The sequence below is a fragment of the Brienomyrus brachyistius genome, chromosome 13, assembly GCF_023856365.1.
Source record: "Brienomyrus brachyistius isolate T26 chromosome 13, BBRACH_0.4, whole genome shotgun sequence".
Taxonomy (NCBI): domain Eukaryota; kingdom Metazoa; phylum Chordata; class Actinopteri; order Osteoglossiformes; family Mormyridae; genus Brienomyrus; species Brienomyrus brachyistius.
This window is the reverse complement of record NC_064545.1, coordinates 2,293,344-2,437,522: the sequence shown is the minus strand read 5'-3', so window position 1 is coordinate 2,437,522 and position 144,179 is coordinate 2,293,344. Positions and strand designations below refer to the sequence as shown.

Here is a 144,179-nt window from a genome sequence, read left to right as displayed (position 1 = left end):
ATTATTTTTATATGGTCTATATGCTGTAAGGAGTGGGAGTGTAAGTGTCACTCATCTTGCTGGTTTCTGCTCACTGGAGGTGGCTGGCAGGTAAGGCATGTCACATGGTTCTGAAGACTCCTCCTCTTGAGATATTGGACACAGAGGCTTCTAACACCTGAAGCTCAGTCCCAGTAGAAGTGTAAAGTTTTAGTGTCGGCAGGGGTGAACCACAGCAGGACGGAGAAAGATGTTCGAGGCAGAGGAGCGACATAGCTGTGGAAGGAACTGAAGGCGCTCCCACAGCGTGGAATGTGGGGGTTTGGCCAGGCTAGCTAATGACGGGCCGACAGCAGCGCCCTGAGCGCTCACAGTACCATCCACATCTGTACAGTAGGTGAAGACAAGCTGGGCAGAGATGCTGTGAAAGATGCACACACAAAGCCTGCAAACTTATACCCCGGCTGTGTTGCTCTGTGTGACAAACGTCTGGCTTCCGGATGTCTCTGCTAATATCTTTGGAAATCACCCATAAACTCAATTATGACGCAAAGGAGCACAAGGCCATTCTGCTGAATAAATTCAGCAATGCAGTAAAGAGGAACCGCTTTCAGCGAAGAACTTTTCTGTATTCACATCACTTTCTGTTGCTTGGAGTTTCAGTCATCGCATCGGGATTCGAGTCAGATGAAGATAATGGCTTGTGGTGATATAGATTCTTTGTAACTGATTAGTCGCAGGCTTTTAAGAGAAACATAAACGACATCACTATCCTCAATCTTACTCACCCATATATTTTTTTTAATGATTCAATTGAATTCTAGTCCTGTACAAGCTTTTTTTAAGATCAATAATGCTTCCCCGCATCTCACATTTAACTACTCATGGTATCTATGGCAACAGCACAGACAATAGCTGCATAAAATCACTCCATCCACAAAGAAGCAAAAGAAATTTAAACAGCAGGCACACTTATGATAACTGTACTGGATTCCTTTGTTAGCATCCAGCAGTAATTATTTTCTTGAAATTTCCATTGTTTTGGGGGAAAAAGTTACATCCTTAGAGAGTGAATGAAACCCACCGTTTTTTTTTTTTGTTCAGTTTTAGTTTTAGTGTTTGCCATAAATGTGTAATTTTGCAAAAAATCTGACAAGGATGCATTGACCAATCAGAAATGACTTTCTTTGAGAAGCTAATGGTGTCTAATACCAACTTGCCTTTTTCTTGAATTGAATTCCAGGCTATACTGAGAATGCGGGGTGAAGGATAATGAAATGGGACCAACAGACATGGGTGCGGTGCCAACAGGCACAGAAACGGCAGAAACTCCAGAGCGTAACTGCCTCACGATTATACCCGTGTGTCATGAGGCGAACTGGCTTGTTACCTTTAAAGGCCACCTCACAGCCACAGAAGAGACGATTCCTGCTGAAGGAGAGCGAACAGTAGAGCCACAGAAAATGATTCATTGGCGCGTCGCACTCATGGGTCTGCCTTTCGAAAAACCCCCCAGGTAAGTGAGTGGGGGACAAGGTGACTGCTCAGGCGGGCAGCTGGCTACCCTGGCTATAAACATTAACCTCTACATGACAGTGAATTTCACTAGTCGGGTACAAGCTTTGCTGGAATTAAATGTATCTCTCAAAAGCCCCAATTAATAGGCTTTTGGATGAGCAAGTCATAAAAGAATATGTTAAATGTGAAGAACCAGAAAGGCGAGTCATATAAACAAAGTTAGTACCTCATTTCTCATGAAAAACGCCAGGAAGGTAGTCTTTCAAAGACAACATGCTCCTGTGTCATCTTTTCATCCATTTATACTAATTTCAGCCTGTTTTTGGCTGATTCAAAAGTATGTTAACTCTGCTATTTCACTCCTACCTAATCCCTCCCAATACAGTATCTGAATCATCCACAGAATGGCCCCCAGTTCCATTCTATGCCATTCCATGACAGCCCATTTGCTGATGTAACCCTTCACTCTGGGAAATGAAGATGGACAGTTTCTGTTACTTGAGTATGAGAGATCAGCCCTGAGTCCTTCACTCTCAGGTACATCTCTCTGCTGTAGGTTGGTCTTTACTCATCCTGGTAGGCACAACTCTAACTGAAACAAGAAAGTATGATGTTTTCTGGTGTCACATAGCGATGACATTTAAAATACAGTGGGCTGGCAGAATTTGTACTTCGCGAGACCCATAATGTCCATCAAACTGCATAGTGACAGCATTTCTCTTGATTCTTTTACAGGGCTCTGCAATCACTGAGCTGAGCATGACAGTTTAAGCTCTATAGGGCTGTCAAAATCCTTCTTTGTTTTTGGCTTCTGTTATTTTTGTGGCTCAAGTTTGAGTCAGTGAGTAGCCTGCAGTACTTAAAGGCTACTTCAAGTCACTTGGTATTTATTTAATCCAGCTTGATTTTATGGACAAAAGATGTAATTTTAGCATCTTGCCTGCATACCGTGCTACCATACCACTGTCCATCAGCTGTCTGCCCTCTGCATTTACATTTGAATCTTCAAATCTGAACTGTATAAATCAGAATTTTGTTTATTTTGTTCATTTGACTTTCTCTGTCAGCCCCTGGAGGATGGGCTCCCCCTTTGAGTCTGGTCCCTCCCAAGGTTTCTTCCTTCTAGGGAGTTTTTCCTTGCCACTGTCGCTGAGGACTTAGGGCAGGAAAAAGGTAAAGCGTCTTCAGATAATGTAATGTGTGAAAATTCACTGTATATATAAAACTGAATTTAGTTGAATTGAATCATCTTTTCATTATTGATTGAACACAAGTCCTATAAACAATATCTACTTCACACATAGGAGACACGCTCCATAAACTGTATCCTTTATCCACAAAGACCTGTCCCATAAAAGATATACAGGTTCTTGTCAACTTACAACCTGTGCGACTTGTGACTGGTTGACTTTACGACCGTTCTGAGACTGCAAATTTGTGGCCACAATTGCACTGCGTCTGTCAACACGATTGTTGACACCTCAACTGCTGGCAGTGCGAGCATCCCTCTGAGAAAATGGTGATAAAATGTTAAAAAACACAAAACAATATGACTTAAAGATGATATAATTTTATTATACAGAATCCTATACATTTATATACATAATTTTTTGTATATAAAATAAAGGACCAGTCAGCCGGAACCGATCGCAGTCATAAGTTGACGATGAACTGTATCCTTAATCTAGTAAGCAGATCCCATATATCAATCCTTTTTTATTCATGTAAGGCGTACCTTATAAATTATATCTGAATGTTAGCGAAGAAGTGAAACTGTGGATGCCCAATTCGGTGGGATACACTGGTGGCTCTGAGGTTATGGATTGGTGCTCGGATTTGGAAGGTTGCTGGTTTGAATCCCCTAAATACCCAGAGTTATTCTATTCTGTTGGACCCTTAAGCAAGGCCCTTAACCTGCGTTCGCTTCATTCTGGGTATGACATTAATCTACATCCAGCCCTACAAGGAGGTCCTCTAACTTACAGGAAAAATTTGGGGGTTGGTGGCAGAATTTGCATTCCAGCCACTGGAAAAAAAGCTCATATGGGTCATTTGGTGCTGAGGTATCACCCGTCACATGGCTGCACTCAGGTTCTCACCCCTGACGTGGTTTGTCGATGTGATGGGTGCAGCAACATACTGTAATCAGTACATGCTCCATACCTCTCTACCTTGATTTGGATAAAAACATTGATTATCTCCACTCATCTGTGTTACTAGGTGCTGTCATTCTCCTGCTTAAGAATTTGTACTTGGGATCAGAATTTCAACTTCCAGACGCTGAATAAGACACTTTATTCAGACAATATCCTGCTTTTTAAAGGGGAAAAAAGGTTATATGCCACCCCAGTAGCTATTTGTGTGAGTAGAGCATGCAGAGTTTTCTCATTATATCTTCTGGCTTTGTGTCCCTCTGTATTTTTTGTTCATACCTTTTCTGCACTCATTCACAGGAGATGTTGCAACAGTATCAAATGGTGACCGGATAGGGACATGTGTCTGCTGCCTGTATCAGACTGGAAGCACAGCGGGACTGCAGTGAAGTCTACAGGCCAGACAACACTCCCAGCCTGCAGAAGGGGGCCCATTAAAAAACAGATTATCAGGAATCATCAGATTCACTCACTATAGAGGCTGAGGGATGTGGACGAATGGGATGCTGCTATCAGCTAATAACACTCGATCTGTAATACCTGCAAAAATGCGATTCCCTGGTTACAAATGTAACGGTTTATTTTGGCATTAGTCGATCGGCAGTAAAATATTCCTCCAGATCGAGGTCAACAAGGATGGGCTGTCAGGACACACCGTAAGGAGTATGAAGACGAGGCTGACATCCTATTAAGGAATTTTGCTCCAGTCTGTTCTTTGTTGTTTCTCCTTAAAATCTCCAGTCACTTGTCTCCACACAATGGCTACAGAAAAATGCCCTTGCTCCTAATTAAGCCATTCTGACTGGAATTTGATTTAGAGTAATTTGACTGAGAATAAAATGTCTGTTATTTCATAGTACAGGATGTTGAGGTCAATTAATATTCTGTAAATTTGGGAGAGGAGAGATGTTTTTAATTTCAGGTAAGAGCATTAGAGCAACAAACATGAAAGGCATGTTTTTCTCTGCCTGGGATCATCTGAGCATGAACTGTAAGACCTGTGATGTCGACTCTCTACATAGATGTAGTGACAGTACAGGTTGACCTGTTGGCCATCACTGGCTGCAGTAACAGAGAAGAAGGCATTCGTGTTCCATTCTGAAGTCGCGACTGATCAAAAGGTAAACAGCTTTTTCTGACTTGTGGGTGAGCATGTGAAAGGGGAGCAGACCCACCAGTTGGCCTTGGAACCTCGGAGCTTCTTTTGACCTATAACAATAATAACATTTTTTTCTCTCCTCTATTTGTCACATCTCTCGGTATTAAGCTTGACCACATCTCTTTCAGCATTCAACTCAATCACATCTCTCTACGTATTCAGCTTTATCAGGTATATACTATATTCTGTATATTACATATTAGGCGGCATGGTGGAGCAGTGGTTAGCACTGTTGCTTCACATCTCTGGGACCAGAATTTAAGTCTCTGCTATGGCTCGACGTGTATGCAGTTTGCATCTTCCCACCGTGTGATTTTGAGGTTTCCTCTAGATACTCCCATCTCTCCCCACAATCCAAAAACATGCCGAGGTTAATTGGAGCTACCTGATTGTCCATAGGTGTGAGTGAATGGAGTGTGAGTGTGCCCTGTGATGGGTTGGCGCCCCATCCTGGGCTGTTCCCTGCCTTTCCCCCCGTAACCTCCAGGATAGGCTCTGGACCCTGAATAAGATAAGCAGTTCCTGAAAATGGATGCATACAGATAGATATTGAATATCAAATACACAATACAATTAATTATAATATCAGAAGGAAAGCAAAGTAGGATTCTGAGTCAGAGAGTCCCTGCACGTGAAATACTATGCACAGAAAGGAAAGGACAAGCTTTTTCTGCAGTGATGATGACGGCTTGTGCATTATCCCTTTGGTTGAGCTGCCGTGCTGCTCACAGGTGTGCTATTGAAATGCTATGAACGTGCCCTTGTCTCTGCTCTGCGAAGAAGTAGCCCATTGTCATCGATGGTAACAGCCAGTCCCGAGGGCAGTATTTGTTCCTCGTAATGGGTTTCGAGTACTGAAAGTGAGTCATCACAATCCCCATTGGTTTTCCTTGGTCTGTATCCTCTATTAAGTATGTCAGAAACATGTCGATCAATCATACACTGTAAGTATATATGGCGGACATTTTATAACCAATGGTATAATGTGCTAATATGTATAATATTACAGTATGGTATAATGTGCTAATATGCTGATAGGAAAAATATAAATATTATTGTTTCTCTTCTGGATATGTGGGGTAAAATATTAAATGCTAGCTAAAAAAAGCATTATATTATAAAAACTATATTATTATAAAAACAAATATTTTAGCAATTTGTGATGTACTCAATAAATGTTTAAGGAGTTTCCTGGATTAGAACTGTCCTGATTCGTTCATGTGAGGTGTACTAGTTTAATGTGTAACCTCAAGCAACATGACATGAGGATGGGCTGAACTGAAAGACTCATTTATGGAATTTCAAATGTTCACTCCCAGCATGCATTGCTTTACATGTCAGTCTCACACTAAGCTCTGACAACAGGAATAGGGGAAAGATGATAGGAAACTTCACCCTACTGAAAGGGAACTATACCAAAATGTATCAGTTCATTTCAGTCAGGGTACAAAATAAACCTGTGTTTGCACTGAGGCAGACAGACTGTTTTCTTTCCAGGGTGTAGAATTCAGCAAACAAGGATGACGCACTAGAAGACAACACGGCGCCATCTGCTTCTCCTGCAGTTACACTCTGCAAGCTCTATCTGAAAGCAAAGAAGTGGATGGTTGGCACATACCAGGAATATCTTCAGGCTGTTCCAGAGCTGCAGACACATATCATGTGACGGATACAAACTCACAGCCAACTGATATTGTGCTGTGACACCTAGCTGAGATACTACATGGGCTGAGAAGTCCGTCCGTGCTAGCGATCACCTCGATTTCCATCAAGAGCAATTAGCATACGAATCAATACACATTTATCAAAACAAGTGTTTGCTTTTTTTCCCTCACCAGTAGATGAAGGGGTAGCGTCACTCGTTTTACCTGGAACTTGTCACGCACTTTTGCAGATATAGGAAAATCCATAAAGCCTGGGGAATGGACAGTTCTGGGATTTTTCATCTACTATGTTTGAAGCAAGCCAGAGCACAATTCAATTTCCCTACCACAAAATACAGCACAAAATACTTTGATGTAAAGATCTCGGATATATCTGCTACTTGGCATTTTAATCTCGGAAGCCACTTAGTGGCCCCTCGCTCGCTTCCTCCCCACACTTTCATTTCTTCCTTGCATTCGGGTTCCTGGGTCTCTGGGGGCCGACCCTATCGCAGGTGTGGGAGCTCGATGCCGCCGCGCAGATGTGAATCAGGCAAAGTGGCTCTCTGGTCACCTCTTAATCACGTTCCCCCCGGTCCAAGCAAGCCCACCTTCTGTTGTCAAGGACCGGAGGAAGGGAATCGAACAGCTGCAAGCCTGGGTCGCGCATCCGCGGCCTGTTACTCCCTCTGCTGCCTCCACCTGCCGCCTCCTCCGGCCTTTCTTATTGAGCGTGATACATAAAAACCATCTTTCTGTCAACATTATTATTTTTCGTATATTCTTCCCTAACACAGTTGCCTCTGATTTGGTACATATATTGCACACAGCAGTCTCCCGTCTGCCAATGAAAGAGATTGACAGTGTCCCCGTCTGGTTACTGTGCCGCCCTCGGACTACTAAAACCGATGCATCAGCCTCTGTGGGTGGAGGAGTGGGAGTGTCCTCCACCAGTAGCCCATGGGTATCCAACAGACTTACAACCACCGACTGCGACAAACTGCAGCATAATGATTACCCTCCCAACGGCAGTGCAATGATGACAACTTATGCCCGGCTTCAGGGCTCCCAAATCCAACTTTCCTGCAAGATTGTCTCAATATTTTTAATGGTTTTCTTTAGAACATATAGCTTCAGCTTTGTTTTTTCACTTGACACAAGAGCCATGTAAAAAGTCATGGTAAATCTTGTTATACAGTTTATGTTAAAGATGTCTGTTACATTGGTTATTAATTTGAAGGCACAACAGTGAGGAGATGCCTTTACTATGAAGAAGGACTCTCTGTGTTCTGCCAAGGATAGCAGTCATTAAGTTGTCTTTTCCCCAGTCCGCTGTATTGGTCAAAAACATGATATGCAAACAAGATTCTGTCACTATAATGTCTGCTGGTTTATTTTCCAATACACGGAGAAGGGGAGTTATTTTTTTTTCATAAAAACAAAGATTGCTTTCAGGCACAGGCAATTAGTCTGACTTGGGGAAAATGTTTATTTGAAACTCACTTATTCTCACTTGAGGAATGTTTTTCTTTTTTTTCAGAGGGAGGCTGTTTAACAGCACACCGTTGTCTGCTAGAAAGTAAATCTGTACCCTCATTAAGGCCAACATCAATCAGCCTCTTAGCCCTCACTCGCTTTTCTACACTCCATATAATCACTTTTGGTTGGCACCCCTGTGCTGACCCTGATGCATCCCATAACCAATAAAATACAAAAAAAATAAGGTGTTTCTATTATCTTGCTTTTTTCAAACCAAACATATTAGCCCATTAAGAAGCTATGAATTTCTGTTCCTGTCTAAGGTGTATGTGCATGGTTTCTAACGCGTCAGTCCCAGTTATTTTTGCGTTTCTCCAAGTTTAATGCATGGTTATGGCACATATTACACTGGTTATAGTAGGATCTTATTGTTGAAAGGTGCCATTCATTGTGTATCAGGAGAGGAATATAAAAGAATGTAGAAGGCATTGGATGTGTGGTGGATCAACATGAAGACCAACATCAATAAATGAAGAAGGTATGTCACCACAAGGACATCGCCAAGAGCAGGACCCTCCAGTGATCAGGGAGGTGACCAAGAGACTTACAGCTACATTAAAGGAGCTGCAGGAACTTAGCAAGTACTAGTTACTCTTTGCATTTGACAAAAATCTCACATATTCTGCACGTCTGGCTATATCTCATTTCAATCAGTCTTCCAAAACCATATGGGAAAATGTCTTACAGTCTGATGAAACAAAGTTTGAACCTTTTTCTTTAATCCTAACGGGGAGAGTGAGACGGAATTGCAAAGTACAGGTGTGTAAAGCTGATACAGAATTATTCACAGACTTACTGCTGCAACAAAGGCAAAAGGTGCTCACACGTTAGCATATGTTGGGGGAGATGCACACATTTATTCAACCAGGCTGTTGTGGGTTTTTAATTTCAGTTATTTGTCTTGCTAATTATCTATTTGTTTTTGGTTCCATTAAAGATGGGAAGATGTCAAACATGATTTATTTCAAATTCTCACTTTACATGACAAAAACCTACAATTTCGATTACATCCACTATATTTTAATAAACTTTATTTAGGCACTTTTTCACAGTAAAATTCCAGCCAGCTGAGGTATTCAACAAAGTCACTGTAAGGTCAAGCATATGAATATGATCTTGTCACATATGTGACTATGGCAATGAAGTGCTGCACATTAGGTGTTATCCAAAAATGAACCCCTAACAAGACTTTAATACTAGATTTTTTTGCCAGTTTTCTTGATTTCAGTCCTTCCATTTTATTATATTCCTCAGCACCTTGCAATATATGCCGGCAATCAGGCCACTGGCAGATCTTCTGCTAATGAGGTTTTTAAAGTCGGGCTTATTTTTGGTGGTATAAATGTCAATATGCTCCGGCCCTGAGGCTGTTACGTCAGCAGACCGAAATGTGTCTCCTTTGTCAGTCCGCTGACAGCTAATTTAAGCAGACTGTCTCCCAAAATGGCATCTACCAGCTAGGAGGCGTCTCTGTGCTGGGGGGGGGGGCATCTCCCAGGTAGGGGGTATCTTATCTTCCTGCTAGGGGACATCTCTGTGCTAGGGTGGGCATCTCCAAGGTAGGGGGTATCTTATCTTCCTGCTAGGGGGCATCTCTGTGCTGGGGTGGGCATCTCCAAGGTAGGGGGTATCTTATCTTCCTGCTAGGGGGCATCTCTGTGCTAGGGTGGGCATCTCCAAGGTAGGGGGTATCTTATCTTCCTGTTAGGGGACATCTCTGTGCTAGGGTGGGCATCTCCAAGGTAGGGGGTATCTTATCTTCCTGCTAGGGGGCATCTCTGTGCTGGGGGGGGGCATCTCCAAGGTAGGGGGTATCTTATCTTCCTGCTAGGGGGCATCTCTGTGCTGGGGTGGGCATCTCCAAGGTAGGGGGTATCTTATCTTCCTGCTAGGGGGCATCTCTGTGCTGGGGGGGGGCATATCCCAGGTAGGGGGTATCTTATCTTCCTGCTAGGGGGCATCTCTGTGCTAGGGTGGGCATCTCCAAGGTAGGGGGTATCTTATCTTCCTGCTAGGGGGCATCTCTGTGCTGGGGTGGGCATCTCCAAGGTAGGGGGTATCTTATCTTCCTGCTAGGGGGCATCTCTGTGCTGGGGTGGGCATCTCCAAGGTAGGGGGTATCTTATCTTCCTGCTAGGGGACATCTCTGTGCTAGGGTGGGCATCTCCAAGGTAGGGGGTATCTTATCTTCCTGCTAGGGGGCATCTCTGTGCTGGGGTGGGCATCTCTCAGGTAGGGGGTATCTTATCTTCCTGCTAGGGGACATCTCTGTGCTAGGGTGGGCATCTCCAAGGTAGGGGGTATCTTATCTTCCTGCTAGGGGGCATCTCTGTGCTAGGGTGGGCATCTCCCAGGTAGGGGGTATCTTATCTTCCTGCTAGGGGGCATCTCTGTGCTGGGGGGGGGGCATCTCCCAGGTAGGGGGTATCTTATCTTCCTGCTAGGGGGCATCTCTGTGCTAGGGTGGGCATCTCTCAGGTAGGGGGTATCTTATCTTCCTGCTAGGGGGCATCTCTGTGCTAGGGTGGGCATCTCTCAGGTAGGGGGTATCTTATCTTCCTGTTAGGGAACATCTGTGTGCTAGGGTGGGCATCTCTCATGTAGGGGGTATTTTATCTTCCTGCTAGGGGGCATCTCTCTACCAGGCAGCAGCTTCCAGGTAGGGGGGCATTTTTCAGGTGGGGGGGTCCTTAATGCAGCAGTGTGTATCACCTCGCTGTTACACACTCTCCTCACAAGTAACAAAACCACGCACAGCACACAGGTGTTGTGCTCATGTATCCCATGAATCAACCACATAAAGCATGTCACACATTGGCTAATTAATACAGTAGTTATCTCACTGACCACTCGCATTTCCAGGAATCTCTTAAAAGGGGGAAAATTGGCCACTGCGCCCCAGTGCTGCGTGCAGAGTTACTGGCAGGAGGGTTTTGAAAGACAAAGCGAAATCAACCCACAGAGTAGGTGTTATCGAAGCGTTTTAATGATTCGACACGGGGACGGCAGTGAGTATCTGCATGAGATTTAATGGGTTTTCAGTGGGAGATCTCACACGCGTATACGTGTGTCCGCGCCCACGTGTATGTAAACGTTTGCAAGTGTGCGTGCGTGTTTGCTCACAAGGAGGTGCAGCGGAATCCCTTGTCCCAGACTGTGGTGATGAATGACGCTTTTGATTAAAGAGTCAGCAGGGAGGGAACCCCAAGCAAGCCACCAGAACGTACTCCATTAATCAAAGCCCGGGCCCCCTCCCAAGTTCTGCATGCACACATATATCCTCACACCTTCTCTGTCACCCTGCCCCTTCTGCCCTTCATTCGTTCTGCCCTGTCCTGCTCTGCCTGCCTCCCTCCCTTCCTCCCAACATCACACACTCACACACCCTCTGACCTCAAGCACACTGTCATGCAAGTCCCCTGGTGTCCGCAGCTCCACGACAACCTTTATGCTGTCAGAGCTTAAGAAAACGGCCTCGTTCGTCATCCCAGAACATCAATGGAATATGTCTGCCAATTCTGTATCATAATTTCAGTACTGTCTATTTGTTTAAACAACGCCGTTTAAAATGCAATTATTGCTTATCTTAAACAGAAACATTTTCCCACAGTGCTTCATGAAACACGTATTGTCCTCTATCTATATTTGTCTTGGTGTCTCTGGTGAGGTAGCCCTGTCCTCCCTCTGTATTTGTATCAGTCTTTCATGAGGCAGTGCTGTCATCTATCTGTATTTGTCTCAAAGTCTTTAGTTAGGCAGTACTGTCCTCTATCTGTATTTGCTTTGGTGTCGCTGCTGAGGCAGTACTGTCCTCTATCTGTATTTGCTTTGGTGTCGCTGCTGAGGCAGTACTGTCCTCTATCTGTATTTGTATCTGAGTCTTTAGTGAGGCAGCTCTGTACTTTATCTGTATCTGTCTTATTGTCAGTGCTGAGGCAGTGCTGTCCTCTATCTGTATTTTTCTCAGTATCACTGGTGAGGCAATGCTGGATTCCACCTGTATTTGTCTTAGTGTGTCTGGTGAAGTATCTCTGTCCTTTATCTGTATTTGACTCAGAGCCTCTTGTGAGGCAGTCTGTCCTCTATCTGGTTTATCATTGCATCATTATTGAGTATACCAGGCACACATGATGCAAACTGCTAAGTGAACTTTGGTATTTATATTTCTGGCATGAATAAATTAAGTACATGGTGCATTAGCCGGAATCATGTCATAAATCGTATGTGTAATGTGGCTCTCCACCACTGTTTCTCACTCTGATTAAATCAGAATTTCGGATAAACCACGGGGCTACTTTTACAGCAGATACCAGTAAATTAAAAGCCAAAGCTGACAGCAGCCATATGGCACAAGTCAGTCCAGGAGGGGAGAAAAGCAAAGATTAATTGATAATAGCTGGCTCCTTCATTGCCTCCACCGGTGATCCGTATGTGTTGCTGGGATTTTGAGGAGCAAGAGCACATTGTAAAACCCAAACAGGAATAGCCTGCCCAGATGCTTCATGTGTCGTGGAATTTCCTGCATCACGGAAGAAATTCTTCTACTTGAACGTGACCAGTGTGCTCATGTTCGATATGTTGAAGACGTTCTCTGGGTTTAATATGACATCAGTGGTACTGTATATTCCTGTAGGCAATATGGTAGGGATGGATTCTCTGTCACACATTTTACTGCAGACAAGTCAAAAGGAATCGAAACTAGGAATTTTAAAAACCAGTGTTTTTTTATGCAGTTCCAGTTAGTGTATGCTTGATTATTTTGTACAAATTAGCAGGCATAATAAATTAAAAATTGTGAAATAAAGTATTTTAAACAGACATATTTACTGAGTACACGGACTGTGATATCGGAGGTTATATCAAGGGTTATATTGGGGGTTACATATAATAAATGGTATTTAAGAAGTATAAAGTAAAAAGTTATACAGAATCAGAAGATGGATTTAAATGCTGCTTGGCTGTTGGTGGATCTTGCTTGATGAAAGGCGTCCAGTCTGGGACCTGTGAAAGACCAACTGAAGTCTCTGGAGCTGCTCTCCTTTCCCCGGACGTGCTGCATCTGAATGGCCTGAGGGCATATAAAAATGGATAAACTGTAATCTATTATTAATGGATTTATTTCTGAGCACCCAAAATAAATATGTGAAATACATAGAGCTGGAGAGAAGCTCAGTGCCTCTTTGAGCAGCACTCTGGTCCCACACCTCCAGGGTTGTGAGCTTGATTCTTGGCCCAGACTCTGTGTCTGTGGAGCTTGTCTATTCTCTGGCTGCTTTGATTTCCTTCTGCAGTCCCTGGACATGTAGTTTGGCAAACTGGTGTCTCTAAATTACCTTTAGTGTTTGTGTGCGTGTGTGTGTGTGTGTGTGTGTGTGTGTGTGTGTGTGTGTGTACGAGCGGGTATACCTATCCTTATGAGGACACAATGTCCCCATAACGTGATAAATATCCATTTTTGTCCCTTATGGGGACCGGTCTCCTGGTCCCCATAAGGGAAAACTCTATTTTATAAAAATCGGTGGCTGCTATGAAAAAGTTAAAAATGCAAAAACTCTTGTATTTTGCTTGGTTACTTATGGTCATGGTTAGGGCAGGGTGGGGGTTAAGGTTGTCATAGTTAGCGTTAGCATTTTTCCCATAGAAGTGAATGAGCGGGCCCCATTAGGATACGTATACCCTACATGTGTGTGTGTGTGTGTATTTATGCAGAGGTAGAAAGTTCAGGACCAGAAAGTATGAATCCAGACCAAGTTTTCGTTTCGAGAAACCAGTTGAGGATTCCATGAATGTGACTCTTTATACTCAACTGGTTGGTTCAAACAAAATCTTGGTCTAGATTTGTACTTTCTGGACCTGAACTTTTCACCTCTGTATTTATGTACCCTACAAAGGACTGGAAACCTGGATGTTTCTCAACCTTGTGGGACAGTCTCCAGGCTCCCTTCAGATCTGGATAAGTAGCTACGGAATATGAATGGATGGATGTAAATACATTCTTGGTGTTTTTCGCTCATGGGAGTTTTACTTACACAAAAATGTTCTGAGGGCAGAACGAAAAATGATTGGTTCAGAGAGATAACCAGATTGTAGAGGATGCAGTCCTCTACAGGAGGTATGACATCTCATTGGTGGCTCTGACATCTAACCAAGATCTAATTGGTTATCTCTCTGAACCAATCATTTTTCATCATTTTGTGTAAGTAAAACTCCCACTAGTGTGTTTTTTGCATGCTTCTTGTGGTATTCAAGGGCATCGGACACTAATACCACCTTGTGAGATGGTAAAGTGTCAGGATGAAAATAGAAAGGGTGTGTGGGTGTCTGTACTGAATTGTCGCCTTCTCCCTAATCTGCAGTAATCGGGGAGTGGTCGAGGGGGGGTGGATCTGAGAGCTCGTGGACCAGGAGCATCTGTGTTTAAGTGCCCTTCTCAGCAAGCTCACGCAGGGCTCCCACTCAGGGAAAATCAGGCCTGTCCGCTTATGAACCGCTTCATCACCAGCATCTGATGAGCGAGGAGATGCATAAAGATGAACACACGAGAGCGAAAGGGGGGATAGAACGAATGAGGGAGAGAAAGTGAGAGATATTCGGGAAAACGGAGAGAGAATGGCAGAAAGCAAAAGGAATAATGTGACAGGCCCATGGGTACAGTATGAATTCTTGGCTCTCTTTGTAAAAAAAAAAAAGAAGAAGAAGAAAAAACTGCATCCTAAAAGCGAAATCAGCAGCTCTCGCTGAAACCTCCCCAGCTGACACTGTCACATGGGTCCCCTGTCCTGCCGACTAAACATGCTGTGAAAGGCACTGTTTGTGCCTGTTTAAAAACCCGCTGTGGTAACAGAAACACTCCGCACAAAGTTTCATGAACTTCGTAGCCAGTGGACCCAGGGGTTTATTCCTGTGTGGCAGTGCGCGTGAATGCCTCGTACCCGGGGCCATGGCACGGCACAGCCGGCAGGGGCTCAGACAGACTCCCTGACCGGCGGAAAAGCAGGGGAGCCGTCGGACTGACAGCCTGTAATTAAGGTTCATTTTCAGTCATTAAGCAAGGGAGGGGGAGCATTCGCTGTCGAAAGCACAGAGAAGGGTCCTGATTAACAATAACCCCCCCACCAAACCAAGTACACTTATCCCACTGCTTCAGGAGGAAAAAAAAGATCATTTTCACATCACACCCAAGCAAAGCAATTAGCTGCTGAGAGACAGAAAGGGGAGTGTGTCTAGGAATAGCTGGAGGAGCCTGCAAAACGGTGGGTGTGGGGGAGCGGCTTCCGGTCCCACTGCCACTCACACCGCGTGGCCCGGCTGGCCCCCAGAGGTATGGGGCTGCAGATGCTGTGCATTGCTTCTCACGCGTGCACTGAAGTGTAACAGGGGAGAGGGGGGGTGGGTGAAGATGTCAGTGAGGTAAGGAATCTGATAGGATGGGCAGGCAGGGCCGGGCTGGCCTGGTGCGTGGAGGAGTGAGATGGGACTGCTTAAGAGTCTTTGTTTATTTTCTGTTTGCATTTTACTGGGACATTTTCACTCAAAATAATACTATATTTTCCACGACTCGGGAATGGTTAAGTAAGATGGATGGATGGATGGATGGATGGATGGATGGATGGATGGATGGATACATAATACAATATTTGTAGTAATACAGTTTAATACTTTCAAGATTACCACTTATATATGCACGAGACTAAAGGCCATTGGTAAACACCACACACACACACACACACACACACACACATATACAGCTGTATGTGAGTAAAGGATGAATAAAAAAAATCTGTATGTCTTATCCTCAAATGTGTAGAAGCAGCCTGAGCTCAATCGAGGCCCACACCCCCTCATTCTCCAAACCCCTCACCCCGTCTTCAGGCAGCCGTCAAGAGGCCACCCATCTCCTTTGAACTGTGCTCTGACATCCCGCGATGATGGAGCATGGGGCCGCTCCCATGAAATATTAAACGGCATGCATTAATATTTCTGGCTGATGACAGGCAGAGGGAGGCCGTGTGCAGGAACACAGAAAGGTAGCGAGGGGGAGTAGGTGTGATTATGTTAGGTCACCCCCCCCCCCCCCCCCCCCCCACTGGCGCATGAGAACAACTCTGCTTACCCAGAAATCTCCACTATACTTCTTTTGGATTCTCTAGTGCCTCCAGCCTGCAGTTGAAACACCGAAAGTAGGGGGTATATCAATGTCGCACCAGGAAGGAGAGGCTTGGTTTGACTGTAACCTTTGCCTCGCCAATCTGTTTAGTGGGTCGCTCTGCAGTTAAATTAACAGAAAGACAACCCCATGTTCTCCCTCTCACATGGCTTTAAATACAAACCAGCTGCTTAAAAGTAATCATAATATCCTTTTACTTTAACAAATTTATCAGCTCATTCTCGTAGATTATGTTCTGTTTTGGGCTGTGTCTCCACCCCTGCCCTCCGCCCAATCCTTCCCCTACCACCTCCTACCATCCTGTCAGGCCCCTATGTCCGAGCCACCCTTCTGAGATGGGGGGCAGTAGAGTCCCAGATGGATGCTCTGGAACATTCCACTCCAGCCTAATGAAGATGGGCAGCTTAGAGCCAGCTGGCAGAGCCCTACCATCCCCACTGGTCCCCTGGGACCCCGGGGACGATAGAGATAAGAGAAGACACTCCAGGTGGCAGAATTATTCAGGGGATTGACAGCCATGAATATCTAAAATGATGAGTGTAATTAATTCAAATTAAATTAAATGTGTAGCAGCCCCGTGTGCGATTGAATATTTGGTTTGCAAATGATTACATTTCTCAAAGACAGAGAAAATAAGTAGGCAGCCTGGGCTCCCATAAGAAAGTCAAAGCACACATTAAACGTACATTTGGAAGACCGTGCAAGTGTGCATGTGTGTAGGTTAGTGCGATGTGGCGCAGGGCTTCCTTGAAGATCGCATGAAATTGGGCGTGGTGCAGATCGGGGCGACTGGAGGTGGGAGAGAACCCAGATGGCGGTCTGGCCAGTCTGAGCTCCCCTGGGCGGCTCCTCCGAGATCCACCCACGCCTGGGGCACTGCGGTGGCAGCAGGGCAGGCCGTTGGCTGACCGCGTGTGCGCACACCCACGACTCCGACCTTACAATGAAACGTCCCGCAGGAGTGATGCACAGCGTGAGCCTGTTTATAAGCTAATTATTTTCCAGTTTGACTCATTAATATTTATGAGACATATTTGGATATTTAAAGTTACATAGGCTGCCCTCAGGGCCTAAGAACCCCCACAGCAAACGCCTGCAGCATTATAGTTTGAAAGCAAACCATGTAGTGTACGAAGTACAGAGACCCCACCCCCACCATTTGGCACTATGCTAATGACATTTATGATGTGTTTTTAATCCTTTTAACAGTTCATCAATCTGAACCCAGAATAGTTCTAATCACAGTGTCCAAATCTAACATTAGGCTGTTATAACGTTTCTCTCTCTTTTCTCTGGGGTTATGAAGGGGTGTCTTACCAAAACATTATGAAAAATAATTATGTTAAGCCTGAAAAATAAGCCAATGTTTGTTCCATAGAAGGATGTCGTGTGTAAATGATGTGGGATCTGAACTAAACAGGAATATGGAATGAAGTTTGCATGTTAAATCAGCACCTTGCTTAGCCCTGGCAGGACACAGACAGCCCACCAGTGTGGGGCAGGCAGAGGGGTCACAACTTTTGGCCTTCTCTCAGTAAAGCTGCTGAAGTCTCAGCAGGACAGACACTCTGGGGCAGGTAGGGCCACAAACAGGGCCATACAGGTCACCCTCCCCCATGCCTCGACTGTGCTTCAGCTGATTTCATTACCACATGTTTGCTTTTGTGAGCAGGTTAAAATGCGGGACTTTACTGATTTGTGGGGCAATCACTGACAAGTAATAGCCTGACTGTTGAGCTGTATTCCTTTTTAAAAATGCTGGACTTCTAGAGATTATGTAATTCATGCCATTTCGTGTGTGCACATTTGAAGATTCTAAAATTTATTTCCACAGAAAAGCGTCGAAAGATATCTGCATCCCTCGTAGTGACATCTCTGGTTGGACGTACAGTGTGCGGCAGGCTGGCAGAGGGTATTGTGGGTAATTTGGGGAAAGAGACGAGCTGTCAGTGTCGCCTGGGGGGGGGGGGGGGGGTGGGGGGATTAAAATGTGTGAGACAGCAGATGGGAAGTCTAAAACCGGGCTGTGCCACACACAGTGCAGAGCAGCGCTGGTAGCTTTGCCGTTCCGGATCGCAGTGGGGGGGGGGGGGGGGGGATTGGGGATGAAAAAACAGAAACTACTTCTCTCGTTGTGAAGAGCCCATTTTCTACCTCCGTATCCCTTCGTTAGGGAATACTGAGTTCTGAGATGTTGGCCCATCCTTCCTTTCCAGCTGCAACATTTTAACAGTATTACTGTAAAACTGTAGAATGTGGCCAAGAGACTGATCAGGGGGAGCCTTCCTCGGAGAAAGCCGCCCCGTCCAGTAATTAACTCGATAATTAATGACCAAGTCATGACTGAAATCCGAAGGACAGCCAGCACTGGGCGCGGCCTACATCGTCCGACCCATGACCTGATTTTGACAAACTGTCAGTTCAACTCATCACATGAGCTGGGGGCTTATCACATCTGACCCCAAAATAGACAGGCACTCCATCTGTGTTGAGAGCCCCACACCCCCAACCCCCCCCCCCCCCCCCACCTGATCCTGAGTGGGTACATGAAGACGCTGAGGTTCCCGGGCTGATTGCACTCGACGATGCTGTTTGACAGGACTAGTGGTGCGGAAAGGCGTTGATAGAGGAGTGATTGACAGCTGGTGGGGGGGGGGGGGGGGCACTGCGCCGATATAGCCACGCAAATCCAGAGGTATGAGCTGAATTCTCTGGTTTTCTGTTTTATTGTGAACTGTACACAGATGTAGTGAAATCAGAAGGTAAATATGTAATACTAAGACAAATTGTACAGAAAGATAAATAAAAATAAATCATTAGATCAAAAGACAATATGAATAAAATAAAACATTAAGAGACATAAATAGACATCCATCTATTTGTTGTTCATATCCACTTGTCCCACGCGGGGACACGGGGGTCCAGTAAAAGTAAAAAGCAATGAGACTTAACTCTACATTTTCCTGGTCGCTACCTTATGTAAATACTGTTAAAGTGAAAAACTGAGTCATGAGGAGTGTGGGACAGGGTCATTTTGTGCCAAATCAACACCATCATGCTACACACAGCAAGTCCTGCTAAGTCATTTCGCAATTTGTCCTACTGATTTTGCTATGGAAAGATGCCCATTCTCACCCATATGGCAGCACTATATTATGATATTGGAGATCCTTTCAATATTTTGTACATCAATCCTATTTTCAATTTCCATGCAATAGATTTATTTATGTTATTTATGAGCAATGACGTATTCCCAGAATTCACTTGTAAGTATACATGGCACGCAGTTAGCAACCCTCAACGGACCTTTATTACATCCTTGACCCCTGACCCCTTGAATCCATGACTGACACATGCAGTGGACCTCCTGCTTGTGAGATAAGCTCATGTTCTAATATATTGCTGCTTTCAGATACACACAACAACAGAGAAACATACAGAATGCTTTCATCCGATGCTATTTATATGATCGAAGTATACATATAAAACTGGGTGTTTGAACCTCCAGTACCACAGGGACACGCAAGAGGAGGAAGGACTTGTCCTCTCCAGCTAAGTGTTTGCGTATGTCATGGCATGCAGGTCGAAGGACGTAGGTGCGTGTTAGGCTGAAAGGGGTTTTATTAACTGAACAGGAGCAGGGAAACAAACAAGAGGAGAAGGACAAAATAAGAAAGCGAGTATGGGGAAAGACACAGGCAGACAGGAGGCGCAACGTCAATCAGGTACTTAAGTACAAAGACTAACAAGCGGGAACAAGCAACAGGCGTGGGCTCATCAGGGCCACATCAGGGTGGATACAGGAGGGTCAGGCGAACATGGCAGGCAGAATCTAACAGAGTGATTGCCAACAGAACATTTTTTAGAGCAATTCATGATGGGCCAAGCGCAGCCAGCCCAGCCTAACAACACCAATCACAAACACACACGTTAATTGAAAACACATAATCTGCCATTTCACCTCTGCTAGATGGACGTGTTCAGTGTTCAAGAGGGTTATTTTAGAGAGACTATTCATTTATTTGTTGAAGTGGGGACATTTTGAAACCTTTTCAGAGCTGTTTGAAAATTTCAATTTTGTCAATAGATGCAAATTTGAGTATTTAAATGTCTGCTGAACATGAAAGCACTCTATTAATTTAACCTACAAAAATAATAATCTATTCATATCTTAAAAAGAAAAAGTGGAGTGTTTGCAAACGCTACTCAGCATTATTATACTTAGCAATCTCTACGTTTTCCTGTACATTTAGTTAATTACTGAAATGGATAATGGAAGTCACTGCAAGGGCTGTTATAATTACATTAATATATATATGGAGTTGATAATTTGTTAAATTACTAGCTTTTTGAGCTATACATCGTGCGTGACATTTTTAAAGGCTATTTATTCCTAAATAAACTCTCCACATAAGGCAGCAATCATATAAAAATATCTGCAGAGAAGCCTTTATTTAGGCTGCAGAATTTGTACCGTCATTGGCAGCAAATAGCTGATAGGTAAATCACGCCGCATCTTCGGTGATGAGATCACACCTGCTCAGGGCATGAGGATAAAGCTGTCAGTAAGCCAGGCAGAGAACAAAGGAGAAGACGATAATATGGCCTCCAGATGAAGGTCCTGCACCTCCCTCTTGGGGCAGGGGGGGTTCCAGGTTCAGCTGAGCTCCTCCAGAATACAAAGGGTTCTTTTCCTAATATAGGGCAATGCAGGATTGAAGAGGTGGGGGCCAACAGGCTGTAAAGTAGTGGTGAACAGGGAGGCGTTTCCAAACTACTGTGTAACTTTAGCCGCTCACAATATTTTATTTTACAACTCGACTGACTTTGTGTCACCTTTGGCCCAAGTTGGTGACAGGGACAATCTGCTTGTTTACGGAATATCCCAGCGGAGAGCCATTGTCTTAATGACCTGCTGACCTTCCCACGTCGGCATGCCGCAGTGTTACGTTACACACACAACACGTGATCTTTGGGAAGGCGACCGGTGTCCTGCCAATTTAAAATTAGCAGCATGTGATTGCTTTTAAAGGCAAATATCGTTACCAGCCGACTGTGTTTATAGGTAAGACCACCCAGGGAGTAAATACTCCATATAGTAATAAAATATCTTGCATTTTCCAGTGGTCCAGAGCCCCACTATAAAAATAAGTAAAAGCTTCAATAATTTCAGTTTTCAAGTTTTAATTTATTTCGCAGGTGTTTAGCAGGGTCGGCCAGTCTATGCAGCAGTTGGGGTTCAGGGCTTTGCCCAAGAAACCAACAGTGTAATCTTTCTGCTGATGAGATTCGAACCAGCAACCATCTGATCATGAGCACAATGTCTTAACCCTCTAAGTCACACATCACCCCCCCCCCCCCCCCCCCCTAAGCGGTTAGCCGGCCATGTTCATCGTCACCATTACAGCTCCTGAATTCAGCAGAGCCATTTCCAGGGACCAGTTTTCACTTTGTTTATATCCCGGGTCTTTCAGCTGCTGTACTTGGTGATTTTCTTCAATGCATACACTCATTTGCACTGGGAGTACATTTAATGCTGATAGTTCAACATGGCTAATTTTATTGTTGTTTTAGCTTAATTTAACCAAATAATGTTTTTTTTTTCCTCCGTGGTTCTTAACATAGCAAAACCAAACCAAACAAACAAAAGAAAAAATCAAAAAATGAAACAAAAATAGGTGTCAGGTCATGGAAGAGATAGTAATGAGTGTTAGGTGAGGGGGGCACAGTTTCCATCGCCTCCATCCAACCTCTTCCCCAATCCTGAGCTGTGATGGGGCCTGGAGCAAATCCTACGCAGCGTAGGACACAGGACAGTGGCTACACCTCAGACAGGATGCCCACAGCTCATTCCATCAGTGTATGAAGGCAGATTGTCACCTGCTTGTATTTCCCTCTCAGTTGATAATTGATATTCATACACTGGGCAAAGCTGAACGCTTCAATCTAACCTCTCTTCTTGTATTTTCTCCTTAGATGTACTGTGTTGGCTTCATGCTGTTCACACATCATGTCAACATTCATATCAAGAACTGGTAAAACACCCAAGCTATAATTTGACCTACTACAGTTTAAACTGTAGTACTGCAGCTAATGCCTACAGTAACGGTGCTTCCCTGATAAAATAAATGCTCTTTTGTAATGTCACACAACACTAAAGTTCTGTTAAAATGTGATCAATACAGAGGATGAGGTGTGTAACTTGCAATGAGATGTTCAATACACAATTTAAACTTAGAGGTTACATTAAATCAGCCCATGCTGATGGTCTGTTTAGAAGACAATGACAATGAAATGCCTGTCCTTTATGCGGTCAGGAAAGTGTGCAGTCCCATATAACATCCTGACAATGAAAAATATATCCAGAGAAGCGTGTTTTCTAGTAAAGGATTGCACACGGGCTCTGCTGCTGGGCATCAACCATTTGTGTCGTGACACAGACGTCATAAAGGTTTGATCAAACGGCTACTGAGCATTGGTCCTCCGGCAGATCTGAAGCAGCGCTTTACACACCTCCATTTTTCCCTTCGCAGGAGACATGTGACAGTCGGGATTATTTTTTTGCACCTCGCAGGATAAAACCTGGTCTTGTTTACCCAGCATTTGTGAGTGCCACCTCTCGGCTCCACCATTGCTACGGTCTCAAACACATCTGCTACCGGTGACCTTTTGTTAACGGCACTGATGCATAGATGGAGCTCAATTAGGCTCACGTGTTTAATGTATTACCGCCTTTGTTGAGGTACAGCTCCCCAGAGCACCTGCCGCACACACTTTACATCCTTTCGAGTGCCTGTAAGCGCGTCCCTCTCGGATTTCACACACTAGAGGTACCGCGCACCATGTTCTCTTTTTCTTACTTAAAGCCCAATGGCAAGCTGTTCAAACAAACTGCAAAGCGCAAATATTTTTGTTTGTCTGCCAGTGCATCTAATGCATTCTCTACCCTGGCTGCAGTACGGTAGCATCACCCAAGCCCCCCTTTCCCCGGGAAGATAAAAAGCATCTTAATAAATGTGTCCAGCATTTACTGGACACAGCTGTCTTTGTTTGGGGTGGAAGTACAGCTCCCCAGTGAGTAATCACCGGGCCCAAAAGGCCACATGGGAACCCCATGTGTTTGGGAGCTAATGAAAGCTCAGATACACTGGATCTGAGGGCCTATTAGAAGATACAGGTGGTAATCCCGGCTCCACCTGTGCACATGCGCTGAGGTATAGCACCGGAAGGCAGGTGGTCACACTGAGTACAACGCCGACTGCCCATGAGGGGAGGGTGGGCTGCGAAGGAAGGCCCCTCCATGAAAACTGACAACACGTCTGCTGGGGAAGTTGTCTATTATGTTCTATCTGGTCCACCAGTAAGGCAGGCTTCCCAAACGAGTGAACGGCTCCAGCTGCTTCATGCCGAATTTATCCCACTGACCCTATTACGCTCTTGAAACACGGAAAACCCATCAGATATCCATTTGAAGGCTGAGATGTAGCATCTGCACCACCGGCATCAGAATTGAGCAATCAGAGAATCGGCTTGTTCAGCTCTGAAAGATGCATTCCCTAGTAAATTTTTAAGTTCAAACACAGGACTAGTATTGCTTATGTAATCACCCTTTAAACAAGGTAGAGCACCAGCAAAAATTAAATACGGTGTAATCACTCATCAGTGAAGACCACGATAAGGCTGCAACTTTCTGAACAGGAAAGAAGTACCGATTTATATTTCCAGAAACTTCATGGCTTGAGAGTTGAAACTAATTAAGTATGCTGGAAAATCGTCGAGGGGGGGGAAGTATTGATTCACCTCCTTGCAAACCTTGAATGTCTGATGATGAATATTTTACAAGCGCAGTTAACGCAGTGAAGATGGGAAATTCCAGGGAGGTGTTTGGGATTTCAGTTGCTAGTTAGCCAATGATCTTCCAGCCGATTTTTTTTTTCTTTTAGAGAAAGTCAATAGTGCATAAATGTACCAGCCGTACAGATGCCATAGTGCATGAAGAAATGACTAATGTGTTTTCCTGGTGATCTTCTGCAATTTAGCTCAGCACTAAATCCCATCCATTTATCTTCCAACCACTTATCTTGATCTTGGCCACGGGCAGGGGCAGGGGCCCGGAGCCTATCACCAGCAGCATAGGGCACATGCAGTCACAGACTATGGGCAATTTGGGAATGCCAGTTAACCTACCTTCACACTGTTTGACTGCAGGAAACTAGAGTACCTTGAAGAAGCCCTTAAAAAAAAACATCGGGGGATCTTGCAAATTTGAACCTCTAACCGTGGAGGTGGGGGCTGCAACAGTGCCCCCTACTGACCCTCTGTGCTGGGCCTCAGCACTAAACAGAAGTGCAAAGTAACAATCCCCCCCTGAATCCAAGAAGGCAGGACACCTTCCTTCCTCCATTCATGCCCCTATAGGCGCATATGGAATTTACCCTGTGTGTAAAGTGCCTCAGCCTAAGTTTGACTAAAAGCCTGCATTTTTTCCTTAGACTAATTATGTCCTATTCTGTAGAGTCACTGTCAGGTCTCATTGTTTGACTCATTGGCTTGTTGGTCAGTTATACTGTATGGAAGACAGAGCTGCCTGTAAACATGGCAATGGAGACCTCTGTCTTTCTATACTGCAGTACCAAAAAAGCATGAGGAAACAGGCTTCATGTCTATTTCAAGGTCATAAGTACAGCTGAGCCTCCCAGCAAGGGGGCTGGAAGGGGAGAATTTCAGCAACAGCAGGACAAAATGAGGAGACATGAATGGCCAAGAAAAGCACAAGGTCAAGAAAACAGGAAGGTCTACTTCTGTGCTCACATTTTTTCTTGCAAACTCCTTGAACCATCTCCTAAACTACAGGTTCCCCATCTTATAAATCACACAACAATAACTCTAACACTCATAGGCTAATTTATCAGGTACACCTGCTTGCTAATGCAAACAGTCTTCTCCTCCAAATAGCAAATCACATGGCTCCAAATGAATTAATGCAACACAATGACAAGGTCACGAGGTTCAGTTACTGTGCTGTAAAGCAATAGAATAACTAAGATGCATGATCTGATGTGATATGAATGATACTGCCAGGCATGATGATTACAGTATGTGAGAAACAGCCACCTTCTTCGGATTATTACTATGGAATCATGCAGTGAACAAACACATCCAGTTAATGGCACTTGGTTAATGAGAGAGGTCAGAGGAGAATGACTACACCCACTAAAGCTAACAAGAAGACCATACATGAAAAATAATAGCTCATTACAACAGTGTTCTGCATGTAATATATTATTTTCCTCATACAACTGAGGAAAATTGTGTATTACAAACATACTGCTATCAAGTAGCCAACTAAGCAGGTCTTCCAATGAATAACCAATAACAAGTGCATGTTAACACTGAAACAAGAGCTGCAAAATATGTTGCAACAAAACCCAACCTAAAACAGTTGTTCAAATCAAAGAGAAGTGCAATTCAAGATACATAAGAGACCAGCTAAGGGGTCATATTTGAAGACAGAACAGGTTATTGGTTGGAGGGCTAGTTGAGGAGTTTCCAAAACAGATGGATCTTGAGGTGTTACTTAAAAGGTTGAAAGGGAATCTGATGACTGTACATGAACGGGTAGCTCTTTCCACTATTGAGGAACCACGCAAAAGAAATTAGCGAAACTTCTCATGTTGGAACTCCAGGCAGCATTGGCTGCCCATTGAGTGGTTTGGAAGGCAAAAGTGGGTCTTACCTGGTAATAGCTAGGGATACCCAGCTAATTGGCCAATACGGTTATAGCTATATATCAAGGGTGGTCTTTTTGCACTTTTATCCTGTACTAATACATTTTTATTTCTTTGTTAGAAACATGTTTGACAATTTACTCTTGCTATTGGATCTGCAATGGAATATTTTAACTATTCATGTAAGATATAAGTATTACAAATCACAAAAAATGCAACATATCATTTCAAGGTCAAGATTTGTTCCATTCTGACATTTTCAGTCTTGTGACCTAACACTAATAGATTGGTTTGTGTACTGGAAAACATACAATTTAACATGTCAGTGACTGGATGCATTTTTAGTAGTGGAAAAATTATATTATAACACATTTAACAATGGACCATAGGTTCAGAAGACTATGGATTTGTATGATACCTGGTCAACATCACGTACGAAGCAATATTTTTTTCACAGTTTATCAAAAGAACGGCAAAAGGCATATAGAAGCATTAAAAAATCGTTTTATGGAAGTAATACAATCGATTTGAAGGTAAATATCCCATCACTAACAGGCTACATAAATGGAAGACAAAGTGGGAAAATTCCTGATTGTCTATCTTCTCCAGTCTGATTGTTCCTATTACTCTGGAAGGAAGTTGAAGAAAGGAAGATCAATAAGTCATTAGTGGGAGAGCTGTCAGGTACTCCAGTTTGACTTTGGATCTGCTCTCCTTGTTATTAAGGGCAGTGAGTCATTTGCAAGCCAGGGAGCCTTCACATTTATCACTCTCCTTTCTGTTTATCAGGCCTCTGTGTAAAGCCTGTGATGCTTCCCCCCCCCAACACTTTGTTGGGTACTGGTGTAACATGTTGGGTTTAGGAAGTTCATACAGGGTTAAGAAATCAGAGCATAATGCTCTTATCACGTGTTTGTTTCATGCAAGTAGGCTCCGCTAGAAAATTACAAATTCCAAGAGCTCCCCCACTTCCTGGTTTTAATGTCCAGGGGTGAGTTTCCCAAAGCCTTCTTAGTGCATCTTCTAACATAGAACTTAGGAGTGACATAGTGGTAAGAAGGCTTCGGGAAACTCAGCCCAGCTCAGCGGCCCAACAGATTCCTAAAACAGAACAGGTACTGATCGCTAGGATTTTGATAGCGGTCAAATGAAATCAAAAGTATGAGATCACACCATCTGTAACACCTGGATTTCAAGTGGCTTAATCAAATATGTCTTTTTTTTTTTTGAAGGTGTGAATCCAGGAGATGCTGATGACTCAGGGCCGTGTGGGTGTCTCATTGCCATATCCGTTTCATTATCATACCAGCGCAATCATCTCTACAATTATTTTATCCTTTTACCATGTCTTATCTTTCTGGTGACTGTCAATGATCATTGTGCCACAGTCCATATATTTGGATCCACGGAGCAATTGGATATGACCATGGACGCCTCACAAGGTTGCTTCTCATGTGTCTGATTTAAATCAATCTACTCGAATGATTTTGGTGTTCTTGTTAAATATCAAAGGTGCTTGTTTTACACTGCCTGTGACAAAGCCCAAACAAAATCTGCATCACTGGTAAACAATGAATTATCAATTATTACTGAGTTCATTTAGAACAGGAATTTTTGTTCTGTGTTGTGATGTCATTTACTTTTCTCCTCAATTGATGAATATTCTGATGATTTAGTCATCACCTTTAGAAGAGTGCACTCATTTTTAGTCCTAGAATATCCAAGACATTACCATGTAATATTTTAATGCAGGGTGTCACATTTTTATATCCAGTTTAAAAAAATGGAAGTCCACGGTTTAACCTACAGTAGCAAGCTAATTGTACAGGTCAATCATTCATCAATTAGGTAGGCCATGTTTTGATTTAGGTGGAAGATGAAACATTTCATTCTTACATTAATTTCTTTTTACCAGTTTTTCTGTAAAACCCAATGTATTTTAACATTCCAACCCATTTTTTGTGGCTTGGAAATATATAAAGTACAAAATGATTTACTATATTTTTCAAAAATTCTACATATTATGTGAAACTGTATGTAAGAGATAGACAGCTAGCCTGTTAGTATGTTGTTTCCAAAAATGGATTTCATTCTTAAAAAAACAAGTTATTGCTTTAGAAGAGGTTTCCTTAAGAAGGTATGTACTAGCGCTACCCAATCCGCTCTGAAGAAACATCCCAGTGGGCTTGGATTTAATCCAGTAATGTTGCCGCTTTGACAAGCGTGTGTGATGTAAGACGACCCGCATGTTTACTATACGCTACCACTTGGAACGTAGTCAAGTCTGCAGCTGCAGCTCGGCGCGATCCATTGCCCCCCTTTCCGATCGCTCGGGAGAGCCACAGGTAGTTGATGAAGTGGCGGTGCCAAGTGTCCCAACTGCCAAAGACAAGGCGCAGCTGCTGAGAGTCAACACAACCAGATGCCACCAACGTGCCATGTGTTCCAATCAGGGCGGGGAGAGCCGACCGGGATGCGGGGAGCTTGCCAAGACTCTCTCATCTGGTGCCAGCTCAACACACGTTCCGGCGCTCCGCACCATTTCCGTCTTCGCCCTGCCCCATCTCGGCTCCGCTCCCCTCTGCCAGGACGCCGGGTGTCAGGCCAAGAGCTGTTGGTGCCCACTGCCGCTCACACTGCCTGGCTGTTCTGCGACTGTGCCAGGCAGCCTCTTGGACGGGATCCTCGGAGTCCGGTGCCAAACGCAAGCCTCCTGGGTCTCCATGCCATCCAAATGCCCCTCGGCAGCCCAATGCGGTCATAGAGGAGGCGAAATGATAGATCGGCGGACAAGGACAACGCTTACCTTGGGTAGCTGTCAATAGCGGGATTCCGGTTTCATTTTTCTCTCCAAATAAAAAATGGTAGCAAACAGATTTTCAGAGAGAAAACAAATATGTTTTGTATCCAAAAGAGCCCGATGTCGCACTATCACCGTACTCATTTCTTACAACGTTTACATGGTTGAGGTTATCCTTGGCTAATGGAAGATGCCTTTTGAAGATGCATCTCCTCTCCTATGGAAAGATGGCTCGCTGGCGAGACTACAGCTCGAATGGAGGGGAGTTTCCGCAGACGAGGTGCCCGGTTCACAGGAACGTGCCATCCTCGCTTGCCGCGGAGGGGTTCAAGGAAGTGAAAAGTTTTTGAACGAGTGCCATGCCTGAGCAATCGTTATCTGAGGCCCGCGAGTGCCAGCTGGTGGCTGCGTGTGCCCACGCTGAGAGCTGATGCCACAGCCAGTCTGAATGGGAGTTTCACTTGGCAGTGAACCACATAGTCTCCTCCACAGCTTCCCCATACCTCATCCCTGCTCTGCCGTCTATCACTGCGTGAGTCTTTACTGCTCCTACAGAAGAGCAATTCATAAATAAACATATGAGCCACAACATTACTTAAGGGACTTTATTACTTCAGGAAAGTGAATGGGATGCTTAAGAACTATTTTTAGATTATATTTTGCTATTAAATTCATATGAAGATGAATCAATTATTTTTCCCCACCGTTAAGTCAATTTTGATCATTTTTGGTTGTTATTGGCATCCCTTTATTGAAATGCAAAAACAACAATACATTATTTATTTTTTATTTGATTATTTTCATAAATGTATTTAAATTTTATAGATATTGTTTTATTGCTTTAATTATAGAATTTATGTCCTATGTATTCTATTAAATTATCCTGGATTCTGTTGATAGAAGGCAAGTGGGTAAATGATGCATGAATTTCTAAAAGGTTAGAGGCAAATCCTTTCAACTGATATGACCATTGAGTGTCCTGTTTTTGATCCAAAGGCAGATACAAATGGACAAAAAAAGAGAACTAAGACTGCAGTCTGTTGTGTATGATAGTATGCTGGAGTATCAATCTGTTCTTTGACAAACAAGATATGTTTGAATAGTTCTGATTCCATGAAGCTGTGATGACAGAATAACAAGAATGATGTGAGGACCACCCCACTTACCGCCACATAATGAAACCCTGTGTTTCCCAATATGCAGACTTGACCATACTTGTGTTCTCCTACACCCATTTTGCGTCATCTTCCATTGCCGAAGACCAAGACTCCAAGTACAGAAGAACAGAGGATGGTAAAAATCCCTGGATGTCATTCTTGTCCTACCTCAAATATCAAGGATATGTCAATTGCATCCTTGCAAAACGTGACCAATCTCATGACTCATTGCACCCCAAGTTGGTTCTTGGGAGACAAATTATGAAGACCGCTCTTGCCAAGACCACAAGTATGATCTTTGCATTCTTGATATTGGGAAACACCCCTTACCTCTTCAGTGCCTTAAATCCTGGCACTCAGCTTTTATTCAACAGTCCAACACCAATTGTCTGGGCAGCAAAAAATTAATTTTTAAAATATAAAAATGGACAACTATATAAAACATAACCTTTACTGACTGGAACTAAATGTCTACTTGTCTGTTTGACCTTAATAAAATGAAGGCATCCTCCACTCTCTGCACCATACTGAACTGGTGATGTTCACTGTTTATAACGCTGCCTCGATGGCTTGGTTCCACATGAACTCTTCTCATAATCACTCAAATGATTTAATTACATAGGCCATGTTGGGGCTCCGTATTTTTTACTAGTGAAGCTAAACCACGATTGTGCCCTGCATGTCCATTAGAGTGGAAAATCAGATGACTCGTTAATGAGGAGCTTGGTTTGGAAATCACAAGCTACGTGGTTCTATTTTCAGGGCAATACAATACAAATATGTGTCCTTTTTAATGCACATCATTCTCATCAGAGGTCTATGTTTTAATGTTTCCTTTCCATCTTTCTAGGCCCTTCCAATGTACTTTCTGTTTTTTTTTTCACTGCATCTATTGATTCTTCCCAACATTCTAACCAATTTTTTTTTATAATCCATTGCCTCTACACCAGAACTGCATGTCTCTGATCTATGGGAGAAAAGTGAGGTTTGTCCACCCTAAACCATGAGTTTCAGCACCATGGACAGTGTCATCTCTTAGAAACCGTGACACACCTGGAAAAGGTAAAACCACATGCCGACTGTCATTTGTAGCTTTCATTTGTCAAATGTAAATCATTCAAACATTATGAATGCAGAGAATAATGACATGCTCCTTAAATGTATCAGTTTCAAATCACTCTTTTTCTTCCATTGCATTTTAACTTCAAATTCATGTAATTAAACCTGTTTCCTTGATACGTCCTGTCATTTGTTCTTTTTCGCTTAGATGGCGTCTGTGATTCAGTTTCATGAGTTACTCATTGTGTGAAGGGTCTAAGACTCAGTTTCATGAATTACTCATTGTGTGAAGGGTCTAAGACTCAGTTTCATGAGTTACTCATTGTGTGAAGGGTCTAAGACTCAGTTTCATGAGTTACTCATTGTGTGAAGGGTCTAAGACTCAGTTTCATGAGTTACTCATTGTGTGAAGGGTCTAAGACTCAGTTTCATGAGTTACTCATTGTGTGAAGGGTCTAAGACTCAGTTTCATGAGTTACTCAGGTTGTGGGGCACTGAGACTCAGTTTGATCAGTTACTGAGTATATATAAGGACTAGGGATTCCATTGCATGAGATTTCATGTGTCCCTTTGCTGTAGTTGAGTTTAATATTGGTCCTGCTACAAGGCACCAGGGCCAATGAAGTAAGAGCTACTGGCTCACTGTCACTCGGCAGCGTGAAGACAAGTCCTGTCAGGTCCAAGGAGCTGGCGACAAAGGCTGAGCACAATTCCCCCTTCTATCACTGTCACCCGTGCAGAGTGAGCAAGAGCTCATTCAGGTCAGAGAAGCCCTGGTGCTCCCCCCTCCTCCCCCCAAACCCCAGACTGTCACACAGAGCCTTTGAGTGTCTTTGATGGATTGCTTTATGTGACTCCATCTGACCACGCCAACTAGCTGTAAGGGCTTTGGATTCAAACCAATCGATGGGCTGACATTGAAGAATAATGGTATGGGATTGCTGTTCGGGGCATGAGAGCAGCGGAAGTTCAAGAAAGGTACTGCACTGAAAAAGTATAAAGCAGCCTCCCTTAAATATGTCCTTCAATGGAAAATAGCAAAAACTGCATTTTGTAATTAGCCAGGGGGTATATTCTTTCTGTCGTGGGGGATTTTTGAAATTGCTTTTCATTCCAGACTTTCTCCCTTGTGTTGCACAGTCAAAGAGGTACGTGGCAAGGCAAGGACTGAGCACACCAAGGCAGAAAAATAACTGCTGTTCTCTCTAAATAATATCTGTTTTATTTTTTTAAAAGTCAGATTTACAACATCAAATGATTTTATATTTGTTTCTTAGCTTTTTTCTACATTTATTACAACTTGATATGAATGTTTTACTTAAAACTACTGGTAGTTTCTAATGTGATATATAAATTTTTGTTGTGATCAAATGAACAGAGTAGTTATTTTTGCTATAAAACCAATAAATCTGAAATGTTTTTCCTGAATTGAGCAAGTGTCCCAAGACTTTCTCTGACCACTTTATGTTTCTGTATGTGATCATTGAAACTTGAAACTTGAAAACTGGCATTTACACCAGGAAGCAGAATCAGTTCTGGAGGTGGGGGGTCAGACCCGAATGCTGCGCAGGGGAATGGAAGGTTGCGGCGAGGGAGGGATTGGAGTTGTTGAAGCCCACAAGGATGGAGTAAGTGGGCCCTTGGGAAGTGGGAGACAGATAACAAAAGAGAGAGGTGGAGGGAGAGGCAGACTGATATAGGAAGGAAGGCAGTGAAGCCAGAAATAATGATAGAAAGAGAATCAGCCGTTCGCCTTCAGTGAATCCCCTCCTCCTTCCAGTGCCAGATGCGCACTGATGTATGCAGGAGAGAGACGGATTGCCGGGGAGCTCCAAAGCCTCGCTGCATCTGCATTTGCACGTGTGTGTGCTTGTGTCTTTGCGTGCCAGTGCTTACACAAATGCATGCATGCGCTTCTGTGCTTCTCTTCCCCTATCCATGCCATAAATTGAATACTGTAAACCACACTCTGAACTCCGAGTATAATGGATGCTGGGGTAGTCCCCTTGTTTTATGCCTCTGGCCATTTGACTGCATGCCCATATTTCAGTGTCCTTCATTTCCCTGATATTGCTGACATAGGTTTTTGTACAGCTGGGCTATTAAATGCACCATTCTCTTAAGCAGTAACAGTTACTCATGGATGCATTATGCCTGACATTATACCCTGTAACCCTTCATGCACCAGCTCAAACTCTGCTACAATTTCGTAATGAGCTCGACCTGAATGAACATGCATGGATTTTACTGAAAATGTCTTAAGGATTAAAAAGGAAAAGAAACCTTTCACACACACAACGTCAGCCTGCCCAGAACATGGCCCAGAAGTCTGGTTCTGTGTCACCATCATTCTAGCACATCCAAGATCAACTCACTCTTATGATTGACTATCAGTTTTCATTATAGGTGAGGCACCATCCAACCAATCAATGCAACTCTAGGTACAAACTCCATATGGGACGTATGCACTCTATGCATTTCCTTACAGCAGATCTGTACCTGTCTCCACTCTGGAGCTGTCACTGCACCATTGCTGTAAATTGTGCTTCATTCTGCAGAAGAGACGCGGGAGGCACGAAACACAGGGAAGGTTCTTAATAACATATCTGCACTATTGCTCCAGCGCTGGGTGTTTTGCTTTTATATGAAGCAGTTGGGGGGGTTTTCTTTATGAATGAATAGCATGGTAGTTGCCGAAGTTGCGAAGCAGTGGTGAAAATGTGTTTAACCTGGCCGTTTCCTCCGGCAGGGTGGCCGGGGGTGTCTTGGAAGCATCTCGATGGCTTGGATGATCCTGTTGCCGGGGAGATTTATGGGAAAGTATGCAAGAACCTATTTTGTGTTAAAGCGAATCCAAAAGCCAGTCATACATTTCTGCTCTCAGGGAACATGAACCTGTCAGTTAGTGTGGCTCTGCTACCCACTATATGCTATCAGTCTCTGCAGAAATATCTGCAGGAATTCTGCTATAACTCCCTGCTGTATCTCTAAAAAAGCATTTAAAGCAGATTTTCACAATTGGAGGGAAATTTATGTATATTTATGAGCAGATTTTATTTAGTAATGATGATCCTGCTGTGGAAAAAGTTATTAAACATTTTGACATCTTTCAGCAACTGTTACTGAATGTTATTCACAAACTGAGGGGGCTCTAATTGTTTTTCTCTCCTTGTCTAACTTTCTGTGCATTACTCTTTTTTATCTTACTTATTGTATCATACTTGGGTGGCGTGATTTTTGCAGGGTAGCTTTATGCAAGGAAGGGGAAGCTTCTTGTCAGTTGCAGGTCCTCAGTTTGACTCCAGGGGGTGCTGTAAGTTCTCAGGCAGCCCCAGGAATGGATATGAATTATTCATAAGGAGCCAGGCTCATTGCGAGTTGCTCACACAGTGGCGGCTGGCTTAATTAGAAGTTCAGGCGGGCACACTGATGAAGCCTCATTAACGGTCATCTGTGCAGTCAGGGGACTCATCCTGTGGTCGCAGGACCATCTGCATAGCGCCGGTCATTGGCATCGCTCTGCAAAGTGCACTTACGCTCATGCAGAGACACCAGCTCCTCACTGCACATTTTCACAGGCTCTTCTCAGGAGGCGCTCGCAAACACACAGTCAAGCGGACGGCCAGCAAACCATGTGACCCAGAACATACTCAAAGCGTTGTTATGCATTGTGCTGACACCTGCAAGTATCCTTACTGCAGGAGGAAAAAAACTTTTAATTTGTGTGGATCTATATGTCTACTGAAAGCATGTGTGTGGATTTTCCCTGCAGTTGTGCGCGTGTGGGCGTTTTTATTGTGGGCGTTTGTAGATATTTGCTGTCAGCAACTGATTTCGAAAGATTATAATTAAAAAATGGAGAGAAGATGCAACTGTTCAGTGGTGTGTGTGTGAATTTTACATCAGCATTTATGTTTGTTCCATCTGTTTTAAAAAGATGATAATTAAGACTATAATTAAAGAGTAGATACTAACTGCAACTGTACTGTGTCATGTGTATGGATTTTTACTGCAGGTGTGTGCATTTTTACCATTGTTGTGTGTGTATGCGCTACCACAAGCCACATTTGTTCCAAGAGAGTTTGCTCCAATAAAGAAGTTATTTTGTTTCCTCTTTACCACCTATAAATGTCTTTTCCTGGTTTTACAAAGGATGAAAAGTGTCAGCACTGAGACACTGGCATTTTCCACAGTGTTCCAATATATGCTTACATTTCTTTATGCTAACATTATCCTGCTACGTATTCTAGTCTCGACTGATCTGATGTTAGCCTATTACAATTACAGTCCAGATTCCACAAAACCAAGCTGCAAATGGACTTTGTCAATGATTCGGAGATAAGGAAGATTGTCATCGTTGCCATTTTAAGTGGAAATCCACAGTAATAGCGTTCATAGTGGGCATTGCTCTTATGGTGCATTTTGGAGTATTCTCTGAAAGGAAGAGTGCAGATGGATATGAGCAAAATAGCTGTGGGGAAAAAGTGAATACATGACCACATATTACCTTGGAGAGCATTTATACCATAAATAAAATACATGAGCAGGGACTTACTGCCAGCAGAAATTACCCAGTCAATGTCTGACTCGCCCCTGAGTATTTTGCTCTTTTAAATTTCTAACTAAATAAAGAGAAGCTCTAGATGACTGTTTCATACAGAATAAAAGATTTTAGGGCAGGTTTTATGATACCCTTTACATTGTGTTAAAACTATAATGACCGAACAACCAGATGAGAGAGATCTGATGCCGTTTTGGATTATCATCTTATCTCTTTTGCGATTTATTTCCCGGCTGAGCCGAAGGTGCCTACCTCACTCACACATTCCGTTAGCGAGGACACGGGTGACCGGAGAGCATCCCGAAGCTGGATCCTCACGGAGAGCAAATTAAGTGCCCAGCGGGGGGCAAACACAGCACTGATGGAGCCTCTTTTAAAGGCACTCCTCTCCCCGCCCACGTAAAAATCGTGAATTTCACATTACGTCTGAGAAGGGCTAAACTTTTGAAGAACATGCTTCACAGACTCTTCAGATATAAATCTATGATTAGCCGCCATTTCAGTGAATTAAGTGAAAGAAAGCAAGTATTTTAATTATAGTTTGTCTGCCTTGTTCTTTACGGGCAGATCAATTGCCTGTGAAATTACGCATCCTGCAGGTTTCTTTGTTCTCTATTACTCTTGTCTCTGTGGATCAAAAGCAGACGGTGATGGTAAGTGTGTGTGTGTGTGTGTGTGTGTGTGTGTGTGTGTGTATACGTGTGCGTGATAAAGGCCTAATGTTACCTTGCGTGTGACACACACACACGCACAAAGCAAAATCCTTCTTCAAAATATATAATGCACGTTCTGCTGAGGTATACACCGATCCATACTGCTGATAATAAAAGTAAGTTTCTGAAGTAAGTTCTTGCTATTTCATATGTTCTTTTTAGGTAAGTGAAATAAAGTCATTATATTGCACATCTTACAGAACACCTCAGAAAGCATATTTTCTTGTTTCTGCTAGAAATTCTGGGCTGCAGACCGAAGCCATTGGGGTGATGAGGCCTGTACTGGCCTAAGCCATCCAGTAAACGGGGAAGCCGGTTTCAAATCTTTTTTTTTTGGAAAATGGAACTGTGCTCTGTTTTCGACTTGATACGGAGGGCAAGAGGAAGGGCGAGATGGAGAGAGGGAGGGAGAGAAAGGGAGAGAGAGAGAGAAGGATTGAGCTAAAAGGGAAGAGCAACGCTGAGCTGAAACTGAAGGCAGGGAGGGTAGCGGCAGCGGGGCTGACTGGGTTTAATTGGCTTTAAGGGTTGGGGGCTGTGTTCCAGCGCTCCGCACGGCACTGTCACACTCCATTAGATGCACAGGCCGGATAATGAGAGCGAGCACAATCAGCTCCCAGCAGACGTGTCCCCCAGCCACGGCTAGGCAGGCTGTCACCCCCCAACCTCACCCCCCAGCCGGCTCCTCATCTCCCTCAGCCCCACAGGCTGCCATTTCGGCTGTCACACCCACCCCCAAGACTCACTCACCTCGAAACTCCTAGCAGGGACGGCTGCTTTTCCACCACCGCTCGTCTCTCCCTCGCTTTTGTGCCGCGGTACCAAATTGAGTCATGATTCTTTTCTCTGTAATGTTTGTCGCGGAGAATGGAAAATAATTTCTGAGGTTATGAATTGTGTGACGAATCCGTGCCTATATAAAGTGTCTGCATTGTGTTATAAGATTCTGTTCCCTTCGCTACGGTTGCTGCCGTGATTTCATTTCCAAGTGGAGCTACTTTAAGACAGAGGTTTGGCGTACAGTCAGGGTCATGCTCTAGCATTTCATGCTAGAGTAAAGGGCCCAGACACAAAGGTGTGGCTCTTCACATCACTGTGTGAGTCATCCTGTATCTGTAGACCACATACTTCTATTAATTTCCAAAAGACAATACTGTGATTTATATCTTTCATTTTGGATCGCATCCTTGATGTTGACTCTTCTCTGCTGAGTTTCCTTTATGAGGAGGAAAGCTTATTCTTAGAGGCAAACCTAAAAAAACTGACAAAAGCTCATAATAGGCAAAATTTAATCCCTGTTGGTATGTTCCGGAACCCCTGTGTATGTTTCAGAACCGCTGTACATATTCCAGACCCCATGTGTATGTTACAGACCCCATGTGTATGTTACAGACCCCATGTGTATGTTACAGAGTCCATGTGTATGTTACAGAGTCCATGTGTATGTTCAAGGTTTCCACCCCATTTATGCGTAAAAGCCACTGGTTCATCTCATCGACATTTCCCTTTTACCTCCACATCCCACGTTTCCAGTTTACACCTGCATTCCATCCACCCCTTTTTTCATATTCCATACTCCAAGTTCCCATAATCTCTCTCAACACCACATTTCATTATTTCAGTACTTTTTTTATTTTTTGTTATCCACTTTCAGCTCAGCTTCCATTCTCATGTTCATTTTCCATGTTTCCAATTTCAACATTTTGCATTTACATATTTCCATCTGAAAAAAAACTCAAAACATTCACCAAACTAGCAGCCCATGTAAGCTGTAAATGCACCCATTGGCTGGAGCTTATTGCATTTTCAATTTATTATCAGCACTACTGGGTGCTATTTCCTGCTTTGTGACAATTATACAGATGATCTGAGGGCTCTCCTATCTGCCTGCTCACATTTATTTCTCATACTGATTTTCTAATCTTACCCTCTTTGTGTCTCAACACCATTCTGACCTCAGTCTCATCCATCCACTGAAGCAGGTCAATTAAGAGGCATTTAGTTTTAAAATTGTATCAGGTAAAAGTGAACCAGCTTACACTTAAATGAGATGGTGAGCACCTTCACTTCATGAAGGCTTCCGTATCTGAAGGAACAGCCTGACTAATCATACTCAATATAGAAACATTGCCTTTAACCTTTCATTTTTAACGGGGCTACAATTTTTCTCTCTGATGCTGGCTGTCATGGTCAGATCTCATTATGGATTTATAAGTGGCTTAGTTTATCATTATTATTGAATTTCAGTATCTTTGGGGGCTATTCGTCGCTGAATATTTTACTGTGGAAAAAATATTCTAATATTAAACCTTGTTTTATACAGTTATTGCTTCTGTGGTTTCAGTAGCCTTAGAGCAAGCTTTAAAACAAAGACGAGTTGCTGGGTACTGCAGTGAAGAAGCTAAATAAGGAATGAAGGTCCACTTCATCCTGTCCAAAATGCATTATTTAGTAGAGAGCAAAAAAAATAACAGTAGTAAAAGTTTCCTAAATGTCGAATGCATTTACTGAAGAACAGTGAATGCACACCCCAGACAGACAGGACCTATGCTTCCTTATAATGCTCCTTCGGATAAGGCATAGATTCCATCCAGGATCGAGCCACATGGATCAAAGCCTTGCACAGACACTATTTAGGGAGGTTTGACGGCAGGTGACGAGAACATGCATTCCCCATCATATGTTCGAGTCCTCTTTTTTCTCCCAGCCCCTACAACATACCCCCCAAACCTTGATATACAAGCCCACAGTGCAGTGTATAACACTCAAAGACCCAATGCCTGTGCAGTGGTTGTAATTGCATTGTGCTGCTCTCCCTTAATAATCATAGCTTGCTTAGTCTCAAAATGCCATCGTTCATTATATTCTGGCAATCAAATACAAAAAGAAATACAGCCACGGGAGGTGATTAACGGGGTCCAAGCGATACGGCCTGAATAGACTCTTTGGCCACATTATACATCAAATGTTGCATTAGAATATCTGTAAATGAATGTGTATTAAATATGGAAGTACTTTGTGGGCTTCATAACATCTTAGTTACTGTATAAGGGTCTAGGGACTATGGATACTACAGCACCACGATAAGCCCAACCTGTGTCTTTTTTTTTGGGCTGAGTAGTGGAGGTAATGTCACATCACTACACCAAATGTCAAGATTCTGAGTTATATACCCTTAAGGGTAAGTATGGCCTGCTGAAATTTGATTGGCTGATGTCAGCCATGTTTCATGAGTATTTGAACTTTTATTATGTGATTTGTTGAGACATCTGGCCACAGACACGCACACAAAATTTCATATTCTTATATCCAATGTTTTACAAGTTATAAGCTATTATGACTTATAGCGTCCCCCCATTAGAGAATTTTTATGAAATTTGCAGAGTCGCCTCAGAATGTCATACCATCTACATATAGCGGGCTTGGTGAGAATTGTATGTTCTGTTGATGAGAAATAGCTCATGAAGTGCAAACAGAAAAAGTCAAAGAAATTAATTGGTCTGTGGGAATGGAACGATTGAATTCCTATGGACAGCTTTTTGCCTAAATGGTCTCAAGATGTTGCAGTTCGAATTTTGTGTGAATTGGATGAAGAGTTGAAGACACAGTCAAAGAATAGAATCTACACATTTTGCAAATGAGCTAAAGAGTTTGATGATCTTATTAGGATATAAGATATATACCCACAGTTCAGAAAATATGGGTCAAAATGCAAAACACTGCACTATAGCACTACACCTTACAGTCTCTGCTCCCCATATTGTTTTAGTGCATAAAAATAATAATAAGAAAAATCCTAATAAATACAATATGGTTCCAGCACTGTGTACTTGGACCCCTAAATAGACCCTCAGCTCCATTAACAAATGTCATTTCCATCACTGCGGTACCAGCGCCAGTGCCAGGCTCGTTCTCAATTCGGAACTAGTTCTGCACATTTCCACTGCTACAGAACTGGCCCTGGGCCAGAAAAAAGAAAGCTGCCGGAACACAGCACCACAGAAAAGCTGGTCTCTGAATACCATAGCATCAGCAAAAGTGGGACATGCTATCATGTCCAAACCTTCCACATACCCAGAAAATTCAATCCATAAACGATATAGTTTAGTCTAATATCACTGGTGCCAGCAGTGAAACAACCAGAATAGCATTTCATATATTTTTTTTTTATTTTGTGGAAAACAAAAGATCGATCTGCTGGCCAGATTTAATATTAAAGTATAATTATGTCAGAGGTTGAAAAAATGAAATATTGTGGCACAAGGATATTGTGGAAGAGATCATAAGGCAGACAGCAAAGTTACATTTTTTGCAGACTCTTTTACTTCGTGATCTTAAAAAGTACAGCAGTAAAACACCAAGTGAGTGTAAACTAACGCATACAGATGTGGGCCATTAAGTAGACAAAAGTGGATACAGGAGGATATCAAGACATACTTTGAAAACTTTTTTTCATTTCAGCAGCTTAGAAAAACTTACAACCCAAAACAGATAGAAATAAATTTAAAAACTGGAATGCATATGAACCTTTACTTTACTCTCATTTCAGTCTATGTAACATTTCTGTTCCATTCTTTTTTTGAAACCAGTGGAAATGCAGGAAGAATCTCAAAATGGCACCATGCATTTGGTATATGGTTGCAAACAGCAAGAGGTTGAGCTGAGCGGTACATGGCTTAAACTATGCGGCACTGTCTGCCCTTCGCTGGTGACTCAGGGCACAATCCACAGCAAATAAATTAGCAGATAAAACACAATTAAGAAAATGAATGAATTAATTAATACATGTAAAATAAAGAAGAGAGTCAAAGATGTATACATATGGCAATAGAGATCAACAGCAATATACTGTACTCCTGTTACACTATTTTCATGTGTGTTTTCCTGTAAGGTCTGTCTTTTATTTTCATTTCCTTTCCACTATTTTTTAAAACCCATCTCTACCGCTTTGCCCGATTAAAGCCCTATTCCTTCATTCATGTCTCTGTCGCCTATTTCACCATCCTACAAGCGAGTCTTAGAGGAGATGTATAAATACACACGACTCCTTTTCCCCACGCTCCCGGTGTCACATGGCTCTTTCCTGGGGCTGAGCCAGCTCTCCCACAGCTATGCTGAAGCTGGAATGCTGAGTGTCTTCAGCACAATTCCATTTTATTATTTCAGCTTTGATCTTTCACACTCAAAGGATTTTTTTGGGCCTGTTCTGTCCCATGGTCTATCATTGCCTGACTTTCTCTATGTCGTCTGAAGTATGAAGTCCTCCTTTAAGCTACAACTGGAGGGGTGAAATAATTCACCGAAACCTCTCTGAAAGAGCAGAGTGAGAGAGGATGTCAACACCTCTGAGACACAATTTTTCCACCACCATTGTTATGAGACATTGGGCAGATTGGAATGTGTTTGAAATATTGCTGGTTTAGCTCGGTGAATTTTTTTTATATCTGGAAACATCCAAATACGTGTTTTGATCTGCCACACATAAATAAAAGGCCAAAACAGAAAATTGTTCATCATTAAAAAAGCCACTAAAATGAATGTGGATCAAAGAATCACGCCAATGTCACTGGTAGTCATGTGACTTGATTTGTAGCTGTCTTGATGTAATCCAAAATAGGATTGTAGTCATGTCACTTTGGTTGTGAACCTGCTGAAGCAACTTGAGATGCATCTTGAGAAGGTCATCAATCAGGAAGTTACCCAACTGTCCAGGGAATCTTATTTAAAAACTGAAACAGAGAAACACAATGAATTACATTAACATAAAACATATTTTCCTATTTTAATTGCATTTACATTTGACAAATTAGATCACTTGCCCAAGCGTGAAGTAGCCTTGTGTAGGATATCAATTATATAAAAGAGCCAAGTTAGGGATGATAAACGGCATCAGACCCACACCAAATGTCATTCTGTCATTCTTCCTCATTAGTAGTTGTGTTAAACTGTCTGCTTTTTATTGTTTGTGTTAATAATAGCTTTTTTGTTCACTATTTTTATAGTAGGTGTCACTTACTAGCAGACCTATTTACTGGAAGCTTGACAAGGCCAGCCACAGTTTAAAAAAGATATGTCAAATGCATGTAATCAACATGTAAAATACACACAATTGACATGTAAACACCATGCTGACAGCCTTATATTAATCTGTTATTCATCATAATTATGCTACAATATAATGGTTATGCAAATGAATCTGACTCTAGCATTTCAACAATTTTTGCCTGCCCCTTTGAAATACACACACACATACAAACAAAACACGCAGGTCAACATAACACACACACACAAAATACCTCCTGTCTGACACAGAAGTTTGATTGGAAGGCTGAGGAAGAGGTTTTATGTTGTTATTTCCCTGTCACACCCCCTGCTCATCGTGAGACCTTATTCCTGTGCAAGGAATTGTATGTACATGTGTGTTTCTGCATGTGTGCTTCGGGTGATGGCAAACTGTACATTTCACGTAGGTTAAGACTGGAAGACGAAAACAGGAAGCTTTTTGCTAGATTTGCCAACATGTACAGTGAGTCGGAGAGTTGTAATTTATCATAAAACTGAGGAATGATTGGTCAAAACTTTTCAAGACATGGCCCTGTATGGAAGCTGGCGTTTGTGCTGGAAACACCAGTGTAATGCTGCCTTGTGAGCTGTATTTCTCACCTGCCCTGGTCATGTGACAAGCACCCATAATTCACGGCAAATCGCTTATACCACAAGTCACGTTCCATCAGAGCTTTAATATGGAGGTGTGTGATATTTACAGTGGACATCACTTGTTCTGTTCCTCTATTTCCTGAGTCCTAAAGGAAATCTCATGCATATTACGAATGGGTCCATGTGCGTTTATCCACCAGCCGGTAAGACATCCTCCTCCTCTCGGAAGAAAGGCCATATTCTACTTCAAGGTATATGGCTAGGAGCAATTTTTTATTTATTTTTTTGCATATCGGTTTGAAAACGGAAACTGTAAATACACAAGAGCTGCTCTTAATAACCATTGAGGCTCAGAGCTCCTCCATACCCTCCCCCTCTCCCCAATTACCTTGGCCTATCACTGTGGAGCACTGGTCTGTGAAGAAATTCCCAATATCTAAATTTACACACTGTATCAATCTTGTTTAATAGACTGGAAAGCTTATTGCTCCACTGAGAGAGAACGGCAATGATAAATTGCACGGACCTTGCGACAGCCGACCGTGATGTATAATGAAATATTTATGATTTATCCCAGCTAATATACTGAAATGAAGTGTGTGATGTATAGGAGCAGATGGGACTCCTATTGACTGTACTTCTCAGTTGAGGAAGGGGGAGCGCGGGGGGGGGGGTGTAGAGAGAAAGGCAGGGCGAGCAAGGATAGTGAGAGAGATGAAATGGGAGAGGGAGGAAGAGAAGAAGAGAGGGAGAGCCACGTAATGTGAAATAAAGGGAATGTCAAAAACGAGGTAGACAGGGAGGCATGCAGAGCCACAAGCTAGAGAAATGTGGAGGAAGAGCAGCAGGCAGATATGCGGAATAAAAAGGAGATGGAGAATGGATGAATTGATGCAGATAGAGAGGGAGAGATTACTTAATGGTTTGATGAAAAAAACAGAGGCGTACCAAAATAACACTGTCTGTCATTATCCTTTCCTTGTTGAAGTAAAGAATTTATATTCACTGACTGTAGACCTTGTATTTATGCAGAGAAATCAGCTTGACAATTGTGTGTGTTTTTCCCTTTGATAATTGCATTATTGTTGCATAAGTGCATCGTGTCCCTGCTATTACCTCCACTGGAGTCTGATCTAAAGAGGCTGCAGGTGCTTGGTACATGTTGTGTACCTAATGATGTCGGCGGGGTACCCTGAACCAGTTAGCAGTACAGGTCCGCGCCAGCTGCCTGGTGACATGCTCCCTGTCGCCTCTCCTCTGCTTCCTCGCAGTCACACTGCAGCCTCCCCCGCCATCTCCCTTGTTTGCTCCGGGTTCAGACTGGTTCCATAACCAGTCGGCGTCCAACTGCTTCAGAGTGAAGGATGTTACATTTCACATCTGGACCGTCAGCTCCAGTGGGCTGTGTACAGGAACCGGGGCCCCCTGAAATCACCCATCAGAGATATCAGACTGCCCCTAGAGGAAGCTGGTGGGATTAGCCACGCCCTGTGATTTGAACCTTCTCATTATCACCTGAAAGGCTACTGAAATAACTGGGGGCTCATGACACAAACCTGAAAATGCTACTTTCCAGAAAATCTGGTGCTAGGCAGGCAAGCGGAAGCTCTAGGGACTGTTGTTAGGGCCTGGGTTTCTGTCTTTTTGTGTGTGTTTGCGTGTGTGTGTTTGTGGATTATATTCATATTACATTGTAGGGACCAAATGTTATTCACAATGTAATAAAAACCTGTTATTTTGATGTTGTGGGGACCATTTTTAGGTGCCCAAAAAGACCTGCGAATGCAGTCGAAAAACTAAAAATGCCAAAAGTCTTGTATTTAGTTTGGTTACTTATGGTTAAGGTTTGGGCTGGGTAGGGGTTAAGGTCGTCATGTTAAGACTAGAGATTTCCCATAGAAATGAATGGAGAGTCTCCACAAAGATATAATTACAAACCTGTGTGTGTGTGTGTGTGTGTGTGACACCTGAGCAGAGACCCACACTGCTGATTAGTGCATGGGGGAAGTAATTAAGGAGAAAACCAGCTGAGTGGCTCTCAGCAAGTTACTCAGGAGATGGAAACGGAGAACATTCAACACAGGTTATTATTAGAAAGAAAGGAGAAGACATCGGCACGCAGGGCACCACGGGTCAGCGAGGTTCCATGTTCCACTCTCCGGTCATCCGTACGCCTGATCTGACACTGTCCATTTTTCATTCTGAATTACTGACAGATTTTAGGGTCATTTTATCATAACCCTGAGATGGACATGCATCCCATTACGTGTATATCCCAGTCTTACACACTCTGCTGTTTTATCCTACAGCCCCATAACCCTGACCAGGATAAGCAATTGGAAGGTGGAAGGATGCTTGGGCTTAAGTGCAACCGTTTAACGCAACCACGTAGAATACAACATAAAGCTTCCATAAGTTTTTTGCATATATCTTCACATTCTCTATATGCGTGAGTATGTGCATAAGTAATAAATTTCAATGAGTTTTCCATTTTACAACCTATGCAACTTACAATGACTTGAATATATGACTAAAGTTCTTTTATTATTATTTAGTAAATGTATGCAAAAAAAATAAAAATTCAGGCAACAGTACGCTTGGCATAGTATTCTATATATTGTGTGTTGTGTTCTGCACAATAGTTGCCATGGGAAAGCATTGTACTGTAGCACAACCATCCCAGCCTGACATTCCAATCTCATTTTCACACGAGATACAGCCATTTCGACATACGACCTGTCTGTAAGAACAGAACCCAGTCATAAGTTGGGGACAATTTGTACTATTTATGGACGGCACAATACAGACACTCCTCACTTAACAACCCACCTGTTTACTGACCACCCAAACTTACGACCAGCTCTCCGACCAAGTTTGATTGTGGAAATGGCAGCACGCCCTTTCTGATATATTCAGTTTGTTCTGGTTTCTAATTTATTTGGGTCAGTGAAGGAAGGTTGTATATGGTTTGCAGTCATCCTTTATTTTGATTTGCCATATCAGATTACACTGAACTCACGATCCGTTGCCTTTAGTTCGATGCATATGCTTTGTATTGTGGGATAGGGAACCTACAGTAGCTCGTAAAGCACAAATGTGCGCAAGGTTAAAGTTTGTACTTGTTTTATATCTTTAGTTAATATGTACAAGGAACTTGACTATTCTCTATGCATTGTTGTAGTTCAGTAATGTGCAAAAGGACACTAAAAGTGGTTCACTGGATTGCAGCGACGCTAATTTGAGATATGTGCCTGAATATGCGTATCTTACTTAGACTTCAACTTAGATCCTCCTGTGCTGTTCGGCGCATTGGACGGCAAGCTGTCTCTAGCGCATTCAATTGGCCGTGGCTGCTTCGGGCTCATCCTATGCGATGTTTAAGGCACGCAGATCATTAATGAAAGTCCAACGCCATGATGTTCGGGGGTGGCCTTGTTTGCGTCTTCTTCTTGGGGGCATCCTGGTGATGGCAAATTTGGACAGGCGTAGTGGTTGTTGGCGGAGGATGTGTCCTCCGAAGTGCATGTGTCGCTAGGTCACAATGTCATTGAGGGGGTGGGTGGCAGTTCGGTGATGAATCTCTTCATTGGTAACACGGTCCTGGTATGAGACTTGCAGGATTCGTCATAACCACCGCTGTTGTGTGACATTGAGTCTTCCTGACCACTTTTTGCGCAGGTGAGGTCACGGACAATGCAGTAGAGTGTCTTGGTATCATTCCTCTCCTATGCTTCTTGTGCTTCCTGACCCTTCTGGTCGATCCAGTCCCGTCTATCCCGTCTACAACTCCACTTCACTCTCCAGACCAACTCGTTGTAGGTTGCTGCCGTGTTTTGCCATTACTTTCCATTTGTGCTTGGTCAGGCCTCTGCCGGGCAGCTCTTCTTTCATCGATCGGATCCAGGCCCGTTCCTGGATCCAGCGTTCCTTGTATGTTCCCCGTCTTCGTCCAATAATCACCTCCGCGCATTCTATGACTGTCTCCTTTATCCTGGACTATTTTCCCTCAACATCTTCTTCTTCTGCTAGGGTCTCGAACTGATTTCTCAATTCGATCTTGAACTGCTGGGCCGTTGTCCACTGCGAAAGGGCGTGGGTGTTTCTACTGCACTTGTTGATGCTACAGCCGAAGTCGATATTTTGCGAGGAGGAGGCTATGGTCCGAACCAACATCTGCTCCTCTGCAAGCCCGCACATCCAGCAATGATGATCACCATCGGTTACTTCTGCAGACATAATCGATTTCGTATAGCATTTCTTCATACGGTGATCTCCACGTTTTTTTGTGAATTGTGCTTGTGGTCGAAGTAGGTGTTGCTGATTGACAGGCCATTTCTTGAGCAGAAGGAGATTAGCCGGTCTCCATTGTCATTGGTCTCATCAGCTGAGCCGTGGGGGCTAACAACGTGTTCTAGACCACACCGCTCCTTCTCAATTTTTGGCATTGAAGTCTCCAATAAGCAGGACGGTATCATGCTGGGGTCTCTTGAAGTTGGTCATAGAAGGCGTCCTTGGTGTTGTCCATTGTGTCTTGGATTGGGGCATATGCTTGTATATCATTTATATGCATATCATCTATATGTACTTCCGTTTATGAGTATCACTAGCACTGATCGGCCAGCTTTTTGTTTCTTTGCTATGCTAGAAAGGAAACCTCCTAAGTCTTTTCTCTGTTTTGTTTATTACAGTTTCACTCATGAATTTTCACCTGTCACATACGGAGAAAACACGTAACAGGAACAGTGTAATGTTTATTACGGTATACAGTACACTACTATATAAATATTTTGAAATATACTGAAAATACCAGTATAGTATGCTTGAAATATCGTTAAGGGGCGATTCCTTGCTTATCTACCAGTTTGCTTGAAAACCTTATCGTAGTATCAGAAGTCTTTAAGTGAGAATTGTCTGTATTAAAGTCTTTCAGGACTTGAGACACCTGCTGGTGCATTTTAGTATTACAGGTAAACTGTAATCTCATTTAAGAGATAAAATGGACAATAAAACGATCAAAGACAGCACCAAAACTCCCAAATGTATTGCGTAGAAAAGGTAGAAGGCTGCGTTCCTCTGTGCTGCTCTCAGATCTGTGACTCTGTCACACTGACAGAAGGGGCCTTGTGCTCCGGTGTGTTTGCACTGCACCTGCCGTAGCTTTTAAATGTCACCCAGGATTGTTTCGCCACCAGCCATGATACCAGCAGCAATGCCCCCTTTCAGTCCTTCCTCATCGCTTTCTCCATATGACAAGACTACATGAACCCAAAAGCCTCTATCCTGATGTTGCTGCCAACCCAAGACTACAAAAGGGCCTCTAACCAGATACCCATGGGCATGGATCAGGAAGGGAGGGGGCAGGATGTAGGAATTAGCATGCCTGAGGGGACTCCATCCCTGACCTCAGCTACTGCTGTCGCTCTCGATTGCCATCATGCCGGACCCCTTGCACTGAAGCAGATCCATAAGCTAGAGAAAGGAGAGACACAAGGTGGTCCTCCAAGAGGGTAATAGGGAGACCTGAGCATCAGAAGAGACAATCACATGCAGACATGGCTGGGTAATTAAGAGAAAAGAGACCCACATCAGAATCAGCAAAGTGTTGGGTAGAGTGTTACATATTCCATTAGATGATTACAAAACATTTAATTTAATCACCATCTTTCATAAGAGTTGCTATTATAATAATCAAATATAAAGGAGGAGAGATTTCGCGCTGCAGATACTGCCAGGTTTTCATCCGTGTTTGGCACTGATGGTAGGTATCCAGCCACCTGGGGCTGTGGTAGTGTGCAGCCTGAATTGGAACTAGATGGGATGCACCAAAGAGATGTGCTTTGGGGGGGGGGGGGGGCTTTGGGGGGTCAGTGTCCTCTCAGAAAATTGTAGGGAGTACCGTTACAGTTAAAAAAACATTAACAGAAAAGACTCCAGAAAGGTGAGTGATGAAGAAAATATTAGCCACTCTCAGACTATGAAGTGAAGTACCTCACTCTGAAGAATTAGCTCTTGATGACTAACACTAATAATAATGACTATTTTTATGCATGTTTGTGAGTTCTTCTGCCTGGGATGGAGAACAAGTGCCACACCAGACCAGAACAGGGTAGTGCACAAGAGATGATTCCTCCCAAATCTTGTTTTCCAGCTCAACACAAAGCAAAATAGTAAACAGTCTGTGAGAAGACAAAAAAAAATTTAACTGATGATGGTATTGCACTGTAGCAACCCCTGAGATACTGGGGCTGAAAGGAAACAGATGAAAAAAGCCAGTTAATATTTTCAGTGAGAACCAGAGACAAGTGGAATGAAGAGAGAAAGGTAACCCCAGCCACACAACCCTCCTTGTAGAGACACTTGCAGAGACTTTGGTGTGAAAGTCCTGCTAACTTCCGTCAACACACAAGCTTCAATGGTGCTGAGCTAGAATCCCAGAATCCAGCCGTGGAACCGAACAATATCGAGACAATTATATTCCTGTTTACTTTCTTTGGGGTTCGTTAAACTCTCCAAGTTGTTTTATAGAAGTTTCTTTTACTCATAAATCATTGGAATTGCTACCATTCCTGGCCTATAGAGTTAAAACCTAGCACTGAGATTCCCCGAACTTCTGCAGAGTAAGTGAAAGCAAAGCAAGAAAAGAAAAAGCGATCGAAAGAGGAAGAGAGAACGACAGACAGGGACGGAGGGAGACACAATAAAAAGGAATGGGGAGCAATGAGCCAGAGGCGGGACTGAAGTAAACATAACGGCAACAGGGTCAGGAAGAGATTTAGAGGCACACGCCCCCCCAGCCGCTAGGGGCCTGATTAGCGTGGGTTGGATGTGCAGCCAGCATTGTAGGGTAGACGTTAAGAGAGGACCTCAGAGGCAGGAGCAGGCACTGTTTGTGTGGAAGCGAGGCACAAGGACTCTATACCTACCTTTTCACCCAGGGGGAGGGGAGCGGTGAAAGAGTGCCGGGCCACTGACTGTGTCCTCAGTAACTAGCATCATCATCTAACCGTGAATCCTAATGAGCGGCAAGAGTTTAATAACTGGAATTTTCTCTGGTCTAAAGTCAGTTTGCAGCTATCAATAATCCACTAATTAAATCTAGTGTCTGGGGCTTTGCGTTCTGATTCTGCTCAAGGCCTGATTTTTTCCCTCGTCAGAGCCCTGCATAAAAGGGATCTGTCGTAAAGCGCTCACTAAGGTGTTAATATTGTATTTGACTTTAAAATTTTAACTTCGTTAGTAAACAAGGTCTTTTTGCTTAAAGTAACTGGAAGATGTAAAACATCAAAACATCAATATGGGAGCATGTTGGTATCAAGAGAATACATTCGGATGCTTTAACAGAGAGGATCAAATCAAACCATCAGTTAGATCACTGGACATGTCACCCCTAAAATGAACACTACGGATTTGATAAAATCATTCTCAATTAATAAACATTCTTATACCAGATGTTTACTTTCTATCAAGCTGAGAAGAGAAGGAGTGACTTGTGATAACTGTAGAACAGTAGGTCTAATGCGGGGAGATTGCTAGAAATTCTAGGCTTTGCTAGAAAATTTGCTAAATGGGGGAAAGGTGTCCACCTTGAAATGTTTTGCCAGGTGGGCCCCCGACAGCAGATGTTTTGGGCCCCTACACAGTGCTGGGCTCCCTGAATCTGCCAGGACATCCATGCTGCTCCGACACTCCTCATTCTGCTTTCAGACTTCTAGACAGAGTCATTTTGGTTCATGCCCTCGCGATTCCGTGACCCCCAACAGCAGAGAATGACAAGGTTGTGGGAGGAGAAGCGGTGGGGAGGGGTGGCTGGTGACAGATCACCGTGGAGCAGGGCAGGTGCCCTCGAGATGCAGGTCTGACAGGCCCATCAATAAAACCCACTGGGAATCTGATCAATCCCTTTGATGAATGATTAGAGCAGCAGATCCTCAGCATCAACTGATTGCCAGGCCTGGAGAAGGCGGGGTTGACCAGCTCACTCGGAGAATCCCTCCATGTGCCAGAAGGAGATGCTCAAACATATGCTTTAAACGACCGAGCCTCTCTTACCTGGACAGTTCTCCCAAGGGAGTCCTTTCGAGAGACGCAGCCATTTATTTTTGTCAAGGACGTTTGTGTGCTGCTTCCATGACGCTTATTTTATTTGATCTTATAATCGCATAGATCATGTGCCTGCTGAGAGGAGAGTCATTCATTGATAAATAGGCATGCTACCTATCCGGTGTTAAATCAGCGAGTCAAATCCGGCACTGCCACCGAGTTATTAATGCTGACTTTCCCAAGCTACATATCGGTAATATTTATCTTTCTACAGCCGTCAGGTTAATGATTCCTAAAAAAAAACAAGTAAGCGCAGTTTAGTTTTGCATGGATGCACGCGTACGCTATCTATTCATTGATCCCCACACAAGCACATCCATCATGACTTTAGACCACGGTAAATAAATCCGTCCAAGCAGGGGCTGACGGATCAGTCGTCAAGCAGTGTGAGCACCCTACTCTGTTACTGTGACTAATTCTGTTGACCTGTTATTGGCTCATTGTGAAGCTCCATGCTGCCCCAGGGGAACATGGGTAGGTGGCAGTAACAAGCAAAGTAATGGCTGCGCTCAGATGCTCTGCCCCCTCACACCCAACCAAAAGTTTTTGGCCATATTCCTGGACCTGCAGAAGAGACAGATTAGGCAGGAAAGGTGCCCGTGCCAGACTGCCCTGTGTGCCTGGTGCTGAACTCCACTTGGGCCCTTCGGGAGCGACACATACTTACACCACATGAAATACAAGGCATTTATTTGGAACCTTGTTATTTCACAAAGGAATTAATAGGTCCAAAGTCTGACGCAGGTCAACAGACGGGCCAATGAGAGGCACAGTATATTATGGTGCCTTTTAAATGGGCCACAGAATTCATTATTCAACAGCAGATGTTTATTAGTCCATGAAAATGGACAGAGGAGAGTCCAGGAATCATTGTGTTGTGGCTCTGACGGCCAATGCAAACCAACGTGCTGGAAAATACCATTAGTAAGCTGCACGGTTGCTGGTAAGAGGGTTCAATTATACTGCCATTGTGAAATATGAAAAAAAGAGAAAAACCTCATATAGTATGGTTACATTGTAATTTTTCATGTAATTCTTTTGAACATCCTGCTTTCAATGAGCAGCAGGGCCGGATCCAGGCATATGGAAACTACACAGCTGCCTAGGGCCCAGACAAAGTCGTGAAAAACATATATATTACACACCTGGCCAGATCTAGCTATAGGCAGAATTGGCAGTGGCCAAGCGCTGCCAAATTATCTCCATTGTGGAGGAAGTTATCAGTTTTGTTGGTGGGGGTGAACTCAAGTAAAGCTTTGCCTTGGGCCCCTAAAAAGGTAGATCTGGTCCTATTGAGTGGTCAGCCTTCTTTGAATTTTGTTTCTACACCTTTCATCCTACATCTATCCCTTTCAGCAACCTTTAACGCATCTACTTTACTCGCCTGTCCAGATGAAGCTGTAGAATTTCCGACATTATGGGATTTAAGACGGCAAAACAGGACTGGCAGCAGACTCATGACAGCCCACCATTCAGTCACTCAGTAAAGTGCCACTTATTATTCTGATGAAAGGAGAAAATGCAGATCTTTCGACCTACAACACAACACACATCATACAAATCATACTCACCATTGGAAGCAAACATACTTTTTCAATAAGATGGTGTGACAGGAATTATAATGAGTCAAACTGTTTTGATTTATCCCTTCTTTTCCTTCCACCTCGCTTACGCACACACACGCATGGACACGCAAACACAGCGAATGCTTTCCACTGCACCACTAGCACCGAACATCTGTCTTTCCTCTCCCCAGCCACTAAGTGTTACAGTCAATGTCAGCCGTTCAGTTGAGCGGCCTGTTTGGGAAGGGCCTCTGGGCAGAGCCGATTCGTCCGGCTGACTTTCACCGATCTTCCAAGCGGAAACATGTCTCAGCACCCGGCCGGCATTCTCACACTCATTGCCCAGAGGACGGTAATGAGGGCTTTTGCATTTACCCCTGCTCTGTGAAGATGACACGTGCCTCGGCTGAGCTGAAACTGCCCTTCAGAGAAAGGCAGCATGTACTCAGGCATTTCATGACCTCCTGTTGTATGCTCTGAATATGTTTTAGCTTAATATGTTTTGTTTCTGTATAATCTAAATCAGGACTCTTCAAAGCTGTGTCACGAAACGGGTTCGGGTATGGGAACAAGGCATGGTGCAGGCACAAATGGTGGAACAACCGGGGCTGACCCTGAAAGTACCACCCACCTAATGCGTGAACACCAGACACGCGCAAGGGCACTGCCAGGGCCACAGAGAACAGGTGGACAGGACAAGATGCAGAACAGGACAGGGAAACCACTAACAAAAATCAAGGAACTGGACAGAAAAAACCAAGAACAAAAGGGAAACAAAAACAGATAGGGCAGACACCAGGAGCTGGGACAAGAACACTAGACAAGGGATCACAGTAGGGGGCAGAACTTGGGGACCAGGAACAAACAGACCTGGGAATGGATGTGGAGAGTGAGGGAGAGGACCAAGGACATGAGACCGAGACTGAAATGGGGCAGAGGAACTGAAAGGGAAGGTCAATAATGGGACATGTTGGGACAGGTGACCAGTAAACGGAAAAGGGAAATGTTGGGTAGGACATGGGCCTAGTGGGGAACTGGAGGACGACGACGAGGCCACAGAACAGGAACTGCAAGGCGACAAGGAAGGAAATGCAGGACTGGAGAGTAATGAGGTGGTGGCTGCAGGACTGGAACTGGAAATGGTGGGCGACAAGAGAAAGACTGGAGGGCAGGATCAGGGAGACGATATCAAGGAGGAACCTTGTTCTGAACAGCTGGCCTGACTAGTGTGTCCCCATCTTCGCCTTTGGGAGATGGAGAACCGAACTGGCTCTCTGTTGGGCCTCTTATTGCGCCATAGGCCAGCACAGGTAAAAGCAGGTGCCTGAAAAAGGGGACTCAGGGCCAAATCCTGGGGGTTCCACTCCAAGTTCTCTGGAGTGGATTCCTCCAGATCCATCTCCACTAGCTCGTGGGTTGTCTCGGGCAGAATAGCAGGGGAAAAGTCAGGATGCACAGTCCCTTGCGGATTGGGCTTGGGAGGCTCAGACGGAGCGACACATGCAGCGGCCCCCTGTGGGCTGGGCTTGGGAGGTTTGGGTGGAGCGACGTGTGCGGCGCCCCCCTGTGGGCTGGGCACGGGAGGCTCAGGCGGAGCGACAGCTGCGGCGGCCCCCTGTGGGCTGGGCTCAGGAGGTTTGGGTGGAGCGACGTGTGCACCGCCCCCCTGTGGGCTGGGTACGGGAGGCTCGGGCGGAGCGGCATAGGCGACAGCCCCCTCTGGGCCGGGTTCAGAGAACCGGGGTAGATCAGAGGTGGCGGCAGCTGCGACTTCCCCTGGGCAGGGCTCGGGCATCGCGGCGGGTGCGACTTCCCCTGGGCAGGGCTCGGGCATCGCGGCGGGTGCGACTTCCCCTGGGCAGGGCTCGGGCATCGCGGCGGGTGCGACTTCCCCGGGGCAGGGCTCGGGCATCGCGGCGGGTGCGACTTCCCCTGGGCAGGGCTCGGGCATCGCGGCGGGTGCGACTTCCCCTGGGCAGGGCTCGGGCATCGCGGCGGGTGCGACTTCCCCTGGGCAGGGCTCGGGCATCGCGGCGGGTGCGACTTCCCCTGGGCAGGGCTCGGGCCTCGCGGCGGGTGCGACTTCCCCTGGGCAGGGCTCGGGCCTCGCGGCGGGTGCGACTTCCCCTGGGCAGGGCTCGGGCCTCGCGGCGGGTGCGACTTCCCCTGGGCAGGGCTCGGGCATCGCGGCAGCAGCGGCGGCTGCGACCTTAAGGCCAAGCAGATGCCATACTAGGCACTCAGGGAATGGACGTCCCCAAGTCTATGTAGGTCTGAAGCAGGAACTGATCCAGTGGATGAGTGCTCCAACTCGAGTACCGCAGGTGCAGTACCTGGTGCCAAGGACACATATGCCAACATGAGGGGTGTTGTGGAGCCTGGGAATCATTCTTCAGAGTGGTTCATTCTGTCACGGAACGGGGAGGTTCGGGCACGAGAACGAGGCATGGTGCAGGCCCAAATGGTGGGACAACCGGGGCTAACCCTGACAAGCTGGACCTCGATTTCAAATGCAGGCCTTGGTTTCAATTCTCCCAGGTAGTTAGTTTAATAATTACTTATTCTGATTAGCTACAGAGGCTTCACATCTGGCTTACGGGTAAAGGAAAAAAATCAGCAGTGCTCAGACCTGGAGGACCGTGATTTTAATAGCCCAGATATAAATGCTTTCTTATAGTTCCTGGAAACAGAAACAACCCCCAAAAATGAGCAATACATGGAAAATAAAACCTGTTTCCCTGGGCAATGACTCCCACCTTCTGGATACTGTCTTGGCCAAATAAAGGAGCTTTTTCAGCAACAAACTGAAAGAGTTGCGCTGTTTCTTGAAACACTACATAAGGACATTTCTAACTTCAGCCATTAGACTGTATGAGTCACACTATAGCAGGAGAGATGGCCAGTTTTCTGAATGGACCAGATCTGTTTATACAGATTCATAGAACATTCATTTTTTCACTATGCAGTACCCACTGTGCAATACCCAGAGAACTCTACCCAAGGAATTCTGAGCAATACTTTCCCTGGCATTCCTTATGCAGTAATTGTTTAGTCTGATACTTAAACCTGTAGCCTGCCCACCTGTCTGCCTGCTTGCCTAATCCACCCACCAACCTGCCAAGTCCTCTCACATGCATGCTTAGCCTGCCAACCCACCTAGCCTGCCCACCTGCCCATGTAACCTTCCCACCTACCCACCTGGCACGTCCGCTCACCTGTCTGTCTAGCCCACCTGCCTAACCCACCCACCTGCTTAGCCCGCTTTCCTGTCCAATCCCCTAGTCACCCCCCAGCCCGCCCCTAGCCATCATGCCCACCCACCTGCCTGCTTAGCTTGCCCCCTAGTCCAGCTTTTCAAGTTTTTTGTCCTGGGGACCAGTCATGTCAGGCTGTGGGGCTGCAGGGCCCTGCATAAATCGACCCCCCCATGGATGCGTATCCGCATAGACAGATAGATATTACTATAGATAGATATTATAATAATAATAATAATAATTATACCTGACCTGATCTGACTGAATTTTGATTGGTGCAGAAGCGAGGCTTCGTGGACCAGCAGGAACCCTCTCACGGACCGGCACCAGTCTGCGGCCCATAGTTTGAGAAACACTGCCCTAGTCTACTCGCCCCCCCACCTCCAGCCCACCTACCTGCTTAGCCCACCCACCTAGCACACCCACCTGTCTGTTTACCACACCCACTTTCCTGCTTTGGCCGCCCACCTAGATCACCCACTTGCCTGCTTAGCTTCTCCTCAGCCCACCCGCCTGTTCACCCCCCTAGCCCACTTACTTGCCTGCACAGCTGGCCCCTCCCTAGACTGCCCACCTAGCCCACCCACCTGTCTGCTTAGCTTGCCCCCTAGTCTACTAGCCTTCCCACCCCCCAGCCCACCGACCTACCTGCTCAGCCCAGCCACCTTCCTGCCCATCCAGCCTGCCCACCTGCCTGCTTAGCCCAACCACCATACCCACCTGTCTGTTTAGTAGCACTCTTGCTGAATGGACCAATCAGTGATGTGCAGCCCTGGAGGTGCTGGGGGGGGGGGGGGGGGGGGAGAATTAGAGACAGCTATTTAGTGGGTGAACAAGGACATCATTTTTATTTTGCTTTCAAACTAAAGATGAAACAGAGGCAACTGGAGAGTAAACAGTGCACTGGAGAACATTCTGCATAAAAACAGTATTTTATTTAGTTGTCGATTTGCATGGTATAGAACCTTTTAATTGCAGAAAGCCAAGTTATCCTTTTTACATGACTGGACATATAAAATGCTCCTATTTCACAGCATTATAGGCATACAACTGTAATCCTATAATTATAATTTGAATTTACAGGTCTCCTTAACCATTCGGCTCCACATACCCATCTAGAGGGTTTCTTAAACCATCCTTAAGCATGTCCTAACATATTGTTTGATGTGTTGTTTAGGAGGTTTTTATACATGTAAAAGATATTGGTAACTGGGGGGCGGCGTGGTGGTGCAGTGGTTAGCACTGTTGCCTCACACCTCTGGGATCCAGGTTCGAGTCTCCGCCTAGGTCACATGTGTGTGGAGTTTGCATGTTCTCCCCATGTCGTCGTGGGGTTTCCTCCGGGTACTCCGGTTTCCCCTCACAGTCCAAAGACATGCTGAGGCTATCCATCCATTTTCCAAACCGCTTATCCTATTCGGTCGCGGGGGGTCCGGAGCCTATCCCGGAAGCAATGGGCACGAGGCAGGGAACAACCGAGCATGGGGGGCCAGCCCATCGCAGGGCACACTCACACACCATTCACTCACACATGCACACCTATGGGCAATTTAGCAACTCCAAATAATCCCAGCATGTTTTTGGACTGTGGGGGGAAACCGGAGTACCCGGAGGAAACCCCACGACGACATGGGGAGAACATGCAAACTCCGCACACATGTGACCCAGGTGGAGACTCGAACCCGGGTCCCAGAGGTGTGAGGCGACAGTGCTAACCACTGCACCACCATGCTGAGGCTAATTGGAGTTAAATTGCCCGTAGGTGTGAGTGTGCCCTGCGATGGGCTGGCCCCCCATCCTGGGTTGTTCTCTGCCTCATGCCCATTGCTTCCGGGATAGGCTCCAGACCCCCCGCGACCCAATAGGATAAGCGGTTTGGAAAATGGATGGATGGGTATTGGTAGCAATTGCGTAAATGGAGCATGGTGCAGGCAGAAATGAGGGTTACGATCTACTTGCGGCTCCGAGACAGGAGGGGTTTAAGCAAAACTGAATACCATGGGGAAGACTCAAAATAAAAGTACCACAAAAGGTAAAAACAAAATGGGAGAAACAAGAACATAACAATATAAATTAAAGCACCGGAACAAAGCAACACACACAGGAACTAACTGCATACAACTACATTTAACCTCAAAGAACATGACAAGAACAGGCACTTAAATACACAGCTAACAAGACAATACAGGACAAAAGAGAATCATAACTAGTTAACCAATCACAAGGAGTCAGGGCAAACAAGGAACAGGTGTGGCATATTACAGTTAAAGAGCACTGGAGACTAGGGAAAATTAACACAAAGGGTTAACTAAAACAAGGGAAAACAGCAAACAGGAGACAAGGAGCAAGACAAGGAACCAACTGAAACACAAAAACAAGAAAGCGCTGATCACCAATAACGGTATGGAAAGCCAGAAAGAAAAAAACAGATGAGTTCTTGGCAAGTTTTGAACCTATGACCAACAGGTTCTCAATCTGAGCTACATGCTAAGACCACTGAGCTATGCAGTGGTGTGGAGAGCAAGTAATGCACATAAGGGCTGAAGTGTGAATGACAGGGAGGAAGACAGCATGGCCAGCAACACCTGCTGGCCAAACATCAAGCTGCTTCGAGATGGTCTTATAGCCTTTACCTTTAACATTCTTGTCTATAATTTTCTTTCCAATCTCCTGAAACAACTCTTTCCTTCACTTTCTCTGATCCAAGTTGAGTGTGGTACACACCATGTCACCAAACAACACAGTGACTACCTGGAGCCCTATATATAGGCCCACTGACTGATTACAAGATTATAGACACCTGTGATGCTGATTAGTGGACACACTTTGAATTAACATGTCCCTTTGGTCACATTATTTTCAGTCTTTTCTAGGGGTACCATCATTTTTGTCCAGGCCTGTTCCTTGAGTTTATTTTTTAAAATAATTCTTTTGAAGCATGGTTCAAAAGCAATGTCTGACTTTCATTGGTTAAATATCATAGAATTTTTATTTATTATTACTTTAAAGTTATTTCTATGACCATTGTGAGTTTTTCTTTCATTGACCGAAGGGTACCAATAATTTTGTCCACGTGTGTAGATACTAGATGATCTTCTCTTAGAGACCCATAGAAGTAAATATAGGAGATTTACTGAATCTCTTCTTAGCAATAAATGAGACTTTCTGCCAGGGCTATTTACCAACTAAATGATTCTGAGTTGCTGGTAACTGAGTAAGTTACTTTATGGTGTTTCCCAAATAAATGCCAGATCTGGCCCCATTTTTTGAGCGGCTTCTTACTCATTCTTACACCGTAACAGCAAACATAGTGGCATGAGAATTGTGAATGACACAAAACTATGTACTGCTGCGATATCACTGTTGCTATTTGAGCTATGGGGTTAACTAACCAATTTAGTTGCAGTTTGCACAATCAAATAAGATAATTCTTATGAAACAATGTACATGACATGATTAAATTACACTACTTCACATAGTCTTTTATTGATGAACTATTGGTTATGATACAAGGTCTTCAGTGAGTTTACAAAAAACACATACCGTGTTCTGTGCTCCCCGTTCTGTATGTTAATCGCCTCTTTACTCGCGGGTCTGCAAGTGAGCGTCTGTCTGCCAGAGCGGGAATGGAGAATAAACCATTTTAACGGAGGGTAAGTGTCTACAAATAAATACTTCTAAGTATGTAAAGACATATGTTAATCGTATGTGTTTTTTGTAAACCAGGCATTATATGTGACACTATTCAGGGAGATGATCCCCCCCACCTCAACATTGGGGGAATGTGTGTCCCTGTCCCCCTTACATATACGCCTATGTCTGTGTCTATGTGTGTGTGTGTGTGTGTGGTTCAGATATCCCTTACTTTTTGGGTACCAAATGATAAATACCAGTATTTTTACCTTATGGGGACCAGTTTCGTAGGGTTTCGTGGGGTTTGCATAGATCACATAATGGGAACCAAAATCGCATCAAAGTGTAGTAAAACGTAAAACATTCTTACTTTTGCGGACATTTCCAGGTCCCCATTTAGATAACCTTGATTTTATAAAAGTCTGTGAATGCAATCAACAAAGTTAAAATACCAAAAGTGTTGTATTTTGTTTTGTTACTTATGGCCAAGGTTAGGGCTGAGTAGGGGTTAAGGGTGTCATGATTGAGATCAGGGTCATGTGTGTGTCTGTGTGTTTGGACAAAAACCTGACCTTGCCGAAACCTGTCAGTTTTCATTTATTTATTTTATCTTTTACTGGTTTGGGGCTGCAGTACAATGAAAAGTCTCCAGGTATACCCAACTGTGAATGTTTGTATGCTTGTGTGTGCATGCATGAGAGTGCAGCGTAAGATGAATAATCAATTACAATTAAAAGTGTGGTTCGATAAGGATGCAGAATGTCGGGTCGAGCAGAGCCTTGGAGTTTCTGGGGGCTGAGTAAGTCTGAAATGTCATTAACATCCAGGCAAGATACAATGAGCACAAAAGCCATTAGCTTAAATAATGAAGGAGCTGCAGTTCAATGACAAACTAGCAGAACTTGCTGCCTTCAAGGGCAGTGATAGCCTGTGGTTGTGGAGGAGAAAAATTATGTTTAGACTTCGGCTGACATTCTGCCATCACTGCAAGAGCTAAGTGCTAAGGGCTAAAGACTCAAGGCTAAAGACGCAGGACTAAGATCTAAGGACTAAAGAGTCAAGTCTAAAGTCTAAACACTAAATGGTAAGGCCCAAAAGCTAAATTCTCTCTCCTAAGCATGTGTAACTCTGCTTCCTTTCTCTGTTTGAGCTTAAATTACCTGAAGGTGTTCTGTGGTAATAAGGCTTGTCTCTCTCAGCCACAGCTTGTGCTGTCGATCAATCTTTTTCATTGCCAGAAACCCCCTCACCTTTTGGGGACACAGCTGACAACATAAACGAAAAACATCACTACTTAGTTGCTCAAATAGACACATTTCACCCCCAAGAACAAGTGATGAACCCCAAAGCTCAAAAGGGGATTGATTTGTTTCTATAAGTCAAAGATGGATACCTCTAGTATCCCATCCAGGGTGTCATTTGCCTTGTACCCTGTACTTCCCAGGGTTTGCCCCAGGCTCACCAAGACCCCATACCGGATAAGAGGCATGGAAGATGGATGGGCAGATATGATGGATACTCAACGCCTGGAACGGTCTCTGCCATAATGAGGGTTGCAAGAGAGTGAGTTACAGAGCAGGCATCTGCTGGTATGCAGACTGGTTAGGGATGACCGTTAAAAGACTCGGGATGTCAAAGCAGCCCCGGGTCCCGCCCCTGCGTCTTCTCAGCAGCACATGAGCATATGTGGGCTGACAGGCTGCTGTAGAATGAGCAGGCCACATGGGTGGAGCTCTCTGGCCCTGCCCTTCGTTGCCTGTGACAGCAGATGAAGGAAATTAGACTTGATGCCCTCACATCACAACTTGCCTCTGAGCGGAGTGGGTGTGATTGGGCAAAGCTAGTTGGGGCTGGGTCACCATAATGAGATCTTTTGAGTCTTACATGTCCCACAGCAAAAAGTTAATGAGGTATAAGTCCATGTATAGATCCGATGTGTATGTAATGCTTGAATTTATTTTAATAAAGACAAATAGTATATAGATGCTCATTGTAACTACTTCCAGTATAGTTCTAGCATGCAACACTATTGTGGTAGCACTAGCTAGCTCATCTAATGCAGTGGCACAAAACAGACTACTAGAAGGAAGAGAAATGGACCCCTTATTCCCTCCAACAGCATATGACTCTACAGTGTTAGATTGCAGGAACGACCTAAATTATATCAAGTGATTTTTACAGCCTCATAGTTTTAATATAGGTGCAGCTCAATCATCCATTTATTGTGAATACTCAATTACAGTCTTCTTTTAGAAACATTTTTTACTTGCACCCACTCTCAGTTCAGAAAAGATAAGTAGTACTAAACCCATTTCACTTAATTACTTTTTCCAGTGGTGTTGCGTTGTGGATTTTGATGCAAAATTTAATCCTGAAGCTTCATGTCCTTCTGAGCTACTATCAGTGTTTTCCAACGCAGGGTTCAGCTTTTACTAGAGTACCAGAAGGGCCAGTTAACAGAGGAGGTATTCTTCCCAGTGCTGAGCTCCATAACGATAGCATTGGGGGATAGAGATCATTGTCACAGCAGCAAGATCTTGTGATCTCTACCCATATTTCATACGGTGTATGGGTGCACATAGGCATTATTACTACTATTGTATTAGTGCTCTATCTTTTTATATTATTTTTATTTTGTATTCTTACTTGTATTTTTTATATTCTTTTTATATTCTTTACTCTTGTAAACTCTCTCTTGCTGACTGTCTGGAGCTGCGTTAACACGCAAATTTCCCCACTGTGGGATCAATAAGGTCCTATCTTATCTTATCTTATCTTGATTAACATAGCAACCTTGATGAGAACAACCCCTACATGCTCTATCTAACAGAATTAAAGCAACACAAATGTGAATTTGATAGAGAATTTTTATTGTCGATATTAATCAGTAAATAGCTTGTTTTTTTTGATGAACATGAATTTCAATCCATTAATTTGAAATGTACACAACACGAAAATGAATGGAAAGCAATACAAAAATGGCAGAAACACTATTACTGAAAATTGTATTTTGAAAAGTATATTGTAATTTTTGTCAGAAAACATGGAGTATCAAAGAGAAGGAGGGAAAAATTACATTTTATCATCAGAATAAATTCAATACTTTTATATTATTCATCACATTTTAAGAAGAAAGTTGTTGCCAAGCTGTTTCTCAGAGGTAATAAAAAACAAAGATAACCAGTGTGCCTGTATGGTTAAATAGAAAATGGTTTCCCACCACATAAAGGTAGGTAAGGGGGAGCTCGCTCATTACAGTGCATTGCCGCACCCACCACATAACGTACCACCTCAGGGAAGAGAACCTGAGTGCAATCATGTGGCGGGTGATACCTCAGCACCACACTAGTGCAAATTGATCAGTGTGACTTTTTATGGTGGCTGGAGTGCCGATCCTGCCACCAGCACCCAAATTTCCCTGTAAGTTGGACAGATCCCTAGCCACAGAGCCACCACTCCGCCCGCCTCATAAAGATCAGCTTATAATACTGAAAAATTCTCTCTACAAATGTAAAAATACCACCAATAAGATTGTAAAAACATACAATAGCACCTTTGTCACAGAGATGAAGATTTTTGAAGTAAAAAGGTAACTACTGGATAGAGTACGGTAAAGCAGGAATGATGACTTGTGTAAATATGGCTCCTGCCAAACCAATATTATTTATGGTGTTTTACTGCCCTCTTCTGGTTATTTTTAAATTAACCCTTATAGCTTGTTCTTGGTATTGTTATGGGCTAGTTAGATAAATGAACACCAGTTTGCAAAAATAAGGCCCCTTTAACACAAAAGAGCACTAACACAGGCTGCAGACAGCACTGACACAGGTATTTTTGACACAGGCAGCAGACGGTAAAGATTATTCCACAACATAAGGCATAGGGTCACTCGATACATTTTGAGAGGTATTCATTTTCCTCATCTGCCCAGCCATTGAACTGCTGTCCCAGTAAAACTTAACGTAGATGCAGTTATATAACACTGGGCCAATTTAAGCACAACTTTGAATAATGGAATTAACGATTTCACCAAACAGAGAAGAAAGTATTCTTTGGACAAAAATGTGGTAATGGCATGAGCAATAGGTTGAAATGTCTCTTAGGTACATTTTTCCATTTATTTTATCATGGAGCTGAATCAGCTGAATGTGCATTGTGCACTGGTCTGATGGCAATGGAGAATAGAATAGAAAGTGAATGAATGTAATGAATCCAGGCATAAAATTAATTTATACATATTAATATAAATTTTATATGAAATATACTCAATAATGGCTTAATAAGGAACATATAATGTAAATATCAAGATAACATTTCCAGTAATATTCCATATAATGACATGACATACACAGGGTGACTGTATGACAGAACTGAGTTCTATAATTCTGGTTCATAAAAGAGATCCTCTCCAATGTGCACAGCTGAACTAAGGTTGTCCGTAAGTGGTCAGCACTGGCAGATCAATCCAGAATTACACATATAGCCATTCAACACCGGGGCAATATGCATTTTCTTTCATTTGTGATAAACATTGTGCTGAAAACACTGCAATAGGAAAAATGCCAGAAGAAAAAAAAATTACAGCAGATATCCATCACTGATTGGGGGTGAAAAAACGCAACACTTTGTATTTTTACTCATTTATCACATTGAAAAAACATGCTTCCATGCTGTTGTCACTGCCTCGTCTGGAACCCCATGATGTAGCTCCTGTGTCTTTTGTTCATATCCATTTTATTCATCCCTCTTCCAACCATTTATCCTGGTCACTTTTAAGGGATGTGCACTCTCCTTTATGGCAGTTTATTTTCAGCAAGCTAACCTCTCAGGACAATTCTGTTTGGCAGAGGTTTATGTCATTTTTACATCTGACTGGTGCAACACTACCACAGGAGACCGTAAATTTGCACATGCTGATAATATTTTCTGAATGTTTCTTCAGTGGCTGGTTTAAAAGAATTGATCACATGAATGATTGCAGAAACCCCATTTAGATACTCTAGTGCGGCTCAGTGGGTTAGAAGTTGCTCATTCAAATCCTGTGGCCAATAGGGTGACCTCACTGGAAGGCCCTCAATCCCAGTTCTTCCAGGGTTGACCCTGCTTTCTTAATTGTATAGAAAGAAATGTTTGCCAAATAAATGTAAAGTCCAAAAGCAACATATGACCATACACAAACGAATGCCTAATGATCTGTTGTCTCAAGAGCTCATTACTTACTTCATTACTTACTTACAGCCTAAGTGTTAAGGCCAATGTTAATATTTTAATTAACCTCCAGAAAAGAGACCATCGTAAATGATGAAGCTCAGAATTATGCTTCAGTGATTTCTAGATACTCAAATGAGGAAATGTGCCCCATAGATTTCTTTGCAGGCAAACTCATTGTATAACCCTTCAAAAGTTCTGAACTTGAAGTGTGGAACTTCCATTTTGTCACAAAATTACACACTTTACTATGTATAAATGTGTATAATTCCTGTATTTGTCCTGCATCTTAGTTAAAAATCACATACAATAACCCACTTTAGCAACTTCCATGATGGGTCTAATTAGCCCCAGTTGAGAACAATTACCTGTCCCCCAGAGGCTTAGTGCTGAATGAACTAATTACACACTACAAGTGGTTTAACACTTCAACAGAATCTTGTCAGAATCAGCTATATTAATTAAGAATTTTGAGACTTACGTTGGTATAACTTTCAATCTATTTTTATACAGCAACAGGCTATAGAGCTTGATTGTTAAATGCAGGACTTCAATAACAATTGTCATATCTCTGGTTACAATAGATAAGGGAAGTAAGATGCAATGCAGCAAAGTGTAGAATTTGTTGTTTTGAACCAAGCTAAATACGTTTACTCCAGTAAACTATATCAGTGCAATATAATTTCTAATATGATTTCAACAAAACTATGTGTGGTTAGGTGGGTATCATGAGGCTCAGAGGGCTGTAGAGGTGCAAAGAGAATTTCTGCAAAGGGATCAACAAAGTATTAATTGGACAAATAAAGTGTATTCTTAATACCATAAAACAGCCAAAAGCACTCCATAACATTCAACACAATCAACAACTAATGATAAAGGATTAGACATAACCCTAAAACTTATTTTGGCAGTTAATTATTCTGAATTTACAGGTTTCAGTAAAACACATATTACTGTCCAGTTTGTGTGCTCCTCGTGATTTCTTTCAGGGGCAGTAATAACTTTGAACTACTGAAATAATGACAGCTCAAAGACAAAAGCACCAAATTTGCAATGATACAATACCAACAGCAGAGTGCGTCATTTCCAAAGCTCACACTCATTCGGGAAAACAGAGCATAACTTTGAAGTAAACATTCCCTTAATCGACCAAAGCCTGGTGAATACACACACACACACATTTTATTACATATATATGGCATACCTTGTATATAACATATAAGGGTGACCAACCATAACATCCCCCACAACTATCTTCCAGCCGCCTATCCAGGTCTCCATGAACGTGGAGCATATCCCAGGAACCAGAAGGCAGGGAATAGGCTGGACGAGATGTCAGTCTTTCAATGTACAGTTCCTTGATACCAGCATTTAATCTCCCTAATAAATGAGCTTCTTTACGATCCACAATGGCGACGGGTTCGCACAATCATAGACCGCAACACAATTCCATCTCACAGACAATTCCTGCTTAAGTTTCACACCCTAAATTCTGTCCATGTTCAACAACCAATTGCTACTCATTTATCAATGCCTCATTTCCGCCTGTTTCCGACAGCCAATCGCTAGCCGTCTCTCAATGCGTCGTTTCCGTCCAACGTTCAGCGGAGCTAGAATCGCGGACTGCCTCGCAGCGTTTCGTAAATCTTCGGGTAGCTGGAGGTTTTAAGGAAAACAAACCGTTTTTGACGAACATATCAAGGAAACCGTTCTGAAACATCGGTTGTTGACAGCGACGCAGTTTATGCAGTAGAGTATTTTGTGCATTCAGCGCATCTGTTGGGATCTTCAAAGGTTTTTATTTCGAATTGGTCCGTTGAGGATTAAACGTTGCGCGCTGTGTCGGATGCTTCCGGACGGCCTGGGATGGGAAAGTCGAACTAAAATTAAAGAGTGAACTTGCAATTAAAGGTAAGAGACGTTCGTTTTGGATACAACAGGTCAATGTGAACGTTGTGAGCGTTTTAAATAACCATCCAACTTTTGGACGATCGTACTGGCCGTAAGTCTGTTTAGTTGCTCACGGTAGGCTGCTGTTAGCCGCGGGCTAGCTAGTGATACGGGCAACAGATTTACCTGTTCGTTAACTGTTGGATAACTTACCAAATATTGACCTGTGGTTACTTACGTAGTTCCCCTTTCGAGTTTGTTATTTATGAGTTAACTGTATACTTGGCTACCTAACCAGTGTAAAGAGTTTGTAAACAGTCCCTGGCCGTTAATTTCTTAGCTAATGCCTGCATAAGAACCCGCTTCTAAAGTGCTAGTTTTTTTTAATTACTCATTCTGATAAAAGCGATTTGTTTGCTGTTTTGTACGTTTTAGTGGAGTGGATTTTCTAAATGATAGGCGGTAGGGTATGATGGAAAGCAAATGTTGCTACTAGCAACGACGCAATAGACTGCTTGAAATATGCAAATAACTCAAATTGCAATAATTAGGTTGTTTACTTCTAAAGATACTTCACATTTTATTAATGGTTTATAAAATGAGTTTCTTTTGCAACTAAACTCTAGGAATAATATTTGTACATGTTAAATGTGACATTTTATAACTGAATCATGTAGACGCCTTTCACAGACTTAATTTTCAGGTCCGTTATTTTGTTCTCAAATGTTTCTTTTTCCTGTGTGTATATATATATCTTAAAAGTGCGGGGTTTATTGTATTATTTCCACTACTACTCTTTGGGACGAATAATTCAGGTTAAGGAACTCGTCGAATGTGCAGTTCTGTTAAACATCAATGTTTATGTTCAACTCTTCGAAGGGGTTATGTTTTGCTTCGGGGTCAGATTGTGGTCAAACCATGGTCAGATTCTTTTTTAGTTAATTATGCGGAATACAGTATACGATTCAATCGATCACAATTTTCCCCCTCTTCAGTTTCCTACAGCGCTTAAACTGACACTTGTGTTCAGACAAGATAGATTAATCTTACACACCTATGCTGACATTATTCTATGAATTCTATGAATTATTTCAATATCTAAAGCCATTGCTGGTTGTTAGGAATCTAACATTGACCCACTAACTTACTTTAAAGTGCATTAAGTAGGCTAACTTGCTGAAATATGTGTTGGTTTTTCGATGGATTGTAAGTGAGAAAGTTGTTGATAATGTTTGGTTTCTGAAGTTCTACTTGCAGTTCTTCCCTTAAGTCTAGGGCTGCCTCTACCGTCTATTTTTCTATTGATTAATCTATCGACTGTTGTATTGATTGGTCAGTGAATCCAAATGATTAAGTTTCCTCCAGATAATCAACTTGACTGTTTAAGTAAGTTTTATTTTGACAACAACAAACTGTATGCCGTTACAGGGCTTTAGATAATGTATGCAGGCTTTTCGGCCCTATATGAACGTTATTTTCACCCACAGTTCAATAAGCAGATTAGTAGTATGCCTAAAAATATTAATGAAATGCATATTGTGATGCTCAAAAGTTAGTAATTTGTATAAATTTGGCATATCCTCATCCTTAATAAATTCGGTTAGCAGAGCACGCCACAGGCAACACAAGCAATAAGCACTGAAGTCGTGATGAAAGAAGGTACATATCAGCAACCACGACATCCTTTAAAAGAGGAGATACTGTGGTTAAACAAGGTAAAAACATGTTGGTAGCATGGCGGTACTTTTGTAGATTAAAGTCCGACACTTGTTTTGTAAAAAAAATTTTTATTATCATTTTCAGTTCATGAGTTATTTTCTTTTATTTAGTATCCATTTTCGTTTCAGTTTTAGTTCCAACAAGTCACTACTTGCATGAACGCATACACTGGCACCGTTTGTCAACGTACAATAAGCCTAGATTTTAGCCTAAACATTTTCACAAACATTCATTCAATGACGATTCTAATGCAGAAAACAGACAACTTAATGACTTTAATAATGAGTGTTTTAGCAGCTACAAGGACAAAAGATAATAAAAAGCTCTCCATACGAATTGTAATTTAATAAACATGAATAGACAAGGTGGTTTGCCGGTCTAGTATAGCACCTGAGTTTTCTCTTCAGGTGCTCATGAATAGCGCTAATGCCACCTTGGTATGCCATCACCCCTTGCACAGTGTAAAACCATCTTTATGTTTTGAGATAATTTGAACCACTCTCATAATTGCATAGTGATGTTAAAGGAAAACATTTGTTATGAATTGAAGTGTTTTATAAATCAAAGGTAATTTTATTAAAAATAAAAAATTAGAAAAGACGCAGCAATTTAAATTATTGATGTCAATGCATTTTCTGCATCAATGTCATTGATTACGTCGACTAATCATGGCAGCCCTGCTTAGGTCTTCTTTTTTAGTAGCCTCAAAGCAGAATGTTACGTGTATGCTGTGACGTTTGTCCCCGGTGAAATGCCCCTTCATTTTGAGCCCCAGATTTGGACTAGTACTTGTCATATGCAGATGTTTGCCTCCCCTGCCAAATTGCTTGGTAATGGGATGTGTTAAATGCAGTGGATAGAAACGTAAGTCAGCTTGCAAAACCATAATTGTGCTTTGTAGAATGCAAAGTAACAATACTGCTCTGCCACCTTGCTGTCCTTTCTCTGCAATGCAAATTTTGGATCAGGACATTGATTTTTCCCTTGTCTTAAATGGCAGATTCAAAGTACTGTATATCTGTGGGTGTACTAGGCCAGCGCACAATGCGTGTTGTTAGTATCAACATTAGGGCTAGGTGGTATGACAGTATGATCAATAATAGATGATATCAGAAAAGTAACCCGGTGCCGATATCTGACAGTGACGATTATGTCCTTTGTCGGAGAAATAAGCTTAGGCTACACACTAGAGGTGCACTGATTTGATATTCAGTATTGGCATCAATCCCTACCTAATTAGACAGATTGGGTATCAACGATATATGACTGATCCACGTCTTATTTACTTATTTAGTTTTCAGCAGTTTGTATAAATATAGCACCCATTTCTTGTTAAATGAATTTGTACAATCTCACACATAAGCTCTTTCACATTTTACATGCATTTTCACAGCTTTCAAACTGAACGCAAACACTGCCACTCAGTGTATTTGCCACTCGGTTGGTGTGAGCACAGTGATTTACACCTGGTGTGACGTCATGTGCATACGCTTTGCAGTAGGAGTGTAAGAACATCAGAAAAGAGGGTGACGAAATGCAACTTGCATGCTTGCAAAAAAATGTCTGCAATCTAGAAGGATTTTACCCTTGAAGCAACAGCCTGTTTCACAGCCATTTGCAGTCTTTGAAAAAACAGTTTTGAGGTGGAAGTAGCATTTATTGGAAAATCCCACTAACGGCACACGGAATTTTGCCAGACAAAGATAGTAATGTGGAAAAAGCAATGGATGATTTGAGAGTCACTAGCTTGGGCTGTTTTAGTAGTGACACTGACATATATATTATGAAATGCAACATGTGAGTTTATTTTGGGTAAACTTTCAACTCCTTTTTTGCTTCATAGATATCACAATATTTATCGTAAAAAAATCACATTGCGATATTAGAAATTTTTCCAACATTGTGCAATGCTCCTTTACATATATTTGCATGTTTATCTTGAAGCAGGAAAAGTCAGACTCATTGGTTCATCACACAGATTGGCTAAGCTTTCTGGTCTATGGCATCATAAAATCTATGTTCTGCAACTGTTCCATTATCTGCTTTCTTTTTGCCTCCAATAATCATGCTGCAGTCAAACTTAAAATCATGTATGTGCTAAATGCATCATTTAGACTCGTATTAAAAGAACTAATCTGCCGATTTCTTTTACAAAAGTTATCTAATACACAATTTAATTCATTTTAGTTACCTCAATAGCCAGGAAATACAACATAATGTATAATCATCTTAACATAAGTGCTTAATTTGATGACAGACTAGATGTGCCAAAAGAGAATGATCTATCAATTTAACAAGTATTTGACGTGACAGGCGTCAATGCAATGCTTCCTACCACTTGTATGTTATATGGTCAATCTTAAACCCCGAATGTAAGTTAATTCCCACTCTGTCTTCCATTGACTGTTTCATATGTGAACATCCTTTTCATTCCTCCCCAGCAGTGTAAATCTTTTATAGCTCACACCAGACAAAATCTCCTTGGGCAGCCAAATGACACTTAAAACCTTCTGAAAGCACTCCTCTCCCCCAGGGAGGGGGAGCATCGTTGGCCCTCAGGATTCTGGGCTGGGGATGCAGAATTTGGGGATTGAATGGTTTTCTAGTTTGGTATTCAGTCTTGTCCCATGGATAGCTTATGGCTCCTCCTGTGCTACAGTTCTCTTGTAATTAAACAACACTCCACTGCTTTTAAAAGAAAAGTCTTTCTGAAAATGTGCTTTAGCTTAATGGTTAGATTACTACAGGGGTTTTCAGTCTCTCTTAAACCAAGGACCCCCAAATAAAAATTAGCAGAGAATGCAGAAATATTTTGACCGAAGGGAGACTTGTTTGGACCCCTCAGTTCTGGTACTCACAGATTTCAGGAAGATTTGAGAATGCTGATAATGACCAAAGAGTAAATTCATTTCTGTACAGGGCTTTTTGGTGGACTTTTACGAGATCAGCTCAATATTAGATATTAATCCATCCATTCTGTGTACATCACCACATTAGCATTAGCAAATTAATTGTATTTGCACATCCTGTACAATTTCCTCAAAACATGGCATTTTATGCTGTGTTTTGGGAATGTGATATTTTTGCATCATGTGAGAATATACTTGAACTTGCATACGGTGAACATTTTATGTAAATTGAGCATGGCCTGATTGTATTGGGGTTTGTTAGATTCTACTCAAGGTTTTTGTGTTTTCAATGAAAGCAAGGAAACTGCTGAACATGACCCTGAAGCACAAGTTTTTTGACAAGTGGATGTGCCAGATGGTTTCATTAGGCTATTAAATTGAGATTTTTTTTATTTTGCCCCTCCCCCTGTAATATTGGTCACTTTTTCAGCAATAGCCCTTGTATGGGGATGGGTGGCCCAGCCTGGCTGAATTCCAGTTATTTAGGCCTTTAACTGCAGCCTTCTATTGATGGGGCAGCTGGAGCTATTGAATGAGCCCATTTCCATGGCAATACAGCCACAGGAAGTGGGGTGGAAGCTGTCTGCAGGCCTGAAAGGCATACCTAACGAAAGCGGAGATCCGCCACAAGGCTTATGCACTATGGTTTACAATGAAGTCTCTTTATTTAAATTTAGCATGTTGCATTGTAATTTATGTATAATAAATTTGCTTGTTGGAAATCTGTTACATACACAACTTGTTTAAACATAATCTTACTATGTGTATTTTTATAGGATTCAGGTGAGTGTCTCTACGGAAGAAAAAAGCGCAGCATGTATGCTTGCAGCCACTGTTGCCTCATGCTGCTAAGGTTGGGGGTTAACTCCTACCTAGGCTCTGTGCGTGGGTAGTTGGCATACTCATTCTGTTTTTTCCAGGTACTCTGGTTTTCTTGCACAGTCCAAACACATGTCATTTAGCTGATTGTCCCCACTAAAATGCCCATAGTATGTATGCATATATGTCACGCGATGGTCTGGTACCCTGTCTAGTGCGTCTCCAGGCTTTGAGCTCTTTGCTGACTGAGATAGTGGGCACTTTCACAACAAAGTTCCGTTAGTTCCCAAGTTCATGGGTTGTCTCTAAACATCCAAAAGTATGCACCCATGCTTAGTCCGGTTTTGATGGAGGTTATTTTATAATCTTATTATACACCAAGCCACTGCAAAATACTTTTCTCGCATTCCTTTTAGACAGAGCCATTTATGGTGTGTTCAACTTTGCATAACAAGTCTGAAACTGAATTGAATAGAGCCACCGATCCCTTAGTACAAATATAAAATTGCATGCAACCCGGACAACACCAATGAGTTGGTAGAGCCGAATTCTCATTGTGAGAGTATGTAAAAAGTTATTAGCTGTCATGCAAGAGTCTGTAATGAATGCGTGAAACAAGTATAACCAGTATGAGATGCATATCACCACCACCCTATTGTTTGTACCAGAATAATCCATATTTCCTTTTACAGCACAAACGTTTGTGCTTTGTTTTAGATTTCATTATCTGAATTATCTATTTTTGTCAGTTTATGTTGAGAATGTTACTTGTGGGATGAAAGTAGGAAGTGATGGCTGATGACTTAATAGGCATCGTTTTCTCAGTGTTAATATTGATGAGTCTTAACTCATTCTTTTTTTACTGCTTAAGTGTGAATGAATGCCTGTCAATGGAAGAATACTGTATCACACAGTGTACTTGGAGTTCAAATTTTTTATTTCCTGAAAGTTTAAGATTACTGCAGTTACTGTAATGTATTTTAATTATACAGTGTGAATGGGTCATCTACTAACTGCATCTTAGTTTTCCAGCTTCCTTTAGGACACTTTTAAAGTCTAGCATGTCCACAGAATCATTTATTTTTTTAAATATGCAAACCTATGCCAACAGAACTCTTGCTCTTCAGCACAGCACAGGATATAACCCATTAACCCTATGGTTATCAGTAGATTTCTTTGCAGTCTGTTTGTGGTGGTTGATCTGTGGTATAAGTGCAGTGCATTATTTCATTTCACTACTTGTGTGGTCCAGCTGGGAACTAAAGCTATGTCTGTAATTGTGGCTACTCTGTACTGACCTGGAGTCAAACAATACAGTGGCACATTGATATCACACCAGAAGTTCCAGCTGGGCACCAAGAGAAATTTTGTTTAAAAAATATACAGTCAAACCTCAGATTGCGAGTAACTTGGTTTGCAAGTGTTCTGGAAGACAAGCAAAATTTAAAAATAAATTTTAACTTGATAAACAAGTGAGGTCTTGCAATACAAGTATTACGTATACGCTTTGTCTGCCTAACGGCACGTGATCTCAGCTGACCCGACGGTTCTTCTCTCTCTCTCGCTGATGGATTGTGGGTAATCGTCTCCCATGCTTGGTCTCAGTCGGCGTGCCTCACTCCTATAGTCAAAATTTAGTAGAAAAGCACCACCTGAATGAGGATGTAGCAGTGCGAGCGATGAATCTGTTTAATGGCAATGCAATGTCCACATTTCCGTGAAATTAAAAAGGAGGCAAACGCCGCTGTCATTTGATAGGTTCCTTGTTAGTCGCACAAAAAGAAAAAGATTCCAGTGAGCCAACAGAGAGCAGTGATTCCTTTAGTTATAGTGAAAGTCATCCTACAGAATAACCATCCTCCTCTCATCTCTCTGGAAATGGAATATGCATTGTTGGCAACTTTGGTCAGTTGCATGGAGTGAGATTTTCTGTTCTCTGTTCTGCACATACATTTACATGTATAAGTTTTATTGCCTTATAAATAGTCTGTAGGGTTTGCAAACTGCCATAACGTTTTTGATGCAGCTAATTTTAAGTTCGGAATGGAATATTGATTTGCCATAAGATTTCTTGCATGACAGTCTGAAAGAGTTTGCAACCCTGAATATGTACATTTTTTTGTTTCACCTGAATTGATTTGTATAGAAAATAACAGTATACAGTTGTTAAAAAGCAAAAACCTCGACCAATATGAAATCTCCAATAAACAACTTCTATTTATTCAATATTTTATAAAATGCATACTACGCTTAAAAAAATTCAGAACAGCCACTCTGTTATGAACATTACAGCTTTTCGAGTGTTGTTAGCTGCTGTTATTAACACTAATAACACATTAGCGCAAACAGAAGGGCTGCATACACCGAAGTAGTTCTTGCTTGTTCATGGGCGTGGGAAAAGGCGGTTCCAGTGTTATTAGGGGGTGATCAACGTTACCTGCAAGATCACTATTTTTCTTGTTTCTGCAGTTGTTTTCATTATTACTTTATTTAACTTGACACACCACATCTTTAAATTCTCATCCTTGCATTAGTATATAGACCAGTTAATATTGATGGTATCTCCTGCTGCGTCGTGTGTTTTAAAATTACTACATACTGAATATTGAACTGAATCTTGACATTAAAAAAAATTTAATCGGAAATCAAATTGTAATCCCAATGTCTGTCAGAAAAATCGGGATTAGATATTTTCCCCAAATCGTGCAGCCCTAGTTTCCATTATTCGCTTTGATATACGAGTGCTTTGGATTATGAGAACGTTTCCGGAACAAATTATGCTCGCAATCCGAGGTTTTACTGTATGTGCTTCTAGCCTCAGGTTTCCATCGGGTTTGCAACTGCGATATTTATGTCCACTTACTGGACTATTGCTGAACTTTAGTTGTAGGTTTAAGAATTGTGCCCCGTCATTACCAGTGGTCACTAGGCACCTTAATGGCATTTATCAGGTAGAGCGTTATCTCTGAAGAAGCCTTGTAGCTAGGGCTGGGCAATATCACATTAAGATTATATTGTGCATACATGATAATGACCAGGGCTTAAGATGACCAGCGAAACAATTGGCCAGACGCCAGGTTTTCAGTATTATATGGATATTTGTTTATGCCCACAGTTTAAGAAGATTATTAAAATATTATGAGATGAGTTCTGTGACACCCAACAGTTAGTGATCTGCATAAACTAGGAGTATTGTACCGAAAAGCTGGCATCCAAATGTTTCGATATAGTATTCTGTAGAACTGCGTACTGTATTAATTGTATTTATGTATTATCAGTGTGCCATATTGTTGGACAAATGGAAGAATGTTAATGCAAGTATTGTCACAGTGCCTAAAGGGACAAAATGGCCTTTGACTGAAACTGGCAGTGTTGGGTGTTTGTTCAAGCAAAATGAGCTTCTGAGTATGGTACAGGTGCATAGAATGTCAGTAGGTCTGTCGCGATGTAATCATGATTATATAACGCATGCGCAATAATCACCAAGGTTTTAAATGACGGGTGAAACATTTGTCAGGATGTCAGCTTTTTGGTACTTTATGGACATTTACTTATGTCCACTATTTGGTAAGCAGATTATTAGTGTGCCTAAGATGTTAATGAGTTGCGTATTTGACGCCCAAAAATCAGTAGTCTGTATAAATTCAGCATATCCTTATGCTTATTAAATTCAGTTAGTGAAGCACACCACGCCATTGTTTTACTAAATCATGGAAGCAATTTAGCACTGAAGTGGCACTGAAGAAAAGAACCATTACAACATTGTTTGAAAGAGGAGATATTGTGGATAAACAAGGTTAAAAAAAAATATAGTGGTGTGGTGGTACTTTTTGTACTCAGTGTAAAGTGCGACACGTTTATTAAACATAAGGATATGCCTAATGTATGCAGATCACTAACTTTTAGACGTGACAATACTCATCTCATTAATGTTTTAGGCACACCACTAAACTGCTTACCAAACTGTGGTAATATGTACATGATATATACAGTGTTTCCCTCGGTTTACAGCCTTGGCGGGCGTGGGGGTAGACAGACACCGACGGGATTCATGGTGTTCATGTGTTTCTTTTAATGACTGCAGTCAATATAACAACTGAACTAAACATCAGAACATTTTTATGACAATTATCCACAAAGTGTGCAGACTTTTTTGTCTGCTTTTCAGGTGGTTGACGTGACATATTTTCCGATGCACGCTCTCTGTCGCTGGTGGGTGTGCGGACGGAAACATATATAATGTATGGTTCCACCTTGTTTGTATGTCTTGTATAAAACATTGTTTAAGCATTTGGAGACATTTGCAGTTCAGTTCGAATATCTTCCAAGAGCAGTATTTCCCCTAGGTTTAGAACTCCGCCATGCGTGATACAGAGAGCAGAGGAGAATTGTAGATGCGCAACCGTGTAGAGATAAAAATGACAAGCAGCCGTGTAAATAAGATAAATATTTAGTTTGTTTAGTAAAAGGACAATGTATAGACCTGTTCTATAGGAAAGGTAACCTTAAATGACTTCTGCTGTGATCTGGCCCTATATAGAAAATAAATAAAATTAACTTGACCTTCAAGGGGGGGCGGGAGGTGCCGTTGGAGGGGTGGCTGCCCCCTAATATAATGGTAGGGGAAACACTGATATAGTTTCAAATGACGAGTGCAGTCCTGCTACTGCAAAATTCTGTGTATGTCAGCCTGGGACAGAGCCAATGGGTTCTACTGTGGTTTTGATTCACCATGAATAGCATATAACCATCAGAAATTTTTCTGTTTTAAGTGTTTCTGCTCTCTGTTAAGCCAGTCTTGGACATTGCTTCCAAGAGGTAGATCTACTACAGTGATTTTTGTGTATGTGGAGAGCTTTTGTTATGCATAACCAGGAAAGTGTTTTCTGGTTAATCATATTCCATTAGGGCCACTTTCCAAATCAGATTTCAAAGCGCATCATTTTATCTGGAGGAAAAAAAAACTTGGGTGGGTATTTCAGTCTATAGCAGAATAAGAGGATTCACTTGTAGGGTATATGAAGGATAATTTTTTTTAATAGCACAATGTTTCACAGTTACCTTGAGAACTGGAGATGGGTTTGCACATGACACTAAGAAAGTTTAGTTAGTTCTCACTGTTTACAAAACCAATGTCAGAAATACGGCTGCTTCTCCAGTAATGTAATTCATGTTTTTGGTCCAGAGGGATCCCAAATAGTCCTTCATTAGATGTTGATAACATTTATTTCTTTGCATAAAGTGCATCGTCTGGACTGCTTCAATGAATACATTTTCTGATTTAAAATCCTTCAGATGGTTGTAAGATAACCCATAGTGATGGTAGTAGTAGGCAGATCATAATTTTGTTGTAATCTGATTGTTGTGTTTTGTTGCTTCATAGAGTGCCATATTTTTGGATCATTATGATGTTAGGAACATGTACTGTGTTTTAAGTACTTGTTCTGTTTTGTAGACATCAGGATGCGCAATCTGCTTTATAAACCAGAGTGGGTCATGGAACTATTGTAGCTGCCAATAAAGTTGTGCTGTTTCCCAACACCAAAGTCTGAACTGGTGAGGTAACTGTGGTGGTAACTTGTATCAGGTTGGGTTGTGAAAATGTTGTAAAATAAACTGACAGATCAAACACCACCATAAAATATACCATGAAGTGTAATGTTGTGCATGTGTAGATGTGTGAGCTACAAATTGAGGTGGGGGTATGGATTGGGTAACGACAGGGGCTCACACACTTGTAAACAGGGGGAAAAGAGAGCGCACAAAATACGACCAAACATTATTAGACATCGCAGTAAATGTGTACAGACATTTCCTGCATTATAGATGCTTGATTTGTAGGAACCAATTAAATTATGCGCTATATCTGCAATCTTGCACTGAAATTCAAGCTCTGCTCAGGGTAAAAGAGTAGGATATATTCAGAAAGGAGGCTGCAGCATGGCAGTAGATGACAGGTATAGTAGGACTGGGTGCCCTTCTGGGTGTTGAATGTGACAGGAGAGGACTGATCAATAATGCAGTGCAGAGAAGGAGCACTGAGGCCACCTTGGGTAAGCCTCGCCCCCTCCAAAGCACTTGGTTCCAGTTGCCTTCCTGCACAGAGCTCAGAAAAAGTGGTGGTGGAATTTTATCAGTCTTGGTGTTTTCCCCTTGCTGCCATTGGAGATAATTGTTTGCATTCAGGATCCTTACAGGCCTTACTACTGTTTCCTTCCAAGATGGTAGTAAGAAGAAAGTAGTAAGAATGTAGTCCTTGATACACTAATATGTGCATATCTGAGAATTTGTACATTCAGTAGGTGGGACTTGATTAACACTATAGCCATGGGGACGGGACAACAGTGGAACAGAATGATCTTCCTCCAAAGACAGCAATACCATTAAACCATGCCAAGATTAACAGACGCCGTTTTGTCTTGTTTCACCATTGTCATCAAGCAAATCAATAACCAGCCAGCATGCGCTCAGGGGCCAGTTTAATATGTACACCTGCTTGCTAATGTAAACAGCCTGTCCTTCCAAGACAGCGAATTATGTGGCTGTAACTGAATATGAACAGCACAACATGAGTTCAAGTATTAGTTTGTAGTGTGATTGTCAGTGCCTGAGGTGGTGGGATTTTTCATTTATTTATTTAACAGGCACTTACCCAGAGTGATACAAGAGCCTTGCTCAAGGACCCATGGACATGTGACTATTTTGTCCCTGCTGGGGTTCAAACCAGGAACCTTGTGATAACAGGCACTGCAACTTGGCCTGCTAAGCTACTCACCGCCAGAGTGAGAAAAATCTAATAAGGGTCCTTATTATGCTTTTCAGATTTTTTTTTCCCCTTGCCTTTGTTGTGTGCCTGCAAAATCTTATGTCCCAAAGTACATGCCAAAGAGAGTAACAATATAGACATCACTCTTCTCTAAACTGCCAGAAGTGTCTTGTAGGAATTCTAGCCTTCACCATGACATGGTGAGGTCACATCATAACACAATCCTTACTGGCCACCTTCCTGCAAGTACCTATCTGCGGACTGCAAGACAGGTAGACCATATAGAGCAAGCTGACCAATCAAAGCTTGCTGGGCTAATAGAAGGTGGGGCTTAAAGATCTAACGGAGTATTTCAGTTATAGACAGAATGAAATAGAGATGTACAATATGAGAGAAACTATATATATGAAATATAATTATGAACAGTGAAAATGAGCATAATAGAGCCCCTTTAATGTAATTTCTGTGGTTGGGAACACCCTGTTAATTGAGTTGGGTCAGAGGAGACTGGCCTAACTTGTTACAGCTAACAGGAAGGTCAGGAAGTGCAAAAATGACAGCTCTGTACTCAACAATGCTGCGCAGAATGGCTTCTCTGAATGCAGAACTCGTCTACCCCTGAAGCGGTTCTAGAGGCAACAGTGGATCCTACCTGGTACTTGCTTGGTTTTCCTAATTAAGTGGCCACTGAGTATGACAGTTTTTATTTTCATTGTCATCAGGTGTGTTGGGGTATTGTGTAGTTTGGTAAGTGCTACCTTCTGTTCTTGGCAAGTCAGGGAAATCTAGATTTCAAGAATTGGACTTTTAAATTAATGATGGAATCAATTACATTTTTGTTTATTTGGTTTGTGTTAATTAGTGGGACTGTCCTGGTGACCAGTGATTAGCTTTATAAAAACTTGTCTGAGCTGTGTGTTTGTAGAAATGGCTGAGGCTGTATTTACAATAATCGTATTTCAACTCTTGAAAGGGAAGGATGGCTTTGCTGTCTGTGTGAATGATTCAAAATGGTGTGTCCTGACTGGTGATTATTACTCATACAATTTACCTAAAGCTGTATTTAGAAATGGAACAGTTATTTGGTCATCGTTCTTGGTGTATACAATAATTACACAAGGCATATGTTGAGTACAGGTACATAGAACCTCATTAGTTTTCATGTGCCGTCTTGTGCTCTTTTGAGACATACATTGTTCAGAACAAAGCTTGTGCAGGATTATCCATTTATTTGATACCCGTGGAAAAAAAATTCCAGGTGTTAAGGGCAATGCTCAAGTGTCCAACAGTGATGTGACTACTTTGCCAGCCACGGGATTGAACCCTTGACTCTGGTTTGATTCCAGAGCTGATTAAAATCAGGTGGCTGACATGTTAACTTTTCAGACATAATTTCCAAAGTTGGATTTTCAATGCAAATGGAGAAGATTTCTAATTCACTGAAATTGAATTGCAAACACACTGATGTAGTTTTGAACATTTGATCTCATGGACTTGTCTGTCTTAGTGCTATTGCGGTCAGAGCTGGGGGGAAATGCAGGGAACTTTGTCTCTCTACTTATTGTAAAGAACAATTTCCCTGCTTGCGTAAAAACAAGTGGTCATGCCGTGTGAGAAATGCTAAATATGGAGCCCTGAATGCACGAGGGAGACCTTTTGTGCCTTCAGGCTGCTGGAGGGCATGAACGCAGACCCTCAGTGTGAAATCCTGTAGAACTCTGCAGAGCTGTGTGAAATGGAACAGGATTGGAGGGAAATACAGTTCAGAAACAGAGCCCCAGGCCTTTAAGTACCCCTCCATCTGGAAGTCTGGTTTTACGGCACCAGAAAGGCTCCAAATAGTCCCCTTGTTCCCACAAGAGTCTTCCACACAACTCCTTCAAGGTTTTTTTTAAGTTCTGGAAAGAATTCTCTGCTGTCTGAATATTTTGCTTCATAGTCTTTAGTGGGACTCGGCCGCTTGTTCCAGTTGCAGTCTGTGTGTGTATGTGTGTTTTTGTAATTATTACATAGTGAGCACCACAATGTGATACAAACCTTTAACTTTTCACCTTTTGTTTTTTCAGTTACCCGCAAGAATAATCTCATTTTTCTTTTTAAAAAATGTGAATGCAGTCAAAAAATTAAGTCAAAAGCCTTGAAATTTGTTTGGTTACTTATGCTCAAGGATAAAGCTGAGTAGTGGTTAAGGTTGTCGTAGTTAAAATTAGGGTTATTAGGGAACAACAAACGATGCACAAAATTTCTTAACTTACCACTTATTGAATACTGAATTTAAATATAAACTTACAAAAATAACAAAAACACTATACAACTTGTAAACAATAACTTAAACTTATAAACAATAAAAATAGCAGTGTCCGAATTTCTTTTTGCGCACAATATGGCAGCAAACTCCTCATTTCTCAGGGAAGGAAAATTTGTAAACAATACAAAAAGGAATGTGCATGTTATTTTCAGTTTTAATCCCACTTCCAGTCCCCGAGTCTTCCTCGTCCGCCATGCATTGTTCTTAACAGCTCTGTGTCTCTGAGGATGGTACTGTCTGTGATCGGGGCAGAGTAACGCAACTCTCACACGCTGCAGTGTTTCAGAGAGCTGCCTGCTCCACCCCACACACACAGAGTGAAACTGTCCGAATGCTCGGCGGGTAGGAAGGCAGTGAAGCCGTGTAGTCAGGAATGGGTTTTATTCCAGACAGAAGACAGGGCAGGGTACAGCACATTAATCGACATTAATGACAAGTCTGGGGACGGACTCAGACGCGGACTAAATACACAAGACAAGCCGAAGATAACAGGACACAGCTGGGCATGATTGGGGAAGCACATGTGGATGATCAGGGGGCGTGGCACACACGAGGATCGGACGAGCCGGGCGTGACCGAAACTCTCCGACACAAAAAAACAAAAACAGAACTGATAACATCGGGCTGATATGGTAATAATTACATTTTTAACAATTAAAATGATTTTTTAATGATTAAAAAAAACGTCTGTGAGCCCACCAAGAAGTACTCTGTCGGAATCAATGATCCTTAAACTTCCCTGTAAGCTACAGTTGGTTGAAGGCTCATTATCATTACACCAGTTCCTGACAGCATAATTCGCGTTCTCTTTCAAAAGCTCTCGTGTTTTATTTCATAGCAAACCAGCTAAATAATTAGGTCTTTGAAAGACCAGAATTTAAGACATAGCGTTTTCTCCCAGGATTCTTCCAAAACTTCTGGCTGGGGTCCTGCACAAGGCAGCAGAGGTCACATGTTCTACAGCAACAATAACATTGGGCTGCCCACAGACATGTCTGTCTGTAAATCGGCGTACTACACTTGGATATCGGCCAATGCCGATACATTAGTAAAATGTCAAATATCGGCCCGATATATTGGCCGGCCGATATAGCGGTCAACCTCTAATAAATACCCGTTTTTTGTTAAACAAATTTATCACAACAGGGAACTTGGCTAACATAAGAATTATTTGGAAGCAGAAAATAATTTGCTTGTGGTGACCATTTGCACACTGGACTAATATTTAGTATAATTATCCGCAGTTCTTCTGCGGTTACATTCACACTAATGTTAGTAGCTTGGTTAACTACATCTCCTGTACACCCTAGGGAGTGGTTGTGTGATCTAGCAAACCAGTGATATCATGAGCTTGCTAAGTAGCAGACCAAACCGATGGAATTGTTTTTATCAGCCAAACAGTGACTGCGAATATATGCTGGATGGTGGGGTCACGTACCAGGGCTAATAATATAGCGTTAGCAAAATGTCTAGTCTGAACCACACATTTTGGGTACTAGGTTACTTGGTATGAGACTGGAAAAGCTTTATTTTAAGATGGCAGAAAATTGCAGACTTTGGTTTACAAAAAACAGCTGTAAGACCTAATGTAGGAATTTTGAGCCAAACAGCAATGTGTGGCTCAGTGGGCTAAACCTCTGTACCTTTGATCAGAAGGTCGCCGATTGGAGCCCAGCCTTACCATATATGCGGATCCTTGAGCGAGGCTCTTAACTAGGGTTGCCTCTGCCAACTATTTTTCTATGGTTTTAATCTGTCAACAATTATTCGATGTAATCGACGATGTCGAATATAAAAATGCATCTGTAGAATTTTTGTGTCGATGTGTTATGTAAGACTTCGTAAATGTTTTAGTGATAAGCTAAACGTATTGTAAGGGAAAGTACTTTATTCCTTTGGGAGCACGTTAACGCTGTCCTTTTAAGAATTGTGCAATTAAACAGTCTGCTAATAACTGAACTTTACTGTCCACCTGATGATCTTGAAGCCATCATCTCTGATGATTTTGTAAGGCATGCACTGGCCAATCATGTAGCACTTTTCTCATAAATATTAATGAGACATCTCCTACCACCCTGCAAAAAGGAAATTTGCTACCCCGCCCCCCACGCACGATGCAATATGGCTGCGTCCACCAGCAGAGCTCCGGAGCCTCTGGAGAAACACATGGCAAAAATGGCTCAAACACGGTCTTCCAAAACTTGGGAATACTTCAGTCATGACATCGTTTCTGCACCTCGACTGAGGCTGACATTGACGCCGTTTCAGCCATTTTATATTTTCTATTTACTTATTCTGTCATGTAGGAGTGAGACAAATTATCGTTCACGACTACTTTTACACACAAGCCTAAATTGTTCCTTGCACACTGAAGTAAGCTTAACTATAAGCTACCTTTGCTAGTGTTTCTTAAAAATATGTTTCTCTAGTTATGAAATCATTCCATGTTTTAGCGTCTATTTCAACATTAAAGTCAAATTGGTGTACTGAAATAATTAAAAACTATTACAGTGATTATTTACTTCAGTCTAACACAATTCCTATTGAATCTCTTAAGATTTGTCTTTGTTGTTAATGCTCTAATGTTTAAGAAATGTTTTAATAAATTGAAATGTTAATGAGAATTTCAGATTTGTATGTGTGAGGCAGGGGGTGAATTGTTGTATTAAATGACTAACTTAAATTTATTGATAAGCAATTATTTTCATCAGATCAATCGAAAAATTCGTTTTTAGATTAGTCGACTAATCGCTCGATTAATCATTTAAAGAATAATAGTTTGGGACAGCACTAAATTTTACTGATTTGGTTGATTAATCTAAACGATTAATTTTCCTCCAGAAAATTAAACTAAATTAAAACGGTTAAGTAAATTTTATTTGACAACAATATATTGTCATTGCAGGGCTTTAGATAATGGACGCTAGCTTTTCGGCATTATACGGACATAATTTTCGCCCACGATTCCATGAGAAGATTTGTAGTATGCCTAAAATATATAATTGATATGTGTGTTGCCCAAAAGTTAGTATAAATCTGTATAAATTTGGCATGTCTTTATGCTTATTAAATTCAGTTAGCAGAGCACGACATGTTACTATTTTGGTAAATCATAGAAACAATAAGTACTATTGTCGCGATGAAGATAGGGACAGCTTAGCAGCTACAGCGTCTTTTAAAAGTGGAGATATTATGGTTGGCCACCCCTGATCTAGTTTAATCTTACTCAGAAAGGGCCGCTCTGTGTGCAGGTTTTTGAGGTTTTTTTTAAATTACTAATTAGAGGACTGATTGGCTGAAGAGTCCTCACACCTGGGTGTGAACAGCTGAACCTAAAGGTTCTCCCAAAAACCCGCATATACATCGGCCCTTTGCGGATAAGACGTTGGTGGGGTGGCGGTACTTTTTGCTAACACCATGTTTTTTTTTTTTTTTTTTTTTTTTTGGTAAACAGTTTTCAGTTTTATTTTGCAATATTTTTTTTCCCCGGTTTTCCTTTCACTTTTATTTTACAGTAATAACACTGGTCCCAGCAAGCTTGACGCGCAGGAATACACCCACTGGTATAGTCAACCAATATAGAATAAGCCCAGATTTTAGCCTAAACATTTTCTCAAGCACTTATTCAGTGGAGGCTGCAAGGTAACCGGCAGACAACTTAGACTTTAATGGGTGTATTTAGCAACTACAAGGACAAAAGATATTAAGCTCTCCATACTAATGCCGGTTTACAAAATGGTTGTTTTGCATACTCTGCTGGTCCATCATCCAGAACAGCATCTGTGTGTTTCCTCCTCAAGTGCCGCTGTGGTATACCATCAAAACTTTGCAGGTTAAAATCTGACTTTTTGTATAGTGATAGTTTGAACTAGTCCCACAGTTGTGTAGTGATATTAAAAGAAAACATTTATTAGAATTCATTTTAAGAATCATAATGGTAATTTCATTAAAATAATAAAAAAATAATAGCGACGTTGATGCATTTTAAGCATCGATGTCATTGACTGTGTCAACCAATCGTGGCAGCCCTACCCTTAACCCCCAACTCCCTGGGCACAGCACAACAAGCCCTTCACAGCCAGCTAGCTCTGAGAGGAGGCGTAAAGAAAATTTCCCCATGGGGCTCCATAAAGTATCAGACGACCTCATGATATGACATCCTAAGAGGCGACAAGATGGCGCTACACTTGCCAAAAAATGTAACTTGGATTGCACTTTTTAATCCAGTTTTACTGACAGTGTTGAACCTATAAGGATTTTTAGAGTGGGAATCCATACTGTAAATTACGCTAACTACATCTAGTGTTTCATGTCCACTTTAAGATGTCTTGCTGCTTATGTTTAGAATAACTCGGTTGGAGTTGGTCTTTGTCCCAGGTGCCAATTTTCTGTGTTCTTTGTTGCATCAGCATGCAGCTCACACTGGCCTTGCTCAAAGGTTCCTATTTCTGCAAGAAAACCCAACTCTCCACCTGCACTCTGGTTCTGTGTGCCAGATGGCTTCAGCTTTCCAATGACCCAGTGTCCTAAGCAGGCAGAAATGACCTGAAAATATGGATTGGGTCCAAATGAGAAAGTGTTGTCCATGGTTTCTCTTTTGCCGGTATTGCATCAGCACTGTGCTGTGTTTTTTTTCCCTTCCAGCATGTAATTTGAGTTAGTAAACTCCACTTATGGGAACTTTTGCACTGCAGGCCCTGTTCTGGACCTATATTATCCAAAAAGCACAAAAAGCACATAGGTTAAACCTCACTCGAAACTACTTTGCTACCCTAAAAGAATGAAGTCGTTTTGTTAGTCCTAAGTTATTGCATCCCACATTAGTAAAACGGCGCACATATTTCTATATATAGTACCCGTGACATATTTATGATTCAGTATTAACTCTGAATGGCAGATTGACCTTTCGATGTCCACAGAATAAAAAAACATTGTAATGTTATTCCTCTAATAAGCGCTGGCAAGTTGCACCAGCGATTCCAAATATCGGTGCCGATCCAGACCTATTTCATGGATTGCATATTGGCCATGCATGACCAATTCATGCATACTTACTCATTTGTTTTTCCCTCTAAAAAGATAGCTCCTATTGTCTTAAATCTGTTTCCAAAATCAATTCCACAACAGCTCTTTCCCATTTTAGACGGGCTTTTTGCAGCATTCAAACTGAATGCTAATGCTGCCACTCAGTTTTTGCTATTCAGTGGGTGTAAGTGCAGTAATTTCCACCCGCTGACATCATGTGCATACCCTTCGCAGTATGAGGAGTGTAAGAACATGAAAAAAATCCCATCCCTACCAGCAAAATAAGACATGTTTATTGGTTATCGCAAAAATATGGAGACACAAGAAAAAAGGTATTCATTAATGCATTAAATGTAACTGAGGTACAAAAATAATTCTGTTGTATATGTTCAGTTTTTGCTCCTCTACTTCTCTTCTCCTTGCATTTCCATGTAACTTAGTGCCAGTTCTTGTGGTCAATCAGTCAGCAACTTTAACGTTTTAAGCCCCATCCCAGTAATTCATGGTCAAATGAATAGGTACCTACTCATATAGTACGCATGAGAAGCACAGTCCACAGTTTTTTTAGAAAAGAATCCAGTCGTAATGAAATCTGGCATTTTTATTTTATGACAGGTAATTTGTGAGCCAAATGTTTGATTTTTGTCATCATTAACGCATATTTTAGTTTTTTTGTTTTAGTTATCATCATGCAAAAACCCTTTGGGATATTTCCATCATTTAGGTTAATACTTCTTTTACCTTTTTTGGTTTTTAGATCTGTCCTCAGCCTTTTGGATTTAAACCTGTCCACAGTGCAGACAAACATGGAATCGGTAAGTTTCTACCTTTCCTCTGTGTTCTTGGGTCATATGGTACTTTTGGTGGGTTATAATACGTAGATATTAAAACAACAGTCACTGTATTATGCTGCTGGGCAGAAATATCAGTGGTCTTAATGTGACATTGTTGCAACAACAATTTCCTTGTGCACAGAAGTTAGGATGTTGTCAGCATGGTCATGGCATTACAGTCTATTCTCAGCATAGATCATACACTGCAATGCATGCAACTCCAGAGTAAATAAGAAGCTTAGAACACTTTTGTGGGAGTGTATAGGTAATTATGAAGTGTGTGATTTGTAAAAGCAGTTTTTTCCCTACCATTGTATTAGGGGGGCACCCCACCCCTCCAACACACCTCATGCCCCCCCTTGAAGATCAAGTTAATTTTATTTCATTTTATTTTCTATATAGGGCCAGATCACAGCAGCAGTCATTTAAGGTTATCTTTCCTATAGAACAGGTCTATACATTGTCCTTTTATTAAACAAACTAAATAGCCTTATGTTATTTATCTTATTTATACAACAGCTTGTCATTTTTGGCTCTACACAGTCTCACGTTTACAGTTCTCCTCTGCTCTCTGTATCGTGCATGGCGGAGTTCCGTCCTGATGAGCACACACATATGTGCGTGCACACACAAGTGAGCACACTCCCACCAGCGGACAGAGAGTGCGTGTCGTAATATATGTCACGTCAAACACCTGAAAAGCAGGGTAATTAATACATTTCACAATAAGATTTTCTGCTTTAAACTACCCTAACAGTTGTGCAGGTCAAGACAAACATCCACATTCAGTCTTTGTCAGCTGACGTCACACTCGCTATAGCCACAGTGTATTGTGGGTCGAATCCCCACTGCTGTCATTAAAAGAAACATATGAACACCATGAATCCTGTCGGTTTCCCTTCTGAAGACTGTATAGGGAAGTGGGTCTCTGCTCACACTTCCTCCCATAATGCACATTTTCTAATGGACTGTCCACCCTATGCTTGCTGCTCATGTGACCTCCTCATGTGACTTTTTCTTCTTTTTTGCTATATGGAAGCTGTTTCCTCACATTTTGTTCTGAAGATTTATTTTTTTGAGGGATCCAGTCACTTGTTTTCCAGGCATTCAGTGGTGTAAATAAGTCAGATTCCGTGTCTAACCTTTTCTAATACTTTTATGTGCTGTGAGGGAGTTAGAACAGCTGTTAGGAACTGTGAAGCCAAAGGAAATGGCAGCAGTGTCTGAGTGTGATTATTTCTGCTTGTTGTATACTGTGCCGCCTTACCGAATAGGTAAAATTTTTAAACTCGACATTCTTTCATTTCTACTTGTGTGTTCTTTGAGTGGTCCCAGTATATTATTGTAATCGTGTATTTCTGTGTCATAATGCTTATCTCACATGGGCACTTCGATAAGACTTGAGACTTCGCTTACTCCTCCTTCCACACTAGAGGTAGACTGATATGGGTTTTTCGTTAGCCGATGCCAATATTTAGGAGTCAGGGTCAGCCAATGGCTGATGTATGCTGCAGTTTTTTTTTGGCTGATAATTGAACGTTTCCCCCTCTATTTGCATGGTAAAATATACCACTAATAATAACAAACAATACACAAAATTTCTCAACTTGGCATTTATTGAATGCTGACTTGTGTAAATTTAAATATAAACTTAAATAACAAAAACACTATACAACTTGTAAACAATAACTTATAAACGATAAAAATAGCAGCGTCAGAATTTCTTTTAGTGCACAATATAGCTGCAAACTCCTCATTTCTCAGGAAGGAAAATTTGTAAACAATACAAAAAGGAATGTGCATGTTATTTTCAGTTTTAATCCCACTTCCAGTCCCCGAGTCTTCCTCACCCGCCATGCATTGTTCTTAGCAGCTCTATGTCTCCGAGGATGCTGCTGTCTGTGATCGGGGCAGAGTAACGCAACTCTCACACACGAGCTGCCTGCTCCGCCCCACACACACACAGAGTGAAACACTCCGACACAAGAAAAAAAAACATAACAAACTTATCGGGCTGATATGGTAATAATCAAAATTATTTTTAACAATTAAAAAATCTGTCTGTGAGTGACGTGCACTCTCCATCCGCTGGTGGGATTGTACTCACCTGTGTGTGCGCGCACATTGGGATGGAACTCTGCCATGCACAATACAGAATTGTAAATGCGCGACCGTGTAGAGACAAAAACGAAAAGCTGTTGTGTAAATAAGATAAATAACATAAGGCTATTTAGTTTGTTTAGTGAAAGGACAATGTATAGACCTGTTCTATAGGAAAGGTAACCTTAAATGACTTCTCTTGTGATCTGGCCCTATATAGAAAATAAAATGAACTTGATCTTCAAGGGGGGGGGGCACCCCCGTAATATAATGGTAAGGGAAACACTGGTATTACTGTAGGTCAGTAGTGTCATTCGTGACCATTTACACTCTTTTGCTTCAGCCATTTGGTAATGAGGGTTGTGAGGTCTTGTAAGAGGTGAGAAATTGTGGATTTATTAACTTGCCATTTAGATAGCACCATTGCTCCCATCCGCCATAGCAGAGTAAGTATTGACCGTTCTTGTGTATAAACTTTAGTGGTCTGTGCCGTTTAGCTTAACAGACCTAGCAGAAATTCAGGTGGACTTTGAAGTTTCCCTCTATAGAGCCATTCAAGATTATTTTGTCATTTGGCACACTAATCTCGGAGGGTGTTGATGGCAGTGGGTGGATGGCTGATATTTGGCCAGCACAAATTACTCATCAAGAAAAATTCTAGAACAAACAAGTCTGTCGGTGCTCAAGTGGCAGCTGTATACTTTTGTAGGGATGAAATTCAGTAGCGTCTGTGGGGTGGCAGTCCTGTTTGAGAGTAATTTTTGAATCTGATGTCTTTTTAGTAAACTGTATTTTTTGGCTTGTAAGTGAAAGTTCATGTGCTGATGATTGAGGAGGCCCTTGAATGCACTTAAATTTGTCTGATTTTTTGCAGTGCTGCTATATTACTTTCTGCTGTCACCAAGCCTCAGGTAATGGTGGGGCTTCAGACCAGGTTCTGGAACTGAGGGTGCTTTGTTTTTTGTTTTGCACACGTGCTTATGAATGGTGTTGTGATTAGTAGAATGCTAAATTACTAGGGATGAGCCAATCCATGTCTTTTTAGTTCCTATCCGATTCCGATACAGATGCCCATACCAATACAGATTCCAATACAGGAGCTCTTTTTACTTTAATATTTTAATATAATAAATATCTATAATATATATTTATACTTTATATAATTATTTTAGGGGGCGGCATGGTGGTGCAGTGGTTCGCACTGTCGCCTCACACCTCTGGGACCCGGGTTCGAGTCTCCGCCTGGGTCACATGTGTGCGGAGTTTGCATGTTCTCCCCGTGTCGTCGTGGGGTTTCCTCCGGGTACTCCGGTTTCCCCCCACAGTCCAAAAACATGCTGAGGCTAATTGGGGTTGCTGAATTGCCCGTAGGTGTGCATGTGTGAGTGAATGGTGTGTGAGTGTGCCCTGCGATGGGCTGGCCCCCCATCCTGGGTTGTTCCCTGCCTCGTGCCCATTGATTCCGGGATAGGCTCCGGACCCCCCGCGACCCAATAGGATAAGCGGTTTGGAAAATGGATGGATGGATAATTATTTTAAAATCAGTAAATACAGATGAAAATTTATGGCAAAAAAATCTTTAACTAGGCTATTAGAAACATATAAAATGTATGGTTCCACCTTGTTTGTATGTCTTGTATACATTGTTTAAGCGTTTGGAGACATTTGCAGTTCAGTTCGAATATCTTCCAAGAGCAGTATTTCCCCTAGGTTTAGAACTCCGCCATGCGTGATACAGAGAGCAGAGGAGAATTGTAGATGCGCAACCGTGTAGAGATAAAAATGACAAGCAGCCGTGTAAATAAGACAAATAACATAAGGCTATTTAGTTTGTTTAGTAAAAGGACAATGTATAGACCTGTTCTATAGGAAAGGTAACCTTAAATGACTTCTGTTGTGATCTGGCACTATATAGAATATAATGAAATAAAATAAAAATTATGAAATAAAATGGAAAAAACACTTGACCAAATGCAAAACCTGCATTTGTTCATTGGGGTGCTCATGGTCACTCATTTCTCGAGTCAGAAATGGCAATGACAGCAATTTGTTGCAGTTATTGTGTACAGTTGAATAATTCCTTTTTGTTTTAAGATGATTTGAGGGGAATATATGGCTCTCGAAGGAACAAACAGGCACATTTATGTTCGCTTCTAAAAACTATTTATTACAAGCAACACAAAATAAGCTTGCATTAAAATCAATACCAAGACATTGGATCAAAGGCAATGCAAAACAATCCCGCATCACAAGTGATATCTAATAATTATAGTTATATAAGGATGGGGGTAAGCGTTCTACACACACTGACTAGGTGCAGTTCCCAAAATTATTAAACAAGTATCCTTGAGCAGTGCTTTCCCTCCCCATGAAGATAAGGCATGTATCTCATACACTGACCAGTGGCGTACAAAACATATTGAGCAACACCTTTCCCTGTCTTCAGTAAGCCCCTCCAAAACCCAGGGAAACATGGTAAGCGTCCTTGAATAGGGTAAGGATCCCAGAACAAGGATTCTTTCACATAAGATAAGGATACTCTGGAACTCGTTTTTGAAGAACGTGTTATATAAGTGATCAGGGGAAAAAATATGCTTATGCGCTTTATCCTTAATACAAAAATTTTATAAGCGAATCAAGGACGACGCATCTGAATCTCAGAATGATCAGTCTATACACGATCAGAATCAATCCATACCTCAATCACCTCATATGTATGTCTGTAACAATGGACAATGATTAGTTCTAGGCAACGCAGTCATCCGCAAATTCGTCCTAATACACTTTTGATATGTAATTTTATAAAGTCTTGTTGCGTGACTACATAACTGATTTTTTTTTTTACATTTCTTTTATTGAATTGTATCATACTATTTAATTTACATTTTGTTTAAAATCAAAGAACCAAAGTACTTTAGCTTAGGGGTGATATTAAGATCAAACTTGAAGCTACCGTTCCACATCTCTGCATACATGTCCTCATCATAACCATAAGGGTGCCCAGTCAACCCACCAGTGCCCCATACACAGCTAAGGAAACCATGTGTAACAAATATTAATAAACAACCCGCTATCTCAGCGTGCTTGTGGGTGTTGATATTTGTTATTAGTGTTTATAGAATAAAAACAATTACATATTAGTGGTTGCAGGGGTGGCATGGTGGTGCAGTGGTTAGCACTGTTGCCTCACACCTCTGTGACCTGGGTTCGAGTCTCCGCCTGGGTCACACGTGTGTGGAGTTTGCATGTTCTCCCCATCCTGGGTTGTTCCCTGCCTCGTGCCCATTGCTTTCGGGATAGGCTCCAGACCTCCTGTGACCCAGTAGGATAAGCGGTTTGGAAAATGGATGGATGGATTAGTGGTTGCTGAGGGTACTTTTCAGTTGATTTAATTTGCAGAAGACAGTCGATGAATGCAACATTTCAAGCAGTTAGAAGATTGAAATCAGCAATTCATAACACCTCAAGTACAACTGAAGGAGAGACTTTCTTAATGTCCTCTGCTCTGGCCATTAGCAGGATGGCCACCTACAGCACAGCACCGCACATCAAGAGCCAAAAAGTGCGTGCGCGTTTGCCTATCTGCTCTTTTTCAGTATTTTTCGGCTCTATAGTGCTGCATATTTTCAGCTATCTGTTTCATCCAAGATTTTGCAGATCCCTTTAATCGAGTGGGAGAGGCTGTTGGAGCAGGTAGCCACTATGTTTCCTCTGCATGAGCATTGCTTTGCACCTGATGTAAGTGCTGCCAGACTAGAAGAGAAAGAGTAAAGCATTCCATCATGATCCAGGTGTTCAGAGCCTCAGCACGCACTCGTGTGGGCCTTCTATTTCCCAGTTCCTGGCTTTGATTTGCTACAGCTGGTCTGGTAGAGTAATCTCCCAATCTGTCTCAACTTATTTTCTGGGTAGAATTTATGTTCAGAATGTTTATCATTCTTCCACTTAAGCTTTGCGAACATGAAAGCTAGTGTAATATTCAGTCCATTGTTTAAAAGGTTATATTACCTTGTGTTTTAAAGGATTAATTTACTTTGCCAGGAATAGCATAGTTAATATAACACTTAAAATGATATTCATGCAAGAATGAGGCTTCATACAGCAGCTAACAAAACTCTAAATATTGGGTAACAATCTTTAGGATCAAAATGCAATTATCACTGACAGTAAATGACATGCCTCTTTACATCTTGCTGCTCTGCAGGAAGAAAAAGATACCTAAGTGCAATGTGCACTAAGCAGAGGTTCAAATGAGTCCTCTGGTGCCATTTTGTCCATATGTTCTGTAGGTTCTTCTGTGTTCGTTTTTTATTTTTTTTTTGTTGCTGCCAAATAATGATGAAGACTGTCCTGGGGGAATGGGGGGGCATGTGGGCTGTGGTGGTCAGTCAGCTGTGTGAAGGCGCAGCGTGTCCCTGGCAGATCCAAGTGGAGCCGTGCGCCAGCCAGTGACAGATGAGGCCACAGATGGATCCCTGCGGACTTAACTCTTTCTGTGCTGTCCGAGTCATGTTTTCGGAACAAGAGTAGCTCTCACTTTCTGGAACATTCAGTTATAATTTCAGTTTTAAACCTGTCGTCTAGGTGCATCTTTCTTAATGCATATTTTGAGGTATTGATGTTACATGTGTTTGTTGATCATGCCTTTTTGTAAAAGCGGTATGTAAATCAAGAACAGGTGATACTGTGGCGTGTCTCAAACGACTAGTAAAACAATACTTTCAGATAAAAATAAACAAATGTACCAAACACACTGTTAATGTGTGTGTTGGGGAGCAGACAGTTTGTTTCCTCCACACACACTGGTTATGTTTACATGGATATTTTGTCGTTCTAAACGAGCATTCTAAATGAACTTTTCAGTATTAGAAGGTGACAATTAGACTTACCACTGTGCCAACATGTCCATCACCAGACTGATCACTGTAATGTCAGTATCTGCCGCCATAGCAATGACTGGCGAGAGTGACTTGTATGACTTTCATATTGAACAAATTTTCATAGAAACATAATTTTTTGCATGTTATATCTTTACTGTTTCAAAGTGTTCAAGGAAGAGGTGACTGTATCTTCAGAATCAAATCTTTCTGCCATTCATAAATGAACCGCTGGAAAAACATGTTTGCCTGAATAAATTCCAACATTTTGAGATGCCAACTGAAGAGGAAACCTTCAATCACCATTTAGGTTAAGATTGTGTGTTCATTAACATGTGATGGACACATTCATATCCCAGTTCGTAACAATGTTATAAGTGGAAAATGATGGCCAAGCAGAGATTCTAGTTTTTTTTAGTTTTCTTTAACTAATTTACAGAATTCCATGACATGCATACCATGCATGTAGTTTTCCAATTAAAGATTTTATCCCATTTAGGATTATACGTATTCCATTTTCAGTGATTAATTTATAGTTGATAACTTTTCAGTGAAGTTTATATCAGTTAGATGTTTATTTTAAAATGTTAATGTGTCTTATTTCTAATTGAATGTTTTAAACTGACTTGAATTATAGTCTCTCAGAGTCAGACTCAGAGCATTGTCAAACCTGTCTGCCAGTTACTTTGCAGAATGACTTTTTTGGCATGCTGCAGTTTTTTCTCTTAGTAGCTGGTGTTTGGTATGTTGTAGACCACAATGTACCATATTTCCCAAAAGGATTCCAAGCAACTTCAGAGTTATTTGTTTTTGAGGCTGGATGCTTCATGCCACATCAGCAGAGCTCAGCTGAGCACTGAGACATGGCTTGATCACACAGGGAAGCAGCAGGAAGAGGGACTGATCGCCTGTGGCCATGTCATTCACTGCCTAGGTGCTGTTAACCCTTGCCTGCTGTTGGTGTTGCACTTGGAGTGTTCAGTGCCTTTATTAGTAGCGGTGTCTTCTAGGCTTGGGTGGGCGGTATCTATTCTTTCTTACTCTCTTACCTTCGTAACAGTTCACGCCGGTATATGGTGGTATAAAAATATGAAAATTATGTAGGTTACTGTGAACTCTGGAATCGGAGATATCTTAAACGGACTCGTCAGTGTGGAAGATGAATGCTAGGGAAACAAGAAGACTTTGTTTTTTTTGACTCCACTGTCAGTTCCTGATCCGTGGCATCTACCCAATCTGTGGCCCATGTGCACGAAGTTTCACATATGGCACCCAAAGCTCCCACAGTTTACAGTGTACTTGTAGTGCATTTTGTTTTTGTGGTATTAACCTACACGCGTGTTATTCTTTGTCTTGTTTTTAAATTTAAGTGGGGCTCCAATCACCGCTAATGCTAGGCACCATAATATATTGCCTTAATACGTCATCTCTGTATCAGTTTTATAGAAAGGGGAGCATCTATTTTTATGGTATAAAAAATATCTTCGGGATTTCCAAATGTCAGAGTATACTATAATACTGAGCCTAGTTTCTATCTAATGTCTCTTGTTGCAGCGATTAGTGCTGTCATGATTACACGACTGAACTCAATTACTAGATTATTAAAAAGCATCCATTAATAATTTTCTCTTCAATTACTTTCCAGTATGTAGAAGGAAGATGGCACATATAGGATGAGGGTCCACATAAAGTGGTATAGCATCATTCGTGTGGAAGCACTTCACATTAAAGGTGAATGAAAATGCAGTCATTTGTCAGTTTTGCAAAGCAGAACTTAAATATCACCACAACATGACTGCAATGCAAATACATCTTAAAAGAAGACATGCAGGTTTAACGGACTTACCCAATAATGTGAGTTTAGCAATAGATATGTCAAGATATGTAGCAATAGATATGTGCCTTTGGAAATCGTGTCTTTCTCATCACATTGACACATTATTTTAATCTACTTTCTATGATTCCTGAATGTCAACATAATTGCTGCTAAAACAAAGGTCTTGTCTTTTCGTGACCAGAACTTGTACACCTTTTCCCTCTTCATTTATTTCTTTTGAATTTCTCACGAGATCTATGAGTGAGTCCAACAGGAAGGATGAAAGTGGTTGTGATTGTTTCAGAGAGAGCATGCAGAACTCATTCCAAAGCAATGGCTGTAAAATTGACTAATTTTTGTTGTTTAAAAAAACATATACTAAGTAATCTTGAAAAGAAGCTGTCATTAAAGTTGCAAAGCTTGCAACTTTGTTTTTCTGTGAGTAAAAATGTTTTAGCACAACTAATTGATGGTTTGAGCCCAGCAGATTATCATGACCCATGCAATGTAACAACTGAATGTGCATGAGATAGTATCGACATATCATCGCATATCGTGTTAGCCTGTCAAGGCAGCACAGTGGCATGGGTAGCGCTGTACAGTACAATACCCTATGTAGTTACTTCTGTATTTATTTATTTTGTGCTTTTCATTTTCTGACTTGCCTACAAATTTTATTTGGAAAGATTTAGGGAACAGAGCTTATTCGTAACTCGGGGACTTCCTTTACTTGACAGTGACAGTCCTACTGGTGATTAATAAAGGGCTGGAAAATGAATCATGTTGGTAGTTCCCTGCATTCCTTTGTGGGCATTTTTGTTCCTGTCACAGACCCTTTGTGATGTGAAAAGTGCTAGTTATCATTGTTGTAATAAGCTGGGGAAATAACTGCATCATGCTCAAAAACCATGAATCAATGAATAACCTGGATACACTGTAGTGCTATTGGGAGTAAACAAACCATACTGAAATATTCAAATCACTAAAAGTTGTCATTCTTAATATAATGGAGGTATAACTTGCATCAATGGCCTTGTAATGGTCATCAGCTTAACACATGGTGTTGGCAGTGATTTCTAAAATATGGCTGCAAGCTTTTGTATAGTATAAAAATTCTTTATTTTTCTTTTTCAGAGAAGGGCAGGTCTAAACAGTATTGTATTTTGGGAAGCTTTCTTTATAGTACTGTAGTTACTTACACTTTAATTAGCTTTCTATTATCAACAGGATACCAGCATTTATATATTGAAAAGGCCGCATTACTAAAATAGCAACAAAATTATATTTCTTCTCGGTGAGGGAAAATGTTGGTTCTCTGTCTGTCCTCTGTAATTACACTTCAAAGTAATAGTACTGATTTGTAGTACCGGTGCAGTTTTAAACCACTGGAAAGGGTGAGATAATGCATAACGTCGGTCGGATTTCTCCATTGTACAGCTTGGTGGTTATGACTGATAATTACTGGAGAAGGCTTAAAGAGACATTGAAGGTTTTGCATTTGATAAAATTAGAATTTTTGTCTCTCAATTAATGTACTAAAGATCAGTTACGCCAGATGTGTGCCAGGGTGTTACAAGTCAGCATTTGAAAGTGTTTACTATGCATCTGATGTGATGGTAATCTTGCTGTATAAAACGACTAAAACTAAGCAAAATACTTGTTTTCTAGTCTTTACCTTCAGCACAGAAGACATTACTGCCCGTGATTTGCATCAGGTAGATGTGTAGTAAAACCGTAAGTGACAAATATTGGGAGGGCATGCCAGTGTTAATGGTAGTCCCCACTAGGGTGGCGTACTGAATAAGTACTAATGTACCCAGTACTAATATGGAACCAGTTCTAAAATGATTTGTATGTACCAGACCATATTACAGTGCAGATTTCAGTGCATTGTTTTGCCACTTAAATATCTAACCTATTTATTGAAATATTTGCCCTCTGGTGCTCAGGTAACAGAAGCTAGTTAACATTACACTTGTGCTGATGTCAGCAGACACCTACTGTTGCATAGTAGCTACCTTCAAAGACTTAAAATGCTTAAAGCTAAATGGTCTAAAGCAAAGGTCTCCAACAGGTAGCTTGCACACCCATGGAGAGTAGGTCGTGAAATAGTCCTATAATAATCCCAAATGTATAAATGAAAAAACATTTCCATTTTTTACCAAAGTATCATGCATTCTCTCTCATTTTCATTTAGTCTGTTCTAATGTGACTTTAGTTTCAATTATATAATGATCGCTAGCATTCAATGGCTAAAAACTGCACAATTTATGTTAACTGTGTTGCCAGATTGGCAGATTGGATTGTGCAGTTAAAATGTGGCTGGATATATTTTAATATATAATTATTCCAGTGTGCCAATTATGGTTGTTAACTGTTTATCCACAGCCTTACAGCAGTCATAAAAATTTTCTTTTAGTAAGTCACTATGGAAGCCAAGAAAGGCCATGCAATACAATTTTTTCCCACCATTTTCTTGTGATGTCAGAGTAATTATGTCGATTTCTCAAGAAAACAAGCATCATTTTCTTATGGTAACGGAATAATTACCTCAACAAAATGACCAGCATTTTGTCATGACAACAGAATAATTTTCTCAGAATAATTACAAGAAAGATATTGTGATGCTATGGGGCCGGTCATGCCATTTGTATATGTAACAGTTATTGAATGTATGCATTCGCGTATTTTACATTGTAAATAATGTGTTGTACCCGCACAGTGTTTTGCCACGGAGTGCGTGGCATGTCCTGACTGTTGCGCCATGGTCCTGGAAGGTGGTATATCATTTCACTTCACATAACATGTGTAGATGATGTGGTGACAAAATCCGCTTAAATTTGATATAAACAAACCTTCCCACCCATACTGAAATCTGAACAAATTGCCTGAATCCTTGGGGGTTACTATACTAAACAAAATGTGCTATACTTAACACTGTTCCATCTACAGCCCTGGTGGATGACATTTATTGCAGTTATTAGCAGTAACGTTTCATGTTGTCTTGGCTTTTTGACTTACCCATTGAAGGAAGCAAATGTTCCAGTATGTTTTGATTTTCTGGTTTGATTTGATTTTCAAGAATTTTACTTCAGGACCAATGCCATCTCAGACCTGGCTTTTGTTAAATGCTCTAACTTTTCTTATTGTTCTCTTCAAGGATAGACATTTGTGTATTCTGCAGAGCTCAGCCTAAAGTAATTGGTTTGAGCAACACACCTAACTCTATATGCTTTCCAGCATCTGAACGTCTCACTGTTGTCATGGTGATGGCTTAGTGGACAGTGGGGCTGTGAGGGGGGATGTACGTGAGCGGGAATACGATGAGTTAGATCAGGGATGGCAGCAGACCAAAGCTCTCCAGTGTGCTCTCATAGAGCTACCTGTCATTGAACTCCTCCCCTGAGTTTATGTAATGACAGCAGCTAGGCCTTCTGGTAGCACACCTTTAAGGCACTGCTTGAAGTCTTTGAAACAAATGTTGGATTCTGTGGTTAAAACCAGGAAACAGCACATGGATTGCATGAATGAATGAGTGTGTAATGTACATGCCACTGACTGCATATGCCTGGGGCATTTTGGAGCCCAGTTGTTGAGTGATCTGTCGGGAAGGTTGTAGGTTTGAACCCCATAGCCGGCAGTGTAATCATATCACCGTCGAACCTTTGAGCATGGCCCTTAACCCCATCTGCTCTAGGGGTACTGCATGATGGCTAACCCTGTGTTCTAACCATGAAGCTTGCTCTTGCATGTAAATATACATGTGTGTTTGTTTCTCATGGAGAGCAATTAAATGAAATGAAGAAAGAAAATGAAATGGGAGTAAAATGGGATATCCAAAAATACTCTGTTTCCCCACAGGGAATAATAAAATACTATTTTATTACAGTCAGGGTAATTCAGTCAGTTTCAAAGGGCTTTACCATATAGATAGTGGTCTTCACTCCACAGCCTTATGGAGTTGGATATTGTCTGGGTCTTTCCAAATAAATAAATGCTTTTGGTCTCATAGTACTAGTATGGAATAGAATGGTTCTGAAAGAGGTATGATTACATGTGATTTTCCTCCATCCAAGTGTCCTGTGTGACTTCTCATTTTTCTGTCATTACTCAATTATAGCCTGCTAGATCGTCCATGAGAGGAGTGGTGTAAGTGCAGAGGTGTGGGGACAGTCTGATCCCCATCTGGGCTATGGTGTGCTAGTGGCTGCAATAGAGGTACTTTGTGAGAGTGATGTCACGAGGTAATGAAGCAATGGAGTTCTGCTGATTTTGTGGCCTGGGTCTGTAAGCTCCAAGTCGGGTAATAAGATGATGAATAGCTTGATTCACATTAGGTACTGTGTTTGGGCAGCTCTGTGTTCACATGATCTACAGCAAGTATAACTGTTACGTTTAAGTAATTTTTTATATATATATATTTATATATATATATATATATATATATATATATATATATATATATATTTATATATATATATTTATATATATATAAAAAAAAAAAAAATTCCCCACTCGCCCTCCTGTGGGCGGTCTTTTGTCCTTCAAGCTCGGGTCCTCTACCAGAGGCCTGGGAGCTTGAGGGTCCTGCGCAGTATCTTAGCTGTTCCTAGGATTGCGCTCTTCTGGACAGAGATCTCAGATGTCATTCCTGGAATCTGTTGGAATCTATATATATATATATATATATATATATATATATATATATATATATATATATATATATATATATATATATATATATAAAGTTATTGTTCTTGGCAAAACTGCTCTGTTTTTTTTGCACAGTATTGTCTGTATTTCACATATTAGCATATCAGAACAAAACTCACTGCTAACTTTCTCCACTGCTCATTGAAATAGATGTGTCTGTGTTTTGTCCATCAGCCCTTTGAAGTTCTTCACTGTTGATTAGGCATGTAACGATGAATCGTGAATCGGTTCAGAATCGATGTAAATGTATGACAGTTTAAACCGGCTGATGTGGAAAATGAATCGCTACTTTAGGAGTACTTCACGGTACTTTACTTAACAGAAAAACATTTGATTTCACGACGTCAGTTCAACGTCAAATGTCACTGCGTATTCACATCGACGTCACACATTAGTTTTTGGTTTGACCAAATGCGAGATGGTGAGCAAATTTGAAATTGAGGGCACATCCCCCGATCTTAAATCGGCGGTGTGGCAGCATTTTAGCTATCCGGTAATCACAAACGAAAACAGCGAGAAAAGCACAGACAAGACAACAACTGCATGCAAACATTGTAAAAGACCGATAACACACATAAATAACACAAGGAACATGCTTCAGCATGTCCACCCACACCACAGGGAGCTCAATTCACCACCGCCAGACCGAAGATCATTAAAAGGGCAAACCACGCTAAAAAGCTGCACATGCAAGCCTTAGTTAATTTGGTAATGCTTTATATTAAGTGCACCTTCATAATCCATTCATAGAACATTCATAAGCAGCATGCAAGTACACTTTAACATCCTAGCATCCCTTAACAGCTTTAATATACATTAATAACAAACATTACAGGATTATACAATTATAATATTTGTTATTATACAATGTATATTAATGTATATTACAGCTGTTAAGGGATGTTAGGATTTAAAGGTATACATGCATGATGTTTATGAATGATTTCTGAATACTTAATGAACGTTTTATGAATGCAATATAAAAGCATTAAGAAGGTGCCGTTAATGTAAAGCATTACTGTCTATCTGATTTTTTTTTTTAATTTTCATTTGGGATTTTTTAAACGTTATTTTATTCAATTTCAGTTGCACTGTTAAGAAGAGAACACATTTTGCACAGTTTAGAAAGGTAAATAAAGGAATATTTTCAAATAAATTTGTGAATCTGTTAAAAAATCGTATTGTGAACTCAGAATCGTGAGTTGAGTGAATCGTAGAACTGGGCGATATGGACCGAAATATCAATTTTTAGCTGAATTCGATATGTATCTCAATATTGTTTTCCCATAAAGTAATAACAAATAGACAGTTCCAAGTCAGAGCCAAATGTCCTCAATGTCACACGGGCACTTTTATTTACAGACAGCTGTATAGCTACATGAAAAAATGGCTCAAAAAAACGTCGATTTGTCCAACCTTACTGCGTTTTGACAGATGTATCTATGGATCGGTGCTACCATACCAAAAATGTTATTGTCATTTTTATGGGCTGAAACTGAAAGTGGATAATCCGAAAAATAAATACGTAACTTGTTTAAAAAACACAAACTAATGTAATGTAAGCAGGCACTGCGAGTCTGAAATTCCTTATAAGATTAAGTGTTAGGTATTTCGACATACAGCATAGTAAATCAGCGTGATGCTAACAGTAAAGTGTGATCAGTGTATTTTTTAAACATTTAAAATGTATGAACTTTGAAAACACAGAAATAAGTCATAACTCCAACGGCAAGGTAGGATAGAACCATGGGCGGTTCTTCAAGCATGAGAAAAGGGGCTTGATTTCATTTTGCGCAAGCGCAGTACCCAATGGAAGGACGTTTCCATAGGTTAGGATGAAATGTTAGAAAACCAGTATATATTATTTTGCCAACCAGGGGGGTGTTTCACTAAGCAGGATTTCTTGGTTGGATTTATGGTAATAAATGGACTGGGCTAAATGGACTATAAGAAATCCTGCTTCGTGAGATACCCCCCAGCTTCTCTTCGCTAGCTTGCCTCGTGTCTGTGCTTGTCTCCATGTTTGTCGCTGCATGCAGAACTTGTGAGTGGGTGGGTGGGTGAGTGAGTGAGTGGGAGGGCTGGGTTGTGTTCGGAGAGGGGAGGGGCGGGGCAGGGCAGGGTGCACTTTTGTAGGAGACAGAGTGAGGAGAAATAGGCGAAGAGATGGCGCTATGAATATAATTTTAAAGCAACAAACTATATCGATATAAACGATATTGTCTCATATCTTGTATGAAAATATATCGATATATTGTAAAAACCCGATATATCGCTCAGCCCTAGTGAATCATTACATCCCTGCCATTGATACAATTATTTTTGTTTAAGGTAACAACTAGTAGGTGGGTATGTCCTCTTAAAAAACAAAGACATCCAGTACCACAGTATGAGACAGGTTGGCTTGGTTTGTGGGCAAAGATGGAGCTTCTCTCTTCAAGTTCATGGTCAGGACAACGTCTGCATGATACGTGTAAGCTGCTTCATGCCTCTTAGACCAAAGAAGCCGCACTGTTTAAATTTCTGTATGCATTATCTCTAAAACACCTAACGTAAACACAAATAGCCTTCTTATAATTACTAATTAGGGCTGGTTATCATTCCTCTTTGCGGCCTAACATGGCCTACTTTGTACCTCATCATAAAGGCCATGAATATAAGCATCTGTTAAATGAATAAATGAAAAGGTACACAAAGTATAAATCAAAATGGGAGGAGTAGTGCTTTCCCCTGGCAGACTGCCCTTGCTTGCTTATTTGAAGATGGTTCCTACAGTAAACAGCAGTTAGATGCAGGCCTCGGACAGTCAGGAGATTTTGTGTTTTGGTGGGTAGCAGCTGTCACTGCAGCAGGTGTTGGCAATGTCTCCCCCCTGGGTGTTATGCCTCAGTGAGTCCTCACAAGACCACCACCTGTTTGCCTTCTAGAACCTGCTCCCAGGTCTGCATCAGCTTGCTGATTACTGGGCTTTCCAAGGTCTCCTTACCCAGATGTATACCTTTGCAGACTGATGCGAAATCATGATTACCTTTTGGGTGTGCGATTTAGTGGTTACACATGTTATATGACAACACAAATACATCTTTGTCTAACCAGTAGCTTGAAGAGAGGAGCTACCCGTAATCCACATTCTGAGTGGAGAAAGCGGACCATTGTGCAGACGAGTTTTGCTGTTCTTATCCTGAAATCTGTTTAGTTTTTTTTTTTATGGAGGATTGAGTTCTGGGAGATCCATTCCTCTCACCTCAATTGTTTTGGTGTTGTTATTAAGTCACCTTCATATAGTAAGAGTAATGTACAGGTTAAGATTTCCATAGATTAATCAAGGTCTAGTTTGGACATGGTACTCAGTATTGCCGTGAAGCCTTCACAGGAGAGTTGACTGTTGAGGGCTTACTCATCAGAATCCAGCAATAGTTAAGGTAGGGTGACCAGATAATCTATGTCAGAGAAGACTGTTTGAGCTAGGACAGGATCTGTAAACTGTCATTTCAATTAAAAGGACCTACATTTCTCTTAAGCACCGAGTTCTTGCTGTGTGCTGATTGGTCAGTCTCCTATAATCATGCATGTGTCACTGTAATGATGTTAATGGCTGGATCAGTTCCGTGCAGTTTGTTGACACTTCCCCCAACTTCCCTTACTGGTCTGGGTTAATAGAAATACTTTTGTAGTGTAACTGCAGCCACCCTCCCAGTTGTCCTATTTCAAGTCTTTTCTATCTCTGTGAGAGATTTGTGCATATTGCTGTTGAGAGTTACATGGGAAACGATGGTTTGGATTTCATGTTTTTGTTTTACAACTGCTTAGTTTAACTCCTCCAACCCCACAGTCAGAAATAAAGCTAAAATCTAAATGCTTACCTTGAACAGATTTACTGGCTTCTCTACTGTCCTTGACTGACTGTCACAAAAGTAAGTTACCATTAACAAGCATCAACCCTACCTGAGCTCATAGTACTACTATTTATGTTCATCCAATAGTAGCAATGTCACTGACCTCCTGCAATAGCCTGCACTTCATGACTAACCAGTAAATCCAAATATTTTTTATGTTAATTATTATTGGACCTTATTTTCAGTTATTAGCAGCATTCAATCAAGTCAGTGTCAGGCTTCCCCGTGGTATGTACATTATGTTGATTGAATCTTTCCACATCGTTTCTATTCAACTAAACCCTTGATGGCCTGCAGTATATCCATTTTGTGAACTGCTGAATTTAAACTGGTTGTCACCAAATCACAAAATGTTACCTAGTGATATGTTCTTTTTCAGCAACAGGGCCCAGTCTGGCTGTGATAGCCAGGATATGACATGCATTACATCCTTATTGCCCTTTCCCTTCCCCTCTCCCTCCCCCTCAACAGGATAAAGTGCTACTATGGAAACAGTTCCTCCTGTAGAAAATAGCCATGCTGTTTGACAGCCTTTGTGTATTTCTTATTTTCCAAATTAGGGGTAATTTCACTGGAGATCTAGCAGAGTTAATAGCTGGCATTTTTAACAGTGTCAGTCAGGCATCTGTAGCAGCTGTAAAACTACACATTGAAAGGTATTTATAGTCCATGGGTATATAGAGTGTGTTAGGCCAGAAGTATCAAGCAGGCATATACGTACACAGGCATATACATACGCAGTCAGAAAATTTACCTTACAAATAGAGTGTATGTTTGTTTGTTTGCATATATCGTATTTGGGGACCAAAATTTCCCCAAAGTCTGGTAAAACCTGAAACTTGCTTACTTTCGGGGAGACATCTTCAGGTCCCCATTTGGATAACCTCAATTTCATAAAAATCTGTGAATGCGATCAAAAAAGTATTGTATTTTGGTTGGTTACTTATGGTTAAGGTTAGGACTGGGTAGTGGTTAAGGATGTCGTGATTGGGATTAGGGTTTTTCCCTTAGAAATGAATGGACGGTCCCCATTTAGATAGGAAGACCAACTTGTGTGTGTATGTGTGTGTTTGTTTTTTCCTACTAACATTTACATTCTTGAATGTTTGAATTCCTCATGCCCTTACTCTTCATCCTTATGTTGTTACAATGGGCTTCACCTTAACTGCCCTATTTATTGCACTCCTGCTGTGTGGCGTGTGTGTGGGTTGCTAAGTAACGTGTCCCTGTTTTTGCAAGGTCTCCAATTGGAGGTTTATAAGTAAGGGGGGGGGGGGGGTGGGGGCTGCACCTGCATGGAGCGGGTGACAAGTCTCCTAAACCAAGAGGATCATTCATTTCCCTGCATCCTAAGAAAAAGAAAATTACTTGCCACTTTCTGCAAAGTAATTTAAGAGTAAAGGAAACATTGATACTGGGATATGGCTGAGAAGGAGAGGGTCTGGTTCCACTCTGATCAGACTGGCCTGATGAAGGTGGCAGAGTTAAGAGGCAGAGCCAGGCCCAGAGACATGGGGGACGACTGCATTAGCTGCTATGAAAAGCCTTTGTGTGGTTAATAACAGTCCTGGCTCACTGCCAGGGGCTCAGAGTGGGGGATTAGCCTGAACAATCAGGTCTGCAGGATCAAAACAAGGAGGCAGGAATGGCGAGGTCATATAGCTTCCAGGGGAGGGGAGGGAGGGCTGGATCACAGCCAGGCTTGGGTTGGGCTTTTAGGGGAGATCCTGCAGGCAACAATGAAGCCCCAGGATGGTGGCCTCAATAGTATAATCCTGCCTGGTTTCTAGCTCTGGGTGAATTACCACTGGCCACACACACACACTTGAGTGTTCACTCACACACATTCAGTCCAGTATTCAGTATAAAGGCATTTGGTTTGTAGTGGAGGATAGTAAAAGTTTTCAGAAGAGTGACTAATTTGCTTGGTGTTTCATTTCTCTGTCCTCTTGCTGAAAATGTTAATTTCTTATTTCATGATGGTTCTTATTTTGGAAGTCCAGTATTACATTGCCATTTTTTATAGTGCTTGACTTGCAGGACTTAGCTCTGTCATCCATGTAGATTGTAATAATACCCGTCATAATATGAGCCCTATTCACTGCTTTATGTGGCTGGAAAGTTCACTCACCAGCTGGTTCCTGTGCTTGGCTAAATTGTTCAGTTCTTGTTGTGCTTTGGTTCGTTTCCTTGATTGAAAGACTCATATTCTGAGATTAAATTCTCGCCACTTGTTTAAACCTCTGTCATAGTTTCTTTTGAAAGCACTGGACTGGTGCTTGTAGCTTCTTTCCTGTTTGATTAGCCGTGACCTTGCATGTGGTAACACAGCGACTGATGGCATCTGGAATGGGAGGAGCTAATTAGGCAGTGACATAAGCTGACCCTCTCAGCAGCATACCCCCACCCTGCAGGCATTATGAGGCTTCCGCTGTCCATTACATCCTTCTCTCCTCTGAGCAGACCTTCGCTGTTTTCATTCCTGTCTATCAGTAGCCCCAGACAGCAACAGTGGTAGGTGTTCCACTTATGGGCTCATAGTTTCGGCTTTACTGACCAGCCTATTGCAACAGTACCACACACATTCAAGCCCACACACGCACACTGACCAGCTAATGAGCTTTAGGGATGACTGAGTGTCCTTTCCAGATACTCCACTACAAACTCTCAGGTTCTTTTCCACATCATATACAATTCAAACGTGCTTGCTAGAAGACATATGAGAGAGACTGCTTAGCGTTTAACAGCAGCAAAATATTTTTCTGCCAATGTGAGATGTCTACATATCACACTATATAAGATGACATCTGAGCCTTTCAGCTGGTGATTTTCTGAGGTATTTTCCAAATTTTACCTTTATTGTCACCCGAATTATCTTTAGGGCTGGAATGATTATTCGACGTAATCGACGATGTGGATTATAAAAATGCGTCGGCGTGGAATTTTAGCGTCGACGCTTTGTGTAAAACTACGTAAATGTTTTGTGACTGCAATGCCCTGTGACAAGACAATCGTATTCTAAGGGAAAGTACTTTATCCCCCCTGGAGGACGTTAACGCTGTCCTTTTAAGAATCGCGCAGTAAAACAGTCTGCTAATAATTGAACTTTACTGTCCACCTGATGATCTCCTCGCCACTCGAGAGCTACAAAATGTTATTTATTGGACCTGCAGCATGGTTTTCATTTACAATACAAAGTTATTCAGCTAATACGCTTGTTAATTGTTTCACTCCTGGCACCATTAAAACTATTAATTATAGACTGAATTCCGATATAGTTTTGTCTAATATCGCTGATGCCAGCAGTGCCGCATTATTTTGTAAGGCATGCACTGGCCAATCATGTAGCACTTCTCTCATAAATATTAATGAGACATCTCCTACCACCCTGCTAAAAGGAAATTCTGCAAAATGAAGTTGTCTCCATATCAGTGGCACTGGGAGTATTCTGTTAGCACCAGTGTTTCAAAATGGAATTAAACGTTCATTTTTGTTCAACTGGTAATATTAATTTTGGAGGGGATGATTCTCCTAACTTGGTCCATTAAGTGTGCTGTGACAGATTTTTGGAGAGGACTGAATGCTTTGCCTTGGGTTGAAGGCCTTGCACTGGCTCCTGAAAGGACCTGGCTCATCTCCAAGCTATAAATGGAGAGCAGAAGCCAGAAATCCCTAGTGGTGATGTTTTTTGCCATTTAATTTCCCCTTCTCTCCCTCCTGCATCTCATCTCAGATTGTGTGATGGTTCAGTGATTCTTTGTTTTTCTACTTCCGTTTGTTTATCGTCTTCTCACTCGGTTGTCTTCTGTGATTTTAACTAGTACTATATGTGTGCATAGTCCAAGTTAATATAGATGTGTAGTCCCAGTGTATGACAAGGCTTCAGATGAAACGGAAGTATCCTACAGCTGAATGCTTTCTAACTGTAATGGATAACCAGGTCTTTCTGTTGGCTGATCCTGTTCATGTGTGGAAATTATTTGAAAACATAAACAGTATTAAAACATTAAAATTAAGACGTTCTAAATTTATTTTTCCCCATTTCCTTCTGGAAATCCAACCAATGTACATGAGTTTGTTTCCCTTAAAGAATTTTATATTTGGTCAGCCCTCTAGAGGAAAGTAGATTACAGCACCTGACACTGTTTGCTTACTGCTCTGTGACTACTTCCAGAATTCTTCTGAAAGAAAGCGAGCAAAGCTTCTCTACTGGCTGCCTTATGTGTTGCAAGTAGTAAACAAGTAAAGAGTTGTGAGGCCTACACAGCATTGTCCTTCCTTTTTGCACATGCATATTTCATAGTGTCTGAGATGGCTAACAAGTATGCGTAGTGTTTGTCGAAGTATTAGCTTCAGACAGACCTTAGCTGAGTACTCTTTTTTTGAGAGATGGTTAGCTGGCACTGCTCTTGCTTTGTGTGTATGGAACAGTTGTTAAATACTTCTGTTCCAGTAATTTGTCTGTAGTGATAATTCAAAAAATCTTTATATAATGACTAAAACAGTTTTTATATAATTTGATCTGTCACACAGCTTTCTTCTCTGAATGAATAAAAAAAATGGTTTTACCTATGTTTTACTTAATTGTCTGCATCCTCTGCTCTGAAGTATAGATTTTCTTCTTGAACAAATGTGACCATTTTGTTCAGAGTAAAGGAACTGCCGTCTTTCTATACTCATGTTGTCCCAATACACTAGCCTGAAAAAGAAGGCATGCAGATGCATATTGTAAATTGTGTTGTTAAGGAGGCTGGATTTAGGGGAAGCCTGAGAAGAGTCACCAGAGCTGAACCAAACATTACTGTGATCTGTATCACTTTTGTTATTTGTCTCTTTGGCAAAGGGTTTAGCATTCTCACTTGTGCACTGTTGTGATATCACAAACCTATAACCCAATCTCTACCTGTCTCACAATCAACTGACCAACTGAGCAGTTTATACCTGTTGAAGGCAGGGGATACTGAGGGTGAGGTAGAAGGTCAACTGGGAGAACAACTAGGAATAATGCTCTGGGTAGTGCTTAATCCAGAGTTGTTGCCTTATTACACTTTGTCCTTAAGCAATGTGACCTGTTACCGTTCATTGATATGTGTGAAGAGTTGTATTCAGTATATCTAGTCCCAGATGCTGATGTTCAGGCAGCCTTTTATTCCATGCTAAAAGGATCTGTGAAAATTTGATGGATGGCTGAACAGCAGTAAATGCAGTCATGGAATCCCTTATTGGCCCATATAAGGTCAGTTGGGATATTGATCATGCGTGTCCCAAGCACAGGGGTCCAGGGAAGGCCAACCTGCTGCCTAGCTTCAAAGAGCTTACCTGTATCTTCCCATCAGAGACTGGGACTGATGAGACTTATTATATACTTATAAGACACAGTCTGTTTTGTATCCTATACTATCATCCATCTGGTCCTGGATTTCCTAGCCTCCATTTTTAGCTGCATTTGGGATATTGCAATAGCCAAGGAGGCAAGGCAGAGGGATGTATCTGCATTTACCATGCAATTAGGACTTTTCCAAGTTAAGGTGAAGACGTTTAGATTGAAGAATATCTTGTGTACTTTCCAGCCACTGATGGGATTAGTGTTCTCTGGACCCCAAGACTGCTGCTACCTGATGTACATCAATTGTATACTCACCTTCCAAAGAATAGCATGCACAGAGCCATTGAAGTATTTAACAAGCTTCAAGGTGAAAATCTTTCCCTGAACTTGAAGAAATGCATCTTCATCAAGTTCCTGGGTCACAATATGTCATCACCACAGATCTTGGTAAGACATGCACTATCCAGGACTGCAGCACCCCATGGAACCTTAAAGAATTCCGAAGGTTCTTAGGTTTGAATGAATCATACCTGAATCTTTAATTTTGCTAACCAGGCTGACCTAAAATATGTTTTATTTTTTTCATCAGTGTTTCTCACTAACTGCAGATTTATCTCGCGTTTATATTTTATGTTGGATGGTAAGTCTGGCATATTTTGTTTGTACTGTGTATATATGCTTACATTCACCCAAAAATGTTTCAATGTCATATGATCAAGGGAGGCAAAAAGACTCCCCCAAACAAAAGACCTTTAAATTCATGCCATTATTTTTAACCATCTGTGCTAGACCTGTGCTATAGTTGTCTATGTATTTTAAGAGGAGGAGAATACAGAAAGTGACATTGAAAGGGCAAAATAAAAGGACAGAAGAGGCAGACTGGGTGCTTGTAAAGCAGACAAAAGGAGAGTTTGCTCAGGCAATATGATCACTGAGTAGCCAGTCTGCAGCCTCCCACAAGGCTATCGTCTTTCCCTCTTCCCTTTGCCAGCATGGCCCTTGTCCTCTGTGTGTCCTGCCATTCCCGAATCTCATGTAGCATCTTCCGTTTTCAATGTGACTCCTTCAAATTTTAGAACCCCAGAGATCACTTTTCTGGTGCTTTTAGCATCATATTGTATTGCTCTTGAGTTTGCCTTACTGATGGTAGTCTGTCAACATATCTGTCCAGTTCCTGTAAGCACCTCCTAGCTTCGGCGAATTGTAGTGGTATGTTTGACAGCAATGCATATAATTTGTCTCGTTGTCTCTGTTTCTGTTTGTTGTTTACTTTTTGATTCATTGTGCATTTATTAAACCTGTATGTGGTCTTTGAATTAATCATAATTTTAGTGCCCATATTCTCATTTCATTAATTTTTGTCAGGAGCCCCCTAGTCACTTTGCCTTACTTTTCAACTTGCATAGAAAGTCCAAGGGGCTAATTTTTCATGGAAGTACTTGCCATTAGCTGTGGACCAGCAACAGGAAATTCTGGGCCATGTTGTAGATTCTAGAGAGGTTGTGCCTATAGAAGAGAGAGTAAGCATGCTGTACATGTATATATTCGTTTTGGCGGATATGCTCTGAAAATGTACTACAAACACCAGAAGGAGTATAATACACATCCAGGTTTCTAATATAGGAGCCGTCTCAAAATCCTTGTATTTTAAATGTACTTCTGAACATCAGGCAGATGTTTAATTTGAGCTACATTACTGTGATAAGATGTTATGTCCTTGCAGTCAGCATAAAGGTAGTTTCAGGACCTGTAGCCCTTTGTAGCAATATTTTGAACAGAAAATATTATCTAAGCAGGTTTGTCAGTTTGGGCACCATAAAAAAGAAGATGGCCTGTGTGTTTCCACCTTGTATTAATAATGAATGATGAATAATGAACTCTGTGATCTGCAAAAAAAAACCCATCATTTTACAAGGAAGGCTTACTTGTAATGTCTGTTTTTGTTTTAAGGGTAAAGGATGTAACTACTTTTTAGGTAGCCATACTATAATTGAATTGGGTGAATTTTACATGCAGAAATATAATCTTCAGCAAACACAGACATTTTATTTTAGTTTTAACTGTTTTGTAATTTGGGAATTGTATGGTGCATAATGTGTATGTAATACCTGCCTTAATGACATGTGATATGACTCCTGCATGTGTGCCTATAGAAGAGAGTTTGCTCAGGCAATATGATCACTGAGTATCCAGTCTGCAGCCTCCCACATGAACATAAAACTGATGCACAAGTCCAGTTATACATACGAATATCCTGGCTCAAACACTTTTTACGTAAATGTGCACTGTAATTTAAAATGCCACAACCACAAGCTAGTGCAAAAAAGGGCACAAAAACACTGATGACTGACAAGACCAATGACTAAACTCTAAAAACAAAGAAATCTACAAAAGTGGTTCTCCCCCCCTACCCTGCAATATATAAAGAAGAATATAAAGATACAAAACAGACTTAAAATCAAAAGACAACACATTTGTACCAAATGCCATGACCATAAACAACTCTCTAAATCCAATCTGAAAATCAAAACCAAAAATCATAACAACAGGGTTCTCCAAACACACACTCATTTTCCCATAGTGCTAGTCTTTTATTTGGAGAAGTGACCGGTCTTCATTGACACAGGCCAGAATTCTTTTAGATGGAGGAATCGGTGGTTCCTTGAAAGACCATAGACTCCTAAAATGTAAAACCACTGTGTTGGTTTGACCATGATCTAGACCCTTCTGACTAGGTGTTGTCACGATCTAAGCCGGACGGAACGGCGAACAAGAAACAGGCTGGAAGCCGCAAATCAGGGCAAATGAGGGGTTTAATTGAAACGAAGGCACGGACATTCACTAACATCACCACGAAACAACCATCAATGACAGACATGGAAACAGGGGAGACCAGGACTTAAATACAATAAAGCAGGGCAACATAACCGGACAGGGCTGGAAACAATCAGGGAAGCACACGTGGGTAATCAGGGGGCGTGGCACACATGAGGAGCGGACGGGTCAGGCGTCACAGATGTCATAATGACTATATTTTGTTTAATTATCTGAAACTTACCTGCTTTTGTAATAGGGCTGGGTATTGCCACTGATTTCCCGTATTGTTTCAGTTCCGATTAGCAAGGTCCCGATTTCTATTTGATTTCTGATTCAATTCAATCCGATTCAGTATCAATTAGTTAGGGATATTTCAGTTACAGAACTGATTTTGCTTGGTTTGGAAAGAAATTCTCAGAGAACCAATGCTGTAAATGTATATGGAGCCCTCTAACCTGGTGCATCATTAAAAATGTTAATATTATGCATTAAGAATTGACCCCAAAACTGCCACATTAACGAACTGCCTATTTAACATTACCAGAAAGTTTTGGATCGGATGTTTTTGCAGATTTTGCATCTGGAAGATGTCTCGTTAAATGGTTTAGGAGACTTGTGGTATTTCCGCAGTATTTCACCTTCGTTATGCATATTTTACTTATGACTTTGCTTTTATCCAACCCTTCCCTGTCCCCTTATTTCTGAAATTCGAAATACATCCAGACATCTGCCTTTAGGCTTGACTGTACCTTCAAAGGAACAGCTCCCACCATGTTTTATCTGCCTTTGTCTGCCAGATCTGTGTGATGCTGGCTACGTGAGACTAACAGGGGTAAAGCTTCACACATCCAAGGGAAGGCCATAGTCATATCCGCATATATTAAAAAATTGATATTAGGTTTTTATGAATGGATATCGGATTATGCAAATGAAGAATGATTTGAATCAGAACATTTGAATTTTTAAAGCCAACCTTTGTTAATAGGCCTGTGCAATGTCTACAAGAAATATGCATGCAACACCCTCTTCTCCAAACTTGCACACACACAGCAGCAAGCAGGTTACATAAAATAAAAACATTGTGCAGATAATCCACCAAACAGCCGGCATTCAAACTTGCAGACCGGAGACGTGGGGGTGCTTGTGATGCTAGTTAGCTGTAGGACGTTATTTAATTCTTTTAGTCTCTGTGGCAAACAGTCAGTTGGCGGGCCAGATTTAATAATTTAAAAACATGTTGCAGACAGTCTAAGACCATTTAACATATTTTTACAATGTGTTTCAGTTCAGAAAATATTACAGTGAAAGAGGAGTGGCAGTGGTAAGCCCTGGCTGTGTACCACTAATACTTAAACGTGCCATACTTTATGAACTACTGGTCTAAAGTAAATAAATAGATTTCAATTTAAATTGTAAGTCTACAATGAGTTAAAAACGTAACAGCCATGTTTTTAAGAAAAAAAGAACCGCATCAGAATTGTAGGCTCCAAGACTGAAAGCCATGTCAAAAATCTTTGTCTTGCTTTATGTGGTTCTGTAATGCTTGCCACACAATATGACAATCCTCCTTTGGTGTGGTCCGTCTTGGGCTACCGGAACCTTCACGCCATGTGTGGGTGCCCTCATGTGCCATTTGGTTTGAACATCGGGTGACTATGACATCTGCATGCCCCACATGCCTGGTAATTGCACGATACAACCACCCGGCCTCATACAAATCCACAATGTGACCCCTATCAAATTCTGCCAAGTGCTGGTAAGGCTGTCTGCTGTGTCTACGTGGCATCCTCTGTGTCTGGTGACTATACGTGCCAGCTCTTGGCAAATTGACATTACATACCCATCGCTGGTCTGCACATGTACCAAATTGCATCCAAATCGGACCATTACTTCTGGGTGCTCAACTTTTTTTGTCACTGAGTTTGAGCTAGTAAATGTGAATGAAAAAAAATGTATCGCAAAAAAATCTTTATGTATGTATCTAGTAGCCTTATTAATGTACCGTTCCACCTCATTTGTACATAAAGTTTTAAGCGGTTTAGAGGCATTTGCAGCTCATTTTAAATCTTTCAAGAGAGTATACGCAACTGGAGAATGTTTAAAATGCCACAATTTTTCTCCCACTGGCAACAGCGTGTGTTCTTCCACCCAGTTGCGCATGCTTTGTTTATTTGGATTTTGTTTTAGAACCATTGCAAATCGCTGTGCTACTAGTTGCCGGTAAAAGAGTAAAATACTCCCAGATCTGACCTTCGTATTACACCCACTGAGTGGCAAAATAACTGAGTGGCAGCGTAAGTGTTCAGCTTGAATCTGAAGTAGAAAAGAGTTGTTGTGCAACTGATTGTACAAATTGATTTAACAAAAATAGGAGCTATCTTTTCAGACTGCCGAAAACTAAATAAGTAAGTATCGGACTTGGATTGGTCACATATGTCTAATAGGTCTGGATCGGTGTCGATTCCGATCCGAATATCAGATCGGTGTATCTCTAGTTTATATCCTTCAGTTGTTGAGCCACTGAAAGCAGTACAATGTTTTCATGAGTGTCACAATTGGTGTGTGTTCATTGTTATATGCCGCTATACTTAACTCAAATTCTAAATATAGTTGGCTTATGGCAGTCCGTTTGTAAGCGTGAGTTGTCCATAAGTCATTTTCGGGCATTCTTAACCCAGGGACTGCCTGTATATAATGCTGCTCTTGAAGTCGCTTTGTCCTTAGAGATCCTCTGTCAGCTTGCACATTTTACATTGCAGCTTAGCAGTAAGGAATGTACTTCAGTAGACCTTAAGTGATCTAAGGCCAGTTCCCATGGTGTTGTAATCCTGGCATCACATGTCAGTGCCGAAAAGAAGGCAGCATCAACACTTTCATGAAATATTCAGCTACATGATTCTCTGTTAATCCTGGTGCTGTTTCACTATTGACTGTGGAATACTTACACACAATCAGTGGAGATATTCAGGTGTTAATTATCCTTCAGCACAGAATTGGGTTGCCTTTGCATTGGATGAACATGTTAGTGTTTTGCTTTCAACTCAGGATTTGTTGATGAAGGAAAAAAATTAGGTGTGGTTGGAATAGAGTACCACTGCCCTGTGACCCTGAGAGGCCGGGAAGGTGCCTATTATGGCATCCTGCTCCTCCAGCTTTCTGGTGCTCCCAGGGGGAAGACTTTTCCCCCCCTACATTGATATATTATTCATCTGAAAGAGTGCTGGTGCTAGCTTCATCCCATACAAATTCCCATTTGGTCATTTGAAGCTCAATCCAGTCACCATATTGATCTTGTAGTACATGCCATGGAAAATTATTTGTCGCGGTTGCATTTATACCTCTAGTAAACGGGAAGGTTTTTGTATTTAACAGAGAGCATGGGATTTCTTACAGTATGCTGTCTAAAAATGATAGAATAATAGCACTGTTCGCCTGACATTCTATTAAGATATTTCTTTATGCAATTCTTGGCCACTATTGGTAGCTGTTTGCTGTCACTCAGACCAGTGACTTTAACTAGATACCCAGGAGACAATGATATACAGTTCATCTTGAAATCAGTTCAAGAAATTTTCATTTCAGTTAATAATGCCTATTTAAAAGGTGGACATGCCATCTCCACTGTGATTATCTGAAACGTTCTATATGTAATGGAACTTCCCCTAATATAGTGTATGGTGTTGAAGTAGTCAAGTGTAATGCCTTGGGTTATGTACAGTTACATATGTTCACCATGTTCAGAGTGGTCACAGTAGCTAAATCAGGTTCATTAATACTTTATGCTATGTATTCATTCCTCTGTTCCTCACCTCCTCTATGAAATCCTTATGCTACTGCCTGTTATTGATGGTACTATTGCAGCAGTAAGCTAGTGACTAGAATAAACCTGGGGATAATTCAAATACATGCTGCTTCCAGGAAGAGGAAGAGAAAAGGACGCCATGGGATTTACTGGTTTAGACGATTAAGCCAAGCCTCTTGAGGAAGGCGAGATGCTGGCTAGAGTGGAGTTCTGCTGGTAATTCCAGGGACTAATAAGTAGGTAGTTTTAACCTCTTGATAGGCTTATGATCTAGACAAAGAGGGGAAGGAGATGGGAGGAGTGGAAGGTTCTTAACAGCATTATCAGGATATGTATGCATCCTGGACTCATTTGGGATATTTTGGCAAGCTTGTAGATGTGCATTGTGATTGGTCTGTGATTGGACTGTGCTGCCTCTGTAAGCATATGTAGCTACATTGGGATTTGTGTAGGTATGGGATCTGGTGTGTCGCCCTGAGAGGAGGTGCTGTATCTAAATCTGCATGTGGGTGTTTTCTGAGCCATTGTGATGCGCTTGTGTAGGCTTACCAGTCATACAGAACTAACTTGGTAGATGAAGAGTGGAAGGCTCCTGAAAAACAATGTTTAGCGCACCGACCATAAGGGAAGATAAGGATCACAACCAGTCAATGCCAGCAGCCTGGCCTGCAGCCCAGTTCTTGGGCACAAATCCCAGCTTCCCCAAGAGCCTGTCACAGCCAGAGGACAAATAAACATCTAATTATTATTTGCCTCTTATCATGTGAAACACCCCATCTCTGCAGGAGTAACTCTGGGTCACTAAGGCAGATTTAAGGTTTTGATTTTTATCTGGTCCCTGCTTTACACCACAGAAAACAGAGAAACCCAGTTGTGTGTTCAGAAGAGTAATTTTAGTAATGTGTATATTTGTGTTGTCCCCTGGAGGAGAGAGGAGAAAATGTAAATACACTCAAACCTCAGATTGCGAGTAACTTGGTTTGCAAGTGTTTTACAAGACGAGCAAAAGTTTTAAATAAATTTTAACTTGATAAACGAACGAGGTCTTGCAATCCAAGTATTACGTCTACTCTTTGTCTGCCTAGTATCACGTAATCACAACTGAGCCAAAGGTTCTTTTCTCTCTCTCGCTGCCGGATTGTGGGTAATCGTTTCTGCAGCTTGATCTCAGTCGGCGTACCTCACTTGTATAGTCAAAATTTTGTAGAAAAGCACCACCCGAATAAGGGTGTAGCAGTACGAGCAATTAATCTGTTTAACGACAATGCAATGTCCACATTTCCGCAAAATTGAAAAAGGAGGCAAAAGCGGCTGTCATCTTCGATAGTACCCTCTCCTTTCAGTCCCATATTAATATCACCGGGTCTGCATATTTCCATCTCCATAATATCAACCGTCTTCACCTCTCCCTCACCCCCCAGGCTGCTGTTATTCTTGTTCATAGTCTTGTTTCCATTATTTCTAATGGGAAAATTCGCTTTGATATATGAGTGCTTTGGATTACGAGCACATTTCCGGAACGAATTGTGCTTGCAATCCGAGGTTTTACTGTAATGTCGTTTTTATCGTCACTCCATCATCACTGCTTGTTAAGGTAGTCTCTGTCTAAAGAATAGCCTTTTGCTAAGTGAGATATTGGAACAAATGTGGCTTGCATCCTAAGAATATCCTCAGTGCTGTCGTTTGAATCACAGCAGCCTTTCATCCTCAAACTATCCTGACCATGTGTTGTCTTATGAGTTTCATGGGGTTTAACTGGTCTTAACTGGCTATTCTCTTTAAGGCAGTATCAAACGGAAAGTGCTCCCTTTCTAGATTTTTTTTTGTGTCAGTGGTCCACTGGTAATAGGGATTTTGACCGATACCGATTTTTGTATAATATTTTGGATACTGCTAACTGATGGTGAAACTTTTCTAGCTAACGAAACCCCTCGTCTTCCTCTATGGGAGATGACTAATTGTCCAAAACAGTCATCATTTTATCATGATATCATCATGATATCTTGATTATTAATTATGTCAGTCAATACTGATGTTAACCATTACATTGTACATCTGTTTTTTTTATTGATATTGAGGCTGCTTGACTGCTTTTGATAATGTCTGTTTTACCTATTTTCATGTCTATTTTCGTTTGCTAATTGATTACGTTTGCCAGTGAATTTATTATTGAAATGGTATTTCAGCCATAGTTTTGGAAATTCGTTGTAAATCCTGCTTGTTCTCGCCATGATTTCCCACACACACACATACACACACACACAAGTTGGTCTTCCTATCTAAATGGGGACCATCCATTAATTTCTATGGGAAAAACCTTAATCCCAATCACAACACCCTTAACCGCTACCCAGCCCTAACCTTAACCATAAGTAACCAACCAAAATACAAAACATTTTTACTTTTTTATGAAATTGAGGTTATCCAAATGGGGACCTGAAGAAGTCTCCCCGAAAGAAGTAAGGAAGTTTCAGGTTTTACTGCACTTTGGGGACATTTTGGTCCCCAAATATGATGTATGCAAACACACACTCATTCTATTTGTAAGGTAAATTTTCTTACTGTGCATGTATATGCCTGCTGGACACTTCACCAGTAAGGAGCACATAGTAAAAATCATGGTTGGATCCATTGTTTGTTCTGGGCTTTGAAATGAGATATTCACTTTTTCTATGTAGATGTTGCTAATGCTGTTGTGCGGCTAGCTTTTATGTGATCATGATGCCCTACACATAAAGAATAATGACATCCACTGAGGGCCAGAAGCACCGTCTGTCAGTGGGCCTTCATAAGCTTAGTCAACCTTCTATCCAGCACTCCAGTCTTTTAGCTATACATGATGGCGTGATCCCATTATCACCATCAATAGCATTTAGTTATTTTGTGGTTATTGTTTGTTTAGAGGCTGAGCTAATGCTAGCAGCTCATCCCAGTGTGATATGTATTCTAAATGTAAAAATCTTCCCAACGTTAAAAAATGGAGCTAGACAGAGTTCTGAATAATAAAATGAGTTACTTTTCAGTTCATAAATTCAGTGGAGAGCACGGTGCATCATAGTGGTTCAAAGCTGAGGTAGCATGTATGTTGTACATTCTCTTTACAAATGTGCACATAAGTTAATGCTGCAATGGTGTCTTGCCAGTTCCTGCTGGCACAGTAGAATGAAAAACCCCAAATGCTTAAGCGGTAACTAAGCCTCTAATGGGGAAGCTAACTTCTTCCACCTGCCACAGAGATTGCCGTGCATTTAGAATAAAATCAAAAGCATTGCTGCTTTGGTCCTTGGGTCTGCTGGACAGTGATTTTCAAAAGAAAAGGGGTTGATGAGAATATATGTACAGAATCAACAAATTGTCTATCTTAAACATTTGTTAAAGCAGAATTATTGGTTTATGTGTTGAGTGGGCTGCACGATATTGCATTACAATTATATCATGCATGCGCAGTAATCACCAGGGCATTAGATGACAGCTGTAAAAATTTGTCCGGATACTGGCTTGTTCATTTACTTATGCCCACAATTTGATAGGCAGATTATCAGTACACCTAAAATATTAGTGAGAAGCATATTGTGACACACCAAAGTTAGTAATTTGTATAAATTCCTTATGTTTAATGAATGTGTTGGACTTTAAACCACTAACTGAATTTAATAAATATAAGGATATGCCGAATTCATCTGAAAGGGCACCGGGAGATGTGGATAGACCTGAAAGGCCATCTGAAAGGCTACCTGGATGTGCATGGAAAGATTTGAGCAGAAAAGAGGCAAAGATTTTTTCCAAGCAGAAGCTTTGACTATGGACAGAACCCATTTTCATCATAACTAGATCACCTTGCATATGTGTTGTGGGTGTTTGGCTATTTCCAGGACCCTACACCAGGGGCCCCTATCATAGTACTGGGTTTCTATGTCATAGAGGACAGTGGCTGTCTGTCTGTCACCATACATACTTTACCGAGGTGTATCTCTGTTACCTTGAACAAATGAATGATTCTACCTGAATACCATGTGGCACTTGCAACCCATTCATTGCTATGCTTGTAGAAGTGATGTTGTGATCATTAGGCATAGCTCTGGCTTATAAGCGTCCAGGGCTGTGGACCTAATGCATTTTCATTGCCTGGTTTATCTTTACCCCCCTCAGCACAAAGGGTCTAATGAAATGAGTTTGTGCAGGTCACTGGCCATAACGCCAGTCTGGGCCTGGTTGCCTGGTTACCAGAGCAGAGCAGCACACAGGCTGCATGGATTGCTATATGAAATGTAAATAGGTTTATTGCACGCTCCCTCTCTCTTGTTCCTCTGAGCACAGTAAATGTGTAAAGCAGCACACCTGTAGCTCTGTAGTCTTTGTCACATGCTTGTATGGAGATCCATTATGTAGTGGACGATTGCTCTTGAGAGGTCTTAGTAAGGTTCTTTTGAATATGAAGTCATCCTCGCTCCTTGAATGAGGATCTTTACAGTTCTGCATACTCCAAATGACAGTGTGAATGAATTTTGGGGCAGGGCTTGAGGAGAGGTGGGGAGAAGAGTACAAGAACAAAATGTATATCTCCTCAGACTAAGTGTCAACAAAGCATTTCACTGAAAAGCCTTGAGTACCATACATGTCTGCCCCATTATAGTGCTTTTTGTGAGCTTGAAACTTTTGCCCTCCCTTACGGCACATTGGCAGACATTTGTTAGAACGTCTCCATAGCCTTTGGGACAGGCGGCCCCGCCCTCACCTGCACACGGAGCCGTTGGAGTCTGGATTGTAGGTGCTTTCCCACTACTACTTGCTTTCACAACTACTGATTATCCAGTCACATTATGCACTGCTGTTCAATGTGGAAAAACTGATCTCATCATTGCTGTAAATGTATTCTCACCAGATAGTGTAAGTGGATTTTTCCTTTTTATCATTTACTGTTCAAATACAATATAAGCTCTTTTGAAATATGGTCTGTAGTCACACACTGCTGTATTTTAGCCATGAAGACTAACTTTTTAAAATCATATCACATGCCATTTTGTATTGTTTAGCTCTTCAGTGTCACCCCTGACATAGGATAAACTGCTCTGAGCATACCTGAGTATGGGGCTGATGCTGGTTTGCTGGTCACACTGTACATAGGAGAATCACAGTTCTGGTCTTTGCCTTTGGACTCATGTACAACAAAAAGAGGCTTTGGCAGACACACATGTATGGACTATTTGATAGTAGTGTAAGAAGAGGATTGAAAGTTTTTTCACTTCTGAAACATAATGCTAATGTCCGTCACCTAACCTACAGAAACCATCACAGGCAAAAGTTTTAGAATTGTTCTACTTTACCAGTGCCTTGGTTTGGTTTCCCACGTTCTAGAAATGCTGCTTTCTCTCTGTATTTCTGCCTCAGAGGTAAAAATAGCATAGAATAAGAGATCAGTACAGCTTTACGTGAATTGAGGGGGGAACACTGGGATATGTGCATTAGACTTCCACATTCCACACTCATTCATGGATCTGTCACAGCACACCGGCAATATCTGTATTTGCTTATATTGTCTTAATGCTCAACATAAAACTAAGGACAGCCCTCTGTCCTGAAATGGAAAAAAATTAAAACCAGTATGGTGGGGCCAGCAATGAAAAACTGCTTCCTTTTTCCTGTAAATGTTTCCTGAAAAGCAGGCCTTAACGCCCCTCTTTTTGTTTTCCTCTCGGCAGACGGTTGATGACGACGCGATGGAAGCGTGAATGAGGGTTAGCGTGGCGAAAACTGAATGATGCCCAAGGCTGGGGACTGTAAAACACCCCAGCTGGAGGACTTCTCACTCAACCCTGACATGCTAGAAAAGCAGACTGGGAAGAAGGTAAGATCTCCTCAGGCGTGTGTCTATGGCAGTTTCTACCATTTCTGTTCATCTCTTCATTTCATACAGTCCATCTTTTTACAAAGAGCAGCTTTCTTTGGGAAGTTCACAGCCACTAATTGGTTGTCTCACCGTCAGTAGACTTGCATTAAAACATTAGTAGCACTCTAACTCGATATCTTGCTGATGTAACTATCTGACATGTTTTATGGAGCTCTGGTGATTACATAAAATATGAGAATAAGGAGCAGGGTGTATTTCCAGGCCATTTCTGCATGGTCAGGATAGGTTGTAAATAATGTTTAACAGCCTCATTACTGTGATGGTATTCCCCATCAAAGCAGTGCTCTCCATCACATTCTGATGGAGATCTCTGGGATTTAAATCCAGAAGCTGGATGGCCAGCAGTAGATTGATAATCAGATTCTCCGTAGAGCATCTGTTAACCTCATAGCTGTCGACAGCAGTGCTGTCACCTGTCGGCAGAATACCAGCGTTTTGTGGGTTTCTGCTGTTAAAAGTGTACCGGGACCAGTCCATCAGAGTGGTGTGCCCCATAACATGGTGAAATGACTAAAGTCCAGACTAAGAAAATCACCCTGAACATTAACAGCCACTGGCAAGACAGTGGAGGATAACTCAGACCATAACCTTATTCTCTGCTGGGTTGCCACATTCCTTGTGCTGTCTGCAAGCCTATTTTAGCATACAAGTGATATAATGGATTACAGCCTTTCTAAGTATGGTAGCGAAACTGCTATCTGTGCCCTATTGCATTTACTTTTTTTGTATAAAATTGGATGCTTGAAGCTCGCTTGGAATTTTGCTGTTTCTGCTGCCGTTTAAAATCTTATATCCATGCATTTTGCTTTCATCCTCAGTGAGTGACACCCAGTCTTTAGAATACACTTTCTGTACGATCTTTGTTTATACACAGTGGCAGTAAGGCTAGGAAGAGTGTATTTGCAATACTGTGCTTGTTTTGCACAGCTTGGTAGGTTAGTACCATATTGTTTCTATTTTCCTTGTCTATTACTTGAATATATTACTAACCCATTAGGAGGATAAGGTGACAGGCTGTCTCCCCAGCTGTGTTTGGCTTCACTGTGGAGCCTTATTTTAGACTGTTTAATGACAGTGACAAGCTTTTCATGCATTACAGTAAAACTACAGAAATAGAACACAGTATACATTTTTGGGGTACAATGTGTTGAACTCTGTGAATCCTGAAGGTGGTGCCTGTGAAATCTTGTAGAGTTTTCAGTTCTATTTTCAGTTATTTTTTTCATATGAACTCTTGTGTCAAATAAGTCATCATTTAAATTCCTTAATACCATAATTGCAAAAAACAATGTATTTTACTGTACTCATGTCACTCTGCAGGGTTCTAATACCTTGATAAATAGCTGCCATGTTTTTGGCTGATGTGCTTCTAAAGTTAACTGCAGGATAAAGTCCATGCTAAATGTCATGCCTCACCCCCCACATAACTCCTGGAAGCTATAGTTCATAGAAGGCATCTTTGATAGCTGGGGCTCTGCAACAAAGTTAAGGTCTGAGGGTTACAATAAAGCCAGCAGTAGAGATAGCATTTGAATCAGCCTTACTGTGTATGTACAGCATTCCAAGCCCGGTTGCATCAGGCACCAGAGGGGGTGGCGCATTGCTGGGAGACGTGTAAACACAGGGTGCCCTTAAAAGACAGCTTTGAAGCATGATGTTGCTCACAGCTTTCAAATGAATTATGCCGATCAGCTTTCTACATTAGCTGTATTTTTTTGTGGTTGGTTATTGTGTGTGCGTGCGTGTTTGCCTGAATGTTGGGAGCTTAACTTCTGTTTTTCTCCACCCCTACTCTCCCTCTACAATTTGCACAATGACAGCCAAGTGTACGAACAGGAAGTAGTGTGTGTGTGTACAATGACTTCATGCTCTCGTGATTGATGAAAGATAGGGAACCACTCTGCACACTCAGAAATGGTGTGGCAATATTCTGCAGTTTGATACGCAGCAGGTTTACTAAAGCCAGTATATATCAGTAGCAGTTTGTAGAGAAGAATCCTTTAGGTCAGTGTTTCTCAACCTGGTCCTCAGGGACCCCCAGACAGTCCACATTTTTGCTCCCTCCCAGCTCCCTGCCAGACTACTTTTTTTGAACCATCTGGGAGTCCCCAAGGACTGGGTTAAGAAACATTGCTTTAGGTAATATTGTGGTTTGAATGGACTGTAAGGTTGATGTAATGTTCAGGTGTATAATCATGTGAGGTGAGTGACCTACCTAGCCCGTTCTGTACTGATGCAGTCTTTGCTCCACCCATGGTTCTATATATGCTCTATTTGTTTTCATAGATCTTTTCATTTAGTGCTTTGTTATAGTGTGCTATGTAGGTAGTATTTTTATGACAGAGTCCTAGCAGACTCACCCTTTCAGAATCCAGGGTTGCATCTTGTTACATCACCTAATGTTGTGTAACATGTAAGGTAATATAGAATGACTTGCATTGCCAACATGATTACACTCCTAATCTGATTAAAAATGTCTGTTCTGTGTTTTTGAGCTTTTTTTTCCCCACCAGTGTTTCACAATGAGTCCTGAACCTGCAAGAATGTCCCAATTAAGTCACGACTCGATTCTGTCTGTGAAATTGTTAACCACATTGAGTTTGAGGCCTTCAACCGGAATCTGAGTTCAGTTGTAAAGAGTTCTGCCTTCAACAGAGTGGTGCAGAAGCATCACACGAAAGGGCAACTCTGTAAATTCAGGAGCTGTTACAGTTCCTCGCTCTCGACTGCCAGTGTGTACATAGAGGAAGCAAAGTTACGGCATTACACAACTCATGTCCTGTTCTGACAGAGCAGAACAGCAAATCTTAAGTCCTATCTCTGGCCCACACTCCAGAAGACCTGTCTCTAGTGACCATTGAGCACATTTTTCATCTGAGCAGAGCAGAAGAACAGGAGATCCTATTTCAGATTAGTGCTATAGGGTAGAATTTGGATTATTTCACAGTGCATTTCTTCACCAGTTGTAATGGAGAATTACAGGTCACAGTATTCTGAATCTTTCACATTAGAAAAACGTAATTGTAATTAATTTTGCAAATAACAGGTAGATGACTGGATTCACTCTATCCTCCTTAACCTTTTCCAGGACAAAGATAAAGTCTCCTCAAACAAGACGCTTAAATTGGAGCGAAGTGATGGAGGTAGAGAGATGAAAGAGAAGGCTCCAAAGAGAAAGCTGTCCTTTACTGTTGGAACCAATGGAGAGAGAGATTCTGACTCAGGTAAGCCCACAGGGACATGGGGTCAAGCAGTCTGAAGTCATCCTGAAAAAGATCACAGACAATAGGGAAAAACTGACATGCGCACTTGTGAGTTATTCTGGAAGATGTTCATTCCAGAATGTCAGGAGCTCCTGACCATGTTGATCTTGTTTACCATCTTTCTGGATTATAAGTGTATTCTTTTTATTGTTGCTATGCCCACATGCAATAATTTTTAGTTAAATACATTTACAGTACAGTGCCTTTTTTAAACTTTTTTTTCCAGTTGTAATAGCTGGCTTTCCTGGATATTTTAGCTGTTACAACCTTTTTGGTGGCTTCTGTGATGAACTGCAGTGGTTCTGTGATTCTTGTCATAATGTGAAAGTGCGATGGGGTCATATATATCATGCCCATCATATATATATATATATATATATATATATATATATATATATATATATATATATATATATATATATATATATATATATATATATATATATATATATATATTTTATTTTTTTACCACTGTCTCTGTTCCCAGTTTATTGTAAGTGGGCATATATATCTAAAGCGTCCGGTGCCAGTCAGGCAGTGTTCCTTCTCAATTTCATTACCTAAAGCCTGAGCTTTTTGTACCCCAAATCCACATTCTACACACCCACATGATTATAATTATGGTTTTGAGTTGCTCTTGAGTCCCAATTAAGGACAGTGAAGTTTAACTTGGATCTTGGGAGAATGGTTGTTCATCTAATGTAAATCCAACTTATCACTCTGTGATGAAACATCTCTGCAGGTAACTTTTCCTGTTGTGATGGAAACCCACTTTTTCTTAACATGGTGATGAAGTTGTGTATATTAGGAAGTAAACACACAGGAATCAGGAAACAGGTATCAGGAGTTAAAGAAATGAGTTGCTGCCAAGTTATCATACATAGAAAAATTTTATATGACAACTCTTATTCTTAGTATTCAGTGTTTTTGTGTTCACATTTATGGTGTGTTTGTACTTACAGATCAGTTCAAACTACATGTGGCATTGCTGATGTAGCTTAGGAATTGATGGTTATGATAAATTCTGTAAAACAAGAGCAAAGGCACAGCGGCAGCTTTTGGGGATGTTTGTCTAACATGAAGATGACTGTGGGCATGGCCTGGAGGATAAACACTGGCTGTTATGAAGGTCGCATTGTGCAGGACTGAAGACTCAGCTGGTGTCACAGGCTCACGCTCCTCAAGTCTGTATTCCTACAGATAATGGTTTGTAAGGCTGGGAAGTGACCTGATGGAGTAGGGTCTCCAGTGGGCTTTCTACCAAACGTGGAAGGGAATTGGGGTTATAGAAGTTAGTCAGAAAAGCTTCCACCTTATGTCACTTTGCTGTCTTGCTTGTATGCTACATTTTGAGCTGTATATTATTTGTTTAACTCCCATGTTGCCATATTTTTATGTCTTAAACCTCCACGTACAAAAACCTTCAAACTGAAGATTGTGTGACTCTGCTTCAGTTTGTGCTGATAGTCACGCTGCATTAATGTTCGTCTATCAATGGATTTTCAATCCCCAGTGTTCACTGGAATGCAACTTGGTTTGAGAAGCTTAAGTAGCCAAAACATAATTATTGTGACTGTACCCCCAGCTGCGTGTACAAAAATGCTTTTGTCCGCATAATGACTTTTTCACTTGGACTGAAGTTGCACAAGTTCATTTCCGAAATTGATGCTGAAGATGGCAAATGCATAAAAGCACAAGCACAAACAATTTTGCGTCTTTCCTGCATGCAATTCCTTCATTTCCTGTTTACTCTACTCAGCCGACTTGTTGGCTTCTGAATAGTGGAGAGGCAATGGGTTTGAATAGTACCAGGAAAAATGCCTGCGTCGGAGGCATTAGCATTTTTCTTAATGTGAAGTTGGCAATTCTTGCACTTCACGTCTTATCAGACACCAGCCATAGCTTCACAAGGTAGCACTCTGCACCTGGCCGCTTTCCACAGATGTTCTTTCTCCCTAAGTAAAGCCTACATGCAAGAGACTAGGAAGTTTCAGAGGCAAATTTTGCCCGTTATTTCATCATCATCATAGCTGGAGAAGTTAAATGAAAGGTCATGTGACTGTCCTTTTCCATGGACTGCATAAACAAGTTTGGTCATTGCGGTTAATAAAACAGGGCATGTTTATTATTACTCTGTGTGATGCCGAATTTGAGTGCAGGAAACAGGTCTGACTGCTTCAGCCTTGAGAGATTGTAGTTTCTTTGTTCTTATTTTTGCTGTTGCTGAAACATGTTTGCAGATGAGTGCCCAGTTCCTAGCTCACCCCTTATCTGATGAACAAATTTTTGTTTTTTGGTCGATAGCATGTCTCGATTTCCCTCTGTTCATTCATTGGGACACTAGAGTCAGAACTGAATGTTTTTTAAATGGCCACGTTGAAGCTTTTTTTTTGCCTGTAATTTTCTCTTTTTAGGTCATTATAGGTCATTTTCCTGGTGATTGTGTGGGGAGATGGTACAGGTTGTACAGAGGCCAAAGGACCACAGTTATCAGCCATTGTGTTTCTGTACTTTGCTGTCAAATGAAGTCATTTCCCTGATGCCCCTTCCCTGCAGGCTGTCCTTACACATCCATGTCTGTTCGTCTGTCTGTTTGTGTCTGTGTGGATGTGATTGTTACTCACATGAAACTGGGACCTAATTTGTCACTGCCATTGGTGCCATATGGTTACTCTCACGGAATGCAGTTTTATTTGTCTTCTCACACATATACACACACAGAACTACACTGTCTGGATTCAGTATTAGATTCAAATATTTTTGATGTCAAAGAAGAAGGATTGTGCTCTCAAAATGAGTTTAACAGTAATCCAGGCTTTTAAATAACTATGCGGCATTTGAGTCCTGGCCCCCAGCCCTTTATGAGGCTCTGCACTGAGGTCTGGTACTGTAGACAGCGGAAAAGCCATGGTCTGCTTTTTTAGTCCCACCTCCCACATGGGCTAAACATGTTGAGACTGCTTCATGTTATTCTGCTCTGGATAGAAGGAATGTGTCCAAACACAGTGAATGTATGTGTGGGGAGGGTGTTGAGTCTAAGTTTTCACAGATGTTAGTGAATACCAGTCTCTTTTTTGGCTCCTGTAGAACAGTTGCAGCAGATCACTTGCTACAGGAAGTATGTAGTATGTTTCATATTAATGATGTTTTACTGCCTTGAGGAAAGAATCACATCATGTGCATTGAAGTGACTGCCATTGCAGATTTTTCCTTAATTAATTACATGATGAAAAGTAGTGGCTGCTGCATATGATTTATTACTAACATAAGTATTTTGAATAATGTGTGGTTTTTTTTTTCTCAGCATAACCAAGAATTTGGTGTCAGTCCCTGACACTGTCTGCACTGCTGTGTTCTAAATATCCCCCCCACCACCACCACCACCAACAACATCTCTCTGCTGCTCCATTGTTGATCTCAGCTCCCAATACCATCTCTGTGTTGCTTGGTTCTTGAGCTAGGCCTCACTATACCATCTCTGTGCTGCTCTCAGCCTCCAAGACCAGCATAGCACTTGTCATATTTCTCCATCATCTTGATTTTTGCAGAAAAGCAAGGTCCAGAACGGAAACGGATCAGGAAGGAGCCTGCCAGCAGCAAGAAATCAGGCCTGCTCTTTGGAATGGGCATGCAAGGGCTTCGTGCTGGGTGCCCACTCTCAGAGCGCCAGCAGGTGGCTCTTCTTATGCAGATGACAGCCGAGGAATCGGTGAACAGTCCAGGTCAGTGAGTGGTTAGCTTGGTTAGGTCTGTGTTTACCCTAGCACCATGTGCACATTTTTCTGTTAAATCAATACTCCTTGCATTAAGTAGCCTGTGTTACCTCACTGTTTCTTTGCTCTAATATTTCTGCTGTAAGATCTAACCATTTTAAAATGATAAAAGAGAGTTTGTTGGCTGTAGGTTGTACAAGTTCAAACTGAAAGCATGATAAATTGCAAGCTGTTTCTGTTTACCTTTCATAATGTGTACTAATTATAGATGATTTTGGTGAGCAATATAACAAAAATTATTATTGCTTACAGAGAAAGATTATGATTAATGGGTATGATTTGAATTATAGTCCACACAAAAAATTAGTGCTATTTTCAGTTTTTGTCCAGGGTGACATCCAAATCCAGTAGTATATTTTGGAGTATAAAGAATAGCTAAATGTAGTGTGTTCTTCCGCTGTGTATTTAGCAGCAATGCATTAAGTTTCTGTGCAGCAGTGTGTTTGTTTTACATTCATTTTTTTGTGAAAGAGCTCCCTCCATTGGTTAAAAGTATTTTTGCCACAGGTCCATATAGTGGTTTAATGTACTTTATTTGTATCAGTGGAATGTAATGAAGCTTTAACCCATCTACTGCTTCAGACACCACACCAAAGCACCAGTCACAGTCAAGTCTTGGTCAGAAGGGAACACCAAACTCTGCCTCAAAAACCAAAGATAAAGTGAACAAGCGCAATGAGAGGGGGGAGACTCGGCTGCACCTGGCCGCAATCCGGGGGGAGGCCTGGCGCGTTAAAGAGCTGATCAGCGAGGGTGCCGATGTGAACCTTAAAGACTTTGCAGGTGAGGCATCTTTTTTTTTTTGTGTTCACATTTCACTTTTCCATGTCTTTCAGCTTGCTAATCTTTGAACTGCAGTTTTCCCAGACGACACACTCTCCTAGACTTATCTCACAAGTATTATCTAGTTTTGAAATTTATAGAGGGGCAAATGTTAAATGCTGTCCCATGTTATAATAATGTTAACCTGTTTCCCCAAAACAAGACCAACAAACAATGGGGAAAAAACTTAAGGGACTGGACGTCCACGCTGTGCTGTATTTATAGATGCTGTGCTGTAACTAAGGGGGCAAACATAAGCTACAGAGTTTTTAATATTCAATTTCAGCTAAATAGATACAACACTGATGTCTGTAAAAAATCCTTATTATGGGGTGCCAGCGTTGGTTGAAGTATGTTGTGTTCTAAATGCTGTTTTCCTTGTAACAGCATTTACAATTTTTGTGGGAAAATATTAATTTATTATTAATAAGAAAATTATCCCGCTATGATTCTCTGAAAGTGTTTTCATTCTGTTAAATGTAAAATTCGGTTGTTGATACTTGATTATTATTTGCATAATTATCAAGTTGTACTCAGTAACTTTTATTAGCTCACATTCCCTGACCAAAGATAGTGGTATTGCATGAACCTCATGTTTTGTATCTTCTTGGGTTGATTTCCCATATTGACTGCCAGGGTGGACTGCATTACATGAAGCATGTACCAGGGGTTTCTATGATGTGGCCAAGCAGCTGCTGGCAGCCGGAGCAGAGGTCAACACAAAGGGTCTGGACGACGATACCCCTCTGCATGACGCATCCAACAATGGGCACTTCAAGGTGTCGCATTTAATTAATGTTTAAGATGGCCAGTATTTAGGAAATGAGTTTAAATTCTGGTGTAATATCTTATGAAGGGTTTATGTAGGGGTCTCTGGATATAAGGACTGTAATATTTCTTTCATCATCTTTGCAGGTGGTAAAGTTGCTATTGCGATATGGAGGGGATCCTCGCCAAATGAACCGGCGGGGTGAAACACCATTGAAAGTAGCCAACTCACCATCTATGCTGAATCTTCTACTTGGAAAAAGTGCTTATACTTCAAGCGAGGAAAGTTCTTCAGGTCTGTTTAATTTGTAAGTCAGTGTACAGTGGTCTCTTTTCCTAAATATGTTGTAACACTTTTTATTTGTATTGATAGATTCCTCAGAAGAGGAAGATGCTCCATCTTTTGCTCCATCCAGCTCCATTGATGGCAATAACACAGATTCAGAGTTTGAGAAAGGCCTGAAATTGAAAGGGAAATATTTTGAGCCACAAAAATCAACAGCCATGGCTATCAAGGATGAGTATGAGTTTGATGAGGATGATGAAGAAGAACGGGTTCCTCCTGTCGATGACAAGCACTTACTCAAGAAAGAATTCCGCAAAGATTCCATAAGCAAAGGCAGCAGCTTCATTTCAATTCCTAAAATGGAAGTTAAAACCTATTCCAAAAGCACTTCTCTGACACCAAAGAAGACAGCAAGACGAAACCAGTCAGATACAAACAGCTCAGACGAAGATGACCAAACCATGTGCTTCTCCCAAACACCATCAGTGCGGCAAATAGTCCCAGCAAATAACATCAAAAACCGGGAGTCTGATACTTTGGCCTCCAAGCAACAGAAAGAAAAGAATAAGGTAAAAAAGAAGAGGAAGAAGGATTCAAAAAGTAACACTAAAGAAGTCCGGTTTGGCAAGATGAGTGATAAGTTCTGCACATCTGAATCAGATAGCGGAGACTTGGAAAGTGAGGATGATAAGGGCTCTGTACCGAGTTCTGTACCGAATTGTACAAAGGACTCTTCTGCTATGTGCCTGAAAGAATCATCTCTTTTGAATTCCCTTTCTGCCACCTCTTCATCTTCTCATGGGAGCATGAGCTCTCAAAAGTTGACTCAGTCATTTGTGGAACAGCATCCAAAACAGTGGAGAACAGAGGAATGGAAAAGCATATCCTCATCTGCTTGGTCTGATGACAGCTCATTCTCAGAATCCCTCCAGACCAGACTTTCCAGTGAATCTGATTATTCATCAGCAGATTCAAGTCTAGAGTCTACCAAACAGGTAAAAAAGAAGATGCATGAGACACGGAAGAAGAATAATGTGCACTATAACACTTTGGAAAAGAAGGCCTCCTTAGACTTTCAAAAGAACTTGGATGGAACTGTGTCCAAGACAGACAAAGAGGGTAAAGTGTTAAAAAAGCACAAAGTAAAACATAAGCACAAAAATAAAGGGAAGGAAAGGGCTCCAAGCTTGGTCCTTAACCAAGATATGAATGAAAAATTTGTGAAGAGTTTTTCTTTTGACTTCGATGACTCACGACAAAAGTCACTTACTATGGAAACAGAGACATCCATAGAGAACAAAGTCAAGCTTACCAAGCACACCAAAGACCATTTTAAAAAGGAAGACAGATATTACAAAAGCAAGTCTGAGGACAAGGATTGGACTCGTGCAGAAGAAGCAGGCAGGCCAGTAAGAGAGGAGAAGTCCAAAAAGAAGGATTCCACTAAAGAGAAGTCGAGTAAAGAGGATAAAGATAAAACATTCAAGTCTGATAAGGATAGGAGTGTCAAGGACAAGTCCAAAGACGAGAAGCAGAAACCCCACAAAGATGAGAAAAAGAAAAGGCTAAAGTCATCAAAATCAGATAAAAAGAATGAAAAAGAGGGAAAATTTGTTAGAATAGAAAAAGAGAAAAATTCAAAGGAGGAGAAAGAGAAAAATAAAAAGGAGAGGGCATCCAAGGAGGAGTTTCCTTACGAAAACTATGATATTAAGAACCGTTTTTTAGATCTAGACAGTAGTCAGCTTAGCGGCTCAGATGACCACTATGACCAGTGGATGACAGACCTTTCTTCTGAATCTTCAGTCTATGAAGAAGATAGTTGGGACATGCCGGTGAAGGAATACAAGGAGTGTAAAGCAATCAACTCTGTTAGGTTGATTGTAGAGACTATAAAGGATGACAGTCGAGACGGAAGGAAAGAGAGTAAGATAAAAGACAGAAAAACTGAGCACCTTGAAAGACATAATGAGAAAGAAGTTGCATCCAAAAAAAGGGAGAAAGATGTTTCAGACAAAGTAAGTGAGAAGAAAAAGGAGATGACAGACAAACAGAGACCAAACTACAGCTATTTGGAAAAAGAGAAAAAAAAGAAAGATTCAATGGAAAATGTGAAAGAGAAAAGGGAGAAAGATGCTGTAGACAGCAGCAGGGAAAGAAAAGATTCTCATGAATTTATGAAGGAGAGAAAAGACTCAAAAACTAAACAAGACGACGTTTTAAAAGAGGACTATGGGAGTGAAATTTATTTCAAAGATAAACCTGAGAATGAGGCTGTTAGCAAACTGTCAGAACCCAGAGAGAGAAATCACTCTGGAAAAGATAAGGAGAAAAAAGGAGAGGGTTGGGAAAAGGAGAAGAAAGACAAATCTAAAAGTGAGAAATACAAAGAGAAGCCCAAAGAAAAAATCATTGTGGACCCAGAAAAGGAGAAAATGGACAAATGTTCCTCTGATAGATCTGCTAAAGATGTGGATAGGGGGTTAAAAGATAAACACAAAGAATGCCATAATAAAGAAAAAGAGCGGAAAGTAGAACAAATTAAAGACAGGCATTCTGATAAAGAATTTCTGGAATTTAAAAAAGAAGAGAAAAAACCTGACAAGGTTAGGGAAAAGACCTGGTTTTCCAAAATTGCCGACATCTTCACAGATGAAAGTGAGAATGAGGAGGATGTTTGCAGTGGCAGAGCCTTTAAATTTAGCGATTCTCTAAATCAGTTCGACTGTCACCGCAAGGATCCTACACCTGACAGAGATGAGATGGACCTCTCCCAAACCGAAAAACACTCAAAGATCTCTGCAGAAGAGAAATCGTTCCCTGTAGAAAAACAAAAAGAGAAGGATTATAAAGATAAGAAAAAGGATAAAAGCATCTTTGATTTTGGGAGAAAGTCATCTCTGGATGTACTTAAAGAAAGAAAAGACAAAGATCCCCTAGACTGTAAGCATAAGGATCGCAAGGACAGAGGATCTTTTGACTCAAATCAAGAGAAGAAGAACAAGCAAAAACTGTCGGAGAAGAGGCATTTGAGTGAGGAGAAACCCAAAAATAAATATAAAGACAAGTTGGACAAAGAACACATGAAAGATAAGAAGACCTCCAAAGCAAATGGTGAAAATGAGAAATCGCTGTTGGAGAAGCTGGAAGAGGAGGCATTGAATGACTACAAAGATGACTCCAATGATAGAATCAGTGAACTGTCGTCAGATAGTTTCACAGACGGGGGGCGTGAGCCAGATCTTAATCTGTATGAATCCTCCAGCATCAGCTTACAGGACATAACTGAAGATAGGAGAGACTCGCTATCATTATCCTATCCTCAAGATAAATTTAAAGAAAAGGAGAGGCACAGGCACTCATCTTCATCGTCATCCAGAAAGATTCATGAAAAGGTGAAAAAGGAGAGGACCGAAAAACGAGAAAAGTTTGATGAAGTTAAAGATTCATACAGGCGCAGAGAGAGTCTGCCTTTTGAAAAGGAGTCAATGCCTTTGGAGGCAGACCCATTTACATTTGCTATTGGAGCTAAACCTGATGGCGAGGATCATTTAGAAAAGACTCTAGAGTTTGAAAAAGAGATGTCTAAAAAATGCGATAAAGGCAGCAGTACCATCATCAGCGACAAAATGAAAGAGAAAAAGAAAAAAGACAGACTTAAGGATAAAGTGAAAGAAGAGAAACACAAATATGTAGATGGTGTAGCTTCTAATAAACACTCTAAGGATGATCTGAAATCTGGGCTTAAGGAGAGCATTCAACTGACTAGTTTGAATGAAAAGTCTAAAGTAGAGACTGGGAGGTTTGACATGAAAAACAAAGACAAATCTAAAGAAATTCAAGAAAAAGATTGTAGAATGGATTATGTAAAGCCTAAGGCAAAAGAAGAGAATACTGACAAGATAAATCAATCTAGAGATGCAATTCGAAATTCAAACCGTCCACGTGAAAAGCTTCTTGTTGATGGGGACCTCAGATTGACGAGCTTTGGGAAGATGCTGAGCCAGAAGGACCAAGAAATTGAAGAGCGTCATAAAAGGCACAAGGAACGAATGAAGCAGATTGAGAAGTTGAGACACAGATCCATAGATCCAAAACTAAAAGATAAAGCTAAATCAAGTGAGGACCTAAGAAAAAACCGCATTGATCTGTCTTCTAAAAAAATTAGTTCTTTGGAGTCTTTGTTAAAAGAAAAGAAGAAAGACGTGGACCCTCAAGCTCAAATAATGTCTCCTGATAGAAAATCACAGCCTGTCGACAGTCAGAGTTCAAAAAACTGGCTGGCAGGACATCATATGAAGGAAAATCTTCCTGCTTCTCCAAGGCCAGATCAAAGCAGGCCAACTGGTGTTCCCACACCCACTTCAGTTATATCTTGTCCCAGCTATGAAGAAATTATGCACACTCCACGTACTCCAACATGCAGTGCAGATGATTACCCAGATCTCTTGTTTGATAACATAGACTCATCTACTATGACTAATTCCATTACGACCTACTCCCCGTCTTTAGTTGACAGGTGCTCCAGTGCATCACACACCCTTCAGGAAAGCATCTCCATATCTCCCATAAAGAATATTCAGATGCCTGTTCTCAGCCGGTCAGCATCTGTAGATCTCAGGAGATCTTTGGATGAGGAATTCAGACGAGAACCTGAGAAGTTCCTTCGGCAGCAGAGCATCCCTGCTACTTCTGAATTCAAGTCATCAGACTTACTTTCAGTAGAAGATAAATCACTGGATAAACCTGAATGCTTTTTCCCTCACATTGGAATGCATTCCCCCGGGATTGAACCAGCCCAGCCAATATTGGATAATGCTTCAGTTGCAATCATTGGCCCAGACAGCAATGATCACCTTCCAGAAAGTATCTCCAACAATTGTTTGTTGAAGCCCTCAACTCCTATTCACAGACCTGACCCGCAAGAGCCATGTTTGCATATCGCTGCCTCTCCTGCTCCTGCTGCTGCAGCTTTACCACCTCTGGATATTGATGAGCTATCAGACCCATATCATCCACTGGCTTTGTCACCACATTGTGAGCCTAGCCTTCATCCCACTGATCTCTGTAATAGAAGTTACTTCCTAACACAAGTTATGGAAGACAAAGTTAATGATGACGATGTTGATGATGATGATGATGATGATGCTGATGATGCTGATGAAAAAGAAGTGGAGAGAAAAAATGACCAGGTGGAGGTATCAAAAGGTAATATTCACCAGGAGTCAGAGCATGTAAGAGAAAACCAGTCTTGTGCTCCTTGTCTAGCAGAACCTGTACAGAAGGGCTGGGTTGACTCTTCAGAAAAGAGTTCAGAGGATGCGGTTTCACTTATTCCCCCTCAACATCAAATAAGCCTTTTGGAAAACTCCAGTGATCACTCCATCAGCTGGACAGTGAATTCTGATATGACCAATAAATCTCCTCAAAGGCCTTTTTTGGAATTGTCATCGGTTTCAAACATAATACCCTTCTCACATTCAGGTGACAACCTGCAACAGTATCTCTCACATTCATTGTCCTCTCTGTCATCATCCATCTTGTCCTACTCTACATTTCCTGCACCTTACTGCCCAACCCAAGTTTCAGTGTCAGTTTATGAGAAAAATAAAGATACTGTAGATGAAGTTCTCATTTCCTCAAAGCCACCAGATGAATCCAAATCAGATCTGATTTCCTCCTCCCCAAAACTAGAATCATTTTTCACTGACTGCATAACATCCCATGAAGAAAATCAGCGCCAGGAGAATTGCTTTAATATGGACAGCCCTCCAACCTCTCACAATTTCATTGCTGGAAATAGCATGGCCCCTTCAGTGACCCATAAGCCAGTGGTTTCTTGGGCAGACTCTTTTAGTACTGCTGTAGAAGATTTTTGTGACCTGGTACCCTTCCCTATGCCACAGTTGCCTTTACAAGACAAAGACGTTCAAGAACCTGTCATACCGAGGCCCAAGATGCCTGATTACAAAGACTCTCCTGCTTGTATTGCATCTCTAGCTAATGAGGAGAAAGAGGATTTGAGTACAATGGGGTTGAATGTACCTGACCTGCCTGAAGCCCCTTGCAGCCCTGGTGATGTCCCACTCAATGATTCTAAACAAAATACTGTCACACCTTTAGAGAATGAAACCAGAACAGGCCGAGCCCCTGAGGCTGATTCTATTAATGTAATGTCAGACAACATAGAAGTGTTTGCACTTGATCAGAAAGAGAGTTTAAAGTTAGTAATTGCCGATAATGCGCATGAAGTGGAACCTGTGTCAATTCAACCATCTGCTATGGAAATGTCAACAACATCCTCTGACCATGAAACCTCTGTAAACTCAAGCAACCAAGAACAGACTAGAACTGTGGAGATTACTCAGTGTAATCCTTTGCCTTCTGCTCCTGTGATATCAACAGATACCCAGGAAAATACAGCTCATAAGTCAATTCTGCTTGAGCCCGCTGTCCCAATGGTAACAGTGGAGGCTCCCAAGAACATTGAAGAAATTCCACAAATAATAACAAGGAATCGAGCTCAGATGCTAGCTAATCAAAGCAAATTGAGTACTAGTATGACATCATCCATGGCAGTTCAAAGCACCATCAATGCCACATCTGTCCCTAACATCTTGGAAAAGGAGAAAGAGACGATCAATAAGGTCACCCCCACCACTCCCACAGCCTCTACCTTGAGCAAAAGCAAAGGCCAATCTGTGGATGAAGAAGATGCTCAGGTGCAGCATCCACGCAAACGGAAGTTTCCCAGGTCTAGTCAGCAACAAGTGCAGGTCCAGCTGGTCAGCACAACTGTGCAGCAGACAAGGGAGATGATTCAACAAACACTGGCTGTGATTATCAATGCCATTAAGTTGGATGACATTGAGCCCTACCAAAGTGACCGGTCCAACCCCTACTTTGAATATTTGCAAATTCGTAAGAAGATTGAGGAGAAAAGGAAAATCCTGTGTTATATCACTCCACAGGCACCTCAGTGCTATGCTGAGTATGTGACCTACACAGGCTCCTACCTGCTGGATGGAAAGCCTCTCAGCAAGCTACACATCCCTGTGGTGGGTACTCCTCAAAAATGTTTGGTGATGTGTGGTGAAGAAAGCAAACTTTATCCTTCAATTTTTTTCCGCTGACTTAAAATGGATACCACAAAATGGATCTGGTGGTCATTTAAAGTGTTAATGTTGTCTTAAGAATTTTTAATCCTCTCAAAACTCTGGGTAAAATACTGATATTTGTAGTTAATTGAGTTTGTTTTTTAAGCTGATGGCGTTTTCAAAGAGGAATTACTTTAGAGTTTTCACTGTCTGCTAAAAATTGGTTAAATGTTAAAAATGCTTTTTCCCACGTTCATTTATTTGTTTTGCACTCCTGACTTTCAAAAATAGTGATACATATTTAGAGTTGACGATAAATATTTTTTTCAAATGCATAGATTGCACCACCTCCTTCTTTGTCGGAGCCTTTGAAAGAACTCTTCAGACAGCAGGAGGCAGTGAGAGGAAAGCTAAGACTTCAGCACAGTATAGAGCGGGTAAGTACTGGAATAATGTCGCATCTGAAATAGCTAGGTAGTTTGCTATGCTGGATGTTGCATTTTCCATTATTCAGCCAAGTTTTTTGAAAAATGTGCTTAAAATATCCTTAGCGTTATATTCTATTGGTCTCTCTTCTTCAGGAGAAGCTGATTGTGGCTTGTGAGCAGGAAGTGCTGCGTGTTCACTGCAGAGCTGCAAGGACGATCGCAAACCAGGCTGTTCCCTTCAGTGCCTGCACCATGCTTTTGGATTCAGAGGTCTACAACATGCCTTCTGAGAGTCAGGTGGTTCTACAGCCCCATTATTCTGGTGGGAAACCACCATCTATTTACCTGTTTATCTCTTCAGTCTTCAACTCTTTTATAACATAACTTAGCACGTGTTGTGAAGAGAGTGTTCTGTAGATTCATTGTCCTTTTATGTTTGTTTCTGCTTATGGTCGTTTTATGAATGCTTATGTTTGTTACTGTCAGGGAGATGAGAACAAGTCCGTGAGAGATCGTTTCAACACTCGCCAGTTCATTTCCTGGATTCAGGATGTGGGTGACAAATATGACCGTATGAAGGTGAAGTGTTAATTATTTTTTGTTATAACTATTTTGATACATAGTTCTGTCAGATGCTTACTTTCTTTCCATCCTAACCACGTTTAATGTTTATTTTGTGTGAATTTCGTTTATACATTTCTGAATTCCACATAAATACCATTCTCGTGCACAAGTTGTCCTTCCTGTAGATAGATTTTGCTGCTGTCAAACAGTTTATTTCATCTTTCAGACCTGTGTGCTAATGCGGCAGCAGCACGAGGCAGCCGCCCTCAACGCCGTGCAGAGGATGGAGTGGCAGCTCAAGGTGCAGGAGCTGGACCCTGCTGGACACAAAGGGCTCTGTGTCAATGAGGTCCCCTCCTTTTATGTGCCAATGGTCGACGTCAATGACGACTTTGTACTACTGCCGACATGACAGGAGTGTTCACAGAGCTGTCAAATATCACTATTAAAAAATATATCAGACAAAGCATCTGGTAAGGGCTAGCCAGTTGGAAAGGAACCTCTTCTCAAAATGTGTTGTATATTTGATGAAAACAAACTTGCTAATAATTTCCTTCCATAAAAGGATGACTTTTTTTAATGGGGGAAAAAATGCACTTTTACCCTACAAGTTTTTTTTTTTTTTTTTTTTTGTTCCGAGAAGGCATTATGGATTTGCCTGGAGGTATAGCCCTGATGTTTGTTTTTTAAGGTGTGTGTGTGTGTGTGTGTGTGTGTGTGTGTGTGTGTGTGTGTGTGTGTGTGTGTGTGTGTGTGTGTGGGGGTTTTTTTTTTTTTTTTTTTTTTTTGAAAGTGACATTTTGTTTTTGAAATGAAGATCTGAGGCTCGTAAAGGAAGCAGAACTATACATGGCACAAAATACAGAGAAGGACCCTTGGATTGCTCTTCAGAGGGCAAGGCGCATGGGCAGAAAATTGAGGCCGGCTCAGAATAGAGGTGGAACCTTGGCAGGGTCCCTCTCCACAGACAGCACTAACCCATCTAGTCAACAAGGGGGTGATGCTGACTGAAGGTTCCATCGATGAACAGTGGGAAGGGGTGCGCCCGCATTGTGCTGGTTCTTATTCGACATGTTGTGCCGTCCAAGGAGAGGCAAAGAAATCTGACACAGGTGTTCGACAACAAGCAGGTTGTCAGTCTCTGCTGTCACACTGGGTTTTCACAGCTGTTCACTGCAAACAGCCACTGATTGTTTAGGCAAAGACTGAGAGATGTTTTAGCATAGCATAATTTTTGTCTACTTCTTTCCTTGGGCATTTCATTTGTTCTCTTTCTGAGAAAGTGACTTCAAACACTACAGAGCCAATACTAGTTTAACGACAAAAAGATTTTTTTTAAAAAGTATCATATTTCTGTACAGTTTTGTATGTACCAATGTATTCTTGCTGCCTTCAGAATAATTTATTTTGCCACACATTACTGCACAGTTGTAAATAACTTGTGTACTGTAACATCACGCACAGTTAAATGTAATAAAGCATTTTGTATGTACAGTTCATTTTAGGCAGCACTTTCCCTAAACAACGGGCCAAAATATGTTAATATTTTTAGTATTTCAAGGAGCCATCCAGTTCCTTGGTGTTCTGGTCACAGCTAGGAAGAGAACCGGTCAGATCAAGTCAGAACCAGTTACAACATGACATCTTATTCTTCGTGACAGGAAAAATATCATAAATCCCCTTTTCCCTTCCTTTCCAGCAGTTCTTATTCTGTAATATAAGCCATTTCAGTCCTGTGATGTAGCAGAATGGTTATTAAATTATTAGTAATGGTAATTTTATTTTACACTTTCTACAAAACTAATTAAAAAGAAAATTAAAACCAAGAAAATGCCTTTTACAGTCTGATTAATTTGCTTTATCATTGTGCAAGTAAAAAAATTAAGGAAAGCACAGGACAGATCAGCTGAAAACTTGGAAACCATTTTTCACATTTCTGTTCTATAGTATAAATATTGTCTTGTTAATTTGATTTCTAATATAACATTGATATGCTGTATGTTATAACCAAACAATTCTAATTTTAAAATGTGCAATGAGCATAGGCTATATGGTGTATGTTGAATTTTACTATTACTAAGATGTTGTATGAACCTTGTTTTTGTCTGTTGATTTAGGTATGGTGACTGCCTCTCTTTCCCTGAGAAGTAAGATTTACAACATATGGCCAATTAAAGTTTCACCTGAAACGGTTTCAGATATACAGGGTATTGAGGTAAAAAGGTGCTACTTTTCAGTTAGTTATTTTATAAATAAAATAAACAGCTGTATTGGAACTTAATTTTATAAACAACTTCACATTTCTGCAGGCTAACATTCTTTAAAACTTGAATTGATTCTTACTTATTGTTTTGCTGTTTTTGTTTGAGTTAAAACTTTAGGAAATGTAATGGCTTAGTTTCAGGTATACCTGAAACACAGCCTAAAACTCTCCAGCCCCCAAAGTGCTTGCACTATCAATAGATTCCATTATGTTCTGTCAAAGAGAACACAGTAACGTCATTGAAACACAAGTGTAAGTGACCACATGATGGAACATGGAGGAGGAAGTATGAGGGCTGCAACCCTGCTCAGCCAATCAGCTGTAGGTTTCCATGTGTAGTAAGGGGATATCAGTGCTGGAACTGAATGTATTTCTGACCTTGGTGCTCTTTGCATTTCCAGGCATTTCTCTTGTTCATCTTATTTGAATAAATCCATTAAAACTTTTCCAAAGGCTTATAATTTGTTAAACTGAACTTTTATAGGCAATACGCACACAAACTTAGCTATGCCTCAAGCTAATTGACTGGGTATATCCATTGCTAATTGTTCTCAGTGGAAGAGAAGGCCAGTCCACCTGTAAGTTTTCTTATAATTGTTTGCCTTCAGAATTGTACGTTATATGACTTTAAGCATAGAATCTATAATTAGTTCTTAGATTTTCCAGAATGTTAAAAGTTCTTTAAATGGATTTATTTTTTCCCATTAGTTTGTGTATTTGTATTGTTACATGGTACTCTGTGTTCATCATGCTCAATTGCATGTTTTACTGTTGGACCCAGTTTGGGATGTTATGTAAACATTGGCAGACACTTTTTCTATGCAGGTGCACAGTGTTCTCACACATGCTTAAGAGGATGAGGAAAGAATGATTGCCAGCATCACATGTTAGTAATTTTTATTTTTTCCAGCCTTGTGGCTTGGCACTGTGACATTATGTTAGATATGTTAATGTCCCAACACTTAACCATTTTGAGTTAGTGTTTTTTTGTCATATGTAAATTCTTGCATTTACATTCAGTGAGGAATTTAGTGTGAATAACACACTAATGCTACATGTTGACCTGTGAGTTAATTGAGTGAAGTAGGTGAGCGATGAGCAAACACCTATAAATCACCTTTAAAAGCCTTTAAAAAATCAGTTGTTTCTATATATACACATGTGTATTCTTATCCATTGCAGCAAAACCTTGCAGTTAGCTACCAGTATTTTACACACTCACTGGATGATGAGCATGATTTTACATATTCTTTTAAATATGAAAATATACACACCAAAATTAGAGCGTGCATTTTCCTGTTTGCTTTCGATGTTATGTCTTAGTTTTATTATCCAGATTTGGATGTCGTGCTTTGTACAGAGCATTAGGGGTTATTCATGTTAACAGTGTTTATTAACAGAATGAATGTTACCCCTATGTCCTACATACCTTTCGTCTTTTTTTTTGTTTGTTTTAGGCCTGCCTTTTATTACTAGACTGTTTCACTAACAAAGGCTTGAAATTGTGAAGACCAGCCGTCAGTAGCTCTGTTAATCATGTCACCGGGAATATATGGGGTTGATAAAGGCATGACTGAGCTTTTAAAGCCTGCATGTATAATTAAATAATGAAATGCTGGTTATTTTACATTCATGGCCTCAGCCACTTCCTGCTTTCATTTGTATCTTAAAGAGTACATAAGCTGCTTAGTTATTCAGGGTTAATAGTTTCTGAGAAAGTTGAATGTGACCTCACTGTTTAACATCCAACTACTTACCAATGAGATGGACAAATCCCATTTCTCCTCAGTCCGCAACATCTTACCTCCTTCCTGACAGTGTGATTCATTCGTTTTAAATAATGGGATTTCCATTGGACTTTGCCACAATTTCAAGACTTTTGTCCCTCATTTAACCCCTTGAAACCGGACTGTATCTGTGCTAGACAAAATAAATGATATTGTAAGCATGGACAAGTACTCAAACTGGTGAAAAATAAGATATTTATCTGACAAATTTTTCTGACACCTGTGACATAATGGAATCAAAGTCTCAGCTGTGTAAATTTTCCTCTTGTAATGCATAAGGAGACATTGTACATAGCTGTAAATACCTCCTCTTTATACTAGTTTAAACCTGCGTGGAATGTGGAGCTCTAATGGTGATGAGGGAAGAGCTCGCTGCCACTCATGTAACGATGTAATTTTTGTACAGTGTACTTGAACTGTGTACATAGAGCAGCTGAAGGGGGGAGGGGCTGTTTGTCAATGTCAGTACTGTCGACATTCAGTGCTGTCACTAGCTGTATATATTCTCTGCAAAAAACAAGGAAAATGGACTAATTAAAGTTTTAAAAAATATAATTTGTTATTTTCTACAGTTGCATGTACAGAGAGCGCAAGAAATTCTGTTGTCCCTCAGAGATTATGTTCATAAATAAAAAATGTTAAATATCTTGTGATTTTTTTTTTCCCCCTATAAAAAATCCTCTATGCAGAAGTTAGAGAAGTCAAATAAATTGATAGTATTGTATGAACAGGACCGATGTTATTTGGCAACATGTTTATACTCATTGTCTTTGAGCATATACCATAGGGTTAAATGAATTTCTTCTGTGAGATGCATGTCATTCTTTTCATAACATTTTCCTTCTTGTGTTCTGCTTGAGAAATGAAGAAAAAAAGGCAATTTATCAAAATTTGTCCCAAATTTTTTATTACATTCACACTACAACCTTAACCAACATAAGCAGTTAGGGGATGGATGAAAGGATGGGACGTACTTGTATTCATTCAATTTATCATAAATTTGTCTATGAA

General features: G+C 41.4%; 1 protein-coding gene across 1 annotated transcript; it reads left to right on the top strand.

The window, feature by feature from the left end:
- Positions 1-66,179: 66,179 nt before the first annotated feature.
- Positions 66,180-139,847, top strand: LOC125705800 (ankyrin repeat domain-containing protein 11-like). Its single transcript, XM_048972057.1, has 13 exons — positions 66,180-66,504; positions 86,787-86,844; positions 121,909-122,054; positions 125,206-125,341; positions 128,929-129,102; positions 129,736-129,936; positions 130,612-130,754; positions 130,891-131,038; positions 131,117-138,087; positions 138,465-138,563; positions 138,708-138,851; positions 139,041-139,133; positions 139,345-139,847. The coding sequence occupies exons 3-13, from the start codon at positions 121,965-121,967 to the stop codon at positions 139,528-139,530; spliced, it is 8,385 nt and encodes a 2,794-aa protein (XP_048828014.1). The 5' UTR covers positions 66,180-66,504; positions 86,787-86,844; positions 121,909-121,964; the 3' UTR covers positions 139,531-139,847.
- Positions 139,848-144,179: the final 4,332 nt, after the last annotated feature.

What these genes read in the sequence shown, in the direction of transcription:
- LOC125705800 (XM_048972057.1), top strand. Translation starts at nt 121,965, where the DNA reads ATGATGCCCAAGGCTGGGGACTGTAAAACACCCCAGCTGGAGGACTTC. An exon ending in AGAGAGAGATTCTGACTCAG is followed by an intron (nt 125,342 to 128,928) that starts GTAAGCCCACAG and finishes TGATTTTTGCAG; the next exon opens with AAAAGCAAGGTCCAGAACGG. An exon ending in CCAACAATGGGCACTTCAAG is followed by an intron (nt 130,755 to 130,890) that starts GTGTCGCATTTA and finishes TCATCTTTGCAG; the next exon opens with GTGGTAAAGTTGCTATTGCG.